The sequence below is a fragment of the Neovison vison genome, chromosome 7 (genome assembly GCF_020171115.1).
Source record: "Neovison vison isolate M4711 chromosome 7, ASM_NN_V1, whole genome shotgun sequence".
NCBI classification, from domain to species: Eukaryota; Metazoa; Chordata; class Mammalia; order Carnivora; family Mustelidae; genus Neogale; species Neogale vison.
This window is the reverse complement of record NC_058097.1, coordinates 178017295-178151895: the sequence shown is the minus strand read 5'-3', so window position 1 is coordinate 178151895 and position 134601 is coordinate 178017295. Positions and strand designations below refer to the sequence as shown.

Sequence of the window (134601 nt, the reverse complement as noted above, 5' to 3'; positions counted from 1 at the left end):
CATACACGAGAGCCCTTAAGTAGCACCCTCAATTGGTCACCATTTGCCTGCTTTTTTGGTTTCAGTTCCCTTTTTTTCCCCAGAACCAAAAGGCAGGGACGGCTGGGTTACTCAGTCCATTGAATGCCTGCCTTTGGCTCAGGTCATGATGGCAGGGTCCTGGGATGGAGCCTGGGTCGGGCTCCCTGCTCAGCGGGGAGTCTGCTCCTCCTTCTCCTCCCTGCTCATGCTCTTTCTTGCTATCTCTGTCGTTCTCTCTCAAATAAATAAAATATAAAAACAAATGAAAAACAAAACAAAACACAAGACCAAAAGGCACTACTCAGAATATCAAGATACTAAAGATATCCAGTACCATATTTCATTAGATCTTAATTATGGGATCAAATCACTTATCCATTTAAGAACATTTTTTTTTTAAAGATTTTATTTGTTTATTTGACAGACAGAGATCACAAGTAGACAGAGAGGCAGGCAGAGAGTGAGAGAGGGAAGCAGGCTCCCTGCTGAGCAGAGAGCCCGATGCGGGACTCGATCCCAGGACCCTGAGATCATGACCTGAGCCGAAGGCCGAGGCTTTAACCCACTGAGCCACCCAGGTGCCCCCCATTTAAGAACATTTAGTGATTTCTTACCATGTGCCAGTACCAGAGGTGGATCCCAATTGGCTTGACACTTATTGCAAATCTGTGGACCTTCTTTAAAAAAAAAGGGGGGGTGGGGAGGAGAAAGAAGAGAAGAGAAGAGAAAGAGGGGGAGGAGGAGGAGAAGAAGGATATAAAATTATAAATTCAAAATTAGGTACAGACCTCCTAGTAAGTGTAACCAAACCCCTAGACTTGGTTAAGGGGCTGCCTTTGGCTCGGGTCATGATCCCAGGGTCCTGGAATCAAGCTCTGCATCAAGATCCCTGCTTGGCTGAAAGCCTGCTTTTCCCTCTCCCACTTCCCTGCTTGTGTTCCCTCTCTCGCTATGTCTCTCTCTGTCAAATAAATAAATAAAATCTTAAAAAAAAATCTTTAAAAATAAAAAAATAAAAGGACCTAAGATGAATGGACCAAGTATCCAGAAGAAATAATTTCTGTTTTCACTCCTAGTTAATAAATCTTAGCCTATCTTCATCTTAATTTTTATTGCTGAGATTTTGTAAATCTCAAAAGCAAAGTAAATCATGCAGTACGGGTACTTAGTAAATTAGGTAATGAATTATAAATATTGTTTTCCAGTTAGCCAAAAAAATGATATTGTTTACAATGAATGGGATTTGAGAGCTAATGTCTTTATAGGCAGTGAATTAATAGTAAATTACACCCACTAAGCTAATCATCTACTTTCTTTAATAAAACACATATACACAGAGCATTTAGGGCAGGGACCATAAGAGCACACATAGCAAGATAAACAATGAGTGGGATGTCAGGTTGTGACTTCAAAGTTCAGAAAAAGCAATTCTATATCCAATGACGAAATCTGTCTTTTAAAGAACTGATTACGGGCACCTGGGTGGCTCAGTGGGTTAAAGCCTCTGCCTTTGGCTCAGGTCATGGTCCCGGGGTCCTGGGATTGAGCCCCGCTTCGTGCTCTTTGCTCGGCGGGGATCCTGCTTCCCCTTCTCTCTCTGCCTGCCTCTCTGCCTACTTGTGATCTCTGTCTGTCAAATAAATAAATTTTAAAAAGTCTTAAAAAAAAAAAGAACTGATTGCAATGTACTTAGTAAATCACTCCCCTACAGAAACACTGTATAATAAAAACCCAAGCATGCCAATATTTGGAGTAATGCTTAATTCCCAATAGAAGGAAGGGGGTTTTACTGTTCTCTGATTTAGAAAAAACATACCCTGCTTTTATTAAGACTAATATTTATAAATACTACATATAATAATAAAAAATGGACCATGAAGAGGAGGACTAAGGGACAACAAAAGGTAAAAAAATATATTCCCTAATTTCATACATATAATACTTTCAAAAAACCTAATCTGAATTTAAAAAATTATTTTTATTACATATATGTTATATGTGTATATATATATATACATATATAATTGTTTTTTAAAGATTTTATTTATTTATTTGACAGAGAGAAAGATCACAAGTAGGCAGAGAGGGGGAAGCAGGCTCCCTGCTGAGCAGAAAGCCCAATGTGGGGCTTAATCCCAGCACCCTGAGATCATGACCTGAGCTGAAGGCAGCGGCTCAACCCACTGAGCCACCCAGGCGCCCTACATATACAATGTTTTAAAAATTTTTTTAAAGATTTTATTTTTAGGGGCACCTGGGTGGCTCAGTGGGTTAAGCCGCTGCCTTCGGCTCAGGTCATGATCTCAGGGTCCTGGGATCGAGCCCCACATTGGGCTCTCTGCTCAGCAGGGAGCCTGCTTCCTCCTCCCTCTCTGCCTGCCTCTCTGACTGCTTGTGATCTGTGTCTGTGAAATAAATAAATAAAATCTTAAAAAAAAATAAAGATTTTATTTTTAGCAATCTCTACACCCAACATAGGGCTTGAACCCACAACACCGAGATCAAGAATCCCATGCTCTACTGACTGAGCCAGCCAGGCATCCCCTATTATTTTAAGTATATTACAATTATATATAATTATTATTTTATCACATGCAAACATGATAGAAAAACTCTGACACCAAACAGACCTCTGAATTTTTTGCATAATATCATATACTTAAAAAATTTTAACAGTGGAGATTGACATTTGGCACAATAGTATGAGGAATTCCATTGACTCATTCACCAATGAAACTGTAAAAATTATTTTCAAAAACAACAGTTTAAAGATTTTTTTTTTATTTGACAGAGGGAGATTACAAGTAGGCAGAGAGAGAGAGAGGAGGAAGCAGGCTCCCCGCTGAGCAGAGAGCCCGATGTGGGACTCGATCCCAGGACCCTGAGATCATGACCTGAGCCGAAGGCAGTGGCTTAACCCACTGAGCCACCCAGGCGCCCTCAAAAACAACAGTTTAGAAGCTCCTGGCTGGCTCAGTCAGTGGAACAGGCAATTCTTGATCTCAGGGTTGTAGGTTTGAGTGCCATGTTGGGTACAGAGATTATTTAAAAATAAAATCTTAAAAACAAGCAAACATTGAAAGCCTCTAGAAATGGCCATAAGTATAAACAAAACATGAAGAACTGTCTATTTAAGAAAATGTGTGAAAACTGAGGAAGAAAGGCAAGAGTCTTTATTACAGAATGAACAAAGACCAACCCCTCATTTTTCCCTAACTCAGCAAGGCAGAGACTGTAGGGTTTCTTATTCCCCCAGCTCCCAGTGGGAGGACTTATTTTCTGGGAGGAGCAGAACATCAGCATTCCTCATCCTTCCCCCAACCACTTGTTTTGAGGCTAAGTCCTGGGTGAGAGTATGGTTGAGAGGTAGGGACTCCCTTCTGCCCAGCTCCCACTCATGGAATGGAGGCTCTGCCTTGGGTGTGACATGCTGAGAATACTAAGACCTTATCTTATCATCCTTGCCCTAGCTCACAAAGTAGTGGGTCCGTGCCAAGAGAGGCAAGCCAAGAAGAGCCCACAGGGCTGCACTGCACACCCTGCACCCCAACAACAAGCGCTTGATTCCTAGACTGGGCATGTTCTTCAGAGAGAAGCTTGCCTTCCTTGGCTTTAGAACACTTGCTCAGAGATTTTGCCTGGTAGGAGAAGCAGATCATAAAAAAGATAACTACTAATCTTTTCCCAAAAAAACTGACTTCATTTGCAACAGAGCATGAGACACTCAAGTCTAAGGCTACCCACAACCAAAGTGCCGGTTATGGTGAAAGGCAATGGGGAGGAGATCTATAACACAAGCTAAACTATAGGCTGGTTTTCAGAAGAGAAATGGATATGACAGCTGAGGTCAGAACAAAAAAATCAAACACTGAATTCAGAAACTATTCCTACAAGTGAGTCTTGACTGGAGTAATTTATAGACCAATTTATGCTCAGGCACAAATTGTTAAAAATAGAGCAATCAGCTGGAAATTAGTGAAGTTTAACAGCTGGGTGTGGTCTCAAGGAAAGAGAGGAAGACTGCTCTACCAAAACCACTGTCATTTCAGCATAATCATGGGCATACCCAAAACTGCACTTTTTCTGAGGAGCAACACCAGAGGCTTAATACCATGCAAGGGCGTAGTAAGGAGGGGAGACATCACTGAAATAATCCAGCCAGACCCTAAACAAATAAGCACGTAACATGTCCCAGAAAGGGGTGAGGACCAATACTCAGAGTTACCACAAGCTACAATATATTGTTTGAAACATCAGTTTCCAACAAAAACTATGAATAATGCAAAGAAACAGAATAGTATGACCATACCCCAGGAAAAAGCAGACAGCAGAACTCATTTAGGAGAGTGAACAGATACCAGATTTATCAGAAAAAGGCATCAAAGAAGCTAGTATGAACATGTTTACAGAAATAAAGGAAGCCATAATTAAAAAAGTAAAGGTAGATATAATGAAAACATTCCTTTAAATATCAAAAAAGATGTAGAAATCATTAAAAAAGTAGAAACTATGAAGTTGAAGAGTAAAATGAATGAAATTTTTAAACTCATGAGAGGGGCTCAATAGTACCTTTGAACTGGCAGAAGAAGGAATAAGTAAACTTGAAGATAGGTCAATAGAAATTATGCAAACTGAAGAACAAAGAGAAGAAAAGGAATTAAGAGAAAGGATCCTCAGAGAAATGTGGGACACATTTCATACCAACATACATATTGGGAGTACCAGAAGAGAGGAGAGAGAAAAGAGCAGAGAAAAATATATGAAGAAAAATTATCAAATTTACTGAAAAACAACTATCAAAACTAGACAAAGACATGACAAGAAAAAACATACTGCAAGCTAATATCTCTTAGGAGAATGGATATGAAAAATCTTCAACAATGTACTAACAAACTGAATCCACTGACCTAAAGAAAGAGTTACAGTGGCACCTGGGTGGCTGAATGGTTTGAGCATCTGACTCTTGATTTCGGCTCAGGTCTTGATCTCGAGGTCATGAGTTCAAGTCCAGCACTGGGCTCCACATTCAGTGTGGAGGATACTCTTAAAAAAAAAAAAAGAATCAACCACCATGACAAAGATTTACCTGAGAAATGCAGTTGGTTTAATATAAGAAAACCAATTAATGGGGGCGCCTGGGTGGCTCAGTGGGTTAAGCCGCTGCCTTCGGCTCGGGTCGTGATCTCAGGGTCCTGGGATCGAGTCCCGCGTCGGGCTCTCTGCTCAGCAGGGGGCCTGCTTCCCTTCCTTCTCTCTGCCTGCCTCTCTGCCTACTGTGATCTCTCTCTGTCAAATAAATAAATAAAATCTTTAAAAAAAAAAAAAAAGAAAACCAATTAATGTAAGAAATCATAACAGAGTAAAAAAATCAAATGATCAATCTTAATAGATGTAGAAGAAGCACTTGGTAAATTCTAAAACTACAGTTTCATGATGAAAACCCCTCAACAAGGGGCACCTGGGTGGCTCAGTTGGTTAAGTGGCTGCCTTCAGCTCAGGTCATGGTCCCAGGGTCCTGGGATTGAGCCCCAGTGGCACTCCCTGCTTAACGAGGAGCCTGCTTCTTGTTCTCCTTCTTCCTCTCCCCTCTGCTTGTGTGCTCACTCTCTTCATGCTCTCTCTCAAACAAGTAAATAAAATCTTAAAACAAAAACAACAACAAAAAACCAACCTGAACAAGCTAGGAAAAGAAAAGGACTTCCCGGGGCACCTGGGTGGCTCAGTGGGTTGAAGCCTCTGCCTTCAGCTCAGGTCATGATCCCAGAGTCCTGGGATCGAGCCCCACGTCGGGCTCTCTGCTCCACAGGGAGACTGCTTTCTCCTCTTTCTTGCCTCTCTGCCTTCTTGTGATCTCTATCTGTCAAATAAATAAATTAAATCTTAAAAAAAAAAAAAAAGAAAGAAAGAACTTCTCCAACCTGATAAAGGACATCTGCGGGGTGCAGGGGCGCCTGGGTGGCTCAGTGGGTTAAAGTCTCTGCCTTCAGCTCCGGTCATGATCTCAAGGTCCTGGGATCAAGCCTGCATCAGACTCTCTGCTCAGGAGGGAGCCTGCTTCCCCCTCTCTCTCTCTGCCTGCCTCTCTGCCTACTTGTGATCTGTCAAATAAATAAAATCTTAAAAAAAAAAAAAAAAAAAAAAGGACATCTGCAGAAACCCCACTGCTAACATCATACTTCATGGTGAAAAACCGATGCTTTCCCCTGAGATCAAAAACAAGACAAGGAAGTCTTTCCAACATTGTGTTAAGGTGTTCTAATCAGAGCAATTGGGCAACAAAATGGAATATAAGCATCTAGATTGTAAAGAAACAAAACTGTCTCCATTCGTGCATGACATGATCTTGTGACTAGAAAAATCTCAAGGAACCCACAAAAAAGAAACTATTAGAACCAATAAGAAAGTTCAGCAAGTTTACAAGGTACAAACCAATATACAAAACTGGATTCAAGTTATCGGGTTATCTAGCTCTTGATAGTTTCTGTTCAAGGAATTTGTTCATTTGCTCGAAGTTATCAAATTTATTGGTATGAAGTTATTTATGATAATTACCTTATGATCTTATTTTTTTTTAATTTTTTAAGATTTTATTTATTTATTTGACAGAGAGAGATCACAAGTAGACAGAGAGGCAGGCAGAGAGAGAGATAGAGGGAAGCAGGCTCTCTGCCGAGCAGAAAGCCCAACGCGGGACTCGATCCCAGGACCCTGAGATCATGACCTGAGCCGAAGGCAGCGGCTTAACCCACTGAGCCACCCAGGCGCCCCTTTTTTTTTATTTTTAAAAAGATTTTATTTAGGGGTGCCTGGGTGGCTCAGTGGGTTGAGCCTCTGCCTTCGGCTCGGGTCATGATCCCAGGGTCCTGGGATTGAGCCCCATATCAGGCTCTCTGCTCGGCAGAGAGCCTGCTTCCCCCTCTCTCTGCCTCTCTGCCTACTTGTGATCTCTCTCTCTCTCTGTCAAATAAATAAATAAAATCTAAAAAAAAAAAAGATTTTATTTATTTATTTGACAGAGAGAGAGAAAACACAAGCAGGGGGAGCAGCAGAGGGAGTGGAGAAGCTGAGCAGGGAGCCCGATGTGGGGCTCGATCCTAGGTCATGACCTGAGCCAAAGGCAGACACTCAACCATCTGAGCCACCCAAGTGCCCCAATTTTTAACATTTTTAATTGAACTACAGTTGACATATATTAGTTTCAGGTGTACAATATTACATTCAATAATTATATACATTATGAAACACTTAACACAAGTGTAGTTACCTTCTCTCACTATACAAAGTTATAACATTACTATGGACTGTATTCCCTATGCTGTTTTATCCCTGATTTTATTTTATAACTGGAAGTTTGTATCTCTTAATCCTCTTCACCTATTTCGTCCATCTTCCCACCTACCTCTGGCAACCACTAGTTTATCTTCTGTATTTATGATTCTGCTTCTCTTTGTTGTTGTTTGCTCGTTTTGGATTTTAGATTCCACATTCATGTGAAATCATATGGTATTTGTTTTTCTCTGTCTGACTTATTTCACTTAGCAGAATACCTATTACGTCCATCCAGGCTGTCACAAATGGCAAAATTTCATTTTTTATGGCAAAGTAACATTTCATTATGTATATATACCACATGTGCTTTATCCATTCTTCTATTTTCTCAAAGATTCTATGTATGTATGAATGTATGTATTTGACAGAGAGAAAGCACAAGTGGGACGAGCAGGAGAGGGAGAAGCAGACTCCCTGCTGAGCGGGGAGCCCAATGTGGAGCTCAATCCTGGGACTCCAGGATCATGTCCTGAGCCAAAGGCAGATGCTCAACTGACTGAGCCGCCCTGGTGTCCCCATTCATCACCTGATGAACAGCTAGGTCACTTCCGTACCTTGGCTATTATAAATTGTGCTGCAGTAAATTTAAGGGTACATCTTTTCAAATTAGTGTTTTGGTTTTTTTTTTTTTTCCTTTTGGGTAAATATCCAGAAGAATTACTCACTCATTCAGTACCTCTATTTTTAGTTTTTAAAGTAAATTCCATATTGTTTTTCAGAGTGGCTACACCAATTTACTTTCCTATCGACAGTGCACACAATGGATTCTGTTTTCTACAAATCTTCACCAGAGTTGTATTTTCTTGCTTTTTGTATTCCTGGTTATTTTTGATTTGATGACAATATGAATTTTACATTGTTGGGTGTTGGATATATTTTTTTAAAGATTTTATTTATTTATTTATTTGACAGAGAGAGAGAGATCACAAGCAGGCAGAGCATCAGTCAGAGAGAGAGAGAAGGGGAAGCAGGCTCCCCACTGAGCACAGAGCCCCATGTGGGGCTTGATCCCAGGACCCTGAGACCATGACCTGAGCCGAAGGCAGAGGCTTAACCCACTGAGTCACCCAGGCACCCCTGGGGGTGTTGGATTTTTTAAAAGATTCCTCAAAATATTTTTGGACTTTGTTCTAGGATTCAATTAAGTGACTTGGAAATAAATTTTTTTCAAGCTAGCTTTAAGCTTTGTTAGATGGGTCCAGAACAGCCTTTAGTCTAGGTTCAGTTCTGTTGCGCTAGTAAGATAATAATTTTCTGAGAGCTCTCCTGATGTTGTGTTAGGACACCTCTCCAATCTGACTGGTGGGAACATGAAGCCTGTCAGTCCTTGTGTGAGCTCAGGGGATTGTTATACTAGACTTTCTGGTCATTTTTTTTGGCCTTGGTAGTTTCCTCCTACATGTGAGCTGGTCAGTATTAGTCGGAATCAGTACTAGTTGGAAGCCTCGGAGAATCTCCAGAATTCAATCCTCGTCAACTCCCTTCTCTCAGGTGTTCTACACTGCAAATTCCAACTGCCTAAGCCTCCCCAAAGACTGAAGTTCGCCTCCTTAATTTAAGAAGACCTACAGGCTCCATTTGGATTTACTCTTCCTGCACTATGGCCTAGAAACTCTCTCCAGGTAGTAGCTGGAAGAATTGTAGGGCTCATCTCCCTGTCTCAGGATTACTGTCCTGTGCTGTCTATTATTTAATGTTTGAAAACCATTTTCACAATTTTGTTCTCCTTTTTAAGGCAGAAAGTTTCATCTAGTCCCTGTTACTCTACCATGTCTGAAAGTGGAAGTTGTCATTTTGGTCCTTATTCTCTCCCTTCCTTCCTTCCTTCCTTCCTTTCCTTCTTTCCTTCCTATTCCCTTTCCTTTTCCTTCCTCCCTCCCTCCCTTCTTTCCTTTTCTTCCTTCCTTTTCCTTCTTTTTTCCCCTTCCTTCCTTAATTCCAGAATAATCAAAATACACTGTCATATTAGTTTCAGGTGTGAATTTTGGTCTTTCTTCTAAGAGCAACAGACTGCATTTGAGGGTTTTCAATGGGGAGGCACATGATCAGTTTTTTAAAAATCACTGACTGCTGTGTGGAGAATGCATGGAAGGAAAAGCAAGACAGGAAGTGGGGAGACAGCAATTCATCGTGTTGGGTCCCCCCCAAAATTGGGTACCCCAATAAAGGGTCCGAGATTAAAGGAGCGAGACTGATACAAAGCGAAGATCAAGCAAAGCTTTATTTCGTGCCAAGCATCAGGAATCAGACAGACGGTCAAACAGACCGGTCGGGGCCGCCCCTCCAGAGAGGAGGACCGCTCCCTGCTTTCCAGACTAACTTTTATAGAGCAAAGTCCATGTGGTTGGGCCTGGCCACACACAGGTGGCCAATGAGATTATAACACACACAGGAAACTCCACAGTGATGCTAGGTGACAAACTGAATTACAATTTACCCTAGTAGACATTTGAACCAGCCTATCACACCTTGGTTAGGATTGGCGCCAAAAGGCTCCCAAAGGCCGGGGGCCCATACTCCTTGGTAGCTAGGAGACAGTATGCGCCCCCACTGATTGAATACCTCCACCTGGCCTGACCCACCCTTGTACTTGGACTTTGTTACGTGGGACTGGTTTCCCGGACTTGCTTTTAAATAAGATCCCCTGGGTGGGGGGGCAAGGTCAATTTAAGCTTTACAGCAAAATGCAGTTCAACCGGGGTGGGGCTGCTCTGGCTGAATAGGCCCTTACAATAGGTTACCGTATCCTGACAGTTGATGGTTTGGACCAAGAAAATGACAGTGAGAGACATGGGAAACATAAGGTTTATTTAGGAACCAACAGTATATTACTGTCTGTGTGAAGTTCAAAGTGGCAAGTCTTTGACCTCTATGCTAAGGAAGTTTCATTGTGACCCTCTGAAGAGAGGGGTTGTATATAAACTATGTTCTTGCTTCTGGATTTTAAGACAATCCGTGATGGCTATTTGCAGGCCAGACTTTCACCTTGTCATAGCTGACCCGTCAGTTATGGACTGAATGCTTTTGTCCCTTGCCCCCACTTCATATGTTGAAGCCCTAACTCCCAATGTGGTGTTATTTGGGACGAAATGTTTGAAAGGTAATTAGGGGTAAATGAGGTCAGAAGTGTGGGGTGCTCATGTTGGGATAAGTGCCTTTATAAGACACCAGAGAACTTGCTCTCTGTCACATGAAGACACAGCAAGAAGGTAGCTATCTGCAAGCTAGGAAGAGAGCCCTCACCATGAACTGACTTCTGGATCTTGATCTGGGACTTTTAGCATCCAGAACTGTGGGAAATAAATCTGTGTTGTTTGAACTCCCTAAGTCTATGGTAGCCCAAGAAAGCAAATAGAGTGGTGCTCAGCCACCAGTCAGTGATGACTTCTCCTGTTTCTCATTTGGAGGGCGCAGTGTTTGTTCAGGAGCATGGGCATTCTTTAAAACAGCACATTTTCCCCTCGCAATGCTTTGTGAATGGTGCTTTAATACATAATCTTTTTGATAGTGAATTGTTTGCAAACTCCTGTGATAACGTTAATGCGTTTGCATTAGCATCACCTGTAAAAAAAACCTTGACTTCCTGACTTCTACTTGTCAAATAACCTTATCTCATAATTAGCTCAATGGAGAACTGGCATTGAAAGACCTTCTACTAATTGGCCCACTAACAGTTTTTAAGTCATTGATAAAAAGAGTAGGTAAACAAGGCTAATTTAAAAAGTTCATTCTGAAGCCTGGTTCTTTCAGTTAAGCTGTTGCTAGTGTTTTGAATTCTCTTGCTTCACCGCTTAAAGACAGGTGCTCTCTGATGATAGCCCATTCACTTCCATCGATTAAATGGAAATTAAATATAAGAATTAGGAGAATGGACTTTGGTCTGTTGAAAAGCAAGCACAGGAAGACCTAAGAGCAAGACATGCAAAGGATGGGTATAATGAGATGTTTTGGATTTTATTTTATTATTATTTTTTAAGATTTTATTTATTTATTTGACAGAGAGGGATCACAAGTAGGCAGAGAGGCAGGCAGAGAGAGAGGAGGAAGCAGGGTCCCTGCCGAGCAGAGAGCCCGATGCGGGGCTCGATCCCAGGACCCTGAGATCATGACCGGAGCTGAAGGCAGCGGCTTAACCCACTGAGTCACCCAGGCGCCCCTGGATTTTATTTATTAATGTGATCTCTACACCCAACATGAGCTCTAACTCACAAATCTGAGATCCAGAGTTGCATGCTCTTCCGACTGAGCCAGCCAGACGACCAAGAGATGTTTTCTTTTGAAGACAGAAAAGAGAAAGCAGGGAATGGACCACTAACAAAAATGGCATTTTGAATTATTGACAGGCCGGCTTGAAAACACTCTAGACTGATTGCAAACGACCACTCATGTATATATCACCCGTCCCTTAAACACACACCTGGGTGGCTCGGTGGGTTAAGCCTCTGCTTTCAGCTCAGGTCATGATTGAGCCCGCATCAGGCTCCCTCCTCAGCAGGGAGCCTGCTTCCCTCTCTCCCTCTCTCTGCCTGCCTCTCTGCCTAGTTGTGATCTGTCAAATAAATAAATTCTTTAAAAAACAACAACAACACACACACCTATTCGGTGCCTATTGGGTAAAAGATTTCATGCTGTTGGAGTTAGAAAGATGAAGACGGTGTAGATATGACCTTAGGCACTTCACAACGGACTGCTGATAGCAGACATGTTTCTTTTCTTTCCTTTTTTAAAAAAATTTTATTTTACTATTTTTTTAAGCTTTTTTTTTTTTTAAGATTTTATTTATTTGACACAGAGAGAGAAATCACAAGTAGGCAGAGAGCAGGCAGAGAGAGAGGGGGAAGCAGGCTCCCTGCGGAGCAGAGAGCCCGATGTGGGGCTCGATCCCAGGACCCTGGGATCATGACCTGAGGCGAAGGCAGAGGCTTTAACCCACTGAGCCACCCAGGCGCCCCTCTTTTAAAAAAAAAAAAAAAGATTTTATTTATTTATTTGACAGAGATCAGAAGTAGGCAGAGAGGCAGGCAGAGAGAGAGGAGGAAGCAGGCTCCCCGCAGAGCAGAGAGCCCAATGTGGGGCTCGGTCCCAGGACCCTGAGATCATGACCTGAGCCAAAGGCAGAGGCTTAACCCACTGAGCCACCCAGGCGCCCCAACAGCAGACATGTTTCTAATTAATCTTAACCTACTGTCACAAGGTAAACTAAGTACGGTCATGGTGTGTGTATGTACAAATTACTGATTATTTTGATCTAAGTCTTGCAAGTTAGTAAAAACTTGAAAATAACACAGTAAAATCATTCTTCCCCTTCTGCCATAACTCCCTGCCACTGAAACAACTTCACGTTTCTCTCAACATTCCAGTCTCCCTGGAAGCGAAGAATATTAATAGCTTTAGAAGACTTTGTTTCTTACCTCACTCTCAGGATGAGAAACTAGATCCAGACTAGGCTTCACGTGACAGGCCTGAGGACAGAGCTAGTTTAGTGGCAAGTAGAAACGATCTTCCTGAATACAAACTAAGTATTATGCCTTTTTCTTCATCCAGCTTTGTGTAAAATTCTTCCCAACCTTTGAGACTTGGCTTAATCATTATTACTACCTCATGAAGCCCTGCCTGACACTCCCCAAGCAGACAAACTCTCCCTCTTCAGAGTATTTCACTCACAATGAGTACTTTTTAAAAATTAACATATAATGTATTATTAGCCCCAGGCGTAAAGGTCTGTGAATTGTCACAGCACGCAGTGAGTACTTTTTTTTTTTTTAAGATTTTATTTATTTATTTGACAGAGAGAAATCACAAGTAGATGGAGAGGCAGGCAGAGAGAGAGAGGGAAGCAGGCTCCCTGCTGAGCAGAGAGCCCGATGCGGGACTCGATCCCAGGACCCCGAGATCATGACCTGAGCCGAAGGCAGCGGCCCAACCCACTGAGCCACCCAGGCGCCCAGTACTTTTAATATAGTAACATTCGCTTACTTTTACCAGGACTTTGTTCCCTAATTATCCCAGCTGGAGTCTCGAGCCCAAAGGACAGAGGAATGGGAAATCATGGTCCCTGGGTTCTCTGCAGATGAGGACAAAAATGGGAAAAATCATGGCCACTACATTTCACTTTTTCATAAAATATCAATAATTTTTCTATTGTACAAACTCTTGGTGTCGTCACTTTCTTCCCATGCTGCAATTACATATTGCTAAAGTCCTTAATGCGGCCATTGCAAAATCCAATGAATACTGTTCTGTTTTTACCTTTTTAATGATCTCTGTGCTTTCCTTACATACCCAGTTATTTGTTAAATATTGAATGAGATCAGATATTGTGCTGGATGCTGGGAATGCAACGGTAAGCAAAACACACATACGCCCCATCACAGAACAGCACCGGAAAGACCACCAAACAAGCAACCCTAACAAAGTGTAGTAATAGGGCACATAATCTGGTTCAGAGGGTTAAAACCTCTTATGTTAAATGGAAGTGATGTTGAAGTGAAATCTGGAGAATTAAGAGATGAAGGAAGCCTCGTTCAGCACAGGGAACATGAAGGACTGGAGGCAAGAAAAAAAACACACTGGGGGCACCTGGGTGGCTCAGTGGGTTAAAGCCTATGCCTTCAGCTCAGGTCATGATCCCAGGGTCCTGGGATCGAGCCCCACGTCGGGCTCTCTGCTCCGCAGGGAACCTGCTTTCTCCCCTCTCTCTGCTTGCCTCTCTGCCTACTTGTGATTTCTCTCTCTGTCAAATAAATAAAATATTAAAAAAAAAAACAACCAACAAAAAAAACAAACACACTGGAGGAATTTGAAGATGTTCCTTAGGCCTGAGCCACAAATAGGGAAAAAAAAAGGCAGGAGAGTGAAGGAGGGACCGTCTCATTTCATAAAGCGCTTTTAAACTGTGGTAAGAGTCCGGGTTAAAGGCAAAGAAAAGCCACGGTAAGACTGTGAAGAGCAGACAAGAGAAAGCTCATCTCCCTGCAATTTAGGAAAAACATTTCTACCATGTCCATTATTTTTTATTCCATATTTTAAGTGATTTTCACTGTTGCCTTTTCTAAATATTATAAAAGGAGCTAAATTAAAAGAAAATCTTTAGGGGCGCCTGCGTGGCTCACTTGTTAAGCGTCTGCCTTCTGCCCAGGTCATGATCCCAGTGTCCTGGAATGAGCCCTCTGAGGGCTACCTGCTGAGTGGGAAGCCTACTTCCCCTTCTCCAGCTCCCTCTGCCTGTGCTCCCTCTCTCTGTCAAACAAATTAATAAAATCTTTAAAATAAATAATTAAATCTTTATTTGATTTGGGTGAAAATTACCACTCTGTGTCACAGGTAAATTATATGTAAAACAGAAGTTATTCTGCAGAGCAATTTCTTGACTCCCGATTAACATCACAAAATAGATAAGGTTTAACAATAGACTAATAGGTAATTGTATCTTCCTTTTATTTGAAACCCGTCAGCTCTAAATTATTCATGCTGTCTTAAGAATAGAGGTATATATACAACCTACAACCTAAAATGATCAATAATCCAGATGGGTTCTATTTCACTCTGGAATGTGACTTTATCTTCATATAAACACAAGTGAAATGTAGGAATTTACTGAAAGCCGCACCAGATTGCTGGAGGGGAGGTGGGTGACGGGATGGGGTAACTGGGTGATGGGCATGAAGAAGGGCACCTGATGTAATGAGCACTGAGTGTTACGTGCAACTGATGAATCACTGACCTCTGCCTCTGAGACTAATGATACACTATGTTAATTGATTGAATCTAAATAAAATAACATTTTAAAAAAGCGCCACACCACAGAAAATGGCCCATCCATAATACCTAATTTTTGTAATCCATCCTGGACTGGGAATTAAAAGCATATTCTACACTGATGTCACGAGTTAAGAAAGTGGTTTCTACCTTTTTCTTTACACTTTGATATTTTTTGACTTTTTTTTTTTTTAATTTTTTTAACAGTAAGTAGGTAGCTTTATTTTCCTGGCAATAAAAATATTTCCGTATGGAAAACAAAGAGAAGTATCCTTTTTCACATCTTCCTTGAGAAGTTCAGGTTAAATAATTGATTTTAGAGAGCTTCTCTGAGATACAAAATGCATTTTAAAAAAGAATAATAAAAAGAACCAGAAAGTAATAGGACATTAACAAAGCAGGGTAGAAGTGCTATCATTTAGGTTTGCAATATGGATAATTTTAATGACTATTTTCTAAGATATTTGAATGACTATTTTCTAAAATGAACAGTTTTAGCAATGAATGGAAAATAAAACAGCAATGTTACAGAATTTTAAAATCTTTTTTGATAGAGATCATTGATTAGATTTAGTTTTGAACAATATAAAGTAAGTCAAGGAATGAAAATGCTTTTTTTTTTTTTTTTTGAAGATGCTTTTATAATCAAAACTAACTGGGGCACTTGGCCGGCTCAGTTGGTGGAGCATGCAACTCTTGATCTCAGGTTGTGAGTTCGAGCCCCATGCTGGGGTGTAGAGATTACGTTATTTATTTATTTAAAAAAAAAAGATTTTATTAATTTGAGAGAGAGAAAGAGGGAGGAGACACCCTGCCAAGCAGGGAGCCCGAAGTGGGGCTTGATCCCAGGACCCCAGGATCATGACCTGAGCCCAAGGCAGATGCTTGATTTACTGAGCCACCCAGGCACCCTTAGAGATTACTTAAAAAAACTAATCAAAGCACAGCAAATATGCTGAATATATATTTACCTGAAATAAAGTTTTAAAATATCATATGAAGATAAAGGCAGGATCTTATTATTCTGAAAATTAAGGAGTCAGGATACACTGGTTTTTATCTACTCAATAGCTTATATAGACTTGTTCCTACTAACTTTGTTTAGGACTTTATAACACGCTGTGTTGTGTGAGGAATTTATAAGGTGATGATGCTTTTGGATAAAATACCTCAGTTTTCAGTTCTTAAAAACAAACAAACAAACCTCAAAACATTCTGATTTTGTTGTTTAAAAAATTGTTTTCATTTTAATGATCTGAGTTAGTAACAAACAAATATACAAAATTGTCTTTCACATTTCCATACATTGTATTATGGACCACTTAAAACTCTGGGATACAAATGCAGGTTTCTTTGTATCCTTAACTTCAATTGTTGTCACTTATAAATAAAGGTGATTTTCGAAAACATGCATTTGTGAACATAGATGCCAAAGTTGTACATGTGAGTTAATGCACAACCAATAGTGTACATTGTTCATTTGTGCAGGTTGAGTGTCAAATGCAGCTGACACAGGTAGAAGCAGGTATCCTGGGACAGTTTACTCTATTTGAAAAGCATTTTTGAGAAGCAGATGGAACTACAGTTTAAAACAAAAGCTGTATTCTACAAATACAGTAAAAATTCACAATTTGCACATCTGAAGCAACTTTTGGGACCCAAGGCTGATTCAATAACCTTGCTGCTATATTGGTTTTATATGGGTTTATCTCCAAAATCACACATTGGAAAACAGCTGTTTCAACAAAAATAAATATATATATTAAAAGGAAAGTGAGATTTAAAAAAAAAAAAAAAAGTGAGGTAAGCTCCGAAAAGAGTAATAAGGTATGAGTCACCTGTAATTTTCATTTTTCAGTTTTAGAAATTTAAAGAACTTTAGAAACTTAAAGGTAATCTGAACATTTTCTAAGCTGTTTTAAATTAGGATTTTTCCATCTCACCAATGTTTTCTATTTGATAGTATAATAGAAAAATGGATGGTTTCTATTGTTGACTTACCATGATAATTCATAAGTCATGATAAATTTGTGATTTCATTAGAGGATCAAATAAGTGGAAACTGGGTTATCATGAAAATGGGAACAAGGAAGTTTCTTCTATAACTGTTGATCTGAACTAGAAATAAACACCAACACAAAGTGATTTTTTATATTAAATTATTTCCAGGTATTTGTAGGGAGGAAAGTCCAATCTTACATAAAAATATTTTCCTGGATGGTGGCAATATATGCTTTACCTCTTTAACTCTATCTACAACCTAAAATTATTTCTAGATAATAAATTTCAAACTCCCTGGCAAGGAATGTGAATACTAATCAGCTAAGTATTTATTCAACTTCATACAAAGAAAGGACTCATGAATGGACATTATAAGAAGAGTTCCACTTTTTGCTAAGGTCCAAGTTTGATGTCGTTGTCTCTAATATATGATCAAACGAGAGAAGATGGTACAAAAGAACTAGGTCTCTTGCAGGCAGTTATCAAAGACTGGCCTCTGATTTTAAGAAAACACTTGTTTTTCTAAAATGAATACACTGCCAACATTTTGAGGGCAACTGCAGTTGAAAAGGGAAATGGATTATTTTCTATAGGAAAGATAAGATCAACTTTAAGGGAATGTTCCTGTTTTCCACGGGCCTTACGAAGGAGACATGGCTAGTGATTTCAAACATGTACTTCAAGTGTTACCTAAATGCACGATGGCTTTTAAAAATGTTTAACCATCAGTGATTCAGGAAAGTAAGCTGGGGGAGTAAAAAGATATGTACGTATAACACTACATTAGGAGATGTAGTTATCTACTCTGCACCTTGGAAATGAGAGAAACAAATTCTGTCCAGAGTCAGTATCAGAAAGAAATATGGCTGCTTCCTACTCTTCTCCACTTGGCGAAATCAATTTTATAATGCTCTCACTGCTGATACATCTCACTTGAGTTAGGCAAAATGGATCTAGGTTACTTTTGTTTTCTGTTTAAACTCTCGGAAATGGAATATTTAACCATTGAAAGAAACTTCGATTATTACCTTGTCTAATGGCAGGTATGAAGATTGTTGGATTAAGGATTATTGCTTTTAAGAAGATAACCATTAGAAATAAATATGTAAGCTTAACTCAAATACTTATTTCCTACCCAATGCTACAATTTCTTATTCTCAAATCAAGTCACATATTATCTTTAATTTTTTGCCAGTTTACCAAGGTTTTAAGTATAAGAAGTTGGCCTGTTAACTCAAAATCAAGACAATAGCAATGTCCACATAAGCATGTCTTATTTGGGCAATGAGCAGGAACACTGCTTTCTTGATAGGACTTAAGGCACTAAATGGTGGTAAAATAAACAAAAAGTATGATGATTAACAACTTCTTTAGAATCCTAAAAAAGGAGATCGTTTAAGAAGGACACTAGTAAATCTTTTTTTCTCAAACAAATAAGGCATCCTGTTGGCAAACACAAATAAAACAAAAGGTCATGTTGAACCTAATACATTCACTGTCTCAGCTAAACTATTGGAAACACTAGCTATCAAACTAAAGGAAGCTACAACAGCATGTATAAAGGTTGGAAAGGCACCAAAAGGAGAGTTCTACCACTTCCAGTTCTAAGTGTCAGGTAAGCTGTGTTTAACACTGCATGTAGCCTAATTATGAATTTTATTCTTCCAAATGTATAATGGTGGTTAATTTTGATTTTGACAAATCGGTTATTCAAGTACTAGTTTAGTAAGGAATTGATTTCCATGAATTAGAAAATGACTGCAGTGTCTAACACAACTCCACTTATAAAGCTACACTAATTCTAGTACTGAATGCATATTCTGGATAACACTGAAGCAAATCTGTATAAACAAAAATGGTTACCTTAAGATAGAATTCACAATAGAAATTCAATATATAACTAAATAAGATTTACTGAAAATAATGGAAAGTGTAGTACAGATACATCAAACATAATTATAACCACAACATTTTCCTTGTGAAAAATACAACTATTAGTGAAATAAAATGTACAATTGAAAATTTTTCCAAAGGAAAAAACAGTATAAAGGAAAATACTTTTCTTTGAGATAGGGAAAATAGTATGTCATTGTTTTTTTCGTTACAATATAATTTGACACAAAAAGCAGTCCTAGAATTGCACCAATTCCACATCCAGTTTCCTGAACATGTTAAGAGTAAAAGGAGTTCATAAAGCAGAATGCAGTTTCTGAATTTCATATTTTAAATTGAGGATATTCTCATACAAAATGTCACATCACACCAGATCTGTTTACATAATGTACAATACTTTCTGTTTTGTGGCCAGACACGAATATAAACATAGGCATTTGGTGCCACCTCTCTTTCGTTCTGGTGTTTAGTCAGAGTCAGGAAAAAAATAATCAAGTTACTTAAGTGTTATCTCTCTAGCAATAAAGAAAAATTATATTTAGTGCATGCTTCATCATTTGTCAAAAAACATTTCTGAAAATAAAACTCAGTTACCCAATGGTTTACAAAATAGAAAAATCATTCATTAGGATAAAAATGTGGTGGGATTTTAGGTCCATTTCCAAAGGACTGACTTCCTGGGCAGCACCACTGTCCTTGAGCAGAGGTCATCAGTAAGTTCTATGAGCAAAGCAGGTGTGCCTGACATTCACTTATCAGGCCCCCTACCCCCCCTTAGGCCCCCCGCCTCTGCCAGTTCATTAGTGCCATAACACAGACGGAACCTTTGTGGAAATGTTAGGAACACTTCTGCTGTACATGATTTAGAAGTTCTCCGAATTTTTCAAATAGGTCTTCCACCCATTTTACATTTTTCATACAAAGTTGAACAATTTCTTCCTGTCCTAAGTCTTCATTTCTTTTCTGCACAGAAGAAATCTAAAATAAAGAGAATTACCACATTAGCTTATACTTCTCACTTTATTAGCTCTTCATAAGGGTTTATGGTTTCTGTATCTTGAATGAAAAGGATTTGATGACTATACCTACAAATACTGATTAAAAAATAATTTTATCCACGGAGAATGATTATTTTGCATAAATTTGGGTGAAGTCTAATCCTGTCATTTCTAGCTCCATGAGGGCAAAGAGGAAGGCTAGAAAAAAATGGTTCAAACTTTCTGGATTCCTTCCAGTTATGTTAAAAGCTAAGTGAGAGATTTTGGGGTCCTGCACTTCAAGGCATTGTAAAAAATAGTCATCATATTTTGCACAACCATCTTTATTTTCTCCTTTGCTAGAGGTTAGATTTATGAACATCTTTCCACTGATTATCAAATGCCTCAAGTGTAGCCTCAATCCAACTTAACTCTCAGTTAAACAACTGGTAGTGCGGATCAAAAAAGTACCGTCTACAGCTGTTTAAGCTTTGAGGAAATTGATCATTATTTTCCAGCCACAAAATGGTATTGTTGTTATATATAAATCCTGAGCAACTTAAATTATGATACCTAAAACTTACGATTAAATTTTAACTATCATTTCTTCCTGCCAACACACAAAAACCCCTTCCTCTCAGCAATGAGGTGGGACAAGGCCATTCCAGTGATCAGGAAGACGTCAGGATATCAAAGCAGTGATTGAAGTGAATTAAAGCAGGATCATTATGTATTATGAGTGAAGAAAATCAAATCAAGTTCCATTTATTATGGCAAAGTAAAGCAAGCAAAAGAGCTTAAAAACATTACCATTTACAGCTTCTGTAAGAGCCTCAGATTAGTATGAGCATAACACACAACAGAGACAGCATTTTTTATAAGACAATACAGACACATGTGTTTAACAGTTCTCTTTGAGACACTCAAAAGTACTACAGCTACAGTCCCCTTAGAGTTCAGAAAAATATTTCTTTTTTAAATAAATGAAAAAAAAATTACCTCATCTTTACATATCAGATAAACATGATATTTATAATGATGGAGTGAATGATACAAAGAATACAGCTGTATTTTCTCTGGATCGACAGCAAATTCCTATAAAAACAAAAGAGTTTATAGGCATATTTATTTCATGGAATATTTGAGCTCTGAATACTTTTACAAAAATATTAGACCAGAAGCCTGAATGGAAATCTTAAAAATGAAATGACTGATACTGCTAGATATAGGCTTAAATATGGATAAGAGGCTTATTCAAAATAAGAGTTTAAATTGTATTTTAGAATCTTCACTCCTTTTTTCTGAATATAAACACAATATTTCAAAAAATTTAAACATAGAAAAATTTAAACAGTAGACATACAAGAGGACTTTTAATAAAAGAATCCTATAATCTCTTGCTTCCGAGATAATAGTTTAAAGCACGTTTTCCCCCCCATGTAGAATATGTATTAATGACACCAATTCTCTAATGGGAAAGAAATCCTACTATACATATTGTTCTGCAACTTTATTATTATTATTATTATTTTTAAAGATTTTATTTATTTATTTGACAGAGAGAAATCACAAGTAGATGGAGAGGCTTTTAGAGAGAGATAGGGAGAGAGAGAGGGAAGCAGGCTCCCCGCCGAGCAGAGAGCCCGATGCGGGACTCGATCCCAGGACCCTGAGATCATGACCCGAGCCGAATGCAGTGGCTAAACCCACTGAGCCACCCAGGCGCCCCTGCAACTTTATTTTTAATAACTTTTTTTTAACCTAACTAAAACTTGTATATCTTTCTACTTATTACGTATAACCCCTACCGCTATCAATTATATGAGGGCAGGGAATTTCAGCCACTTTTCACAGTTCTATTCCTCGTACTTAGAACCATATTTGGCACACAACAGGCACTCAAAATATTTTACTGAAAGAATGAACGAGGCTCTTTTTCAAAAGTACATAGGATTACATCATCCGGATGGCCCTTTATTTATCCCGTTTCCCACTGGTGAAGCTTAACTGGACTGCTCTTACAATTGCGCAAGGAGCAAAAGCATACGTTTTCATGCATTTGTAAATGTGTTTTTACAGAGGATATTTTTGTTGTGAAATAGATATGCTACTAAACGGATTTCTAAAAAGGCAATAATTTAGATAATGTTTGAGAATGAGTGAATTCCAATTTCCATAATTTTATAGATATGGAATACTGAATCTTATGAAATATGTTCACATTCACTTATCTGTATGCGTTTGTATCTAATGACAAAAAAAAATACAGAAAATATAAGTACAGTCTTGAGGTAATTCCTTGCCTATTCATCTATTTTTAAAATCTGCAAGTAATGGGTGCCTGGGTGGCTCAGGTCATGACCCCAGGGACCTAGGATGGAGTCCTGCATCTGGCTCCCTGATTTGCAGGGAGTCTGCTTTTCCCTCTGGCCCTCCTCCCACTCATTCTCTCAATCTCTCTCAAATAAAATACATAAAATCTTTAAAAAAAAAATCTGCAAGCACTAACTACATACAGATACTATGCTGGACAATGGAGAAAAACAAAGTAAGACCAAGTGTCTGTTCCTTGAGCTAAAGCTACTCTTTCCTACCTAAAAAGATTTCACAGTTAATAATAACATAGTAAAGGGGCGCCTGGGTGGCTCAGTGGATTAAAGCCTCTGCCTTCGGCTCACGTCATGATCCTGGGGTCCGGGGATCAAGTCCCGCATTGGGCTCTCTGATCAGTAGGAAGCCTGCTTCTCCCTCTTCCCTCTCTCTGCCTGCCTCTCTGCCTACTTGTGATCTCTGTCAAATAAATAAATAAAATCTTTAAAAAAAAAAAAGTATTTGCTTGTTGCAATATTTTATATTATTATTTTTTAAAAGACTTTATTTATTTATTTATTTGACAGAGAGAGAGAGAGAGCTACAGCAAGAGAAGGAACACAAGCAGGGGGAATGGAAGAGGGAGAAGCAGGCTTCCCGCTGAGCAGGGAAGCCTGATGCGGGGTCTCAATCCCAGGACCCTAGGATGATGACCTGAGCCCGCTTAACGACTGAGTCACCCAGGCGCCCTTTGTTTCAGTATTTTATTTTATTATTTTATATTTTTAAAAGATTTTATTTATTTGACAGACAAAGATCACAAGTAGGCAGAGGCAGGCGGGGGGTGGTGGTGGTGGTGGGGTAAGTAGGCTCCCTGCTGAGCACAGAGCCCATTGCGGAGCTTGATCCCATGACCCTGAGATCATGACCTGAGCAGAAGGCAGAGGCTTTAACCCACTAAGCCATCCAGGTGCCCCTGTTTCAATATTTTAAGGAGGAATTATATTAACTGGAAAAGGTATAATTGTAACAATCCATATACACTTACTTGTGCAGATTTGGTGGTTGTTTTAGAAGTCCTTAGAGTTTTCTTATTGTAAGTTTTGCCGTTCATTTTGATTTTAGAGATAGTAGAACCCCCACTCTTTGCTTTAGAGTCTCGAGTAATTATCGTTAGTTCGGGAAAGCTTTCCAAAGCATTCTTTAAAATAAAGAAAAATAACTGACATCAGAAGAAAACTAACTAACTTCCTGCTATTCAACTTATTTAAAAAATACAGAAACATATACATACATTCATATATAGTACACACATGTATATAGATGGGGTATGATAAATATACACAATATAGAAATATACATGGGTATTAAACAGACCATAAATTCTTTGTAGCTCCTCCATCAAAATGTGGAATCTATTTCTTCATCCCTTGAATCTGGATGAACCTTACCTTAGGACCTGCTCTACGCCAATAGCGCATGGCCCTGTAGGGACTCCTTAACAAGCCAGGGAGTTCTAGAAATGCTCTCTGTGGCTTCAAAGTGGAAGAAAGAGGGACACAAGTTTCTTCAAAGCTCTACCAATTCAACCACTGTCAACACCCTGCCTCTTGGCCACACCCTTGGCCACACTTCTTGGTCATAAAGAATGCATCTGATCCCAGGTGATCGGGATCTCTCCCTGATGAGAACAGTGGAAACAAGCTGCATTACAATACTTCTCTGGCTTCACTACCTCTCTGCTTCTTTTGACCTCAGTTGTATAAAAACAATCTAAAACAGACTTTGATGCATTTTCTGGCCACAATGACATGGTAGTTACTCACTGATGACTTAGTGGCCACAAAACCAAACCAATTCTAGGCCACTCTTTAAAAAGTCACTGGCATATTTTGTCCTTATCCATTTGGCAAATCATCTGGACATGAAAAACTACAAATAATAACTGAATGATATTTGTAGCTAAATTTAACTAGTTTAAGTATTGTTTTAAGGCCACCTGGCTGGCTCAGCTGGGGACAGAGTTTACCCAAAAAACCCCCCCAAAAAACAAAAAACAATGTTATTTTAAAAGATTAAACTGCGTTACTACTGTCATTTAGTACTTTGACACTAAAAGGGCTCAAGTGCTCCCAGTATATTTATTATTCAGAATGAAGTCCCCATTTGATAAGATACACTGTTATAAACAGTTACAACCTTTAGGGCCAACTCTCTTCCAGACTATGAGTTCTCAAGCACCTTTTGTGACAAGACACTAAAGATGACTGAAAGCACATGGATTTCAGAGGAAAACAGAACACGATTAACCTCAAAAGGCTTTAGGATTCCTTAAATTACTGAGTTCATGTGTAATGGTGTTATTTCTAAAGAAGAGAAAATCTTTTAATCTTTTATAATCTACTATTATTTTATTATTTTAAATACTGTGCATGTATCTTGGCTTTGAAATGCAAATTGCTATAAATGAAAAGAATCAAAATTAATAACTGTAATTTCAAAATTAGAAATTGTTTTTTCTTTGAAAAGAAGAATATGAAAACTAATTTTTCAGCTTTTCATCATAAACTATTGCATAAAATTTAAATATCTACTGAATCTATTAAATTCCAAATGGGGCTTTATTTTAATACAAGTTATTAGAGAATCAGTTTAACATTTTTTTTTTTTTTTTTTTTAAATTTATTTGAGAGAGAGAGACAGTGAGACAGAGCATGAGCGAGGAGAAGGTCAGAGAGCGAAGCAGACTCCCCATGGAGCTGGGAGCCTGATGTGGGACTCGATCCCGGGACTCCAGGATCACGCCCTGAGCCGAAGGCAGTCGTCCAACCAACTGCGCCACCCAGGCGTCCCTCAGTTTAACATTTCTAAATGGTTAGCCAATGCGTGCCTGGCTAGCTAAGTCAGTGGAACATGTGACTTTTGGTCTTGGGGTTGTAAATTTGAGCTCCATGTTGGGTGTAGGGATTACATTAAAAAAAAAAAAATCTTTAAAAATAAAATGGGTAGCCAAAACTGACCATTTTTAAGATTGAGTAAATTTTTAGAAAACACACATACAATAGCATTTTCTTCTCTGCAGAAAATACTGGACTAGAAGTCAGTAGACCAGATTCTTAGAATTGGGTTTCATACTACCTTTTGACATTTTTTTCTCTGCAAGTGCATGTCAGTGAAGAATATAGGGCTATTGTCAGTGAAGAATATAGGGCTATTGTCAGTGAAGAATATAGGGCTATTAGTAGTCTGGTGCCATTGAACTTTGATTTTTTTTTTTTTTAAAGTAATCCCTATGCCCAATGTGGGGCTCAAACTCACAACCCAAGACCAAGAATCACATGGTCTGTAGATAGAGCCAGCCAGGGCACCTCTGGTGTCATTTAATTTTGAACTCAACCTCAGAGCTTTAATTACCACCTGGCTAAAATGAAGTCAATTTTCACTTTTATGTGGAGTTCAGATAAAACAGGGATGTGAAAAAGGTATACAAATTACCCTAATGAGTTGAAAACTTATATCCACATAAAAACCTGCACACAAATGTTTACGTAGTAGCTTACTGATAACTGCCAAGTTAGGAAGCAACCAGGAAGTCCTTCAGTACATGAATTAACTGTGGTATAGTCAGGCCACGGAGGATTATTCACTGATAAAAAAGAAATGAGCTGTCAAGCCATAAAAAGACATGGTAGAAAAAATTCTTCTTTTTTTAAACAAGTGATCTTTTAGATCTTTATTTATTATTGTTAGAAGTAAGCTCTATGCCCAACGTGGGGCTTGAACTCACAACCCTGAGATCAAGAAACACATGCTCTACTGATTGAGTCAGCCAGGTGCCCCAGAACCTCAAATTCTTGAGAGCTTGTTTGCAGATTCTAGCAGGGGAGCGCAGCTACTTGTACAGCCTTGATGGAAGAACAGTCCTCTCCTCTATCGGGGAAGGTCGTCCTCTTTGACAGAGTGCGCAGCTTTGGGAGGGACACACATGGAGCAGTGACGGAGGAAGGCGCCACTGGCCTAGCCAGCCAGATCAGCCAATCAACCCTGGCGATCAATGGGGTGACAGATGTCACAGCCAGATTGCCCTCACATCCAGAACCTTAAATTCTCATTAGTATATGAAAGAAGCCAATCTGAAAAGGCTACATATATTATGGTTTTCAACTACAGGACATCCTGGAAAAGATAAAACTGCAGCGATAGTAAAAAAGATCGGTGGTTGCCAGAGGTTATGTGGGGACAGAGGGAGGGATGAATAGAGCACAGACGATTTTCAGGGCAGTGAAACTAAAGTAGGGCACTTCAGTAGTCGGTAACGTCATTATACTTTTCTCCAGACCAACAGAATGTATAGCACCATGAGCAAGGCATGCAAACTATGGGCTTGAGGTTAGAAGGATGAGTCAGTGCAGGTTCATCAGTTCTGACAAATGGACCACTCTGGTGGGACATGGTGATAATGGGGGCAGCTGTTCATATGTGGTAGATGGGACTCTGTACTTTCTGTTCAGTTTTGCTGTGAACCTAAAACTGCTGTAAAAATAGTCTCTTGATAAAAATAAAAAGCTATATAAATGTATAAAAAAAATTCTCCCTAGGTAGATATGATCAAATGATTCTAAATGTTTTATGTTATACTTTCAGTAAGAAAAGCTAGGAATTTTTTTTTTTTTTAAGATTTTATTTTATTTATTTGTCATAGAGAGAGAAGTGAGAGCAAGCACAGGCAGACAGAGTGGCAGGCAGAGGCAGAGGGAGAAGCAGGCTCTCTGCCAAGCAAGGAGCCCGATGCGGGACTCGATCCCAGGACGCTGGGATCATGACCTGAGCCGAAGGCAGCCGCTCAACCAACTGAGCCACCCAGGCGTCCCAGGAATTTTTTGACTATGAAGTAGCTTCTGTGATAAATTTTCTGTGTTTAGATTAGCTTTTTGTTGTTCTCTATTTCTGATAACACCAAAACCATTTTAGAGTTCCAATATATATCTGCCATTATGTTAAGATCAGTTTTTCCTCAGGTACTGAGTAAGTCAGGCATGTAAGGAATTTTGATAACTATTGCTAAGGAAAGGCCAATTATAATTATAGATGAAATATGAACCATTTGAAAGATTTAAAAGAAAAATAACTAAAATTTGGTAGTTTAAAGGAAGTACTTTTGAAAGCATTTGGAAATTATGTAGAATGAATTCTAGATGAATATAAAGCCTAAAAAATGAATTTAAGCAGAGAAAAGCAAATGACTAACACTAAGAAAGGACATAATAAAATAAAAAGATAAGCAAACCAGACTTGTAATGAATAAAAATCAAACTTTCATTGGGTGAAAAACTGAACAAAGCTGAGAAGCACTTTCATAAATTTCCTGCCTATTACACTTAAGGCTTTGATTGTCAGGGAGTTTGCTAATAAATAATCTGAAGGAAATACCTTGAATGACTGATCCAAATGAAGATTCAGAAGAAGTCTCTTTCGGTTATCATTCAGCATGCTGTCTATTTTTTTCATATGAGGCAAAAGCAGCTCATCTAAAACAAGATAAAAGTTTAACAGGATAAATTATCAACACAAAAACTTACTGAAAATTCAACTTTTCCTCAAAGTTATGACATCAAATTCACTGGTGTATATAAATACCACGTTTAAAATATTGGACATGTAGCTAATTTGAAAAAATAGGTCTGTAGTAGCCAAGCAAAGCAAGAAGCAGCATAGCAGGATGACAGGATCAGAAGCCCTGGGTTTTAACCCTGTCTCTGCCACTAGAACTGACTGATGACAGCTAAATGACCAGTAAGCACATTGCCCAATTTCTCTAGACCTCATTTATCATCCAAATAATATTATAAAATATAGATTTGTCTGACATCATAAAATTTTATGAAATACTACATGATATTCTTTTTATATTTTATTTTATAAAATATTTATATTTTATATTATATTTTGTTTGACACAGAGAGAGCAAGCTTGAGTGCATAAGCAGGGGGAGCAGCAGAGGGAGAGAGAGAAGCAAGCTCTCCACTGAGCAGGGAGCCCAATGAGGGGCTCAATCACAGGAACCTGGGATCATGGCCTGAGCTGAAGGCAGACACTTAACCACCTGAGCCATGCAGGCACACCCCAAGTATGAAATTCTTAATTTAATTTCAGTTTGGGCCAAAGAAAAAGTACAGGAAGAAAAATGATCAAAATCCAGTTTCAAAAACATAAGAGCCAAATAGTTATTTCAGAAAAGGGGAGAATAAAAGTATGATAAAGATTCCTAACTAAAACTTTTCACTCTTTTTCTAAAGAAACTTTAGAAAAACTTTAAGCTCCTTTAAGAAAAGCAGTTTCATCAGACTATTACTTTTGGTGCTGTATTAAATATTTTAGGTCACTTGACTATTTCTTAAATTTATCAGCATAATAATATACTTTATAACACTAATCACCTTTAATAACTTTTCCGAAAATATCCTAAAAATATAACCTTCAGAATCTGGTTACTAATTTTGTAGCTGAATGAAATGATTCTTTGTATTTGGAATACAAACACAAGCACAAAAAGAACACTTTTAATTGAAGAACAAGTCCTTAGTGAGGAATGAGTTCTAAGATCACTATACAACACCCTGATAGTTACATCTTTCTAGTAGTGATTAAACCTTTTCAAAAACTGTAAGAATTTACATTTCACAAAAAAAGTTTTAAACATTTATTGCTTATTTTAAAAATAGAACAATTAATGTCTTTCCTCCTTATAGCAAATGGAGAACAAAACAAAACAATGATAAGCAATAGAAAAAAAAAATCAATTAAAATACAACTACTCCAGAATCAACAGTACTAAGTAAGATATGTATATTCTATGATGCAAGAGTTTTGATTGAGTGAAAAAAACATTTAATGGCAAAAATGCCAACATGGGGAATTAAGTATTGGGTTTTAATTGTGATTATTCTACCATTAACTTGTTCTATAACTCTATGAAATATATTTAATCTCTTTGAACCTTAGTCTACAAAGTAAATGTTTTAGACTAGGTAATCTCTAATATTTCTTCTAGCTCTACATGATTTTAAAATGACTGACGTAGAGATTACTGCCTCTTATTATATGGTCAAAAAAATGATGGACCAGAAATTAGACCTTGGATTTTAATCATTTCTTGGCTACTTGGAAATTGTGGGCTCTTAAGTAAATCACTTAACTTCTATGAGCCTCACTGTTGTCATCTACAAAATGGCTATATGAATTGTTCTGGAATCAAACAGAATAATGTATATCAAAGTATGTGGAAATAATATGTATTATTAGGCATTGTGTTGAAGTATATTGTTAGTGATTTTTGTTACTATCTTTTGATCATACATGCACACAATCCATTTTGATAGAAGGATAATGGAAACTGGCTCATTAATAATTTTATTCCCTTTTTTCAGTTGTCCTTGGAGAATGCCATAGTAGCTGAGGGGTAAATGTTAGTGAGCACCATTAAATACACAGGTCACCAGTTTATTTCAGATATTAATTTCATCTCTATTTTACTGTAAGAAAAAGTTACTAAAGGAAGAATATAAAGGAATAATATTAATGAATATAACACAATACATGGATTTATTATTAATTGATTAGAAAATAATTATTCTGTGATGTATCTTTAACTAGAGACCAATATAAAATTTTAATCCTTCTGCCACTATTATCCAGTTCATCTTTCCAATTGTTAGAAAACAGAATATATTGACATCCGGACCTTGCATGTAAGACAGACACTTAGTGAAGACTAGAGAGTAGTTATATAAAGCTGTTCAAGTACTGATAATTCATGAATTACAGAATTACTTTATAGGATCCATATCACCAATTTGTGAGCTGACAGTGTACAGGTATCTATTATAAAATCCATATATTAAGTGCACAGCTAATAGACAAGAATAAAGAAGATCCAAGAAGCGCTACCAAGAAGGCACTACTTAGCAGACTGTACCATTGCTCTTCTCTAAGGCTTGCATTGTGTCAGGGTCCAAAGCAATGCTAACAAGCAATTCCATGTAGCTCTTAAAAGTTTCCTTCATTGCTCTTGTATTCAAAAAACGAGTGACAAAGGGAGCTGGAGGATCAAATTCTGGGAGAGTAAAAAAGACAAAATATTAAAGACCCTTCCTGATAACTTTAAAAACACTTTTATTTATAACAAGAACCTATAAACAGGACAAACGTTGTAGATAAAATTTCTTCAAATTTTCAGTTCTGCCCATTTGGTCTTTAAAAACACCCCAGGGTAGAGATTCCCAAAACTGGTTTGTACGTTATAATCACTAGAGAGCTTTTAAAACCAGACCAGACCAAACCAAACCAAACCAGGAACCCAGACTGCTGGACTTACTAAAATAGAATCTTTTTTTGGGGGGATAGGGTAGGGAATAGGTTGGTAGGGGGAGGTAGCAGTAGTAACGAAGCTTAAATATACTTCTAAGTGTTCCCAGGGGACTCTGAAGCACAAGAACAGCCCAGCATTTGTAAACATCAGCCCTGGGGGGCCTGTTTCTTCTTCCCTGACCCCGCCATAGACATCTGCCGTCAGCTTGTGCTACTCCAGAACTCATGGTTTCCCTAGATTAAAGAGACCTTAAGACATCTACAGCCATATTTTCTTTTTTACTTCTACACTTAAATTATGTAGAATTCTGGCCAGAGCCAAGGCTTATTCAAAATTAAAATATAAATATATATAAAAATATAAATAAATAAATAAATAAAATGGCCCATGCAGAGAGAAAATTTCACTGAAATTCAATGGCAAAACCTGCAAGATTAGAAATGTGTCAATTTTTACTTTCATTCAAACACATAACTTAAAAAAAAAAAATACCACAGGTCCAATATGGTATCACTTAATTAAGGCCCCAAGTCAGTAAACCACCAAGACTTAGTAATACCTAATCTGTCTATAGTTTTAAGACCCCAAAAATGTAACCTTTAACCAGTCAAGATGGGAATTTCCTGGTCAGCACTAGGAAATTTACTAATAGATAACTTTCTTTTTCTTTTTTAAGATTTTATTTATTTATTTGACAGAGAGAAATCACAAGTAGATGGAGAGGCAGGCAGAGAGAGAGAGAGAGGGAAGCAGGCTCCCCGCTGAGCAGAGAGTCCGATGTGGGACTCGATCCCAGGACCCTGAGATCATGACCTGAGCCGAAGGCAGCGGCTTAACCCACTGCGCCACCCAGGCGCCCACTAATAGGTAACTTTCAATCCACCTCAGGAAGGTGACCTTGCCTAAAACAGTGGATTCTTTAATAATTTTTTTCTACTCTCTACTTTTCTTTTTTAAGATTTTATTTACTTATTTGACAGACAGAGATCACAAGTAGTAGGCAGAGAGGAAGGAAAGCAGGCTCCCTGCTGAGTAGAAAGCCCAGGACCCTGTGATCATGATCTGAGCCAAAGGCAGAGGCTTTAACCCACTGAGCCACCCAGGCGCCCCTTTACTCTCTACTCTTAAAAACCCTTCCTTTTCTGTAGCCTTTTTGACCTCCCCTCTACTTGCTAGATGGGATGTTGCCTGATCCATGAATCGAATAATAAAGCCAATTAGTCTTTAAAATTTACTCAGTTGCAATTTTTGTTATTAACAAACTATTATCATAGCCTTTAGTAGCAGTTCTTTTTTTTTTTTTTTTTAAAGATTTTATTTATCTATTTGACAGAGATCACATGTAGGCAGAGAGGCAGGCAGAGAAAGAGGGGGAAGCAGGCTCCCAGAGATGATGATCTGAGCTGAAGGCAGAGGCTTAATCCACTGAGCCACCCAGGTGCCCCAGCAGCTCTTTAAAAAAAAAAAAAAATTATGGTTTTTTTTAAAAAAAAGATTTTATTTATTTGACAGAGAGAGAGAGAGAGAGAGAGATCACATGTAGGCAGAGAGGCAGGCAGAGAAAGAGGGGGAAGCAGGCTCCCTGCTGAGCAGAGAGCCTGATGAGGGGCTCGATCCTAAGAACCTGAGACCATGACCTGAGCCCAAGGCAGAGGCTTAACCCACTGAGCCACAAAGGCGCCCCAGTAGCAGTTCCTGTAGTATGGTTTAAGGACCTCTTAGGGTTTCCTTCGAGATCCTGTTTCTGATTTCAAAACTGTTTTCATAAAAATATTAAATGTTATTTATCTTTTTAACTCTGTTCATACTTCTAAAAATGATGGGTAACTGCTGGTGCCTTAGCATGGGTGGAGGCGGTGACACAAACTGCACTAGTAGCCATATACTCTGCCAACACACTGCCATGCCTTTAAGGGGAGGGCGGGGGGCCAATTTCACTTAATAGTCCTTGGGGTGCCTGGCTGGCTCATTTGGTGGGGCATGCAACTCTTGAGGTTGAGGTTGTGAGTTTGACCCCATGTTGGGGAGAGATTACTTATAAAAAATTTAAAAATTAAAAAAAAAAAAAAAGGATAGTTCTTGGTGAAGCAGTAAAAAATTTTTATTAAATCATTACTATTGAGGAAATGTCTTAATATTAATTCTGTGTGATGAAATCAGAGGTACATAAGCACTTCTGTTATGAACTATGATGGTTATCTCTAGGAAGAACATCTATGTAATTGTTTGAGTTACAAGATGAACTAGTCACTTTTCTCCCCATGGGACACCATTTTCATTTGAAAGGACCACACACACACACACACACACACAAACAATGCCTATTCAGACTTGCGTATTTGGTAGACATGGTATTCTTTATTTTTCTTTTTAGATTTTATTTATTATTTGACAGAGAGAGGCACACAGCTAGAGAGGGAACACAAGCAGGGGGAGTAGGAGAGGGAGAAGCAGGCTTCCTATGGAGCAGGGAGCCCAATGCAGGGCTTGATCCCTGGATCCTGGGATCATGACGTAAGCAGAAGGCAGACGCTTAACAACTGAGCCACCCAGGCACCCCCAGACATGGTATTCTTTTTTTTTTTTTTAAAGATTTTATTTATTTATTTGACAGACAGAAATCACAAGTAGGTGGAGAGGCAGGCAGAGAGAGAGGAGGAAGCAGGCTCCCCGCTGAGCAGAGAGCCCAATGTGGGGCTCAATCCCAGGACCCTGGGATCATGACCTGAGCGGAAGGCAGAGGCTTTAACCCACTGAGCCACCCAGGTGCCCCGCAGACATGGTATTCTTAAAAATTAATGAAGCGGACCTGTCACTCAAAAAAAAAACAATTGACAGCATTTGCTGTCAATGAGAAAATTTGAGGTTTCAAATGAAAATCAGAATTTTGGAAAATGTGTATCTACCACTATGAAGTTGACAACATCCCAATCAATACTTAAGGAGTTTACTGATGAGATCAGTGGTAGTATTAATGAGTGTTATTTTTTTGATGCTGTAAAAATGTATGACCTAAATGTAAGAGTTAAAATCATGAAACTCTTAGAAGAAAATATAGGGGTAAATCTTCATGACCTTGCATTTGGCAATGGATTCTAAATATGACACCAAAAGCTTAAGCAACAGAGGAAAAAAAACAGATAAATTTGGCTTCATTAGAATTTCAAATTTTTGTACACCAGTGGACATTATAAAAAATGAAATGTCAACCTACAGAACAGGATAAAATATAAAGACTCCCACAACTCAAGAACAAAAGGAGAAATGCCCATTTGCCCATTAAGAAATGGGCAAAAGATCTCTTCTCCAAAGAAAATAACGAAATGGCCAATAAGCACTTGAAAAGATGCTCAACATCATTAGTTGTTAGGAAAATACAAATCAAAATTTCAATATAACACTTTACACCTACTAGGACAGCTACAATAAACAACAACAACATACCCAAAACAAAATATAACAAATATTGGTGAAGAAGTGAAGAAATTGGAACCTCCTACATTGCTGGTGGGAATGTAAAACGGTGCAACTGCTTTGGAAAATCAATTGGTGGTTCCTCAAAAAGCTAAACATACAATTATATGTCTCAGAAATTCTACTCCTAGATGTACTGAAAAAAAGATACAAACAGATATTTGTATGCTAATGTTCACTGCAGCATTATTTCCAATAGCTAAAAGGTGGAAACAACCCATGTCCATCAATAGATGAAAAGATAAACAAAGTGAACATACAAGGGATAAACTTACAATGTATTCAGCCGTAAAAAGTAATAAGTAATAAATGTGAAATGTGAAAATGTGCTGTAACATGGATGAACCTTGAAAACATCATGTTAAGTGAAATAAGACAAGCATATTTATATGATATATTTAGAGTAGGCAAATTCATGGAAACAGAAAACAGATTAAAGATTACCACCAACAGGGGAAAAGGGTATGGGGAGTTACTGCTTAATGGTTACAAAGTTTCCATTTTGTGTGATGAAAATGTCCTGGGAATAGAGCTGTGACAGTTGCACAACAGTGTGAATATAATTAATGCTACTGAACTGTACACTTAAAAATGACTGTAACAGCAAATTTTATGTTTATATATCTTAGCACAATTTTTTTAAAATGTGGGAAAAAGTGAAATAGACTATGTACATTAATGAGCTAACAGACATGACCAAAGGAAAATGTCATAAAAATCATTCATGGATTAAAGATACATTGAGGAGGTAAGACAAACCAATACACTTTAAAGTAACAAGCATGAAAAGTTGAAAAAGCTACTTCTTGTCAAGTTCATAAAATAAAAACCTTCTGAGTATCAAAGAAAATATCCATAATTGTCTGAAAATTAAAATATTTTAATTAAAATACTCCTCCCTTTCCCAACTACAAAATCTACATAAAGCTGGGTTTTCTTCTTTCTTTCCTTCTTTTTTTTTTTTTTTAAAGACTTTATATTTATTTACTTGAGATAGAGAATGTGAGAGAACATGAGCAGGGGGAGAGGCAGAGAGAGAGGAAGAAGCAGGCTCTCTACTGAGCAGGGAGCCCGATGTGTGGCTCCATCCCAGGACCCCCGAATCATGATCCAAGCCAAAGGCAGATGCTTAACTGACTAAGCCACCCAGGTGCCCCAAGGCTGGGTTTTCTTTATATACTTTACCCAAAATAATATATATGTAGAAGCAAATATGAAAATGCTACTCTTATAACTAGTGTTATTTTAGGAAAATACAGTTGTTAAAAAATATTAATATGGAATGGGTTTATTTTAAATAAATATTTTACAAAGTTATTTTAATTGATATTTGGTAAACATCAATAGATAACACCTTAAAAAACAAAACAAAAAAAACACAAGTGTTTTGGAATCTTCAATAAATCTGAAGACTATAAAAGTCTTGAAACAGTTTTGAAAACCACCAGCCTATAAATCTATGTTTATCATCAATATTTGACTTTTTAAACACTAAAAATGCTTACCTATTACTGACACCTAGTGGCAACAATTCAAGTTACCAATAAAGAAAAACTCTTGAAAGTCATCTGAGGAAGCAGTACAGTGGTGTGCACATTCAGAACGCAAACCACTCCATTCTAAACAGTAGGCAGGAATGCTAACTGCAAAAATTACGTATATTGCCTTCTACACATACTCAAAGCACTAAATTTCATCTAGCTTACAGAAATGCTCTTTGGAAAAAAAAAAAAAAAGAAATGCTCTTTGGTATCTTCTTTATAAATTCTGATGTGCATACTTTCTAAGTAGCTTTTAAAAACAACACATTTCAAGTAGACTGTTGCCCTGAAGAAGACTTTTTGTTACAATTCGATTTCCATTCCAATAAGTTTTGAGATGAGCTCCCAAGCAATGACAGTTGTAATGTCAGAGGCCAACCTGGCCATCAACCTCAGTAGCACCCCCAATGCCCAATTCATCATTCACGTTCAGTCTGATTTTTTTTTTTAAGATTTTATTTATTTATTTGAAAGACAGAGATCACAAGTAGGGAGAGAGGCAGACAGAGAGAGAGAGGGAAGCAGACTCCCTGCTGAGCAGAAAGCCCGACATGGGGCTCGATCCCAGGACCCTGAGATCCTGACCGGAGCCGAAGGCAGAGGCTTTAACCCACTGAGCCACCCAGGCGCCCCATCAGTCTGAATTTCTTATGCGTCCCCCTCTTCTACCCCTACTGCTACAACTAAGGTTCAGACTTTGAGTTATACCTGAACTATGAGGTCTTGTAATTCAAATTCCAACTGCTCCTTACTTAAATTCCTCCAAGGGACTCTTCTGGGCTTGCAGGATCCCAGGCTTTTCAGCTTTAACTTGGCATATGTGGCCTTCTGTCATCCTTTCATCTTTTTCTGCCTACCTCCAACTTTATGCTCCAGAAGAAAAGTCACCAATTTTTTTCTGGAAGGGCCAGGAGCAAACATTCTAGGCTTTAATGGTCATATGCTCTCTGTAGCAATGATTCAAAATTTGCCACCTAGTAGAAAAGCAACTATCTGAACACACGTAAATGAATTCGTGTTTTAGTTAAATCTTTATTTACAAGAATAGACTATTGGTCAGATTTGGCCCACTGGCCACAGTTTGCCAACCTCTGCCCTAGACTGAACTGCTTTATCTTTCTTGCATATATTACACAACAAGTTTGATGGCTAATGGAATGTATGCTGGTGTACTCTTGTGTTTTACAACTATCCCAAATTCAGTTTAGTTTTGTTCTTTTTTAAGATTTTATTTATTTATTTGAAAGAGAGCATGAGTAGGGGTAGGGGGGAGAAGGAAACTCCCCTGCTAAGCAGGGGGCCTGATGTGGGGCTCAATCCCAGGACCCTGGGATCATAACCTGAGCCGCAGACAGACCTTTGACTGACTGAGCCACCCAGGTGCCCCTCAGGTTCAGTTTCTAATAAAGTAAATACAACTATTATCTATATCTATATCTACATCTAGCCTACAAAAATGCTCCTTGGTATCTTCAATAGTTTTAAGAGTAAAAAAAGTGTTCTAAGATCAAAAAGTTGGTAACTGCTAGACTCTTAATCTCACAAAAGAAACTGAGGGGTGCTGGGTGTAGGGGAGTAGGGAGAGGGCGGTTGGGCTATGGAAATTGGGGAAGGTATGTGCTATGGCGAGTGCTATGAAGTGTGTAAACCTGGCGATTCACAGACCTGTACCCCTGGGGATAATAATATATTATATGTTAATAAAAAATAAAAAACTAAAAAAAATAAATTAAAAACAAACAAAAAGTTTGGTAACTGCTGACCTATTTCAACCTTTTCATTTTATAAAAGAGAAAACTAAGGCACAGATAGGGTACCTCGCTTAGTCAAGGGCAGCTGGTTGGCTAGGGGCAGATACAGAGCAGTATGCATGATATTATATAATTAATAAACATTCCACATACACCTAAGTATATATTATATATATATTTCTATACTCTATTAATTAGTTTCAGAGTAAAAATTACATGCCCTATTAATTACAGTATCAGAGTAATAGTTTCTTCTAGCATAAACACAGACTCAGAAGTTTAGAACGACAGGGGCGTCTGGGTGGCTCAGTGGGTTGAAGCTCTGCCTTCGGCTCGGGTCATGATCCCAGGGTCCTGGGATCGAGCCTTGCGTTGGGCTGCCTGCTTCCCTCTTCTCTGTCTGCCTACTTGTGACCTCTGTCTGTCAAATAAGTAAATAAAATAAGAAGTTTAGACCGACAGGATTTAGTATAAACTGTGTGATCTAATAATCCCCACCCCACCCAGAGAGCGGAGGTAACCGGCATTACTGTGGTTAGAACTCGCCACAGTCTTTCAGGTCACTGCTTCTTCTACTTCACAAGGTTGTGTGCGGTTGTGTGCGCGGGCAAGCCGTGCTTTCAATTAGTGCTCAGGCAATGTGAATCTGTGTTTGTATGCAGGTATACAGGTATGGATGTATTTATTTTTTGAATTTATTTTTATAAAAGCCTAACCCGAACTCAATTAGGTAGGTAAATCCCCCGAAAAATAAAACAGTTTTGAGTTGTGAGCATCACCGCTTCTCTCTGTTCATGCTGACAGTCTCAAGTTATCGAGGTATTCATTTCATGGAGAACTTACCCTCCTCATCACTACTACTAGAATGGATCTCAGGAGAGGAGTCAGACTGGGATGACGAAAACTCCTCTTTCCATTTCTTCCGTTTCTTTGGTGGTGGCTCAGCCTTTACTTTCAGCTGTTTAACTTTGGGTTTCACGGAAGGGGCTTTTGTAGTTGTAGTTTTTGGTGTTGGAGGATCGGAAGTTTTGTTGCTACTACTTGGCTTAGCCTGAACAGTTCTGCAATGTTACAGACACACTTCATTAACACACTGAAATCTTGACAGATTAAAATAAATTGAGACCAAAAATGAGTAACACTAGTGAAGAAAAGTATATTTAATTACTAACATCTCCAAAGTGAAGTCCAAGTCCTATACATCGCCAACAATGACTCCCCCCGCCAAATCCTCTTGAAATACATTCTAACCACTGACATTGAATATTCAGTCACTAAGGGACTATTAATTCAACTTTGATTTCTCTGTCTTCACTCCTTCTTTCCCTATGAACTCATTTCCCTGTGGACGAGGCTGTATAACCAGTGATCAAAGGCTTTGGGAAATAATGCAGGATACACCCATATCCAGCCCTGACCATCTGAAACCCTTAGGTGGAACCAGGATGTTTGGATGTGGAGACCCAAATATACTTGTCCTAGAGCCCCTCAAGATTTGCTGTATTAGCTCTGGAGAGCTGAATGGATAAAATCTCATCATAAAAATAAGGTACACTGCTTCCAGTAAGTTGGAACCTTAATCAAGCTAGACCTTTCTAGCACTAGATTGAGACTGTCTAGGATCATGGCCCTCTTCCCATACAGATCACAGGAATGTGGCTAGGTCATCTGTCTTCCAGATTCATGCTCCACATAACCCAGAATCACAATAATTAATATATGACAATTCTATTGTATACTTGCTTAGTAGTGTGTAAGTCTTTAATTTTTTCTCAAAATTTTCATTTAAAACTGGACACTTCATCATTTTATGGATAAAAAGGGGGGGGGCTTCAAAAAAGGTTGTGCTACTCTAGATCACAAAGAGCATCCAAAAAATGGACTCATCCATTTTTTCCTCTACTATATTAAGGTGACACCACGAGGATTCTGGGAAAGAAAAGAGTGCCCATCCCACAAAAGACAGTCATGAGCTTTATAGCCCCTCTCTCATTATACCAAAAGGAATCACTTATTACAGCAGACACTGAATTTTCAGACTTGTATATGATAAAAAAAAAAATTCATCAGACTCTTTAATTGATGTAATTCTCTATATAAAACATTGCCAGGGTGCCTGGCTGGCTTGGTCAGAGGAGTGTGGGACTCTTGATCTCCGGGTCATGGGTTCAAGTCCCATATTGGGTATAGAGATTACTAAAAAGAAGATAAACTTAACAAAATTACATTGCCAAAAATAAGTCTTCCAATAATTGCTACATAAATATATTACATACAAAAATAAATACCTGATAGTTTGTGAAGGCTTACTTCGTGGTTTTTTGGAACACACTCTGACATATTCCTTTTTGTTTGTATTTTCAATGAACTTCACATATATTTTTTTGTATTTACTCTTTGCCTCTCCAAAATACCCAAGGTACTAAGGAAAGAAACACTCTGAATTACATACTTAAACATTCTGTACATAACAATTTGTTGGCTTCACTATTACATTGCTATCCTCTAAGTTTTTCAAATGTAGCTCTGGCCGGGCTACTTCTCACCCTCAATAAAAATGACTTCAGGCTTTTTCTTAACTGCAAATACAGAAGCAATTTCATTTGGCTAATTACCAGATGCTTACTTACTCAATGCTATTAAGTACTAAATTAAGTACAAAAGAAATCATTTCTGTAAGTCTTCTGGTAAAATCAGGATGTTTGAACGGCAGAATAATCAATATAACAGCCTCTGAGTCCATATGAACTCTTCATAGACTAATAATAATAATTTAAAAAGCCAGGATTTACATACTGATATCAGACTATTATATACCAAATTTTATACTATTATCAGAAATGTTCAATATAAATTACATTTAAATTTAAATCATTCTGTATTTTCCCTAGGATCACGATGCTGTCAAAAAACCCAGGAAGACGAATATAAAGAAGCACTCTACTTACACTATTGGTAGCAGCAAATTCTCTTTGTCCATCTCGAATTTCAGGAACAAATTTCTGTAATAAAGCTTTTTGTACTTTCCAGATAGCTGGGGGTTCTTTTCCTGTTTTTAAAGCCTCCTGTAATATGTATTTATATGTAATTATACTTATTATATTTATACAAACTGACAACAAATTCTAGATTTATAGAATCTTAGAGCTGAAAGGAAAATTAAAGACCTATCTAGCTAAACTTTTGTTTTTTACCTACCTGAACTTTTGCAACAATTCTTATAAGCTTGCTATTCAGTCTCTGCCAAAGTTCTTCCAGAAATAGGGAGGACACCAACATGCATAGTAGCCAATTACTCTTTTGTGTAACTGTTGGAAAGTTTTCTAATGATAGTCATACATAAATCGACACAATTTTTAGAGTATGAATGTATTCAAAAAGACCAGAAACAAATATGCTAAAATATTAACAGCAGTTAATTGTGAATGGAGGGCATATAATATGAAGGTTATGTTCCTCATTTATACTTTTTAATGCCACTCCTCTCTGCCCCAATTTAAAAATCAAAAGCAAGCAAACAAAACCCCAAACCCCCCCCAGATAGGTTTCTGAAACCTATTTTTTTTAAATGGCTAAAGTTTTTCAGTATGAAATTTGACATTCTACCTATGATTCTACAATTTGCAATTATGAAAATATGTTAATTCTATGTTTACATCATATTTCTCTTATTTTCTTTAAACTGTTAAATGAAAAATTCATTTTCTCCAAACTCCTAACAATACAATGATTTTGGGAGCCTTGAACAAAATGAAATTTCAAAATAGCTCTAATTACCAGTACCTAAATGCAGTATAGTGACTAGTCAGAAATACCTAACACTCAGAAAGAAGTCAAAATTATTTTAAACTGCTTTCTTTTTCAAAATATCTGCTAGTTTGATTTTTTATTTAATAATTATAACTTAGAATAACTATCAAAATATAACTTTTTGCAATTCAAGCTAGATCTTACTACTAAAGTCATTATGAAGGCTTATTACATAAGGACACACCCACTAAACTATGACCTTGAATATACCTGTGAACATTCAAATCACCTTAAAAGTCTCTATGTCTTCTATCTTCACCACAAATTCATCACGCTCTCTGTACTGGCCTTCCCCTCCACTTTCTGTGTTTTCCTCATCTGTAAAACCTTCTATGGCAACAGTGTCCTGTCCTTTTGCAAACTGGTCTGAAGGAAGACCATCCAGTTCGCAGGGCTTTGGGGGTTCTGTAGAGTTTGTATTTTCCAGGGTATTTACTGCAGATGAAGTAGAGCAGGGAGGTTCTTGCTTAACTGCACCCACAGTGGTGGAGGAAGGAGGAGAAGTACCAGTAGTATTGGCAGTTGGGCTAGTAGTTGCCACCCGCAGGGCTTCTGAAACTAGATCAAGCAAATGCAAATCAGTAATACAAATAAACATTCATTTGTTCTGAGTAAAATCTGAACAGTTTAAAAAGAAAGACTTGATTGCCTTTACCATCAAATTGAAACAATGAATATTACAATAAGAAATTAAAGAATGGCTGTTAATTTCCAAGAATCAAAGTGATGGAATTACATCTGGATGACAATCAGACTGAGCCTCCCATCAAGCTACACTTTCCCCTACCTAAGTCCATTAAGTAGCACAAAAATATTTTTAAGTAGAGACACAAAAGTGATGCAAGATAAGGAAGGGTCTACTGACCAAAGCTGTGAAGAATTCATAGAAGAAAAGCCAATTTGATGCAGGAAGGGAAAACAACACTCCAACATACTTTGAAAAAGCCTTAAGAGCTATAGAAATAAAAAGGATTATAAAATAATATGAAAAACTGTATGCTAACATACAAATTAGATGACATGGATAAATTTCTAGAAAGATGAAAACCACTAAAAAAATCTCCAGAAGAAATAGAACATCTGAATAGACCAATAAGTACAGAGAATAAAAGCAATTAAAAAGTATCCCACAAAGATAAGCACAGGCCCACAGAGTTCATCAGTAGATTCTACCAAGAGTTAAAGAAGAATGAATACTAATCCGTCATAAGCTTAAAAAAAAATAGGAGTAAGCACTCATTTTATAGGACTAAATTATTCCAATAGTTAAACCAGACAAAAACACCATGAAAAACCATAGGACCATTATCCTTCATGAATATAAACACAAAAATCTTCAGAAATATAAGCAAATCAAACAACATATAAAAAGAACTACACATCATGACCAAGTGGGTTTTATCCTAGAAATGCATACTTCAACAGCAATCAATCACGATGTTATGAACAAAAGACAAAAACCACAGGATCATCTTACTAGATGAAAAGAAAAAGCATTTGGCAAAATTCAACATCATAAATTTAAACACTTGTGATAAAAACACTCAACAAGCTAAAAATGGAACGGAACTTCTTCAACCTGATAAAGGGCATCTATAAAAAAAGAAACCCTGACATCATACTTAAAGGTAAAAAACTAGATGTTTCCCCTCAGAAAGATGTCTGAAGAAATAAAACAGTATTTGCAGATGACGTGATCTTGTGTACAGAAAAGCCTAAGGAATCGCCTAAAAAACTACTAGAATTACTAAGTAAATTCAACAAGGTTTCAGGATACAAGATCAATATATAAAAATCAATTGTATTTTTTTTTAAAAAAAGATTTTATTTATTTATTTGACAGAGAGAGATCACAAGTAGACGGAGAGGCAGGCAGAGACAGAGAGAGAGGGAAGCAGGTTCTCTGTTCAGCAGAAAGCTCGATGCGGGACTCGATCCCAGGACCCTGAGGTCATGACCTGAGCCGAAGGCACTGAGCCACCCAGGCACCCCATACTTTTTTTTTAAAAGCAAGCTGTACACGCAACCTGGCTTGAACTTACAATGCCAGGATCAAGAGTTGCATGTTCTACCTACTGAGCCAGCCAGATGCCCCCAATTGCATTTCTATATACTTACAATGATCCATCCAGAAATTAATTTAGGAACACAATTCCATTAATAACAGCATCAAAAAGAAGAAAATATTTTAGAAAAGAAGTGCAAAACTTATATTCTGAGAACTACATTGTTGAAAGAGTTCTAGTGTTCAAAAGTCTTATTATCCAGTAGGAGAGTTAAGATTATTAACAGATTTTGAGAAGCAGAAAACACTGCAATTCCTATTATAACCAGGAAAAGAAGAGAAATATTTCATCACAATAATCAGGGGTTGGTAGAATAAAGATAGGAATGAAACAAAACTGACCATGTATCAATGATTATTAAAACTGAATGATACATAAATTGGTTTAATTATAAGAATCTTTTTGTTCATATTTGAAAATGCTCATAATAAGCTAACCAAATATATTTTTAAAAAGAATGTATAAATTTCAAATTAGTAGAGGAAAAATGTATCAATATTGTTCAATGCCCTTTTTATGAAGCTTTAAAACAAGCCAAACAAAAGTACAGGGTTCAGGTACAGTATGGCATAGTATAGTATAATATAGTATAGACATAGGAGTTATTAAGAGGTATAAATTTCAATTATAAAATAAGCAACAGAGACAAAGAGTACTGCAGAGGCAATACAGTCAATAATATTTTAACAAAGTCATACAGTGAAAAATCAAGAAGTATATGTTGTTGAATCAGTAAGTTGCACCCTGGAAACTAATATAACCTTGAATGTCAACTATACTTCAAAAAAAAAGTATAGATAGTGCTTAGGGATATATATATGGGTGGTAAAATTATAAAAGAAAGCAACTCAGACATGGTTAGTTCTAGAGTTTTTAAGTTGGGTTAATTTAATATTCAATTTATTTTTGTACTTTCTTATACTCTAAGGAGTAGCATTTAACACTATAAATTTTCTTCTTTGTTCTACACTTTTGGAGCATCCCATTGGTTTTGAAATGTAAATTTTCCACTGTCCTTTCTAAGTGGCTTATCATTTCCGTTTTGGTTTCCTTTTAAATCCTTGAGTTATTTAGAAGTTTTAAAAATAGAAACTTATTTTTATTTCTTTGTCCTTTTTTTTCTTTAAAGTATTATCTTATAAAATAGCTCTATTTTGGTGGTCAAGGCTTAAGCAGTGTCTGCATTTTCACATTTTACGGGAATTTTATGTGTTTTTCTTACATGTCTTTTATTTCTATATAGGAGTGATAATTCACAAGAAAAAATATTCTGAAAGAAAGCAAGCAGAGATATGGAAAAATATACCAGAACAGTTAACAATAAAATTAGTATGGTAATATTAAAAACAGAAGTGGGAAATTAAATTTGTAAGAAGAGATTATACAGAAAGGAAACTGAACTTAGTAAAATTTTATGTACCTAATTATGAGGAGTTCATAATATATCAAGTAAACAGTATTAGAAAAACAATCAAACATATTTCGAAACTTTAACACACCTTTTTCAGGAATCAACAGATCAAGCAATCTAAAAACAAATAAGGATAGGGAGGATTTTAAAAACTGTTTATTATTAATAATTTCAAATATACATAAAACTAGAGAATACAAACCCTCAAATACTATAACCCAGCTATAACAACTACAAACATTTGGTATACTTTTATCTGTCCATCAACCCCTTTTATATTTGCTGGGATAGTTTAAGGCAAATTCTAGACCTGTTACCTCCAACATTCACATATACATTTTCTTATATAACCTAATGTCATTTATTACATTAAAGAAAAACCAAAGAGATACAAAGGATTTGAACAGCATTACCAAATAAAATCTGCCAGCACTTGGTATTCATGGAATATTTATACAAATTGGCCATTTACCAAGGCACTAAAAATTTTTCATAGATTTCCAAAAGCGGCATTATTTAAGCGCTTATTCCCTTGACCAAAATACAGTAGGGTCATAAATTAGTAATAAAAGAATACCACTACCACCACCATCAAAACCAGAAACCTACTAGGAAACAGGCAAAACCCTACTTTTTCTTAATAACTCTTGGGTTAAAAAGGAAATCAAAACTGAAATGACAAACCATTTAGAAAGGACAGTAAGAGGGCGCCTGGGTGGCTCAGTGGGTTGGGCCGCTGCCTTCAGCTCAGGTCATGATCTCAGGGTCCTGGGATCGAGTCCCACATCGGGCTCTCTGCTCAGCAGGGAGCCTGCTTCCCTCTCTCTCTCTCTCTGCCTGCCTCTCTGTCTACTTGTGATCTCTGTCTGTCAAATAAACAAATAAAAATCTTAAAAAAAAAAAAAAAAAAAAGAAAGGACAGTAAGAGCATTACAAATTGAAACAAGAGGCATAGAAAAAGCCCAGGTACAATGAAGATAACTTATACTTTAATGCCATTCATTAAAAAGCAAGGATATATAAAAATAAACTTAACTATTAAACTCAAGAAGCCAGAGAGAAAACATTAAATTGAACCTAGGAAGATAGGGAAAAAGAACTGATTAGAGAAATTAAGAAAAATTGAGTAAAAAAATGAAAATAAGAGTTAAAAAAGAAAAGTACACCGATTCTTTGAAAAGAAACACTAAATAGGCAAACTTTTCACAGAATGGTAAGGAAAAAGATTAAAACACATTTGGAGCAAGAAAGAGAACATAACTACAGAAAAAGGAGAGACTAAAAACTTAGAACGCTATGTACAACTTTATAACAGCAGATTAAAAAACTTAAATGAAAGGGATGATTTTACTAGAAAATATACCTTTTAAAAAATTGATTCAGATAAACTACCTCAGAAAAAACCTAAAGTCCCAGATATATTCTTAGAAAGTTCTACTAAATCCCCATTTTATGAGGTAAACTTTTTTATAGCTTAGACAAATACAGAAATTTTCCCAATTCAGTGTATAAAACCAGCATATTCCTGAATATAAAAGTAAGCAAGATTAAGACAAAACCAAAACCAAAAAAACAACAACAAAGGATCAAGACAAAAATCACTATAAGCAATAATTTCATTTATGAATCTAGGTGTAAAAATCTCCACTAAAACAGTAGCAATTTAAATCTTGCAATGGATTAAAATAATTAATCATGACCAAGGAGAGTTCATGGTCGACTTTTCTTAGAAAGGTTCAACATTAAGAAGTCAAATAAAAGACTGGGGTGCCTGGGTGGTTCAAGAGCTTAAAAGAGACTCTTGGTTTTGGCTCCGGTCCTTATCTCAGGGTTATGAGATCATGCCCCTCCACAGACTCTGTGCTTCAGGCGGAGTCAGCTTGAGAGTCTCTCTCTCCCTTTGCCCCTCCCCAGCTTACATGCAGGCTCTCTTTCTCTAAAATAAATTACGTAAATTAAAAAAAAAAAAATCAAATAGATTAATGTGGAAAAGCAGATTTATCAGAAGCTCAAAAAAGCATCTGACAGGGCGCCTGGGTGGCTCAGTGGGTTAAGCTGCTGCCTTCAGCTCAGGTCATGATCTCAGGGTCCTGGGATCGAGGCCCGCATCGGGCTCTCTGCTCAGCAGGGAGCCTGCTTCCTCCTCTCTCGCTGCCTGCCTCTCTGCCTGCTTGTGATCTCTCTCTGTCAAATAAATAAATATAATCTTTAAAAAAAAAAAAAAAAAGCATCTGACAAAATTCAATATCCACTTTTAATTAAAAGAAGTAAGAACCTCAAAACAGAAGGAAGTTTTCTTAAAGAGTATACGGTACTAGAAACTGACAACAAATATAATTCATAGTCAAACGCTGCATATTCTGTTTCATACCAAGAAGGACATGAGGACGCTTGCTCTCACTGCTACTATTAAGTAGAGACTGAGGCGCCTGGGTGGCTCAGTGTGTTAAAGCAGAAGCTGAGCCCAAGTAAAATAATCAAAAAAAAAAAAAAAAAAAAAAAGAGAGAAAGAGAGAGAGAGAAAGAGAAAGAGAATGATAAAACTCCCATTATTATTATTTTTTTAAAGATTTTTATTGATTTATTTGACAGAGATCACAAATAGGCAGAGAGGCAGGTGGGGGTGGGGAGCAGGCTCCCCGCTGAGCAGGGAGCCCAATGTGGGGCTCGATCTCAGGACCCTGAGATCATGACCTGAGCTGAAGGCAGAGGCTTTAACCCACTGAGCCACCCAGGCCCCCCAAAACTCTCATTATTTTTACAAGCCATAAATGCCTACCTAAAAATGCAAGAAATGCAGGTGGAAACACTGTTAAAATACCCCACCCAAAATGCCAAAACCAAAATGAAGATATAAAAATCAGTAATTGCCATACACCACCATCAGTAATTGCTAAGAAGACAATGTGGGGAAAACTGTAGTTAAAGAACTGCAGAAACTGTAACATCTATATAGAGAAAAATGATATAATATGAAAATACATAGTATAAGATCTGAATAAGTAAAAAAACCCAATATATTCTATAAGTGGATGAGAAGACAATACTGTAAAGATAAATTTTCCCTTAAAATTAATGAATTCAATGTATCACAACAAAAATACCAAAACATTGAAGAGACTCCTACTTGCCCATTACAGGACAATTTGAGCATCAGAAATCACGACAGTAAATTGATAAAATGGTAATTCTTTAAAATTCATGGCTTCTGTGCCAAGCAAGATGAAGCAAGCCCTCTAGAGCCTATTATCACCCATGTACTACAAATAAACACTTTGAAAAAAATAAAAAATGCAACTACCTGAAGAGTCTTAAAGTTAATAAAGTTAATAAAGCAGATAGATTGGAGAGGTAAGCACAAATTTAAATAACAACCTTTATATGGAGATGTTTCTTACTTCTTTCCTCTCTTATCACCTAGCATTGACCAGAGGGTGACCCCTGATTTAGAGCTACACAGGGCACGAACAACAAAAACTCCAAGAAAATCTGTTTTTCTAGAGAGAAGAGTACAGAGAAGAGGCCCATTCGAGGTGAAGAATGTGGGGGGCAAATGCCATTTCTTTCTTCTCTTTTCTCTCTCCCAGACCTCTCCCACCAGCAACCCAAGTCACAAAGCTGCTTCTGGAGAGAAAGGTTGGTACAGAAAAAATAATGTCCCCAAACTTCAAACTTCGTTAAAGACATACATTTTACAGATTCAAGAAGCTCAGTGAACTCCAAACAGGATAAACCCTACTGAGATAAACAATTACATTGCTGAAAACCAAAGAAAAAGAAAAGCCTTGGAAAAGGAAAAGTTTTTCGGGCTGATGGGAAGTGATACCAGAGGGAAACTTGGAACATCAGGAATAAAGGAACTACAACAGAAATTATAGAAACCTATATAAATATAAGAGTCTTTTCTCCTCCTAAGTTATTTAAAATATATTTGACTGTTGAAAGCAAAATCATTCCTTCTTTAGGGCTTTCAATATATGTAGATGTAATATACAGGACAAATATGGGCAAGGGTAAAGGGACCTGTATGGTTGGTAGGCTTTGGCATTTTACTTGAAATCATAAAAATACTGATTTTAAGTGGACGGTAATCATTAGGTCAACTGCTAGAAGAATAATACAAAAAGATAGAGCCAGAAAAGATAGAGATAAATTTAAAAATGAAATACCTGAAGTTCAAATAGTGTGTTTTAGAAAAATAGGAAAGGGGGAAACCAGAAAACAATAAAATGAAAGATCTAGCTATATCAATAATTACACATTAAATGTAATTAAAACCAGCAGAATATATGTTCTTTTAAAGTACACATGGAACATTAATCAAGATCAAGCATATCCTGGGTCATAAAGCTAACCCTAACAAATGTCAGAACTGAAATTACACAAAGAAGAAATCAATTAAGGAAAGGTATCTGGAAAATACCCAAATATTCAAAAAATATAATAACTCAAGGACTGAAGAGGAAATATCAGAGAGTACTGAAAGAAAATAAAATAATAAATAATAAAAATAAAATTTGTGGGACAAAGCTGAGGAAGGGTTTAGATTTAGAGAGAGCTTTATAACATTAAATGCTTATAGCAGAAGAGGGTCTCAAATTAACAGGTTAGGCTTCTACCACAAGAAACTAGAAAAATAGAGTGTAACAAACCTAAATCAAGCAGGAAAAAGGAAATAATGAGAACAGCAAAAATCAATGAAATTGTGAACAAAGGAGAAAAAGAATTAATAAAAGCAATTCAAGTCTATCCAGACTGACCACAACAGAGAAGACATAAATTATCAACATGAGGAAATGCTACCAACAACTCTATACTCATAAATTAAACAACTCAGATAAAACAGACCAATTTCTTCAAAGATACAAACTACCAAAACACAGTCAAGAAGAAACAGACAAGGTGAATGGTTCCATCATCAAAGAAACTGAATCCATAGCAAAAAACTTTCTGACAAAGAAAACTCCAGGTCCAGATGGTTTCACCAACAAATTCAATCAAGCATCTCTGGGAAGAAATCGTACTACATAATCTCTTTCAGGAAAGAGAAAAGAAGGGAACAGTCCCCAATTTATTTATGAGGTCAGCAATAACCAGACCCCAAAATCTGACAAAGGCATTACAAAAGGAAAGCTACAGACCAATATCCACTGCAAAGATGGATGCGAAAAAAATTAGAAAACTGAATTCATCAATGTATTAAAAAAAAAAAGACAATATATCACAGCTGTTGGGGTTGATCCTGGGAATGCAAGGCCATGAATACATCTGAAAATCAGTCAATGTAATTCACCATATTGAAAGACTAAATATGAAAACTACACAATCATTTCAACAGATGAAGAAAAAGCATTTGGCAAATTCAACCTCTGTTCATTATAAAAACTGTAAGCAAACTAGGCAATGTAAAAAGAACATATTCAGGAAGCCAGCACTCAACACTTTCATAAACAACTATATAGGAGTGTTAATTCCTGTGTTTTAAGATAGGAGTGAAAAAGATGTAAGATTGGAAAAGAATAAAAGTGTCCTTATTTGCAGATGGATGACACAATTTCCTACATTAAAAAATTCTTAGGAAGGACACCTGGGTGGCTCAGTGGGTTAAGCCGCTGCCTTCGGCTCAGGTCATGATCTCAGGGTCCTGGGATCGAGTCCCGTATCGGGCTCTTTGCTCAGCAGGGAGCCTGCTTCCTCCTCTCTCTCTGCCTACTTGTAATCTCTCTCTGTCAAATAAATAAATAAAAATCTTAAAAAAAAAAAATTCTTAGGAATCTAAAAAAGCCTCCTAGAATAAATGAATAGTACAGATTTGCAAGGTCAACACACCAAAAAAAACAAAACAAAAAACCCCTCTGTGTTTTTATAATCTACCAATAAGTCACTGGAATTTGAAAACTTTTAAGAGTATAATTCACAATAAACAGCACCAAAAACATTTAACTAACTATAGACCATATGTAGGACCTATTTGTCCCAAACTATAAAAGACTAATAAAAGAAATCAAATACGTTCATGAATTATTAAAACTCAGTACATTGTGAACAGTTCAGTTTTCCTCAAATTGCTACAGATTCAAGGAAATCAAAGTAATAATTCCAGCGGGATTTTTTTTTCCTTTTTTGGTAAATACTGATAGCTGATTTGAAAATTTATATGGAAAAGGAAAGGAATTAGAATAGGCAAAACAATTCTGAAAAAGAACAGACTTGGAGGACTCACACTACCCTGTCGCAAGACATACTGTAAAGCTACAGCAATTAAAATAGTGTGGTATTTCTGAAAGCATAAACACAAAGTCCAAGTCTGAGAATCCAGAAACAAATTCATACAAATATGGCCAACTGATTTTTGACAAAGATGCAAAGATAATAAAAGGAGAAATGACTCTTTTCAACAAATGGTGCTGGAAAAGCTAGACTTCTTCATGCCAAAAAATTAACTTCAACCCATACCTCACCTTACACAAAAATAAAATCAAAAGGGATCAAGAGCATGGGACTCTTGATCTCAGGGTTGTGCGTTTGAGCCCCATGTGGGGTGCAGAGCGTACTTTAAAAAGGGGGGGTGGTGGAGATCATAGACCTAAATGTAAAATGCAAAAGTTAAAAACTTCTAGAAAACAACGGAACATTTTTGTAACCATGGGTTAGGCAAAGATTTCTCAGGACACAAGCACAAATCAAAAAAGGAAAAATGGATAAATTAGACCTTGTGGCAATTAAAATTTAAATTTGTCTTTCAGAGATATTTGAGGGCTGTGTTTAGAGGATATGAGCGCTAATTCTGCCTGGGGTAACTTCCACAAAGTGACTTTGAAGATGGTCTTCATAGGTAACAGGGTCTGCTGGGCTGAAGAAAATTGAGAGGGCACTCTAGCTAGAAAAACCTGCCTGAAGATAAGTGTGAAATCAGGCTTACATGTCCCAGAAACAATGAGAAATTCAGTTGTTACAGAAGAGGAAAAGTGGAAAGAGTGGAACCAGAAAATAAAATATGGAAAGGGAGTTTTACATATATCATTTTAACGTTTCCCCCCAGAAGCACGGAGTGTGGTGCAAAGGATTCTAACGAGAAGCAAGAGATGAGTTCTTCCACCGAAGGCAGCAGCAGGGATGGCAGCAGAGAACTTCGAAGACCTAAGAGTAAGAACGGGTTGACAGTAATGATTTTAACTACAGATGAAGCAGTAACACTTGTTGGGAAGAAAATAGTCTTAGATTCATATTTTAAAACAGAAATTACAAAAGCTTTGTTCTACAAATGGAAGAGTGGAATAGTGATTGCCAAGCGCCCTGCACTGGGGAAAGAGGAGTATAAAACCTTACCAGGATCAGCCACATCCATAGTGTCTTTGACTCTAACACTGACTTTCCATTATACTAATTTCCCTGTATAACAAAATGAGAATTCTTTAGAAATGTATTAGCAGACGTTTACGCTAATAGATTATTTGGAATAGCAGTTGTTTCCGATCACCTCAGTTAAGGGTAGTCTTGAGTCCAGAGAGAAGCTAGAAGTACATTACAAAACGAGGTTTAACTTTTAAAGCCCCACTTGACTTACACAAAAGAGCAAGGCAGGAATACAGGCTCTACAACCACACAAACCCGAGTGCGGACTCCAGCTCTGTCACTTACTAGCTGTGTGGACCTGCACAGTTCACGTCCTCTCGGCTCTCCCATCTATGTACTGGAGATAACAGTGCATTGCTACTGGGTCCTCGCACAGAGGTCATGGCTATTTTACTGTCATAAATCTTTTCCTTTAGAATGTTCCTTAAAAGAGCTGACCTGAGGCAGTGCTTCTTTAAACAGTTCCTCCAAGTGTTCCCTTAACTACAGAGTAAAGTGAAACACGTGCCCAAAGATTTGGAGACACAGTTGGGAGCCTACACAAAACTTAAAAATTTTATCTTAATTATACTCATGTGCATGCTACGCATGAGATAACCATGTTTATAAGTAAAATGCTAATCTTCAGGTAAAACTGACATACCAAGAAAATAAGCCAGGGTCCCCAATACAATGCCTCACATCCATAAACCACCACGAGAAGCCTCAGATTAAAGAAGTCTAGGTACGAACTATGTAATTTATGTATCATGTGGTAGAAAGTTAAAAAAACAACAACAACAACAAAAAAAAACACAAACCAGAAGTTTTCAACCTAATACCCAAAGCTTTCCTATAGGGAAAGAGCATTTTAAAAAAATAAGTACCTGAAACACCCACCTATGCATTTTGTCCTGAAAATCTTATAGACCTGCTTCAAGGTAAGAAGGCTTCAAACCCAGTCTATTAGCATAAAAACAGTGGAAATCCCTAATTATGAACCTAAAATTTAAAACTTTACCTGTTTTCTTCTTTTTGTCAGAAGCAGCATCCGTAGCTAAGGTAGTAGAGGCGTTTTTATAAATATCATGACTGCATGCTCCAGGATCCTCTTCATCAGAAGAAAATGAAGATAAATGGTCCAAGTTTTTATGTTCATTATCAACTTTTTCCGATGGACTGTTACCCCCAGTTTCAGACACCAAAGGTGTGGGTGTCGTAGAAGAAGTCTTCGGAGGTGGCGGGGGACACAGTGTGCGAACAGTCTGGGTCCCTGGTCGCCTAGTCCTGTTGGGCATTCGGACGGCAAGAGTGGAAAACTGCTGCTTGGGCCCGGATTTCAGAAAATCTAAGAAAGAGGCAATGAATCCTGTTTTGACTTCTGGCTGTCTTTCCTCTACTTCTTTGATCTTCTGTCTCATTTTTTCTTGGTGCTGGTAACCATCGTGACAGCTTTCTGAGGAAGGAGGGGTGTAGGGCAAGTACACATCTGTTCCCCTTGGATTTTGGCGTTTGCCCTGGGCAGTTCTTTTTGGCTGTTTCTGATTACTGTTGTCTTCCTCTTTCATTTGCCCCTTTCCGGGTTTTTTCTTCTGCAGGTGAAAATGCACTAAGTCTTGGTTTTCTTCTTCAGTCTTGACACCGATGGCCTCCCCAGGTGGGGCTATGGCCAACAGTGCAAGTGCACTTCTGGCTGGGTTCACCGACCCAGCGCTGTCATCACCGGCTACGGTGAGCTCATTCTCTGACGCAGCACTCTCTCCACTCATACTCCTACTAGAAACAAACTCTTGGCTTCTGTTATTAGTTAACGTATTATCGATAGGAACTTCACTATCCTCTTTGGATTCATGATTGGTAGCAGACTGTTTCTTGAATGAGCCAGAACTTTGCTCCTGGGCTTCATGACTTGGTCCGACCACTGGTGAAATTACTTTAGATGCTTTATTTTGAACAGTCTCAATATGCTGTTGATCGAGAGTCATTTTTGATTGGAGGGTGGGTACCGGTGAAAGGTTTACGGCGACCTGATTTCCATTTAAGGAAATATCACTTATATTCTGTGGCTTTCCTACCGTGGCTGTTACGGAGTTAAAATCCGAAGTCACATGCCCAACATCTAATGACTGCTGAAAATGAGATTTAGAATCACCATCTTCAACTGCTGGAATGGTTTCATTTGAAGTTGACTTAGAAAAATCAGAGGGAGTAACCCCGCAAGCTGCTGCTGTAGCTGCTAAGATATCATCTACATTTGATAAAATATTTCTCTCATCACTGAGAAGCATTGCCTCTGGGAAACATATTGATCCAAGAGAAACAAAATGATTCTTTGAATCATGTTGATTTGTTTCACTAAAATGGCCCTTTGTTGTTAGATGCTGTTGTAATGGTTTTGAAGACTCAGAGAGGTCCATTTTCATGATTTCAGAAGTTTGAGGATGAAGTTGCTGCTGAGGATGATCACCATTGCTCTGAATAATATGACCATCCATCTGAAGGAATGGATGTACTATCTGTTGAGGACTCTGAACACGCTGTACTTGTAAAGATGCCTTTACTTGCCCTAAACCTGCCTGCAGTATTGACTGCTGAAGAATCTGTAGATCACAGGTAGAATCTAACAGAACCTGTGTATTGGGAAGAGATGCCTGATGGCCATGCCCTAAAGAGTGATTTGGAATTTGAATCTGAGATGAAGCATTAATTATTTGATCATGTTGTTCCTGGACCTTGGCTTCATGTACCTTGTGTATAAGAGGATGCTGCTGGTTGAGGTCTTTAGCATTCAATCTTATTTGTGGAGTTTGCATTAAATTAGTTGCCTTCTTAATATCAAGGGCTGCTGCACTGACCTGGCCTATTTGTTGGGTAAGCTGTGTCACTGAACCAACCATGCTTTCTTCTTTTTTTGACCCTTGTAGGGCAATCCCAACAACCTGATCCTCAAGACGAGAATTACTTCTGATTACACTCTGAGAATATCTGTCCTCTGCCTTTGACACCTTGTAAGCTGGTTCTTGAACATTAATTTCTCCATCAGATAGCCTTTGGGTCGATGACTCAAGAGATACTTGAGGCTGTAATACCTGTAACTCCTGCATTGGAAAATCCTCTTCTTGCTTTGAAGATGTATACACATTTGAGTCAAGTTTTCTTTCGGCGTAAGACTTTGGATCAGGGGAAGGTATGTTGTTCTGTAATGTCTGACAGTGAGTGGAGGACGCAAAAGATGATGACTGGACAGCAGGCAAAAACTTCTGGGACTGGGGAGAGGATGACCCTTGAGTCTGAGCATTTTGGGAAGAGTGCATAGAAATGTAATTCTGGGTTGGGCTAGAATCTGACAAATTTTGAGCCCGAGAGGTGGAAGAATAAGAAAGAGAAGGGGCTGTTAATGTTAGGGACTGCCCTGAAGCGTAGCTTTCTGAGGGGCTAACAACTGACAACACTTGTGACTGAGATGAATAACTAACCTGTGTCTGGCTGACTGGTGACAAACCCTGAGAATGACTAGATGAATAACTTTGAGACTGACTAACTGAAGATAGATCTCTCGTTTGAGCAGGGTAGTTCTCACTTGTAACTGAAGATAATACTTCCTGTTGATTAGAGGAATAATTAAGGGTCTGGTTTTCAGAAGTTATAGTCTGAGATGATCCAGAAAAAGTCAATGTTTTATATAAGGATGGCAACTTCTCCACTTTGTTGGACCTATAAACCTGTGAATGAACAATAGATGGCACATTGTGTGGCTGTCCTAAACCATAATTCTGGGACTGACTGACTGATAAAAGGCTTGGTAGCTGCGCTGTAGAATAAATCTGTGCTTGGCCCGATATTACTGAACTCTGATTATGTAAAGGTTTGGAATAGCTTAATGTTTGTACAGGAGGAATTATACTATGAGGTTTGGGGGTCTTAGTTGATGTTAGTGGTTGTTTTGTAGAACAGCTTTTTCCTTTTGTAGAAGGAGGAAACCCTGATGATGGAATTGCAGATGAGTAAGACTGAGCAAGTTCCACTGACACCTGGGAGGTCTTCTGCTGTAGTCCTCCATTGCTCACCTGAGTAGAATCTCCAATTGGGCTACAGGATAAGGATGACTGCCTGCTTGTTTCCTGAAAATTAACGACACTTGCATTTGATAGATAGCTATGTAAGGAATGCTGTGAACCAGTCAGTTGTGCCTGAATAGACTGGGTACCTGAAGGCCGCTGATGGTGTTTAATAACACTACATTCTCGAAGAAGAGCTCTTTCAATGGCAGCAGTAGAACTAGTAAAGAGAGCTGAGCTGTAGGCTTGAGGAGTTTGCTGGGCTCCCCCAAGTGCTGAAGGCAACAAACTAAATTGAGGTTGTAAAAGATGGGGTGCAGACTCTTGAGCTGAGCGATATGTTGAAGACTGAGGTGGTATGCTGTTACTTAATGCAGAACTGCCCAGGCGTTCAAATGCCAAAGCAGTCGGAACAGTTCCCTGGGAAGTCTTGATTTGTAGCAAAGGGTCATGAGGATTTAAAATTCCATTTGATGTAGTGTTAAAAGATGAATCCTGAAGCACCAAAGGTGAGGTGGTAGCAAAGTTCCTATTGCTGAAGGTGGTGGGATGCTGATAAGCAGAGAGGGCAGAGGGTGGAAGTGTTCCAGTGGTTGGCAAAGATCCAGTAACAAACAGCTCAGTTGCTGCTGAGGAATGCATACCTAGGAAGAGAAGACACAAAAAACTTTATGCAATTATAACACAAATACACACACACACACACACACACACAGAGTCTTCATAGTAGAGACTTACATAATCCATTAAAGATTAGAGATTTTAACACATTAAAATCTCTAAGACTATCTCTGTCAAATAAATAAATAAAATCTTTAAAAAAAATCTCTAAGACTGAAAATCCTGACAATTTAGTTCTGCATGTATATTTTATTTCAAAAAAAGCTAGTTTTCTTTATTTTTATTTTTGAGAGAGAGAGAGTGTGTGTGTGCGTGCGCTTGAGAGAGGGGTGCAGAGGGAGAGAATCTCTCTTTTTTTTAAAGATTTATTTATTTTAGAGGCGCCTGGGTGGCTCAGTCATTAAGCATCTGCCTTTAGCTCAGGTCATGATCCCAGGGTCCCAAGAACAAGCCCTGCTTCCGGCTCCCTGTTTTTCCCTCTCCCACTCTTCCTGCTGGAGTTCCCTCTCTTGCTCTCTCTCTGTCGAGAATAAATAAAATCTTAAAAAAAAAAAAAAAAAAAGGATTTATTTGAGAGATAGAAACCGTGCAAGTGCAGCGGGGAGGGCCAGAGGGAGGGCCAGAGGGAGAGAGAGAGAGCCCCAAGCAGACTCTGTCATAAGCATGGAATACAACATGGGACTCAATCTCATGATCCTGAAATCACAACCGGAGCAGAAACCAAGAGTTGGTTGCTTAACTAACTGAGCCACCCACTTGTTCAAAATAGGTAGCTTTCTTAAAGCAAAAACAAAATTACAAAGGTATTAGCAATTCCTATCTATAGTTGTTCTATAAATGAGTTTATATGTTAGATAAGGTCATCTAAAAATTAAGAAAACAATAAAAATGTACATAATCTCTAGTGATTAATTTACCTTAAAATCTCAATGCAATAGCAACAGACAAGGTGAAATGTCCATAATATTAAAATTAAAACCCAAACTGCTTGGGGCGCCTGGGTGACTCAGTGGGCTAAGCCTCTGCCTTTGGCTCAGGTCATGATCTCACGGTCCTGAGATTGAGCCCTGCATCGGGCTCCCTGCTCAGCGGGAAGCCTGCTTCCCCCTCCCTACACGTGATCTCTCTCTGTCAAATAAATAAATAAAATCTTTTTTTTTTTTTAAAGATTTTATTTATTTTTATTGAGAGAGATCACAAGTAGGCAGAGGGGCAGGCAGAGAAGGAGAGGAGGAAGCAGGCTCCCCGCTGAGCAGAGAGCCCGAGGCAGGGCTCGATCCCAGGACTCTGGGATCATGACCTGAGCTGAAGGCAGAGGCTTTAACCTGCTGAGCCACCCAGGCACCCCAAATAAATAAAATCTTAAAAAAAAAAACAACATCAAACAAACCCAAACTGCTTACATTTAACATGATAAATAAATCTAAAAATTAAGTGAGGCGAACACTGTGAAGTTTCTTTTATCAAAATATATACATTTTGGGGGCCCCGGGTGGCTCAGTTGGTTAGACGTCCAACTTGATTTTGGCTCAGGTTGTGATCTCAGGGTCGTGGAACTGAGCCTTGTGACAGGCTCCTTGATCAGAAGTAAGTCTGCTGGATATTCTCTTGCCTGCTTTCTCTGCCTACCCCCTCACTCCATGCACTCTCTCTCTAATAAATAAAACTCTTAAATACACACACACACACACACTTAAAAATATCTTGGATTTCAAGTTTTGACTTCCTAGGAACAAATTCCAATGATAATAGATGTACGCTTATCATAAAAGGCTGATGAGAAATTAGTTTTGTCAAGAAGAGATTTATTAACATTTCAGGAAAGCATTTTAGCCACATGTAGCAAAAGTTAACATTTACCTTTACGATCTAAAAGTTCTACCTCTAGAAATTTATTCTGTGGAAATAAGTGGACACAAAGGTATTTGTACACACAAATACTCTTTATATTTATTGTGTGTGCTAATATGTAGAAACCCGTATGTCCATCAGCACAAGACTGACCAAATAATTATGGCATAACTGATTAATACTATTGCTACAAATACAGATTAAGTGGATATGTATATTTTAATATATAAAGATACCAAAGAAGAGTAAATACCAACTGCTAACTCTTCTCTACGAAAGTGGAACTATTATAAGGAACTATCACCTTCCCTTTCGTAGGCCTTTTTATTGTTTACATGTTTTTTTAGTAAACTGTCATTAAAATCTTTTTATTTAGAAAAACAGGGAAAAAAAGATTCTCTGGCCCTTTCAAAAACCTTCTTCTCTCACTTCTTCCCATTAAATGTCAAAAAAGTATTAGTACTATGAAAACAGAAAATAATATAGTTAAGCTTCAAAGAATGAATAATATTTAAAATATATGTTTAAAATGATATTATCGGGGCGCCTGGGTGGCTCAGTGGATTAAGCCGCTGCCTTCGGCTCAGGTCATGATCTCAGTGTCCTGGGATCGAGCCCCGCTTTGGGCTCTTTGCTTGGCGGGAGCCTGCTTCTCTCTCTCTCTCTCTGCCTGACTCTCCGCCTGCTTGTGATCTCTCTCTCTCTGTCAAATAAATAAATAAAATCTTTAAAAATAAAATAAAATAAAGTAAAATGATATTATCAGGGCGCCTGGGTGGCTCAGCGGGTTAAAGCCTCTGCCTTCAGCTCAGGTCATGCTCTCAGGATCCTGGGATCAAGCCCTGCATTGGGAATCTCTGCTCAGCAGGGAGCCTGCTTCCTCTTCTCTCTCTCTCTCTGCCTGCTTGTGATCTTGGTCTGTCAAATAAATAAAATCTTTAAAATAAAATGAAATGAAATAAAATAAAATAATATTATTATAGAAATTGGAGTAGAAAATCTAATTAAATATATAAATGTGCAATTATTCCAGGAAGCAAAAAATGAAACTACTTTGTTTTATAATATTCTCTTATGTCACACTAAAACATTAATGATCTCCTTGGAAGCAGGAAAAAACATTGCTAAAGCATACCGAAAAGCTCTATTAATGGAATTTATAACAATGATAAAGTATTATTTCCTATCACTAAAACTTTAAAATAGCTCCTCAAATATGCTATGATATTTCTCATTCTTTGAAAAAAGTAAAAAAAAATACAAATAATTTTGGGGGAGAAATAGTTGAAAAATGGAATGTATATATAAATAGGGAAAACACAATAATACCAGCCTATAATGGCCTTTACTAAATAGTGACATTATCCGTTCAATTCTGGATAACTTTATGTAACTCTAATGATGAAATCAGTCCCAAGACTATTTTTTACTATTTTTCCTACTCAGCCTGAAGTCACAAAGATAAATGAATTTGTTCACCCAAAAATCAAAAAAGATGAATATGTGAGGTGATTGTTGTGTTAATTCATCAGATGGATGCGGATTTCTTTCACAATGTAATGCAAGCAAATCACCACAATGCACACTTTAAACATCTTACAATTTTCTATGTCAATTAGACCTCAATAGAGCTGAAATGGAAAAATAAAAGAAACTGAGTGCTTGCTTCTATTAAGTAGTCAAGTAACCACTTAAATGACCAGATAAGAACTTCAAATCTAGGGTTTATATTTAATTATTACCTTCTTCAACTTGTTAGTTTTCATCAGAGTGATAAACTGGAATTCTGTCCAATGTAAAACTGTGACAAATTCTAGGTTTTAAAGTTCACTTCTCCGTTACTATACAGTGACAAGGCCATAAGAAGTGTATTTTTATCAGTATTTCTTCTGGATTTAAAAATTCTGAAAACAAAGAATTACCTGTCTGCCAGGATGGAGCCCTGAATTGTGGTAAAAGAGTAGTTCCTGAAGAAGCAGCCTGAGCAGTTCGGGATTCAACAGCAGAGAGAAAATTCATCACTGAAGATTCTTTAGTGTTAGTGCTGGCGCTGTTCACACTAGTATCAAATATTCCAGAAAGACCTACATTTCAAGATAAAATATATCATCAAGTAAAAATATATATTAATATCAAATTATTATTTCTTATTTTAAAAAGAACCACAGAAATCGTAGGCCAAAAGCTCCTTAACCCTAAACTGTTTTGAAATAGCAAACAGATACTAGTTTGACCAAGTACAGTCATAATTTAAAATCCACAGAGATCTATGAAAAAAGATCTCCCCACCAATTATATAGATACTCTCTATCAGTAAAAGAAAAAGCTTTTGATATCATTTTCATTTTCACTTTTCCCATGGCTCCGTTACGTCCTGCTCACATTGCTAACCCATTATGTGAAAACTGATTTTTCTTCTTAATCACTAAATGTAGCCAGATTCATTTTATGAGAGCATTTTTACCAGTTGGCTGAGGTGTGGTAGCATATCCAGGAAGCTGATGAGGGGCCGCAAAATTCTGTCTCTGAAGGAGATCTGCTTCAGAGTGTGAGGGATGTCCTTCTTCATAGCTTAAACTAAAGGATAACAAAAAATAAGTGACTGAAAACACAAGCTTGAACAACAGCATCAAAATATCTCTAGGAGAGCAATTATCAAAGGTAGCGGAAGACTTTGACTAAATACCTGACCTACACATCAACAGAGCAAATAGAGTCTGACAACGCTGTCAAAATGAGGAAAATACATTGACATATACTAGGAAGAGAAATGATGCATAGTATTCTCCTCAATTCAACTTTACTTCCTTTAACTGGGAGAGCAGTGACAGGGTATAGTGTGAAGAGCAGAATCGTGGAAAACAGGATAGCTGAGTTGACCGTCGGAGCTCTACTGCGGGCTTCCGGTGTGATTTTAGTAAGAGATTTAATTAACGACAGACTAAATTTCTTATCTGCGTGAATGAAGGGCTAGACAAGATAATCTCTTAAGTCCTTCTAGTTCTAACATTCTCTGGAGTTATCAGATAACTTGAATTAATTGATAATTAAAATAACTCACCTAGAAAATTCAAAGTTGGACATTTTGAGAGTAATTTAAAACAAGGTATTTTTTCTGCCCTTGATATTTACTTTGAATATTTTAAACCCAGAGAAAAATTGAAATAGTCTTACGTCCATTACTTAAGACTCAATAATCTTAATTAACATTGTGTTACCTGCGTTTTATTTTTCTTTATAAACAGATATAAACACACACTTCTTTTTTATTAAACGCTTGAAAATAACTTGCAGACATGACACTGCATCTTTAAATACGTCAGCTATATCGCCTAGGAATTAAGCATTCTTCTAAATAGCCAATAATCATTAATAGACATGAGGTCATATTCCAATTTCCCAATTGTTGCCAAAATGTGTGGGATTTTAAAGCTCCTTCTATGCAGAATCCAATAAAAATTCAAGAACAGCACTTGGTTATGTCTCTAAATTGAGAACAGTGCCTCTATTCCCAGGTCCCCTTTGTCTTGATTTCATGGCACAGAGTTGTTGTTGTTGTTATTGAGGAATCCAAGTTAGTTGAATGTAGACTATACCACATTCTGGGTCTGTCTGTCTGACTGATTCCTCATTAGAAGTACACGAGTGAGATTTTATACTTCTCACTGCACCATGTAAGGACGCGTACATCTGTCTGTCTGTGTCATGACTGGTGATGATAAACTTGAAGGGGATAAGGCACATCTGTCAGATCGCTCCATGTTGTTATTCTTGATCCTTTGAAATGCAATTGTGAGGTATAATTTAAGACTGTAAATATCTTATGCCCAACAGCCAAAGGTTTCAGACATCATCTACTAATTATCACACTGGAGACTGGAAATGGTAGCTTTCTAATTACATCATTCTTTTAATATTTAAAAGGTATTCTTCTTCTATAAAATAAAAATGAGCTTTCTCCCTTTTCTCCCTCTCGTATACATGATACATACACTTAAATTTTCATATTTTTCAAAAAATGCATAGATCTTACACTTCATAAATATACCACTGTAGACTTGAAAACCGACATAGAGTTGACATACAATATTAGTTTCAAGTATACAACGCAATGTTTCAACAATTATACACATTATGAAATGCCTACCATGACACATGTAGTTACCTTCTGTCACCATACAATGTTATTACAGTATTATTGACTATATTCCCTGCTAGGAACATTTATATTCAAGTCTTCCATGGACGTATGTTTTCATTTTTCTTAAGTTAAATATCTAGGAGTGGAATTACAGGGTCATAAAATAGGTGCATGTACCATTTTACATGACCATCAATAATGAATCAACATTTCATTTTTGCTTTACATCCTTCTTGTGACATGTTTTCAGTCTTCCTTTTTAAAAAAGAGTTATTCATTTATTTGAAAGAGAGAGAGAAAGAGATACTGAGTAGGAGGGCAGAGAGAGGGAGAATCTCAAGCTGACTCTGCGCTCAGCGTGGAGCCCGACACAGGGTTCAATCCCACGACCCTGAGATCACGATGTGAGCCAACACCAAGAGTCAGCCACTTAACCGACTGCGCCACCCAGGTGCCCCATCAGTCTTTAATTTTAGTGATTCTAGGTAGATATAGTGGTATCTCACTGTGGTTTAATTTGCATGTTTTTATCTGCCAACAGGCTGTTCTTTCAGTTCCTCTGGTGAAGTTTGCCAATTTTTTGCCTTTAAAAAAAGCAGGTTTAGTTAGCTCTCCTATTGGATTGTAAGAGTTTTTCTTATATTTTGGATCCATATTTTTTGTCAGATATATGTACTGTGAATGTTTCCTTCCAATCTAGTGGGTTGCTTTTTTGTTTTTTAGTGTCTTTAAATAAAAAGCTTTCATCATCAAAAATAAAAAGCTTTGGGGGTGCCTGGGTGGCTCAGGTCGTGGTCTTGGGGTCCTGGAATCAAGCCCCACAACTGCCTCAGCATCCCTGCTGAGCAGAGAGCCTGCTTTCCCCCCCTCTCTCTGCCTACTTGTGATCTCTCTCTCTCTGTCAAATAAAGAAATAAAATCTTAAAAAAAAAAAGTTTTTATTGCGGTAAGAGCATTTAAGATGAGATCTCCCCACTTAACAAAGCATGGGATACATTACTGTGTCACAGGCAAGATGTCCTACAGCTGATCTCTAGAGCTTATTCATGTTAAATAACTGAAACTTTGTATCCTTTGAGCAATTCCCCATCTCCCCCTTCCCCTAGCCTCTGGACCACCATCCCAATCTCTGCTTCTGAGTTTGACTAACAAGGTTTTAATTTTTGATCAACTTGATTAGATTTTTCCTATAAAGCCAGTACTTTATTTATTTATTTTTAAAAAAGATTTTATTTATTTATTTGACAGAGATCACAAGTAGGCAGAGAGGCAGGCAGAGAGAGAAGGAAGCAGGCTCCCAGCTGAGCAGAGAGCCTGATGTGGGGCTTGATCCCAGGACCCTGGGATCATGACCTGAGCTGAAGACAGAGGATTTAACCCACTGAGCCACCTAGGCGCCCCAAGATTCATTTTTTAAATTTTAAAAATTAAGACATAATTTGCATACAATAAAATTCACTGTCTCTAGTTTGGCCAAGTACATAAACACTGCAAAAACTAAGGGAGAGAACAGTCCCATCATTATAAAAGATTCTCCCCATGCCCTTGGTAGTGAACTCTTCCTACCATCTCCCAAAGATCTATTCTCTGTCCTTACAGTTTTGCCTTTTCCAAAATGTCAAATGAATATAATCATTTAATATGTAGCCTTTTGTGTCTGGCTACTTTCAATTAGCTTAATGTCTGAGATTCATCCATTTTTTATTTATATCAGTAATTTATTACATTTTATAGCTGAGCAGCATTCTGTTATATGGACGCATCAGAGGTTAGTGCTTGTTTTAAATCCATTAACAGTTTTAAGGATCTTTGGGTTCTTTCCTGTTTTTTAGCAATTATGAATAAAGGTGTCATAAACTTGTGCGTAAGTTTCTGTGTGAACACAAGGTTTCATTTCATTTGACTAAGTATATGGGGTGGGGGATGGCTGAGTTACTTGGTAATGCTGAACTTTAGAGCAACTGCCTATTTTCCAAAGTGGCTATCCCTTTTGCACTCACCCAGTAATGCATATGTGGTCTAGTGACTGCATCCTCACTGGCACTAAGTATTTCCAATTTTTAAGTTCTTTCTTTCCTTTTTAAAATTTTTAACCACTCTAATTAGTATGCAGTGGTATCTCGTTGTGTTTTTTCCCAACATTTATTTGAGGGGGGAGGGGCAGAGAGAGAGAGAGAGAGAGAATCCTAGGCAGATTCCATGCTGAATGCAGGGCTTCATGGCTCAATCTCACAACCCTGAGATCATGACCTGAGCCAAAACCAAGAGTCAGCTGCTCAACTGACTGTGCCCCCCAGGTGCCTCCTTCACTGTGGTTTTAATCTGGATTTCCATAAGAAATAACAATGCCGAGCATCATTTGCTTATCTACCATGCAGATATCTTCTTTGGTGAAATACTCAAATCTTTTGCCTATTTGGGGGGGAGGGGGTTATTAGTTTCCTTATTATTGAGTTTTAGGTTTTGCCTATATATTCTAGAATCAAATCTGTGTGAAATGTATGTTTTGCAAATATTTTCTCCCACTCTGTGGCTTTTATCCTTATAACAATGTGGTTAGGGGCACCTGGGTGGCTCAGTGGGTTAAAGTCTCTGCCTTTGGCTCAGGTCATGATCTCAGGGTCCTGGGATGGAGCCCCGCTTTGGGCTCTCTGCTCAGTGGGGAGCCTGCTTCCCTTCCTCTCTCTCTGCCTACATGTGATCTCTGTCTGTTAAATAAATAAATAAAATCTTTTTAAAAAATGTAGTTAGAAGAACAGAACCATTTTTTAAAAGATTTTATTTTTAAGTAACCTCTACACTTAACCCGGGACTCCAACTTACAACCCCAAGGTCAAAAGTCGCATGCTCGACTGACTGAGCCAGCCAGGCACCCCTATGAATTGTATTTTTGCTGTTGCTGGTGAGAGATCTTTGCCTACTCTAATAGCTCAAAGATTTTTCTCTTCCAATTCTTTCTGGAAGTTTTAGATTATAACTTTTTCCATTTAGGTCTATGATTCATTTGGAATTAATTTTTTGTATATGGTGTCTGGTAAGGCTTGGGATTCATTTTTAAAAATTTGGACATGCAATTGTCCTAGTACTATATTTTGAAAAAACTATTTTTTTACCTATAAAATTGCCATGGCATCTTTTAAAAAAGATCAACTAGCCATATATTTGTGGTTCTCTTAACTACTTTGCTACATTAATATGTCTGTTCTTAGGCCAGTAACACACAGTCTGATAAATGACTCAATCAGGTTGTACAAAACTTTCAATTTTGTTCTTCAAAATTATTTTTGCTATGCCAGGTATTCTCATAAAAATTTTACAGACAGCTTGTCAATTTCTACAAAAAACATTGCACTGAATCTATACATCAATTTAGGGAAAACTACCACTTTTAAAGTACTGAGTGTTCTAATCCATGAGTATGTCTATTTATTTAGGTCTTTAATTTCTCTCAGCAGTCTTTTGTAAAGTTTAGTGTATTCTTGCTAGTGTTTTGTTAAATTTATCCCTAAGTTTCTCATTTTTCTTATTTTGTTCTGAAGCTGTAATTAGCTTTATTGATATGTAATTCACATACCTTAAAGGTCATCCTTTTAAAGTGTACAGATCAGTGCATTTTTAGAATAGTCAGAGTTATGCAACCAGAACCATAACTTAATTTTAGAACATTCTCACTGCCTCAAAAATAAACCTGTACCCATTAATATCAGTCTGCATAGCCCCCTCCATCCAACCCCAGGCAATCACTAATCTACTTTCTGTCTCTGTATTCGCTGACTCAAAACATTTCACAAAAATGGAATCATATTATGTGGGCCTTTTGTGACTTTGTTCACTTAGTTTAACATTTGCAAGGTTCACCCATGTTACAAAATGGATATAACAGTACTTCATTCCATCTTATGGCTGCACCATATCCCACTGTATAGATATACATACATTTTGTTTAGCCATGTATAAGTTGATGGACATTTGGGTTGCTTCCACTGTTTGGCTATTACAAATTATGCCGCTAGAACATAAGTGAACAAGTTTTTCTGTGGATGTATGTTTTCTCTTGGGTAGATACCTAGGAGTGTAATTCTTTATCATACGACAACTCAAACTTGTTCAATATTTTGAAGAATGGTCAATAAAATGACTGTACCATTTTACATTCCCACAAGCAATGGTTAAGGGTTTCATACTTCTTACAGCTGGTGTTTTCATTATAAATAGTCATCCTAGTAGGTATGAAATGGTACCTCATTTTGGCTTTGATTTGCATTTACCTAATGATGTTGAACATCTTTTTTTTTTTTTTTTTTTAAAGATTTATTTGTTTGAGGGGGTGCCTGGGTTGTTTAGTTGGTTGAGAATCTATCTTTGGCTCAGCTCATGATCCCAAGGTCCTGCTATCCAGTCCCCCAGCGGGGAGCCTGCTTCTCCTCTCCCTCTGCCTGTCACTCCCTGCTTGTATACTCTCTGTCAAATAAATACAATCTTAAAAAAAAATTTTTTTTTATTTAATTGAGAGAGAGAGAGAGAGAGAACATGCAAGGAACAGGAGAAAATCCTCAAGCAGACCCCTGCCAAATAGGGAGCCCAATGGAGGGCTCACTACCATGACCCTGAGATCATGACCTGAGCGAAATAAACAGTTGGGACACCTGAACCAACTAAGCCGCCCAGACAACCCCATTTTGAATTAACTGTTGTACATAGTGTTGTACAGGAATCTAATTTTATTATTTTGCTACTCATTTTGAATATAATTTGAAATTCTTTAATAAAAAAACAAATACCCAGATGTTGCTTTTAAAATATTCCTATTGGGCTCTCTGCTCAGCAGGAAGCCTGCTTCCTTCTCTCTCTCTCCTTGCTTCTCTGCCTACTTGTGATCTCCGTCTGTCAAATAAATAAATAAAATCTTAAAAAAAAAAAATAAAAAAAAATATATATATATATATTCCTACCATTTTATCTACTTTTCAAATAATCATAGCAATCATGCTTTATATTATAACATTTTAGGGGTGCCTGTGTGGCTCAGGTGGGTTAAGCATCTGCCTTTGGCTCAGGTTGTGATCCAGGGGATAGAGCCCTGTGTTGGGCTTTGGGCTCAGTAGGTAGTCTGCCTCTCCCCCTCCCTATTTGTGTGCTCTTTCTCTCAAACAAATAAAATCTTCTTTTTTTTTAAAAGATTTTATTTATTTATTTGACAGAGATTACAAGTAGTCAGAGAGGCAGGCAGAGAGAGAGAGAGGAAGGGAAGTAGGCTCCCCACTGAGCAGGGAGCCTGATGCGGGGCTCGATCCCCGCACCCTGAGATCATGACCTGAGCCGAAGGCAGAGGCTTAACCCACTGAGCCACCCAGGTGCCCCACAAATAAAATCTTCTTAAAAATTTAAAAAGTAGGGATCTCAGGGCCCCGCATCAGGTTCTCTGCTCAGCAGGGAGCCTGCTTCCCTCTCTCTCTCTGCCTGCCTCTCTGTCTACTTGTGATCTCTCTCTGTCAAATTAAAAAAAAAAAATTTAAAAAGTAAAACAATCCACACACATATATTTCCCTGTTCTGTCAGCTGACAGACCTTGAAATGAAGACTCCCCAGATGCCAAGAGCATACTCCTTTCCCAGATAAGGATTCCTAACACCATACTTCAAGAAAAAGGAAGCAGTACTCCTTGAAGAAACGGGTCATTCTAGTACTGGAGCAGGAAATATAGAAGAAATGAATCTGGAGCATCCTATAGTACCAGAAAGTAAGAAAGTGCTCGGGAAGGCGGGGGGAGAAGACAGACAGATGGGGGAAAACCCCTACATTTACAAGGGCATGTCAAGGAGTAAAAAATAAATAAAAACAACAATGGCATGTCAAGGGGACAGAGAAGCCAACTGGAAGGGTTCCTAATGGCCAAAGCTGGAAAATTTTAACCCTTATAAATATCTGAGTCACTGGTTTGTTGACATTATTAAAAAAAATTTTTTTTTTAAGTTTACTTTATGGTTTTGGGGGGTTTGTTTGTTTTTTTAATATGAATCTCTATACCCAATGTGGGGCCTAGAACTCACAACCCCAAGATTAAGAGTCACTTGCTTGGGTGCCTGAGTGGCTCAGTTGGTTGAGTGTCCAAGTCCTGATTTTGGCTCAAGTCATGGCCTCAGGGTCCAGGATTGAGCCCAGTGATGTACTCTGTGCCTTGGCAAGGAGTTTGCTTGTGAAGTCTCTCCCTTTGCTCCTCCCCCATCCATGTTCACACACTCTCTCTCTAAAAAACGAGTAATCTTAAACAAAACAAAACAAAACAAAAAAACCCACACACTCTTCCAAGTGAGCCAGCCAGGTGCCATGACATTGTTTATTTTTTTAAACAAAAGTCAAATTTTTAAAGTTTATTTTTTAAAAAAAGATCTTATTTATTTATTTGACAGAGAGAGAGAGAGAGAGAGAGAGACAGACAGACAGACAGAGAGAAAAGGAACACAAGCAGGGGGAGTGGGAGAGGGAGAAGCAGGTCTCTTGCCGAGCAGGGAGCCTGACGCGGGCTCGATCCCAGGAAGCCAGGACGATGACCTGAGCCAAAGGCAGATGCCCAACAACCGAGCCACCTAGACACCCCAGATTTTTTAAGTTTAAAAAAATTTTTTTGAGATTTTTTTAACTATTTTTTTTTAAAGATTTTATTTATTTGACAGAGAGAGATCACAAGTAGGCAAGGCAGGCAGAGAGGGAGAGGAGGAAGCAGGCTCCCCGCTGGGCAGAGAGCCAGACGCGGGACTCGATCCCAGGACCCTGAGATCATGACCCGAGCAGAAGGCAGCGGCTCAACCCACTGAGCCACCCAGGCACCCTTTTTTTGAGATTTTTAAAGTAATCTCTATACCTAATGTGGGGCTTGAATTCACGACTCCAACTTCAAGATCAAGAATCACATGCTCTACTGATTCAACCAGCCAGAGCCCCACAAAAGCCAACTTAAAAAAAAAAAAGAAAAAAAAATCATCTTGGAAAAAAAAAATCAAAACATGGTCAACAAATTCCTATATTTGGGCCAATGTAAGATCTCCTTTGAATAAATGTTCATTTATTTAATATAGGACCTACCCTGCTATAATCTATCCTAGCCCCCAAAGGCCTGGATCGGTGGTAGGGAGAAGGACAGAGAACTTATACTACCCCCATAATATACTCCCAAAATTACAGGAGCTAACGGCCTAGAGAAGAGGAAGGAGCCAAGAGATAAGAGTCACAATTGTTTTAATCTTCATATTCCCAGCCTAGCATAAAACTGTAATCCTCTATCCCCTCTCCACACACTCAAAGTAGCATAGATTCTGTACTGAAGATAAGAAGGATCAGGATTTTGCAGGGGGTAGTATCATCTTCCTTCAGTTGCTGTCACTTAAATGCCAAATTAAAAAACGGATATTTTCCTAAAAATTAAAACAAACCAAAAGATTAATTATTCAGTTACTACCCTCTACCTTAAGTCTGAACATTTTCTCCCTAAGCTTCTCAATTTAATTTTTGTTTATTTTTTTGAAAGGGGGAGAGAGACAGAGAGAGGAGGGGGGAAGTGGTAGAGGGAGAGAGAATCTCAAGTAGGCTCCACTCCCAACACCCAGTCCCACGCAGGCCTCCATCTCGTGACCCTGAGACCATGACCCAAGCCAAAATTGGGAGTCAGAAGCGTAACTGACTAAGCCACCATGTGCCCCTACACTTCTTAATTTTAATCTAATATGTTTAGCAAAGAAAATTAAGTTTTAAGGCAAATGAGAAACCAGAGACAAAAAAAAAAAATCTCACCAAAATTAGTTTGTGCAGTGATGGTATACAATCATAAGAAAAAAAAAATGTTTTTGAATATATTACTGAGAATAAGCTGTCTTATGGTTTATATCCTGATAGTCATAACATACAAATCTACTCCTTGGGTAGCATACTCTATGTCCATGGTAGTTAAGAAACACATTCCAAGTTTTAAAATCAATTAGCAAAAGTTCCATGAAATATGTTAAATCCCAGGGAGACAAGCCAGTACTTGCATACAAGTAATAAGTTACTTAAGCACTGAATGAATGGTTTTGCCTTATGTAGTCCTATTTATTTTTTTAAAGGTTTATTTATTTACCTTAGAGAGAGAACATGGTGGGGATGGGCAGAGGAAGAGGGGGAGGGTCTGCACTGAGCAGGGAGCCCAACACAGGACTTGATCCCAGGACCCTGAGATCAGGAACTGAGCCAAACCAAGAGTCAGATGCTCAATGGACTGTATCACCAGGCACCCCCACCTTAAGTAGTCTTATTACTCTCTTATCTGTGTTAAAGAATGTGGCCACTGAAGACAGAGATATGCTGGTATAATAAAAAAACAAAATTCTCTTTAAGCTTTAAAAATATGGTTTTAAACTTTTCATAGGTGTGAAACATAAAAACCCTGGACTGGAAGTTAGGAGGCCCCAATTTCAGTTCTGATTCTGCAATCAACATTAGAAGACTTTCAGTAAAACATGTAATCTTGCACAGCCTGCATTTTCCTATTTATGAAGCGTAATGTTCTTTGTATTAATTTATATTCTGAGTCAAGTTAAATATTTTTACCTCATCTATCATACAGTATTCTTCAGCATAAATCTGTTTTCAAAATTGAGTACAGAGATAAATCACCTGGAGTTCATATAATTAACTTTGTCTGTGGAACTCTAGCACGCCTGTCCCACTCATATCTAATGTCAAGTATTTTATAAATACTTTATTTTAGCTAATCATAGTCTGAGAATTCAAAACAAAATCATGAAGTACAAGAATAATCAGCTCCTGAGTGGCTCAGTTGGTTAGGCATCTGACTCTTGATCTCAGCTCAGGTCTTGTCTTTTCTTTGGAAGAGAGAGAGAGCATGCACATGCGTGCAGAGGGGTGGACAAGGAAGTGGAGAAACTAGAACACTCAGATGTTGCTGGTGGGAATGCAAAATGGTGCAGCCACTTTGGAAAACAATTTAGCAGTTCTTCAAAATGTTAAACACAGAATTACCATAAAGACTCAACAATTCCACTACTAGGTATCTGCCCAAGGAAAATGAAACATATGTTCAAATACTTTTATGCAAATGTTCACAGCAGCATTATCTGCAAAAGCCAAAAAGTGAAAACAACCAAATATATACCAACTAGTGAATGGATAAACAAAACGAGTCCATCTGTGCAGAGGAGTATTACTCGGCTACAAGCACTGACAGCATTGATACACGATACAACATGGATGATTCTCTGAAACATCATGCTTACTCACAAAATCCAAACACAAAAGAACAGGCATTCTATTATTCCACTTATAGGAAATGCCCAGAAAAGGCAACTCTAAAGAGACAGAAAACAGATGAATGCCCAGAACTAAGGGTGAGAATGAGGAGTGATTATAAATGGGCACAAAGTTTCTTTCTGAGGTAACAAGGTTTGAAGATTAGATGGTGAGGATACTGTGGTGACGTAAATGTACTAAAAAAAAATCACTGTACACAATACAGGAGAATTTTATGGTGTGTAAATTAAATTTCAATGAAGTACTTAATTAAAAAAAAAGAGCTGGACGAATCAAAGGGCTTATCTCTAAGGAAACCTTGGGCAATGCATAGCTTCTCTGAAACTTCATTTGCTCATCTGTAAATGAGCACAGGTAACTGCTATTCCCTGTGTCACATGGGCTCTTTAGGTCCACTAGAAGTGGGTTCTGCAGAACATCAGAAAGCAGAAGAGCCCAAGTATTATTTGTCCAATCAATCCCTCCATCACAACCATTCCAGCCAAGCCTCATCCCTCCACAACCATAGCTTCTTCTGGGCTCCAATAACTTGTAAACCCTACCCCTTCTTGGGCCTGGATGTGGCTTCACACAGCTATGACCCATTTGAAGTCTCATTATCCTTTTTTGGTTCCCTTAACCCTGCCCCCATCTATAAAACTAAGCCCCTCATTAAAATGAATCAAGTGAACCAAAGGAACGAAATTATGTTTCGAGCAGAGCCCTTAACTTATAATTAGTGTAAAGGAAGTACAATTGGTACTTTGTACCAACAAGTTATTGTTAAAACAAGTATGATTTCTTGAGATAAGTAAATCTGTTTTAACTGTTCCATATAGCTTTAATGATCTTTACCAAAACAATCCTATTTTATACAAATGATACACTAAAGTTGGTTAAACAGGTGTTTTTCTTTTCAACAAGAAGAAGAAATGAAGACTAGTATGGTATTTCCTGGTAGTGGTGTGGTAGAGCATATTCAAAATCAGTCTATCAGTTCCAAGCATTATTCACACAAAAAGAGACAGACTTTGGCATTTGTAACAGATGCCCAAGAAAAACGATGCCAAAGTCAAGGCTATGAAGAGTTTCCGTCTGTTGTTCTGTCAGGAAATAAATGAAATGTGATGGTGATGTGGCATATGCTTGGCTATGTTCATAACAAGAGACACCAAGGCCTGGGTTGGACACAATTCCAAAATTCCATTTCATCATTTTCCTTTTTTATTTCTGTCATCACCTGCATTACTGACCTTTCCTTTGAACAAAGACAAAATTTTCAGATCCAACTTTTCCCATCTCCAGTATTTTCCTGAAACATTTTTCTTTTAGAAGAAATACATCTGTATAGCTACATGCAAAAGAATGAAACTGGACCACTTTCTTAGGTCATACATAAAAATAAACTCAAATATATTAACAACCTAAATATTAAAACACAAAACCATAAAACTCCTGAAAGAAAACAAAGGCAGTAAACTTCTGGACATCAGCCTTAGCAATATTTTTCTGGATCTGTCTCCTTAGGCAATGGAAACAAAAGCAAAAATAAACAACTGGGACTATATCAAACTAGTAAGCTTTTGCACAGCAAAGGAAATGATCAACAAAACAAAAAGGCAACTTACCGACTTATAAGATATCTGCAAATGACATATCTAATAAGGGGTTAATACCCAAAATATATAAAGAACTCATAAACTCAACACCAAAAAAAATAAATAAATAAAAATAAATCAATGAACAGAGAACCTGAATAGCCACTTTCCCAAAAAAGACATATTAATGGCCAACAGACATATGAAAAGATGCTCCACATCACTAATCATCAGGGAAATGCATACCAAAATCACAATGAGATTGTCACCTCACACTGTCAAGATGGCTAGAATTAAAAAGATAAGAAATAACCAATGTTGGCAAGGACATGGAGAAAAGGGAACTCTCATGCATAGTATAGCCACTGTGGAAAACGGTATGGAGGTTCCTCAAGAAATTAAAAATATTATACAATCTGTAATGACAGTTTCTAGTCTAATCTCGTAATGGCTATCTATGACAAGAAATATCATACAATATAGTAATTCTACTTCTGGGTATTTACCCAAAGAAAACTAAAACACTAATTCTAAAAGAGATATGCACCCCTATGTTTATTGCAGCATTATTTACAAAAGTCAAGATATGGAAGTAACCTAAATGTCCGTCCACAGATAAATGGAAAAAAGATGTGGTATGTATATTTACACAAAATATTCAGCCATAAAAATGATATCTTCCCATTCGCAACAACATGGGTGGACCAAGAGGATATTGTGCTAAGTGAAATAAGAGAAAGACAAATACCATATTTTACTTATATGTGACATCTTGAAAACAAACCAATCAAAAAACAGAAATAGGCCATAGAGAACTGGTAGCTGTTGAAGGAGCAAAATAGGTGAAGGGGATTAAGAAGCACAAACTTCCACAGGCACCTGGGTGGCTCAGTTAGTGAGACATCCGACTCTTGTGAGCTGATGTGGGCTCAGGTCATGGTCTCAGGGTCCTGGGATTGAGCCCCGGAATGTGCTTGCGCTGGGTGTGGAGCCTGCTTGGGATTCTCTCTCCCACTCCCAAGCATTCTCTTTCTCTCTCAAAAAATAAAATACATAAAACAAATAACTAAGTCTCAGGGATGACCGGAACAGCATTGGGAATATAGTCAATAATACCGCAATAACTTTGTATAGGGACAGATAGTAACTACACTTGTTATGGTAAACATTTCATAAGTTTCATAAATGTCTAATCACTATGTTGTGCACCTGAAACACATATAATACTGTATGTCAACTACACTGGAATTAAAAAAATTTTAAAAAGAAAACCAGATGGAAAAAACCCCAAATACATCTGTCAAAGCAAATTATTTTGTGATTCAAATTGTTGCAACGTATTAACTATCTCTAATGTTCAGACATTAACATATTCATTTAAGAGGTAGACAAAAATGGTCATTTGGGCCCTGAATGATTATATCTCATTTCAGGTTCTGAAGAAATTATTAGAAATTAACAAGAAGACAGCTGGTTATTTCTCACAACACACAGCATAGTTCAAATTTCTAGGATTTGAATGTATAGGTGCCATGAAATGTTTTTATTTTAGCTTCTTCATTATATCTTATTGTTTGTGGCCTAGCTCCCTGACCAAATTAAATTTCTTCCTTTTATGAGAAACTAGTACAGCTGAATTTTTTACTGTATCACAAATTTTGTTCACTATTAACATGGTCTAGGATTTCTGGCATTAGGTAAGTCAAGTTTGTTGAAAGATACACATTTATCATAACAATTCACATTTTTTTTTTTTTGATGGGCACTAAAGTAAGGTCTATTGTGTGATAGCAAAGTGACAGTACAAAGCTCCCAAGGAGGGAAGGGACCCGAAAGGCTTGCCCAACAATTCACATTTATGCACTAGGTTGCTACGCAAAAATTTATATACCTTTGATTTAATATAAGAATCTAATAACATTCTATAGAGTAGAGAAAAAGATTTTCAGTTGAGTCCAAATCCAAAGTTATAATACTCACTTTGATACGCAATATACGTTTTTTTTCTTTCTCTACAAATTTTAATAAAAATTAACTGGAAATTTTCTGTAAGCTCAAAAGGTTTGTTATTTCTGTTTTCTTAAGGATATTTCCAGAAATTTGTAAGCCAACTAATCAAAGACTTATAAAACCACTACTATTTTTTATCATTGTAATTGCATTATATCATTTATATGATCATAAGACTTAAGATACCAAGGAAGGTAGAATGCTTAGCCTGCCTTAAAATATCCTATATATTATAGTTACGTTAAAAAAATTTTAAGTATATATATCTTTCAGAGATGTACTATGGTTGAAAGAGACACATATTCTGAAATTTGCTTTGAAATACCACAAAATAAATACAAAGTAAAAGAGAAGGTAAGTAGGGGTATATATGAAACAAGACTGACCATGTGTTGAAGTTTTTAAAGTTCTCTAATGAATATGTAGGGATCATTGTGTTTGGTTGGAATGTGCTTGGTTGGAAATATTCCTTAATAAAAATGTTATTGTCTGTAGTAGAGAAAATAAATTTCCAAGTGGCTAATTCACCTTCTGGATTTCTGGTTCACAAAAACGATTAATGCAAAGGAAGAAATTATAATAAACATTTAAGGAAAGGCATATACCATATTTTGAAACAACAGGTAAAAACAATTTTATAATTTACAAGCTTACTATCTTTTTTTTTTTTTTTTTAAGATTTTACTTTTTGGGTGCCTGGGTGGCTCAGTTGGTTAAACAATGGCCTTCAGGTCATGATCCTGGAGTCCTGGATCGAATCCCACATCAGACTCTGGACTGACCTCTCCCCTCTCATGCTCTCTCTTTCTTTCAAATAAATAAAATCTTAAAAAAAAAAAAAGATTTATTTACTTATTTGACAGAGAAAGAGAGGAAGGAACATAAGCAGAAGAGTGGGAGAGGGAGAAGCAGGCTTCCCACTGAGCAGGGAGGCTGATGTAGGGCTGGATCCCAGGACCCTGGGATCATGGCCTAAGCCCAAGGCAAACACTCAATGATGGGGCCACCCAGGTACCCCCAAACTTATTATCTTAAAAATTTTTATAATCATGTCTATTAAGTATGAATCATATTCATACTCACCCCAAAACACACTTTATGAGGATGATGTTAAGATGACCAGCAGGTGCACAACATATCAAGGTTAATTAGCTGATATACCAGATTAGTCTTTAATAGCACATTTCAAACCATCATCTCCTATGTTACATTAGAACACAATTTATAAGTCTTAGAAGCAATTCATCATTAGCATGTTATAAAGGGTCAGACTGAGCCCAAACTTGCTCTTGTTTAAAAAAAAAAAAAAAAAAGGAATACAGAGATATTAACCAACGATGAAAAACACCATCTCTGGTTTTGTTTTTTGTATAGCCACAGTTCTACTTATACCTTATCCTTCCAAATTGTTCACACTTTTATTTTTGGCATTATTCTACTAGACCCTTTGTGGCTTTGGGCAAATCACTTTGATTCAGTCTAATGTCTATTTATGTGAGAATACTATTAGTTGCTTTACCAGAGTAATAGTCATTTTCCAGTTTGCTCAATATGAGAAATGTTTTAAAATGTTAAGCCATCTAATTTAAGCAGATCCAAGCAAAAGTATTTTAGCTTATCCACATTTTTGTGTTTGTCATGCTTCACTGGGTCGGACAAATCTGGTCTCAAGTTATTTAAATAGGATCAGTGATCACACAGTAATGAGAATGATGAAGTCATATGAAAATTTCATTATTTTATGCTTAGTTATACCACATACAAGCCTACAGGCCTATCAACATAGGGCAAGCTACATGGTCAGAACCCCCAAGGAACCTTTAAACTTAAGGAGGCCAAATTTATTAAACTCTGAACATGAGATAAGTCAAAGCAGGATATATGCCAGCATTAAATATATTCTTTTTAAAAAAGATTAAGTTAGGGGCGCCTGGGTGGCTCAGTGGGTTAAGCCGCTGCCTTCGGCTCAGGTCATGATCTCAGGGTCCTGGGACCGAATCCCGCATCGGGCTCTCTGCTCAGCGGGAAGCCTGCTTCTCTCTCTCTCTCTCTCTGTCTGCCCTTCCATCTACTTGTGATCTCTCTTTGTCAAATAAACAAATAAAATTTAAAAAAGATTAAGTTATTTCAGAGAGAGGGAAACTGTGCGTGCACACAAGCTGGAGGAGGGACAGAGGGAGAGAATCTCAAGCAGACTCTCTGCTGAGCACAAAGCTCAAAGCAGGACCAGATCTCACTACCCATGAGATCATGACCTGAGCCGAGACTTCATGAAGTACCCTGCTTCTCACTAGAAAATATTTCTTCTCCTTTCAAAAGATTACCGACTTCTAAGAGTTGGGTATTTAACTGACTGAGGCACCCAGGTGCCCCAGAATTAAATAGTCTTTAGTAAATCATTACGTTAGTTATGATATGAGGGATACATGGCAGAAAAAACCCAACTGCTCAAGGTAGACTGTCAAGAGACACCCAAGTTAGTGAAGATGGACCCACAATAAACAAGCACAGAGAAATACTTAGTATCAAGGATTGATGAATGCTATGAAGAAACTTCAAGCAGGATATGCGGCTACAGTGATAGGGGAGGGTATATACCCTTTCCGTTGAGGGTACTAAGAACAGACCTTTTTTTTAAAATAATTTTTTTAAAAGATTTTATTTATTTATTTGACAGACAAGCAGGCAGAGAGGCAGGCAGAGAGAGAGACTGAGGGAAGCAGGCTCCCTGCTGAGCAGAGAGCCCGATGGTGGGCTCCATCCCAGGACCCTGAGATCATGACATGAGCCAAAGGCAGAGGCTTAAACCACTGAGCCACCCAGGCACCCCTTAAGGACAGACCTTTCTAACAGTGTGACATTTTGAACTGAATGAAATGACAAGAGAAAGCCATGCAGATTATCAGAGGGATTATCAGCTCCTAGCTGAGGAAACAGCCCAAAGACCCCAAGATAAGAGCGTTCTACTGTAGCTGTCTAAGGAACAATGAAAAATTGTGTGTTTCATTCAGAGATAAAAAACTCAGGGCAAGAGGGAATCTGTGGTCATGTTCTACAAAAAATGAAAGAAAAACAAGCCCATGTCCTCCCATTTACCTCTTCATATTATGCAATATGTCCACACATATTAGCATACGGCTAGCACGCTGGTGAACAAACACTACTGACCAAGCGAAAAGAGTACTGACTGCAATTGCAAAGGCCTAGACTGGAAAGGCCTACCTAGACCAGCCTGAGTAAAAGTTAGGAAGCTGATCGCAGCAGCCAGTCACATGAAGTCATCTAGCACACTGCTAAAATTGAAAACAGCAGTAGCAGCAACAAAGGATAAATATGTAACAAAGAATTAAGATTTTTTTGCTAAGCAAGTTTAGCAAAGGGGTAGGCAATTTTTTAAAAACAAAACTTGTAGTTTCATTTGAATTGGTGGCCCAAAAGCAAAACAAAAACACCCTTATTGAAGTACCCTGCTTCTCACTGTAAAATATTTCTTCTCTTTTCAGATTACCACCTTCAAGTCCTTGTTCACATATCACTAGTTCAATTAGCCTGCCCCCTCAACTCACCTTCCATTCCTCCTTACCCTGTTTTCTTTCTCTCCTATCACCTCCAAATATACTAGATAATTTATAGTTTTACTACTTATCATCTGTCTCATTCCACATACCCCAGTGAAATTACAGGACAGGGATTTTGGTTTTATTCACTGATGTATCCAAAACTCCCGAGTATTTAATATATGAGAGATGCTTGGTAAACATCTTGAAAATTCCCTTACCTTACTGCAACCATTCAATCTGATATAAACTCATATAACCAAACTTCTTCAAAAACTTTATGAAAGAATGTTGTAGGAAAATAATTCTAATTTTTGAAGTGATATATATACCTAATAATATATATATTAGGTTATATACATGTTAACTCCCAACCAAGAGACTCAACATTCTTCTTAAAAGTCTCCCATCACTAATGGCTCTGATTTCTTTTCATTTGTCAACTCTACTCAATTTTAAACTCCCACCCTTCTCAAAAGTTTTCCCTGAGAGCCAGAATACCTCGTGATTAAGAGCAACGTCTCTGAAGTCATACTTCACGGTTTAAATCCTGCCTCTGCCACTGACTAGCTGTGTGAACTTGAACAAGTTAGTTAACTGCTCTTTGCTTTAGTTTCTGTAAAATGGGCTAACAACAGTACGTATCTCACAGACTTGAGAATTAAACGAGGTAACCTAAGTATCAGAACAGTGCCTAGCACATGGTATGTATTCAATAAATGCTAGTCATCACCAACAGCTAACTTCAGTTAGTTGAAAAGGTACTGTTAGTTACCTACTCTTCCTCCTTAGAAACCTTAATCTCTGAGATTCTACTATTGTCTTCTATACAAATGTCTATTCAGACTCCCATATTCACCTTTCTGGTCTTGTCAAATGAGGATAAATACTTTATTTTTAAGCAGAGATAAGAATGTTAAGAAGGCAAGGATGATAAGATAACAGCATTAGCATCATATAGAAATGAAAATTACAGGCCTTTACCCCAAACCTACTAATTCAGAAATTCTGGGTGTAGGCCCAGCAACCTATGTTTCAACAAGCCTTACAGGTGATCTGAAGGACTCTTAAATTGGACAACACTGATCTAGGGTATGATCATGTCAGGGAAGGGAATTACCAGACCTGTTTCTGCCTTAGGACATTTGTACATGCTCTTTAATCAGATCTTACGGAAATGCTAATTTCATAAGCAGAAAATTTTCTTATTTGCGTGCGTGATCTCCTATCCTACCCCAAGAATGTAAGCTGTACAAGAACAAGAACAGACTTTGTCTTTTTTTCTTTTTTTAAAGATTTTTTTATTTATTTACTTGTCAGAGAGACAGAGAGAGCACGCAGGCAGACAGAGTGGCAGGCAGAGGCAGAGGGAGAAGCAGGCTCCCTGCTGAGCAAGGGGACCAATGTGGGACTCGATCCCAGGACCCTGGCATTATGACCCTTGATAATGACTGCAGAGATTGGTGCCACCATCAAGGACTTGAAGGATGCAGGGGTGGTGCTTTCCACCATAGCCTCATTCATCTCTACTTGGCCTATGCAGGAGAGGGGTGGGTCTCAGAAAATGACAGCAGATTACTGTATATTTAACTGAGTAGTGAATCCGATTTTAGCTTCTGTAACCGGATAGGGTTTCATTGCTTGAACAAATTATAACACATTCCCTAGTACTTGGTATGCAGCTATGGATCTGGAAAATTCCTTTTTCTCCATACCCACCCATAAGCAGTTTGCTTTCAGCTGGCAAAGCCACCAATACACCTTTACTGTCTTACCTCAGGGTCATGTTGACTCTCCACGCCTAAGTCACAATTTAGTTCACAAAGATCTTGATCACCCTTCCCTTCCACAAGATATCACACAGGCCTATTACATTGATAAATATTAATGCTGATCAGACATAATGAGCAAGAACTAGCAACTACTCTAAACTTATTGGTAGGACATTCGCGTATCACAGAGTGGGAAATAAATCAGACTAAAATTCAGGGGCATTCTACTTCAGTGAAAGTCAGTGGTACAGGATATGTTGAGCTATCCTTACTAAGGGGAAGGATAGGTAAGTTGTTGTCTCTGGCCTTTGTACAACCAAGAAAGACACATGAGATGCACCTAGCGGGACTTTTTGGGGTTTGGAGGCAACATATTCCCCACTTGGGTGTGTTACTCTGGCCTATATACCTAGTAACCTGAAAAACTGTTAGTTCTGGGTGACAACAAAGGCTGTATAATAGGTCTGGGCTGCTGTGCCAGCTCTTCTGCCACTGGGGCCATAACGTCAAAAGATCCACCAGTCCTTGAAGTGTCAATGACAGACAGGGATGATGTTTAACTACTCTCTTTTTGAAAAACCCACCCTGGGCCTCAATAGAAACTGAATTTAACCACAGGCCTCCAAGTTACCACAGGACTCAAGATACCCATCATCAACTGGGTGTTATCTGATCCAACAGACTACAAAGATGGGCATGCACAGTAATACTCCATCATCAAACGGGAGTGGCATATACATGATTGGGCCCAACCAGGCCCTGAAGGCACAAGTTACCTTAAGATATGGCCCAGGGGCACCTGGCTAGCTCAGTCCAGACAGCATGCTACTCTTGATCTCAGAGTTGTAGACTCAAGCCCCACGTTGTGTGCAGAGATCACTTAAAACTAAAATCTTAAAAAAAAAAAAAAAAAAAAAAAAAAAGGTGGCCCAAATGCTTATGGTACCCATTCATGCTTCACTTTTTTCTCCCAACCTGTACCTTTACAAGTACCCTTAACAACCAGTTGACAGAGGAAGAAAAGCCTGGGGCCTGGTTTACAAGTAGTCCCGTGAGATCCGTAAGGACCACCTAATGTAGATAGCTGTAGGCCCAAAGCCCCTTCCTGGGATATCTTCAAAAGAGAGTGGTAAAGGGAAAGCCTCCCAGTGAGCAGGACATCAAGCAATGTACCTGGATGTCCATTTTGCTTGAAAAGAGAAATGGCCAGAAGAGCAATTATATACTGATTCATGTGCCACAGCCCATGGCTTGGCTGGATGGCTGGGGGTCTGGTAGGAAAATAACTGGAAAATTGGTGACAAAGAAAGGTATGTGGATACATGTCTGAATGGCCAAAAAAACTAAAGATATTTGTTTTCCATGTGAATGCTTACCAAAGAGTGACCTCAGCAGAGGACGGATGGAATGACCTGGTCTGTGGACAACAGAGAGCCTCCTTCCCCAGCTGCCCCTGGGCTAATGAACGAAGTGGCCGTGGTGGCAGAGATGGATGTCATACAGGGGCTCTGCAACATGCACTACCCCACCCTAACGCTGACTTGCTTATGCCACTGCTGAGTACCCAATCTGCCAGCCAGATACCAACACTGAGCCCCTGATTAGGCACCATTTCCCAGGGTGATCAGACAGCTACCTGGTGATAGGCTGACTACACTGAACAGCTTCCCTTATGAAAGGACCAACACTTTGTTTCTACTTGGGATAGCCTGGATATGGACTTCCCCGTTTTCAGTGATTCGGCCAAAACTTTATCATCTGTGGACCAACACCTGATCCACCATTATGGTATTCCAACACAGCACTGCTTCTGATCAAGGAATTCACTCCACCAGCAACAGAAGTGCAATAGCAGGCCCATTCTTATGGAATTCACTCATCTTACCATGCTCCCCAACAACCTGAAGCAGCGGCTTGACAGAATGGTGGGATGGCCTTTTGAAGACTTTTTTTTAGTACCAGGTAGGTGGCAATACCTTGAGGGCTAGGACAAGGTTCTCCAGAAGGTTGTATATGCTCTGAATCAGCATCTGGTTGCCTGGGACTGTTTCTCTTATATCTAGGCTTCATGGGCCTGGGAATCAAGGGGTAGATTGGGACTGTCACTACTCATTAATATCCCTTATGAACCACTAGCTAAATTTTTACTGCCTGTTCCAGTGACTTTATGGTCTGCTGGCCTAGAGATCTAAGGTCCAACAGGAGGACTGCTTCATTAGGAGACCAATAATGATTCTACTGGACTGTAAGTTAAGACTGCCATCTGGCTACTTTGAGCTCCTCATGCCACTGAACCAACAGGCAAAGAAGGATGTTACAGTGCTGGATTGGGTGAATGATCCTGACTATCAGGGGGAAACTGAAATACTCCACAATGGAAATGAGGGTGGGTATGTCTGGAATACAGAGCAACCCTTAAGGTGACTCTCAAGTGTTACCACATCCTGTCATTAAAGCAATGGAAAACCACAATTAAATCCAAGCAGGACTAATAAAGGCACAGACCCTTTAGAAGTGAAGTTTGGGTCACGCTACCAGGTAAAGAACCACAACCAGCTGTGATACTTGCTGAAGGCCCACAGAATGGGTAATGGAAGAGGCAGTTATAATACCAGCTATAAGCACGAAACCAGTTAAAGAAACAAGGGCTGTAATTGTCTTGAGTAATTCCTCCTTATTTTGCTTATTTTTTTGTATATCTGTGTTATGCAGACATCTGTATATATAGATATATATTTGTTTTCTTTTCTCTTATTTCCTTATTATGTGACATAAGAGGTACCGATTTTCTAACACAGTACTTAAAGTATTGCTAATTTTACATCCTAATATTTAAGTTATGGAGTATCAAGGAGAAGAGTAAACATCACAGGACTTAATCCCCTCTCCTGGGGAAAGGATTGACATGTTCTCAATTGTACACAGACAGTTGTATCAGGTTAGAAGAAATTATGATCTTGTTATCTTCCTTTGGAGATTAAGTACAGTTTGAAGAGATGCCTATAGGTATAGGGGAACCTGGGTAGTGCAGTCAGTTGAGCATCCGACACTTGGTTTCAGCTCAGGTCATGGTATTAGGGTTGTGAGATCGAGCCCCATGTGGGGTTCCATGCTCAGCAGAGTCTGCTTAAGAGTCTCTCTCCCTCTGCCCTCTCCCTAAAGTAAGTAAGTCTTAAAAAAAAAAAAAAGATGTCTATAGGTGTAAAGTTGATAAGGGGTGGATGTCTGATGATTCATTGTAGTGTCACCTTCACTGGCCTTAGGATACCCAAATTAAGCACTGTTTTCGCCTCCTTTTCCCCAGAAGGAACCCACCCAGTTCCCTGCCTCACTGTTTGAGCTGGGACATCTCATTTTCTCCTGCCCTCTAATTTACATCATGGGCTTCCCTTGTTCTCAAGCTTTAGGACTCAGATTGAATTACACAACAGGCTTTCCTGGTCTCTAGACTGCAAAGAGCAGAGCATGGAACTTCTCAGCCTCCAAAACTGTGTGAGCCAATTCCTCATAATAAATCATAGATAAATAGATAGATAGATATCATAGTTATCATATATATATCTCCATCCATCCCCATAAAAAATCATGTATTTCTCTGGAGAACCTTGACTAATACAACCTCCCTCCTGTCTCATCTGATGAATTGCCTCTCATTTGGTGTCCTGTTCTCTCCCTCTGCCAATTCTAATGCATTATGTACTTAACTGCCAAAATAATCTTAATACAACACTTTTTTTTTTTTTGCTCATATCATCATCATTATCCTTCCCAAAAACCTTTCAAAGCTTCCTATTGAGATGCAGAGGCTACACTCCATGGCATGTCATCAAAGCCCTCTAAAATCTAGCATTAACACACTGTAGTAGAGTGTTACCCTGATGACCTCCCCAGTGAAACACACCTTTGCGCAGTCTCTCCCCCATAACTCTGCACCGGGCCCAGGACTGCTCTGACCAGTAGACTGTGACAAAAGTGAGGCTAAACCAGTTCAAAGATCAGCCCTTAACTGGTCTAGCAGATTCCATTTCCTCCCTCTTTGTAACACTTGCTCTTGGAAGCTCCCTCTTCATGCTATTCCCTTATTCCACTCTTGCAGCATAGACAGTAATTCAGATCAGTTGTGTGCAGTATACCTGGCAAATGCTTCCATGAACTCCTTGAACTTTGTATAATTTTTTCTTCTAAGTTTCCAAAGCATTTTTGTAACTCTTAAAAAGAAACACAGTAGTACATTTAATTCATTTGCTGAATGTTTAACAGGCTCTTACAATGTGCCAGACATTGTTCTAAGTGCTGACAACAAAGCTAATATTCTATATGCTAGTATCTATACTACAGAACATGGACACCATTCTTTGGTGTCCATAATTCATTTCTGAATTATCTCATTTAATTCTCAAGAATTCTAAAAAGTATCCTCATTTAATACAAGGAACCTCAGGCACAGAGAGAAAAAGAAACTTATTTACGATCATACTGCAAGTGGAATCGAAATATAATCCCCAAAATTCTGACTTCAGAGTTTACACTATCAACCCCTACTCTACACTGCCTTCTACAGATGTGAACCAGACAGACAGGATCCCAGTTCTCATGGAACATGCATTCTATCGTGGCAGTGGGAAGAGGAAAGAATAGTGATAAAGAATACACATAAATCTACAAAATTACTTCAGAAAGTGATAATGCTATCAAGAAAATAATGCTTTATGATATGATGCACTGATGAGAAGTTACTCTAGATAGGGCAGTCGAGAAGGTTTTTGTAAGGCAGTAATATCTAGGAAAATACCTGGAGGTCCACAAGGAGAGGCAAAGCAAAGGCCTGTGAAGACAATACCAAATAAAGAGAATAGCCAGTGCAAAAGTCCTACAACACACATAATCTCAAACTTAGCACGTTTTAGGAACACACTTTATGTGTGTGTGGCTGAGGGATGGTAGAAGTAGTAGAATGATGAGGTTGGAGAATAAGCTGAGGCTCAGATCATGTAAGGCCTTGTAGGCCATGATAAAGATTTTGTATTTTCCTCTGAGCAACACTGGAAGGTTTTAAGCAGGGTAACGACATTACCTGATTTATATTTTACAATGTTGACTGGCTGTTGCATATTTAATAAACTCTAGAAGGGCTAAAATAGAAGCAAGGAAAGCAACAGGAGGCAACTGCAATAGTCCATGTGGGAAAATATGGATATGGAGCTCAAACCTGCAGGATTTACTGAGGGGATGAATACTGGACAAAAGAAATGATCACAGGGGCACCTGGGTGGCTCAGTGGATTAAGCCGATGCCATCGGCTCAGGCCATGATCTCAGTGTCCTGGGATGGAGCCCCGCATCAGGCCCTCTGCTCAGCGGGGAGCCTGCTTCCCCCCTCTGTCTCTGCCTGCCTCTCTGCCTACTTGTGATCTCTCTGTCAAATAAAATAAATAAAATCTTAAAAAAAAAAAAAAAAAAAACGACACAGATGGCGCCAATCTTTGGGACTGCCCTACTAAGCAAATGGTGGTATTATTTACTGAGGTCAGAGAAGGTTAAAGGTGGACCAGGTGGATTAAGGTGATAATCATATAATATGTTCAAAACATCTATCCAATATCCAACTGGAGATGAGAGGGAGGCAGCTAGGCAGATATAAATGTAAAGAGATCAATTTGAAAGTTGTTTGATATAAATGCCAACTTCAGCTAGGGTGAGTGAGGAGAGAAGGAAAAACCAAAGAACTCCAAGCCCCTGGGCACTCCCACATTTAGAAGCAGAGAGGCAGTCAGCCTTTACCCTGTTACTCCTCTGGATCACAAGTTCTTTGAAAGGCAGAACGGTGTATTTTTCATTCTTTTGGTATTCCACAGAATTTAGCTCAGTAACAGAAACTCAAAGATGCTCAGTACGTGCTAATGAACAACTACACGTCATTTGGTTTCTCAAGCTTTCACTACAGAAATATAATACTTGAGGATAAGGGGAACCGTGTCTCACATATTATGGGCCCTCAAATATTTGTTTAATGAATGGGGGGAAAAAAACGTGGACAGGTTTTGCTGGATACATTTTTGTATTCATTGTTCCAGAGAGCACAGCAAGGAAAGGTAGAAAGCAAGCAGCAGCTTAAGTCTTCAAACTAATTTTTTTTTTTAAAGATTTTGTTTATTTGAGAGACAGTGAGCGAGCCAGAGAGCACAAGCAGAGGGAGTGGAAGAGGGAGAAGCAGGCTTCACGCTGAGCAGAGAACCCAATGTGGGGCTTGATCTCAGGATCCTGGGATTATGACCTGAGCCAAAAGCAGACCCTTAACCGACTGACTGAGCCACACAGGAGACCCATCTTCACATTTCTAATAGCCATACCACTGCATAAAACAATACGGAGCAGAGGGTGGAAGGCAGTGGGGTTCTGACATGAGACACCTTAAGAAGTCAGGGTAAGAGGTGGGGAAAGGGTGAGTTACCTAGGTGGAGGTTAACAGCATGAACAAAAGTTTTAAGGTAGGAAGGGACTTAGAACAGCCCAACTATGGGAAGAATTAATTGAGGGAAGGAAAGAAAAGGTTCAAGATTATTTAGTTTGGAGGCTACTGCAGTGAAAAACCATGGTGGCTTGGGTCAGGGTGGAACAGTAGAAACAAAGTAGACAATTTCAAGATATACTTAAGAGATAAAAAAGCAGTAAGGCTTGGTGACTGAGCGAGCACACACAACTCCCAAATTCTGACCTGAGCAACTAGATGGACAGAAGTGTGACTTACTGAGGCAGGCTTCCCTAGACAGGCAGAGGTGGAGCAGGTGTGGAGAGCATGAGCTCATCACTAAATGGCCGTTATATTCCCAAGTAAAAATCTCAGAGAGGTATGTAATTAGGTGATCAGAACATGTTTAGGCCTTAGACATATACATAGGCATCTCCAGAGATGACATTTAAAATCATAGGCATGGATGTAATTTTCCTTAGGAGAAAGCACAAGAAATTCTATCAATTCAAATCACTGGAAAAAATGAAAATATGTAGAGATCAGAAGAGTAAGAACTATTGAAGAACAGGGAAAAGCAGTGAGCCAGGAAGGTACAAGGAAAACCAGCAAAGTACACTGCTATGGAAGTGAAAGAAAGCACATTTCCATTGGGAAAAAATAGTCAAAATGACAAGAATATTGAAATAAGGATACTGATGACACCTGGTCAGCCATAAAAGCTCATTTAATCTATAACATAGATTGTATTTTCAGACTATTTTACTATGAAATAGTGCAGTGCAGTAATTAAATGTGCAGGCTCCAGATCCACAACATCCCGGTTTAAACCCTGGTTCCACTACTTACTAGCTAAATGGCTCTAAGTATACTACTATACTTGATTATACTTGTAATTAGTATATACTTAATGTCTCTGTGCCTTAGTTTCCTCATTCATAAAAGGAAAGCAAAAATAATACCTACCTCAAAGAATTGTTAACATTAAGTGTGTGTGCGTGTGCATATACTCATCAATTAAAATAGTGGCTAGCACAAGTTAGTTCAGTAAATGATAGCTTTTATTACTCACAACACTGCTTGTATGGGAAAATATTTTCTGAACAAAAGAAGTTTGTTTGAAATAACCTTTCCTAATTTGAGACTGTCTCTATTCCCCATAAATTGTGATTTTACAAGGTCTTTTTCCAAAAGCCTTGAGGGAAACTAGACTTAAAACTCACTCAAAAAGGCCTTGATGTAGTAGCTGACCAGTTTGTTTTGTTTTTCTTTCAAGAGAGAGAACGCACCTGGGTTGGGGGCGATGGGCAGAGGGAGAGAATCTTAAACAGGCTACTCGCCCAGTTCGAGCCCTACGCAGGGCTCCATCTCATGATTCTGAGTTCATGACCTGAGCTGAAATCAGGAGTTGGAGGCTTAACTGACTGAGTCACTCAGGCGCCCCAGTAGTTGACCAGTTTTAGAGAAGCTACTAATTTTTTTGTTGTTTTTTGGAGGGGGACCTATCTCACTCATTACACATTCATACCATGATCAGAAAGAAGTGATCTATTAGGAAATCTGAAAAACTGGAATGGAAAAAATGGACTATTTCAAGTGACAAAGTTACAAAAACAGATAAAAATCTACTTCAAATAAAGTATTATTTAGTCACTTTTTGGTGCATAGTCAAATACAAACACATCTATCATCACTATGATGAAACAGCCTCTCGATGCTCTGTGCAAGATATAAATAACAGGTAGAGAAAAGGAAGATCTGTAGCTTCCTGATGATCATCTTATTTCCAAAAGTATGCAAAGGTATTAATAGTATCTCAAACAGCCCCATCAAAAGTATTTCCAGCTGCATGGTGATAGGCAAAGATATGCCCATTCAGTACCTAAAATTAACTGAGAAGAACACAAATAAATGGAGATTTATAAGACCAATTTTTATCCCTGAATTTCCTGTTGATTTAATGAGTACTATTTCATAAATTTTCAGAAAACTCTGTACACCCTATGGTAAGATGCTGGGAGTTTCCCCTTAGCTCTTAATTTTTTAATTGTTAATACAACAGAAATACCCAATACCTGATGGAGCTGAAATACCAAAAAAGTATTAATTTCAAAGTAATGAGAAATTGTTTGTCATGTTCTTTCCCCATCAACTAATAAAAATACTTCATTTTCAGGACCAAGCAAAGACACAAAGTAGGGACATGTCAGTAACAACAGAATGTCATTACCATCTGTTAGCTTCTGAATAGGTTACTGGAAACAAGGTGACAGACAGGCTAATTCTTTATGGATAAGTATCCATATCACATCATCACAACTAGTACTCATTTGCACCTTCAAGAAGAAACTGCCACAAAGGGGAACAAAAACATTCAAATGATATATGAATTATGAAAAAGCTTTCTAAAATGTTATAAAAATATGAATGGGCTTCTAAAAATGCAGAATACTTAAAGATTTACAGGCCATATTTCAGATTCAGTATTTTCTATACAACTGAAATGAGAGAGGACATTTCACAATTTGAAGAATAAAATGAGGTACAGTTAAGAAGTGTGTGTAGCCCTGTACAGATGGCCTGATCCTAACACAAGATGTTAACAAAGCAAGTTGGTGGGGGAGGGGGAAAGCCTGCATTTTCGATGCTAAAATTTAGTTAACTCCACCCCCAAAATACATATTTTTAAAGGGGGGGGCTTAGCATTTAAGAATCAATAACTTCCAAAAAACAGAAAATAAACCTCTTTTAGATTATGTGTTCCAAATGAATCTACTTACTGTTTTCAAATGTGTTTGGGAAGTCATTCTTTGTTACTTTGATAAATAACATTTGGAAAATATGACAAGCAGATTTTAGTTTCTTGCCTCAGAAGTATTCTGCTAAAAGAAATAACAGAAATAACTAAGTAGAATTTGTTCCATTTACCTAATAAAATACTTTTTATTTAAAACATTGAAAGTGCTGCACAAATACCTATCATTATCGTTCACTAAAGAGAAAGCAATTTTAATTTGTAAATTATCGCACTTAATGCAAAAGCTACTTGAAAAACAAATCAGCACCAAAAAAAAAAATTAATAATGGGAAAAGTGCCAAACATCTTTCATAAAACTCCTTAAAATGTCTTAAGAGCATATAATACAAAGTTATGGCTATTTCTGAAAAGTTTCAGCAATTATTTAGCTCCAAATTGGCACATCGCATTCTTCTTCTTTTTTTTAATCACAGCTCTTTTAAACAAAGGATCTAAAATTTTCTGAGAAAGCTTATTTCCCTTTTCTTGAATCAAATTTTTCTCATTCTCTCTTAATCATCCCAAGGTATTAAGACAAAGACCAACTACTCTTCACACATTATTTTCCAAATCATAAAGGTGGAACTTTCACAAAAACAAAGAAGATAACCTAGAACTGTAATGTATAAAGTAAAAAAAAAAAAAAAAAAAAGTTCACTTCTGTCGTGACAATAGTGAAGAAATCTGATGAGATCATAAAGCCACGAAGCTTCCTGTTGGTAGCTGAGGATGAAGTCATTAGCAACCCAGGATTCCCTGGTCCTTGTAATCAGAAGCTGCACCTACCAGATTCTGCATTGTTCGGCAGAGGTGGCTTTAAAACACCCCGCTCCCGAATCGTCCAAAGCAGACCACGCCTTCCAGTTACCATTCAAATGGACCATTTCACAGTGTGGCACTACTACACATTTCCCGCGAGCTTAAATATCTTGTAAGAGTCAACATTTTAGATTCCCTTGGTCATGATGGAGCAAAGATGAACTCTTGAACCCCGCGCTACATAATGAACCCGGGTTTCAGAAGCCGAGATGGAGAAGCATGCTTCTGTTCTTCAACCTTTACGGCCTTCACTGACCAGCCCCCCTCCAATATCTTCCCAATTCCTAGTTACCCCAAGACACAGAAGGCAAAAAAAGATTCCTTACTTCCTGCTGTTGTTAAAAGGGGAGGAAACCCAAGAGTAACTTTGAACGCGTGGAAGAGAAATAGCTTAATCTTGGCCACCACTGCAAACATATGTCACCCAGCTCCGTCGCAGCTTTCGCGCCCCTCCAGGCCCCCCTCCCGGGCCCCACGCCCCAGGGGTTCTCCCGCAGCCCAGCCCTCCCGGGTCCCCCCCAATGCCAGGGACGCGGCTCGGCGCCTCTTCCTCTCGCGCCTCCCCCACCCTCACATTGCCGGGGTCCCCAAGACCACATTGTCCGTTCTAGTACAATGGAATGTCACTGCCCGGAACTCCTCAGGGGCCCCTCTCAGCCCCCCGAAGCCAGTCCCCGGTCTCCCTGGTCGCCCAGTTCAGGCACGAACCCAAACTTCACCATGTGAGAGAGCCCGAGACCCGCGAGGTGACGGAGACCCACGACTCCCGCCTAGCCCTCCCTTTGACTCACCGTCCCCTACCAGCCCTAAGCGCGAATCCCGCACTGGGCGCCCCCACCCACCCCAAGACCACCTCACCCAAGACCACCTCATAGGAGTCATCATCCGCCTCTCCCAGCGCGGGCAAGGGCGAGAAGAGCGGAGGGCTCCCCGCCCGGCCCGGACCCCTGGGCGGCGCTGCACAGGGGCGAAGGCCCCAAACGCATCCCCGGCCTTTCCTGGCCCACGACGACCCCGCCGCCCACCCTCCCTACCTGGCCTTGAGGCTGGGGCTGCTGCCGCTGCTGCAGCTGCTGCTGGCGGCGGCGGTGGCCGCCGCGGCTCGGGGTTCGTAGGCCCAGGCGGGGGCGGGGGGTGGTGCGGCGGCGCTGGCGGTGGCGGGGGCGGTGGGGGGCGCGGGCGGCGGCGGCGGGTCGGCGAAGCCGGAGGTCGCGTAGTTCCTGTCCATCGTGGGGGTTGCGTAGGGAGGGCGGGCTGCACTGGGGGCTCCTCTAGGGCCCTGTGTATGGGGGGCGGGAGGGGAGGGAGGGGGCGGGGGGAGGAAGAGGAGGTGGAGGCGGCGGCGGAGGGAGCTGCCCCCTCACATGGCCCCGGCGGGCGGACGGGCGGAGGGCGCGCTGGCCGGTCTCTGCCGGGGGAACCCGGGCCGCGGCGCGCGGCGAGGCCCCAGCCGGGCGGTCAGGGAAGCGGCGGCATCCGCGGCCGGGACTCACGGCGGCGACGGCGGCCGCTTCGCCCCATGTTGGTGGATTTCCCAGGATGCACCTCCCGCCCCCCTCCGCCCCGCGGCCTCGCCCCGCCTCCCCTCGGCGCCCCGCGCTCGCGGCTCGCGGCTCGCGGGCCAGGCGGGCGGCCCGCGAGGCCTCCTCCGCCGCCGCCGCCGCCGGCCGCCTCTCTCAGGCCAGCGGGGCGGAGAGGGCTCGAGGCCTGCCCGCCCGGCCGGCTGCGGGAGTCCTGAGCGGTGCCCGCCGGTGGTAGCCAACGGGCCGCGGACTTCCCGCCCTCGGCGGCTCCGCGGGGAGCTGTCCACGCTCGCCGCGCCCCGCGTGGGAAGGGGCCGCGCCCGCAGTCCGCCCCGCGCGCGGGAGGGGAAATTGAGCGGAAACCCAGCCTAGGTGCTGCGAAGGGGGAGGCTTGTCAACGCTTTGCCTGGAGTTCGTTATTTGACCCTTCGAGTTATTTTGAGCGTCTCAAACACTCCGTTCCCACATCGCGATTTCTTTCTCTGAGCCCGATCCCAAACCAGAAACAGCTGAGCGCGCTGTTTCACAGTTCCGTTTACTCCCTTCCTGCACAAAGCTTGCTGCGCTAGAGGACCCTTTTCCTGTTGTTAGGGGAGATTTATATTCAAAGAGATTCAAATTCAAACGTATTACTTTCCAATCCTCGTTGAAAGGACCTTTCCCAGGGGCTCTTATTAACTGTCCCCACCCCCACCTTGGGAATTTTCTCATTCTGGATTTCAGAATCTTCTATCCGAAGGTAAATACTGCCTCTTCATTGATTAATCCAACTACCATCTGGATGACATTAATTACAAGACATTTAAACTCACTATGCACACTTTGTGTTGGAGTTTTTCGTCTGAGACTTGGGACTTAAGCAGGACTTTACCCAAACATTTCCCGTGTGACCTCCACGCAGTTTGGCGGGGGTTAATTTAGTGATTATTTTGAGGATCTTCTGTTGTATATCAGAGCTGCGTTTCTTCTATAATCATGAGTAGTGAAACCTAGGCTTCATGGAAATCATCGGTTGGTCCGTAAGGCATAAAGTAAAAGTTAAACAGGAAAGTTTATATTTATTGACCATCCCCCTTAAAAAAATCAATACTGGTTTAACAGCTATTATGTGCTTAGCACAGAAATCTGCCCCTCAAGATAAGCTTAAAAACGTTTAAACAAACCAGACAGGCATAGTAGAAGACCTAATAAATTTGATACATTATCCCTGATCACCATTTTAAAAGCCAGTTTAAATTTCGGTAATACCTGATACTGAATCTGCTCTTCCGTACGAGATTATTTTTGTTCTGGGAGATTCTGTTTTCCTCCTGGCGCCAACATCCTTTTGTTCCTATTCCTTCCTTTTTGTAAGTCTTTCGGCACCTGTGATGCTGAAGAGTCTGGTCCCGGGGTGGTGAAGCGAGGAAGTAAGTAGTCGTTATTTACAAATGAATTCAAACGTGTAGACACAAGTGATCTTGCCAATTTTATGCTAATTTCAGTATGCATTTACCCTGGATATCTTTGAAAAGTAGTTTTCCTTGGGGAAGGAATTTGCCAGATAATTTGAGATCCTGCAGGGAGAAGTAACATAAATCTCCCTTGCAAACTTATATTTTTCTTACTGCAGACTGGAAATCTGTAATCTAAATAAGAGAAAGAAGTTTTCACTACTAACTATTACACTTGTAAGTATTTTTGAGGGCACTAAAGTTTGGTCTTTACAGAAAGTATAGAAAGTTGAGTGTCAGGCTATAAATGTTTTATGGCCCTTGGTTGGAGTTACCCACAACTGGTACTCAGAGTGAGTTATGCAGGCAATACCAAACAAGTGGCAATAAAGCCTTTATAGTCCCTCACACCATAATGTAGTTTATTTATGTCACATAAATCAGAGAAAAGATATTAAGGGAAATTTTGGGTGAGTATTTAAAAAATAATATTACTCTGTCACCATGTGCCATGTTCCTTTGCCTGCTATTTCTATCTCAGTTCTCAAATTGGGGACAAGTTTTGAAAATTGATGGCATCAAAGGCAGTTTGATTGCAAGATGAATTGAAATCTTACACTTTAAGAAGGAGTCTTCTTGTCCCCACCTCCGTCTTCACTTCCTTCTGAGTTTATTACCCAGGAGTTAGTAATGCCTCAGAATATATCCATGAACCGTCTCCGCACATTAGCCGGCTTTCCTCCCATCCCACTAGAAAATCACCAAGTATTTCAACTGGTAGGAAGCTTGGAGTTAGACGAGTAGTTCATCACCCTTATTTTGTTGAGGAAACGGAAGCCCAGTGTTCAGCAACTTGCTTTAAGGTGACAGAGGCTATCAGTTGGAGGAAGGATCAGTGGAACCCCATCTCCACTGAGGCAACCTTATTTGTTTGTTGGGAATGGCAGAATTTGGGCTTGCCTGACTGGAAATGTAGTCAATAAGTTCATATACTCCAGTGTTACCAAGAGACCAGCTATTAATTGGAAAGATTCAAGAAGGTCAAATTTTGGGGGGTGTTGGGTTTTTTTTTTTTAATTTTTATTTATTTATTTGAGAGAGAGAGAGAGAGAGCATGCAAGCACATAGAGGCAGAGAGAAAGAAAGCAGACTCCCTGCGAAGTAGACACAGGACTCTATCCAGGACCCTGGGATCATGACCTGAGCTTAAGCCAGACACCTACACGACTGAGCCACCCAGGTGACCCCAAGTTTGTGGTTTTACTGAGAATATCAGGAGTATGTTTGTGGGAAGTGGGTTGAGGAGGGGAGGGGGCTTAGTTAGTTTTCCATGTTTCCTTTCTCTTCTGGTGTTGAGAACTATAAGCCCCGTCTTTGCCAGGGCAGCCCTGATTTCAGTCCCGAAAGTCAGCATCAGAAATTAAAACATCAGAAAGTTAAGCAGTTAAGTCCCACTATGATTTTTCTCTGTCTCAGGGGCTTGACCCTATCTCAGTCATCTTTTACCAATCCCCATTGTCTGTCATTCCACCCAGGGAAACAGCTATGGAGTCAGAAGAGCCTGCTTCTTTGGAAGCCCCAGCCTCACTTGGGTGTCGCTGAAAGACGGTGATGAGGCACATTCCTCCCCGTGAGCAGAACTTCAGGAAGCATTCTCGATCATCAAATTTTGTATGTGTAGAAAGTGGTCTGAGCTATGGATGTGGATGGACTCAGGTTCTGGTGAATGACTTAGCTGATCAGGAGTCTGGAAGAATGAAGGTTGAATGATTGGAGACCAGGAGTTCTGGAGATGAAGAAAGATAGTGGTGTAGCCTGATTACAAAGTCTTTCATTGAGTGTATCTTTTATCTCCTTGAATAGATTACGGGAAATTTAAACCTCTTTCTGCAGATGATAGCTTTCTCATCAGAATAACCAATAATAGGGACACCTGCCTGGCTGAGTCGGTAGAGCATGCGACTCTTGATTTCAGGGTTTTGAGTTTGAGCCCCACGTTGGGTGTAGAGATTAGTTAAAAATAAAATCTATGAGGTGCCTGGGTGGCTCAGCTGGTTAAGCTAAAGGTAGCTTTAGCTCAGGTCATGATCTCAGGGTCTTAGGATTGAGCCCCACATCATCTGGCTTCCTGATCATCCAGGAGTCGGCTTTTCCCTCTCCTTCTGCCGCCCCCCACCCTGCTCGTTCTCTCTCTCTCCCTCTCTCAAATAAATAAATAGAATCTTAAAATTTTTTTTTAATCTTTAGAAAAAAGAATAAGCAATAAATATCGAATATATATGTCCTAGGTTCTGTGCTTTGGGCTTCCCATGGATTATCTCATTTAATCCTCAAAATATCCTTAACATGCGGTATTGGCTTTTATTTCCATTTTATAGGAAATTGAGGTGTAGTGAAGTTAAGTAAGTCCCCAAAGCATGCAAGCCCCTACAAATTGATGATGGTGCAAGGGAAGGCCAATATGTTTGACTCCAAAACTTAATAAGGTTGGTAAAGAGCTCCTGCCCAGGTTTCTCCACTGAAGAGTTAACTCTATTTTCCTTTATAATTAATGCATATTTTGTGGGTACTTTAAGACCATGTAAATTCCTGAGGCCTCATTTTTTCACCACTGATTTTAGCATCTGTATTAGTTTCCTGTGGCTGCTGCAACAAATTATCACAAACTAAGTGGCTTCAACAATAGAAATTCATTGCCTCACAATTTGAAATCAGAAATCAAGATGTCTACAGGGCTGTGTGCTCCCTGGGAAGGCTCTAAGGGAGAACCCTTCCTCCAGCTTCCAGCCTTTTCCTTGGTTTGTGGTCACAGCTCTCCAATCTCTGCTTCAGTCTTTATAAGGCCTTCTCTGTACATCTGTCTTCTTTTAGGTTTTTGGGTTTTGTTTTTGGCTTTTTTTTTTTTTTTTAGTAATCTCTACATCCAGTGTGGGGCTCGAAGTGTGCCCTGGAGAGCAAGAGCCTCACGCTCTTCTGATCGAGCCAGCCAGGCACCATTTCTCTTATGTCTTTTATAAAAGCACCTGTCGTTGGATTGGTGGCCCAGTTGGGTAATCCAGGATGATGTCATCTCAAGATCCTTAATTATATCTATAAAGATGCTTTTATCAATAAGGTCACATTCACATGATCTGAGGATTAGGACATGGACACATTTTTGAGGGGCCACCAATCAACTCACTGAGGCATCCCCTAATTATTCTTGTTTGAAACAACTGTTATTATGGTTACCAAATAATAATTTTCCTAACTCCATGATTTATTCCTTTTATTTTTTTAAGTTTTTATTTAATTATTTGACAGACAGAAATCACAAGTAGGTAGAGAAGCAGGCAGAAAGAGAGAAGGGGAAGCAAGCTTCCCGCTGAGCAGAGAGCCCGACGTGGGGCTTGATCCCAGGAGGCAGAGGCTTTAACCCACTGAGCCACCGAGGCACCCCTCCATAATTCATTCCTTAATCATTAGTTTCTATTCTTCTACTGGAAGGAATTTTCCCTTTATCTATCTATCTATCTATCTATCTATTTCAGTATAGACTCATGATTTCTTACTTTAGTCAATGGATTTGTGCAGTAAACCACCTGCAAAATTGCTTTTTACACTCTCCCTTCTCTTGTTACTACTCTGTTCCCTTTGTCCCAAAACCCTAGATATAGTGGTGGTAAAGGAAGATTATTGGGAGTGGTTTAGAAGTCACCAAATCATCACGCCTGTTAATGTTAGTATATAGATACTAATCACTAGCCGGTCATTACTTGGTATGAGGTTTAATTTTGTCATGAAATTTTTCAGTTACTTAAAATCCAGTAAAGGATTAACAAAGCAGGTCCATGCTGTCCAAACACTGTACAGAGCAAAGAAAGATTTGGCCCTTGCCAGGCTCCAGAGCAATAACTTTTAAGCATTTGGAAAATCCTCCTAAGAGTATCTTTGTTTAGGGACGTGTAGATGGCTCAGTTGAGTTAAGTGGCTGCCTTCGGCTCAGGTCATGATCTCGGGGTTCTGGGATCTAGTCACGCAGCGGGCTTCTTGCTCCATGGGGAGCCTGCTTCTTCCTCTGCTGCCTCTGCTTGTGCTTTCTCTTTCTCTCTCTGACAAATAAATAAAATCTTAAAAAAAAAAAAAGTATCTTCATTTACCTGAGGCCTTGGGCTGTATAAGATATGCTAATGATGTGACTTACAGTTGGGTCTTCAGACCACATAGTATTAGTTTGACCTCTGGAGGGACTGGAAAATTAAGGTCAGCCAACAGGGCAGTTAGCCATGCTTATGTGACCTGCTCTCAATAAAAACCCTGTACACCAAGGCTCAGATGAGCTTCCCTGGTTGACAGTACTTTACTGATTAATGCGCACAGGACTCCACTGGGCAGGACACTGCAAACTTGTACCTGGTCTCCCTTATACCCTGAACTAGGTGCCTTTTGCCATTGCTGATTTTAATCTGTATCCTTTCACTATAATAAACTCTAACCATCAGTATAACAACTTCCCTAACTTCTGAGTTCTTGTAATAAATAATTGAACATGAGGGTGTTCTTGGTGAAGTTATAACCTGTTACCATATTTATTTATTTATTTATTATTTTTTAAAGTGTTTCAGTGTCTTTTTAAAAATTTTTTTATTAACATATAATGTATTATTATCCCCAGGGGTACAGGTCTGTGGATCGTCAGGTTTACACACCTCACAGCTCTCACCATAGCACACACCTTTCCCGGTGTCCATAACCCAACCACCCTCTCCCTATCCCTCTACCCCCCACAACCCTCAGGTTTTTTTGTGAGATTAAGATGTTACCATGTTTATTTAAAACACAGGATTTATAATCTCTTTCCATACTTATTTATTTTTCATATGAAGGTGGCCTTGGGGGTCCTTGAACACATGATTAGAATCTATTACCATATTTATTTTTATAGTGAAATAATCACCTATTTGACGTAATACCCAAACATTTAATTACTTTAGTATACTTCCTCACATTAAGGACCCATGAGAACAATTTAAGCTGGGAATGACATGATCAAAACCATGGAAAACACTCCCTTTCCCTTCCTAATGTCCCACTCTGGTCTACATCTTCAGGCTAGATGGAACACTGGTTCCATCACAACACCAGAAGCACAGTCCCTTCACAGATTTACGTGCAAACACACACCTGCTACCACCACCACCACCACCAACAACAACAACAAGAAAAGAAAAAAACATGTCACTACTTAGGACAGTCCCACTATCCTCCTATTGTCCCAGTTGTTTGCAAATACAACTTGAGGCACCTACTTTCCAGGGATTTTGCTGCTGAAGAACTGAATCTCAACCAACAGTGGTAGAGCATGTATTCTCAAGTCTCCAGATTCTTCAGCTAGAGCCTAAGCATGAAACACTAAAACACACTCTGCCTGAGCAGAAAACCACCTGCAAAATTGCTTTTTACACTCTCCCTTCTCTTGTTACTACTCTGTTCCCTTTGTCCCAAAGCCCTAGATATAGGGGTGGTAAAGGAAGATTATTGGGAGTGGTTTAGACGTCACCAAATCATCATGCCTGTTAATGTTAGTATATAGATACTAATCACTAGCCCGTCATTACTTGGTATGAGGTTTAATTTTGTCATATGAAATTTTTCAGTTACTTAAAATTCAGATATGGTAGGCTCAAATATCTTGTGGAAGTCCAAAGCCTCTCCCAAATTTCTGCAAATTCTGAGGAAACTTACAATCTCTTGCTCAACATGTCTTCAAGTTTCTTCTGCTTTCATTGACTGACTGCTCTGTTCAAGGTAAAAACTGAAAAAGTCTCTTCATAGTTACACTAGCACGTATGTGCACACCCACAAATCCACTCATGGGAACATTTATGAAGGAAAATAAGCACTGGATTATTCATGATATCAATTTTACATTTCTGTTATTTATGTGTATGTACTCATTTTTCCACTGCTCACGTAATATGGCTGCTTGCTTACAACTTTAAAAACTCAGAGGAAGCATTGCTTATGACATGTTGTAGCAGATCCCTTTGGTGCCCACGTTGCATGTCCTGGCTCACCTCTGAGACAATTCTGACCTACCTAATGATCACAGCATTCTATCCCAAGACCACGTCATGTGTCTTTTTGTATTCTGCTTTGTAGGACACCACTGGAGCTCTCCGGAGTGTAGAGAAGTTTGCACCTCCCCATTAGGAGAAACCCTTACTCAATGAAGAACAGAAGCCAATGGATAAGTCAACCTCCTGGCTTCCAGGTGGGCTCCAGGGAGGCATTTTGTGCCCTTCTCAGTGGTCCTCATGGAAGGGAAGCTCTTGTTAACTAGTAACAGCAACTTTGATGATAAGGCCCTTTGGCTTGTCCTTCAGTCCAGTCTGTCTCTCTGCTCTGTCATTTTTCCTGCCTTCCAATTAACTACCTGCATTCAAATCATTATCTCAGGTTCTGCTTTTGGGGAAACATGTCTTATACTACTATTTGATATAACTACTTAATGTTAGTGCTTTCAATTTTGATGTATGTCTTTTCATAAGTATCTGTCCCCAAGTCAAAGTAGTTATTAAATCTTCTCCTGTCAGGCTTGGGGACAAGGCAGAGTGAAGGAGTGTTGCAAAAAGTGCTAAAAGCTACATTCTAAAAGCATCTTCAGGTCAGAACTGGGACAAATAATCCCAAAGAGGTTGTCAATATACAGTTTGAAACAAGTGAGCTTAGGTCCTTTTTAAAAAACACTATCGTTCTTCCAGACAAAAGCTTCTATGCGCCCTTCATATATATTACTGATAAAAGTGGAATCCTGAGTCTTGCTGGCCCTCTACCTTGTTCCCCATGCCCAACTACCAACACATCTTATGAAGCTTGTAGGCCTCTAGGAAGATGGTTTCAAAACTCTGGGGCTAGACAGTAGCTGGAGCTACTTGGAGACAAGTACAGGGAGAAAGCAAAAAAAGGACCCAAAAATAAGAGTTGCTGATATTGAAGAAATGGGAAGGTGGCCGGTTAACTCTTGGCGCTAAAATTTTATCTATAATAGTTTTCTCATTTTGTTCAAATTCCAATACTACATCATAGTCTACTATATTGAAATGCCATAATTCAACCAAGTCTTCGTCTGTTGTTGGACATTCATTTCTAATTTTTCAGTTTTAACATTACAATGAGCAACTTTCTAAAAATATGTAATCTCTTTGATGCTTTAAGGGACATTCCTAGAAGTGGACTTTCTTTGTTATGGAACACAAATGCTCCTCAATGCTCTTTCATGTCCTTCATGAATATTGTCAAATTATTTTCCAGAAAAAGTGTATCGATTTGTCTTCCACCCAAAGTCCATGAGAACACTATGTTGTGTGTAACCACATCAGCATGAATGCATGGACTCGCCTTGTGAAAATATGGTCACAGCAGCCACACTCGTGTGAATTGGCTTATAGTATTGAGGAGCTTCAAATCACAACTGGGCCCTTTTCTTTTTACAGTTAGTTTTAGACCTAAGTCCCTTTGCCCCAAGCTCTATCTGAGGCATCTTTGTGACCTGGGCATCCTCACCCTTCTCTGCCATCTTGATTGGAGATGCCTACCAATTACCAAATATTGCCTGCCAATTTTTTCAGACACTTATCTATCAAAGTCAATAAAGTTCAATGGATCTTCTCCAGCTGTCCCAATTTACAATGAATATATAAAACAAAAATCTGAGATTAAGAGCAATTGTGGTTAAGAAACTTAACCTAATAGAAATGAAATAAGTGAGAAGGGCTGACATTATGAGAGTACCTATGAATGTCCTTGTAAACAAAACAAAAACTAAAGAGGTACTCTTTGGAGAGACAGAACAGCATAGAGGTTAAGAGCTAGGCTTCTTTGATTCGAATACTGCTTCTGCTGCTTACTGTGTGACCTTGAACTTGGATAAGCTACTTAACCTTTCTCGTTCTCAGTTCCCTCTTTATAAAATTAGGTAATAATAGCTGCTTCACAGAAGTGTTGAGAAAATAAATAATTTCATATATGCTTAGAACAGTGCTAGGCACATAGTTTTGGGGTTTTCTTTAAACTTTTTTCTTTTTTTTTTTTTACATAAAGAAGATCAAAGAAGGGGCACCTGGGTGGCTCAGTGGGTTAAAGCCTCTGCCTTCAGCTCAGGTCATGATCTCAAGGTCCTGGGATCAATCTGCCTTCAGCTCAGGTCATGATCTCAAGGTCCTGGGATCAAGGCCGGCATCAGGCTCTCTGCTCAGCAGGGAGCCTGTTTGCCCCCTTCTCTCTCTGCCTGCCTCTCTGCCTACTTGTGATCTATGTCTGTCAAATAAATAAATAAAACCTTAAAAAAAACTTTTTTAAGACTGGTCGAAGAATAGTATGAAGAATACCTTTATATCACGCATTAACATTTCATAAATGTTGACATTTGCCACATTTTCTTTCAGTCTCTCTTTCTCCTGCACACCATTTTATCTAAGCTTGCACTAGAGGTTTAGCTGGTACAATAAGGTGAGGAAAATATAAAAAAGTAAGATTCTCTTTGTTTGGGAATGTCACGATTACATCATAGAAAATCCTATGGAATTTTCTGTAAAAAATAGTTGAATTTGGCAAGATCACAAGATACAAGGCCAACAAATTTAAAAATTATATATCTATATAGTAACAATAAACAATTAGAAAATGAGAATTAAAAAATTAAAACATAATTCACAACCACAGAATTCACCATTTTAAAGTATATAAAAGTGGGCTTTAGTATATTCATAAGATTGTGCAGCCATCACCACTATCTCATTCTAGAACATTTACAACCTTCCCCCCAAATCCCTCACATCCATTAGCACACACTCCCCAGTTCCTCTTTCCTCTAATCCCTGAGAGCCAGTAATCTACTCCCTGTTTCTATGGATTTGCCTATTCTGGACATTTCACATAAATGGAATCATATACTATGTGTGGATTTTCTGTTTGTCTGTTTCAAGTTTTTATGCAAATTCTAGCTAGTTAACATATAGGGTAATATTGGTTTCAGGAGGAAGATTTAGTGATTCATCACTAAATAACACCAGTGTTCATCACAACAAGTGCCCTCCTTAGTGCCTATCACCCATGAGCCCATCCTCCACCCACCTCCTTCCATCGACTCTCAGTTTGTTCTCTAGAGTTAAGAGAACCTCATGGTTTGATTCTCTCTCTTTTTCCCCTTCCCCTATATTTATCTATTTTGTTTCTTAAATTCCACACATGAGTGAAATCATACAGTATTTGTCTTTCTCTGAATGACTTATTTCACTTAGCATATTGCACTGTAGCTCCATCCATGTCATTGCAAATGGCAAGATTTCATTCTTTTTTTTTTTTAAAGATTTTATTTATTTATTTGACAGACAGAGATCACAAGTAGGCAGAGAGGCAGGCAGAGAGAGAGGAGGAAGCAGGCTCCCTGCTGAGCAGACAGCCCGATGTGGGGCTCGATCCCAGGACCCTGGGATCATGACCTGAGCTGAAGGCAGAGGCCTTAACCCATTGAGCCACCCAGGTGCCCCTGCAAGATTTCATTCTTTTTGATGGCTGAGTAATATTCCATTGTGTACCTATACCACATCTTCTTTATCCATTCATCAGTCAATGGACATTTGGACTCATTCCATAATTTGGTTATTGTTAATAATGCTGTTATAAACATTGGGGTGCATGTGCCACTTCGAGAACCAGTATTTTTGTATCCTTTGGATAAGTTCCCGGTAGTGCAATTGCTGGGTCATAGGGTAGTTCTATATTTGATTTTTTGAGGAAGCTCCATACTGTTTCAAGAGTGGCTGCACCTGCTATGTGTGGCCTTTTTGTGTCTAACTTCTTCTACTTACCATAGTGTTCTCAAGGTTCATCCATGTTGCAGCATATATCCATATTTTGTGCCTGTTTGCCACTGAATAATATTCCATGCATGGACACACCAAATTTGTGTATTCACTCATAGGTTGATGGACATTTGGATGTTTCTACTTTTTGATTATTATGAACAATGCTGCTATGAATATTTGTACACAATTTTTGTGTGAGCATATATTTTTAATTCTCTTGTGTATATACCAAGGAATTGGAAATTAAAATTTTAAAATAACACTCAGAATAGTATAAATACATGTGGAAGCCCTAACCCTCACTACCTAAGAATATGACTAGATTTGAAGATCTGGTCTTAAAGAGGTAGTTAAGGAAACATGAGGGCAGGGTGGGCCTAATCCAATATGACTGGTGTTCTTCTAAGAGGAGATTAGGACCCAGATATATATTAAGGGAAGGCCATACAAAAATGTGGAGAGAAGAGGGCCATCTACAAGTAGAGAGGGAGGCCTCAGAAGACATCAACTTGCTGATCTTGTTCTCAAGGCTTCTATCCTCCAGAATTGTAGGAAAACAAATTTTCATATGCAAAAGAATTGAATCAGAATGCTATTAGAATTCTTTTTTCTTTTCTTTTTTTTTAGATTTTATTTTTAAGTTTTCTCTACACCCAATGTGGGGCTCAAACTCATAACCCCGAGATCAAGAGTTCCATGCTCCATGGAATGAGCCAGCCAGCCAGGCCAAGAATGCTGTTAGAATTCTTAATGGCAATTAGATGCTGGAAGATATTAGAGCAAAATCTGCAATCTGCCAAGGAAAATGATTTTTAACCTAGAACACTACACACAGCCAAATTATAAATCAAACGTGAAAGGAAAGAAGACAGTCAGAGGCATGCAAGGACTAGGGTTTGACCTACTCTTTTGAAGTTCCTTTTCCTTTGTGTATACCTTGGTAGCTGAGGAATAGGACTAATTTCCTGAAATTATTCTCAATGTTATTATTTTTGATATAACCATTTTAACCTGTTCAAGACTAATTAATGTCAGGAATTATAGGAAAATGAACAAGATGAATGAAAATGGTAAATAATGAGACATTACAAAGTTTTCAAGAAACAATAACAATATTACTTTTAGGTGTTAAGCCACATTTATGTAACACTTTACAGTTGAAAGGCTTTTTAGGGCGCCTGGGTGGCTCAGTGGGTTAAGCCACTGCCTTTGGCTCAGGTCATGATCTCAGGGTCCTGGAATCGAGTCCCGCATCGGGCTCTCTGCTCAGCAGGGAGCCTGCTTCCCTCTCTCTCTCTGCCTGCCTCTCTGCCTACTTGTGATTTCTCTCTGTCGAGTAAATAAATAAAATCTTTAAAAAGAAAAAAAAAAAGAAAGGCTTTTTAACATGCTCATATGAACTGAAAAATCATAGCGAAAGTATTTGACCTAGGAACTGGCGCATGATAGATGTTAATGGTATATAGATCCTAAGGTGATCTCCAATGCTCCCTCACTTCTGGTACTCACACTTTTGTAACTCTCCTCCCCTTGTGTGCTGGTGGAAATTGTGACTTTGTTCTAACCAATAGAAAGTAGCACAGGAAATGGGATATCACTGTTAGGATTGTGTTGCATGATGTAAGGCTCTGTCTTGCTAGCAGGCACATACCAGAGATGTCTTTGCTGGCTTGATGAAGTGGCCCTGTTGATGAATCCTATGTGCAGGGAGCTGCAGGCAGCTTCTAGAAACTGCAGGTAGCCTCTGGAGCTGAGGTTGGCCTTGTGCTTCTAGCTTATAAGGGCCTTCGGTCCTACAGAAGCAGGGAAATGAAGTCTGCCAACAACCTGAGTGAGCCTGAAAGTGGATTCTTCCACACTGAAGCCTGCAGATGAGAACACAGCCTGCTCAATGCCCTGACTGCTATCTTGTCAGACCCAGAGAAGAGGACCTTGGTAAACTGTGCCCACACTCTTGACTCAGAGTTACTGTGGAATAATAAATGTGTATAGCTTGAAAGCACTAAATTCATGGCAATTTGTTATATAGCAAAAGAAAGCTACAATAGTGTTCAACAAGTGTTAATGGGCTTGAAACGTAAATGAGGTTAGGGCTACTGTCTAATATCCTTCTTTTTGACTGTCTTCTTGGTTCTGGACTTTTTAGCCCCTGCCCCACCTCCTCTGGTTTGGTAAAAGAAGTTCTGATTGGTCTTGCCTCTTGTCTTAGAATGATTTTCATTGCGATGTAGAGATCTGCTGATTTTCTTGCTCAACATCTATTGCCCAGGTATAGTAAGAGCATCAATGTCTTTTGGGGAACTGTCTCTCCCTAACTTCCAGTCGGAATATGCTGCACTCTGGATCCTAGATGGGCACATGAACCAGGCCTGCTCATGAATTGGACCAGGAGAGGTCTTATGACCCACACTTGGCCAGTTAGAATCAGGTTTTTTTTTTTTTTTTTTAAAGATTTTATTTATTTATTTGACAGACCGAGATCACAAGTAGGCAGAGAGGCAGGCAGAGAGAGAGAGAGGAGGAAGCAGGCTTCTCGTTAAGCAGAGAGCCCGATGCAGGGCTCGATCCCAGGATTCTGGGCTCACGACCTGAGTCGAAGGCAGAGGCTGTAACTCACTGAGCCACCCAGGCACCCCAGAATCTGGGTTTTAATACGTGGGCTTTGGGTGACAGAGGATCTCTTCTCTGCAGTCACAGAGCAGGTGTGATGTAAGCCTGTGGTTGTACCCTTCCCTTGATATGGAGAAAGTCTGTGTGCAGTAGCAAAGTGTTAACACAGACAAGCTTAGTTTAGAAGAACTTGAGATATCAATTCCCTGAGGACTGTTCCTACCACCCCAGACTTCCCAGTTCTATAGGCCAATTTGAATCAAGTTTTTGTGACTTTCTTTTTTCTTTTTTTAATTAACTCAATGCCCAACGTGGGGCTGAAACCCACAACCTCAAGATCAAGAGATTACATGCTATTAAGTCAAGTCAGCCAGGTGCCCCCAATTTTTGTGACTTTCAACTAGAGTTCAGGCTTCTATCTTTTAAAGATTTTATTTATTTGTGTGTGAGAGAGAGCAAACGAGTACGCGTGGAGTGGGGGCAGAGACAGACGGAGAGGGATAAGCAGACTCCCTGCAGAGCAGAGAGCCCACCGGGCTCAATCCCAGGACCCTGGATCATGACCTGAGCCAAAGTCAGACTCTTAACGAGCTAAGCCACCCAGGTGCCCCAGGCTTATATCTTTTACACTTTCCTCCTAAACAATTTAACATTTCCCCTACATCACTTCTTCCAACCCCTGAGTGAGAAAAATATACATAGAGTCAGCAATGTATGGTAAATAATACAGCACTAATTTTTCCAAGCACGTCTCTAATCAACCCAACTTCCTAAATCTTTATGGTTCTAGTCCTCAAACTTCTTCTCCAGATTAGTGTCCCTGTTGGAAACTGAACTGAACTGTTAGGACAGGTTCTTCCTTTGGAAGATGTGGCTGTTCCAAGTGGTTTTAAAAAATTTGTATCTTTTACAATCTTTTTTCTTTTACAATCTTTTCACAGTAATCAAAATCTAGGATATTTTTTCAAACCCCTTGAAATTTCACTTATGGGCATTGATTGCCTAGTAAAATATTACACAAAAACAATTACTAAACCAATTCACTCCCCCCCAATCATTCATTTTTCAAGAGCATATAAAGAAGTATTCAAAAAACTTTCAATTGGTCCTAGGGAAATTTGTTGCCTTAAAATTATTTTTTTTCTGTTAATAAACTTTACTTTTTAGAGCAGTATTAGGTTCAGAGCAAAATCAGTTGGAAAATAGAGTTCCCAATATCCTGTGTCCTTCTCCCATGAACGACATCCCCCGCTATCAACATCCCACACCACAGTGGTACATTTGTTTTAATAGATGAACTTACACTGACACATCATTATCACCCAAAGTCCATAGTTTACCTTACAGTTCACTCTTGGTGTCCAATTTATGGATGTGGGCAAACATGCAATGAAATGTATCCATTAGAGTATCATACAGAGTAGTTTCACTGTCCTAAAAATGCCCTCTGCTCCAAATATTCACCCCCATCCCTGACAACCCCTGATCTTTTTACTATTCCTGTAGTCTTGCCTTTCCAGAATGTCATATAATTGGAATCAGACAGCATGTAGACTTTTCAGATTGGCTTCTTTCCCTTAGTAACATGCATTGAAGGTTCCATTATGTCTTTTCATGGCTTGATAGTTCATTGCTTTTTTTAGCATTGAATAATATTCCATTATCTTAATGTACCATGGTTTATTCGCCTACTGAAGTACATCTTTGTTGCTTCCAAGTTTTGAAAGTTATAAGTAAAGCTGTCGTAAACATCTATGTGCAGGTTTTTGTGTGGATATAAGTTTTCAGCTCATTTGAGCAGAATGGCTGGATCAAATGGTAAGCATATTTAGTTTTGTAAGAAACTGCCAACTGTTGGGGTGCCTGGGTGGTTCAGTGGGTTAAGCCTCTGCCTTCCGCTCGGGTCATGATCTCAGATTCCTGGGATCTAGCGCCCCATTGGGCTCTCTGCTCAGCAGGGAGCCTGCTTCTCCCCACCACCCCCACCCTCTGCCTGCCTCTCTGCCTACTTGTCATCTCTGTCTGTCAAATAAATAAATAAAATCTTAAGAAAAAAAAAAAAAGAAACTGCCAACTGTCTTTGAAAGTGTACCATCTTATATTTCAACCAGCAATGAATGAAAGTTCCTGCTGCTCCACATCCACACAAACATTTAGTATTCGTGCTATAGATTTTGACCATTCTAGCAGATGTGTAGGGGTAACTTGCTATTGACTTAATTTCCAGTTCTCTAATGACATATGATTTTGATCTCCCTATGTGTCCTCTATACATCTTCTTTGGTAAGGTATTTCTTTGAGTCTTTTGCCCATTTAAAAAATCTGATTGTTAGTCTCCTTATTGTTGAGTTTTAAGGGTTCTTTGTATAATTTGGACAAGTCTATTTTTTTTAAGGTTTTATTTATTTGAGAAAGAAATGGAGAGGGAGAAAGGGAGTGGGGCAAGGAGCAGAGGGAGACAGACTAGCAGACTCCACATTGAGCGAGGAGCCTGACCCAGGGCTGGATCCCATGACTCTGAGATCATGTCTTGAGCCAAAATCAAGAGTCACACATTTAACTGACTGAGCCAGCCAGAAAGCCCCTGGACAACAGCCCTTTATCAGATGTATCTTTTGCAAATATTTTCTCCTAACTTGTTTTCTCATTCCCCTGATTTAAGTAATTTTAAGGAGTATAAATATTAACACTTGTGTATAACTCAATTCAATCCAAAACAACATAAGGTGGTTTAAATGTTTAACATGAAGTAATATTTAATAATATTTATTATATTATATTATTATAGTAACATTATATATAAATATAACATATTAATATAAAATATTAATAATATTTAATAATAACCAGAGTTTATTTATGTGTATGATACTTAGGAATACTTTTAAAAAAGATTTTATCTTATTTTTAAAAAGGTTTTATTCATTTATTTGTCAGAGAGAGAGAGTGAAAGAGAGTGAGTGAGTGAGTGCAAGCAGGGGGGAGCAATGGGCAGAGAAGCAGGCTCCCTGCTGAGCAAAGAGCCCAATAAGGGGACTTGATCTCAGGACCTTGTATGTATGTAAGAAGAATGTTTAACTGAAACAAGCAAGAGAGGGGCCCCTGGGTGGCTCAGTGAGTTAAGAGTCTGCCTTTAGCTCAGGTCCTGATCCCAGCATCCTGGATTGAGCCCTAGGTCAGGCTCCCTGCTCGATGGGGAGCCTGCTTCTCCCCCTCCTTCTACCTTTTCCCCCGTTGGAACTCTTTCTCTCAAATAAATAAATAAATAAATAACATCTTTAAGGACAAAAAAGAAACAAGCAACAGATAGTTATTTAGTATAAACTTTATTCACATATATAAAAGTATCTGTAATAAGAAATCCATTAAAACCAAAATATAATCAAGGCTGTAGGAAAATGTGCATTCAAAAAAATGGGTTGCTTTTCCCAGATAATGAAAATACTGATATATTTGTATTGGATTGCCTTACAGTCTTAAACTGTTAGATAAACATTTTTATTTATTTATTTATATTTTAGATTTTATTTATTTATTTATTTGACAGACAGAGATCACAAGTAAGCAGAGAGGCAGGCAGAGAGAGAGGAAGGGAAGCAGGCTCCCCACTGAGCAGAGAGCCCAATGTGGGGCTCAATCCCAGGACCCTGGGATCATGACCTGAGCCAAAGGCAGAAGCTTTAACCTACTGAGCCACCCAGGTGCCCCGGTAAACATTTTTAAACAACAAAAAAACTGATGGTGGAAACACATGGTACAGAAGATTGAAGGCATCAATATATGTCATACATGATCCTAAATTCCACATAGGCACGATCTACAAAAGACCTAGTTTTTAAAAATTACAGAAATTCTGGACACTCCTCTAATAGTATAAGTGCCATACATAATATTTCAAAGCAAGCTAATAAGTAATAAAAATGTAATTCACATTCAATTAGAACAAAAACAATGCAAATAATATAAAATTGAACTTTTGAGCAACACTAACAAAACTTTTCTTATCAAGAAATTCTCTTGTACATAGAGGAAAAATATGTACACACATAAATTATCTGAGAAATAGAAAAAATTGGTTAGAATTTGACAGGTCAATGGGAAACCGAAGATAACAGAGAACACTGTTGCTCCAAAAAAAAAAAAAAAAAAAAAAGAGTTTTAATGGTTCCAGGATTTTTTACCCCACCCTGTATTCACTCAGAAAACACGTTATTAACAGATGCAAAACTTTTTTTTTTAATAAACATATAATGTATCATTAGCCCCAGGGGTACAGGTCTGTGAATCGCCAGGTTTACACACCTCACAGCACTCACCATAGCACATACCCTTCACAATATACATAATCCTACCACCCTCTCCCTACCCACCTCCCCCTGGCAACCCTTAGTTTGTTTCATGAGATTAAGAGTCTCTTATGGTTTGTCTCCCTTCCTTCCTACCCCCCAAACCCCCACGTTGCATCTCCACTTTCTCATATCAGTGACATCATATGATAGTTGTCTTTCTCCGATTGACTTATTTCACTAAGCATAATATCCTCTAGTTCCATCCATGTCATTGCAAATGGCAAGATTTCGGATTTTTTGATGGCTGCATAGTATTCTAATATATATATATATACCACATCTTCTTTATCCATTCATCTGTTGATGGACATCTAGGTTCTTTCCATAGTTTGGCTATTGTAGACATTGCTGCTGCTATAAACATTCGGGTGCATGTGCCCCTTCGGATCACTATGTTTATATCTTTAGGGTAAATACCCAGTAGTGTAATTGCTGGGTCATAAGGTAGCTCTATTTTCAACTTTTTGAGGAGCCTCCATGCTGTTTTCCAGAGTGGTTGCACCAGCTTGCATTCCCACCAACAGTATAAGAGGGTTCCCCTTTTACCACATCCTCACCAGCATCTGCCATTTCCGACTTATTAATTTTAGCCATTCTGACTGGTGTGAGGTGGTATCTCATTGTGGTTTTGATTTGTATTTCCCTGATGATGAGGGATGTGGAGCACTTTTTCATGTGTTTGTTGACCATCTGGATGTCTTCTTTGCAGAAATGTCTGTTCATGTCCTCTGCCCATTTCTTGATTGGATTCTTTGTTTTTTGGGTGTTGAGTTTGCTAAACTCTTTATAGATTTTGGATACTAGCCCTTTATCTGATATGTCATTTGCAAATATCTTCTCCCATTCTGTCAGTTGTCTTTTGGTTTTGTTAACTGTTTCCTTTGCTGTGCAAAAGCTTTTCATCTTGATGAAGTCCCAATAGTTCATTTTTGCCCTTGCAACCCTTGCCTTTGGTGATGTTCCTAGGAAGAAGCTGCTGTGGCTGAGGTTGAAGAGGTTGCTGCCTGTGTTCTCCTCAAGGATTTTGATGGATTCCTTTCTCACCTTGAGGTTCTTCATCCATTTTGAGTCTATTTTTGTGTGTGGTATAAGAAAATGGTCCAATTTCATTCTTGTGCATGTGGCTGTCCAATTTTCCCAACACCATTTATTGAAGAGGCTGTCTTTTTTCCATTGGACATTCTTTCCTGCTTTGTCGAAGATTAGTTGACCATAGAGTTGAGGGTCTATTTCTGGGCTCTCTATTCTGTTCCATTGATCTATGTGTCTGTTTTTGTGCCAGTACCATGCTTTCTTGATGATGACAGCTTTGCAATAGAGCTTGAAGTCCGGAATTGTGATGCCACCAACTTTGGCTTTCTTTTTCAATATTCCTTTGGCTATTCGAGGTCTTTTCTGGTTTCATATAAATTTTAGGATTATTTGTTCCATTTCTTTTTTTTTTTTTTTTAAAGATTTTTATTTATTTATTTGACAGAGAGATTACAAGGAGGCAGAGAGGCAGGCAGAGAGAGAGGAGGAAGCAGGCTCCCTGCTGAGCAGAGACCCTGATGTGGGACTTGATCCCAGGATCCCGAGATCATGACCCGAGCCGAAGGCAGCGGCTTAACCCACTGAGCCACCCAGGCCCATTTCTTTGAGAAAAATGGATGGTATTTTGATAGGAATTGCATTAAATGTGTAGATTGCTTTAGGTAGCATAGACATTTTCACAATATTTGTTCTTCCAATCCATGATCATGGAACATTTTTCCATTTCTTTGTGTCTTCCTCAATTTGTTTCATGAGTACTTTATAGTTTTCTGAGTATAGATTCTTTGCCTCTTTGGTTAGGTTTATTTGTAGGTATCTTATGGTTTTGGGTGCAATTGTAAATGGGATTGACTCCTTGATTTCTCTTTCTTCAGTCTTGTTGTTGGTGTATCAAACACAACTGATTTCTGTGCATTGATTTTAAATATTATTTATTTATTTGAAAGAGAGAGAGAGAGAGAACGAATGAGAGCGAGCACAAGCAGGTAGAAGAACATAGGGAGAGGGAGAAGCAGACTACCCACTGAGTGGAGAACCCAATGTGGGGCTCGATCCCAGGACCCTGGGATCATGACCTGAGCCAAAGGCAGATGCTTAACCGACTGAGCCACCCAGGTGTCCCACTGTGCATTGATTTTATATCCTGACAGTTTACTGAATTCCTGTACAAGATCTAGCAGTTTTGGAGTGGAGTCTTTTGGGTTTCCCACATAGAGTATCATATCATCTGCGAAGAGTGATAGTTTGACTTCTTTGCTGATTTGGATGCCTTTAATTTCTTTTTGTTGTCTGATTGCTGAGGTTAGGACTTCTAGTACTATGTTGAATAGCAGTGGTGATAATGGACATCCCTGCCATGTTCCTGACTTTAGCAAAAAAGCTTTCAGTTTTCCTCCATTGAGAATGATATTTGTGGTGGGTTTTTCATAGATGGCTTTGATAATATTGAGGTATGTACCCTCTATCCCTACACTTTGAAGTGTTTTGATCAGGAAGGGATGCTGTACTTTGTCAAATGCTTTTTCAGCATCTATTGAGAGTATCATATGGTTCTTGTTCTTTCTTTTATTAATGTATTGTATCACATTGATTGATTTGCGGATGTTGAACCAACCTTGCAGCCCTGGAATAAATCCCACTTGGTCGTGGTGAATAATCCTTTTAATGTACTGTTGGATCCTATCGGCTAGTATTTTGGTGAGAATTTTCACATCTGTGTTCATTAAGGATATTGGTCTGTAATTCTCTTTTTTGATAGCATCCGTGTCTGGTTTTGGGATCAAGGTGATGCTGGCCTCATAAATTGAGTTTGGAAGTTTTCCTTCCATTTCTATTTTTTGGAACAGTTTCAGGAGAATAGGAATTAATTCTTCTTTAAATGTTCTCCGGGGAAGCCGTCTGGCCCTGGGCTTTTCTTTGTTTGGAGATTTTTTTTTTTTTTTAAAGATTTTATTTATTTATTTGACAGACAGAGATCACAAGCAGGCAGAGAGGCAGGCAGAGAGAGAAGAGGAAGCAGGCTCCCTCTGAGCAGAGAGCCCTATGTGGGGCTTGATCCCAGGACCCTGGGATCATGACCTGAGCCGAAAGCAGAGGCTTTAACCCACTGAGCCACCCAGGCGCCCCTGTTTGGAGATTTTTGATGACTGTTTCAATCTGGTTATTGGTCTGTTCAGGTTTTCTATTTCTTCCTGGTTCAGTTGTGGTAGTTTATACATCTCGAGGAATGCATCCATTTCTTACAGATTGTCAAATTTGTTGGCATAGAGTTGTTCATATTATGTTCTTATAATTGTTTGTATTTCTTTGGTGTTGGTTGTGATCTCTCCTCTTTCATTCATGATTTTATTTATTTGGGTTCTTTCTCTTTTCTTTTTGATAAGTCTGGCCAGGGTTTATCAATCTTAATCATTCTTTCAAAGAACCAGCTCCTAGTTTTGTTGATTTGTTCTATTTTTTTTTTTTGTTTCTATTTCATTGATATCTGCTCTGATCTTTATCATTTCTCTTCTCCTACTGGGTTTAGGCTTTCTTTCTTGTTCTTTCTCTAGCTCCTTCAGGTGTAGGGTTAGGTTGTGTATTTGAGACCTTTCTTGTTTCTTGAGAAAGGCTTGTACCGCTATATATTTTCCTCTCAGGACTGCCTTTGAACAGACGCAAAACTTTGACACAGTTTGTGCTCTCTTTGAATTTTTTTTTTTTTTTTGCTTAGAAAAAAAAAAGAATATTCTGTATAGAATTATATACTTTACTGAAAGTATAACCTTATAAATGTGTATTTGTCTTTTTTTCCATTTCAATTCCCTTTTCATACCCATATTCCATTATCTCCTGATTATAATGGAGGGGTTATAATGATCTAATTAAATACAAAGTTTATATCAAAATAAATCTAATGGTTAACACTAATCAGTTGCTTGGGGGAAGAAGTGCAAACAAAACAAAACAAAAAAAAACAACCACTACCAAAGTTACAACAGGAATGCAAAATGGTGAATGAGACAGAAATAAATACATGCCAATAATTTTATATTCGGGTAGTTTTCTTTCAATCATCATAAGCATTTACCAGTCATGGAACTAACTAAGTTATATTAGTCTCAGATGTATAACATGTTGATTCAACAATTCTATACGTTACTCACTGCTCACTGATAAGTGTAGTCACCATCTGTCACAATGTTATTAAATATTACTGATTATATTTCCTATGCTGTACTTTTCATCCTTATGACTTATTTATTTTATAACTAGAAGTATATCCCTTTTAATCTTTTTTATCTATCTCACTCCTCCCCTACACCCTTGTCCCCTCCGGCAACCATGAATTTGTTCTCTGCATTTAAGAGTCTGTTTCTTAGATTCTACCTGGAAGTGAAATAATATGATATTTTTTTTCTCTGTCTGACTTATTTCATTACACTAGGTCCATCCATGTTGTCATAAATGGTAAGATATCATTTTTTTTATGGCTGAGTAATATTCCACTATAAATATACTGCATCTTCTGTAACCATCTGTTGACACCTGTGTTGCACTTATGTCTTGGCTTTTATAAACAATGCTGTAAAAAACACAGAGGTGCATATATCTTTTCAACTGTATCTAGTGTTTTCATTTTCCTGGGTAAATACCCAGTAGTGGAATTACTAGATCATTTAGTATTTCTATTTTTCATTTTTTGAGAACCTCTATACTCTTTTCCACAATGACTACACTAATTTATACTCTCACCAACAGTGCACGAGGTCCCTTTTACTCCACAGCCTTGCTAATACCTGTTATTTCTTGTCCTTTTGATACTGGCCATTAAGACAAGTATAAGGTGATACCTTGTTGCAGTTTAGATTTGCATTTCCCTGATGATTAATGATGCCAAGCTTCTTTTCATGTGTCCGCTGGCCCTCTGTATGTCCTTGGGAAAAATGCCTATTCAACCCCTCTGCCCGGTTTTAAATTCTATTGTTCAGTGTTGAGTTGTATAATCTCTATATATTTTGGATATCAACTCCTTATTGAAGGTATCATTTGCAAACATCTCCCATTTGGTAGGTTGCTTCTTTGTTTTGTTGATGGTTTCCTTTGCTGTGCAGCAGTTTTTTGGTGTAGTCCCATATCATACTTTCCTTTGTATAAAGTATTATGAGCTACGTTGGATGGTTCTACAAATACCAGTGACTTCACAGTCTTAATGATGAATTCTGGATTAATTCAAGTTAGAGCAACAGTTCTACACTAAGCGATGGCCTATAACAAATCTAGGCTACTGCTGGGAGAAAGGGGTTGTCATAGGTTCTAAAGTTAGCTTTACAATTAGGCTCTTATGAGTCAGTGGTAGTAAACAAGTACAAGGAATATTTCAAATTATGATTCAATGAGATACATCCTGTCTTTTTTTTTTTTTTTTAAGATTTCATTTATTTATTTGACAGAGCAAGAGGTCACATGCAGAAGGAGCTGTAGGGGGAGAGGGAGAAGCAGGCTCCCTGCTGAGCAGGGAACCTGATGCAGGGCTCAGTCCCAGGACCCTGAGACCATGACCTGAGCTAAAGGCAGACACGCCAGCGACTGAGCCATCCAGGCCCCCCGAGGGAACAGTTTCAACACTCTACATAGTTCTTCCCCATCATAATGGTTATTAAGAGAAAAATTTTTAACCGACTGAGCCACTCAGATGCCCCAACACATCCTGTCTTTTTTTCCTTGTCTTTTTTTTTTTTTTTTAAGTTTATTTACTTAAGTAACCTGTACATCCAATGTGGGGCTTGAACTTATGACCATGAGTTCAAGAGCCACATACTCCTCCAACTGGGCCAGTCAGGTGCTCTTGTCTATATTTCTATTCATCCTAAGAAATACATGTATGTGAGAATACATATACATACATGATGAACCTCAATACATTTACATATGTATGACAGTCATAAATATCTCATATAGACCTAGAATTAAATAACAAGATCCTTGTTCTTCATCATTTGAGATAGCATAATTCTGAGATGGGCCTGGAAAAGTGTGCTTGCTCCTTCTAAACCTAGCTCTCACCAACATGTTAGATTTAGGGCAAGTTATCCTTCTATGCCTCAGTCTGATTGCTACAAAGTGAGAAAAGTAGAGTTCGTCTTGACCAAAATTTTTTTTTTTTTTTAAGATTTTATTTATTTACTTGAAAGAGAGAACAGAGCCAGAGAGAGAGCAGGGATCAGGGTGGGGGTTGGGAAGGGAGAGGAAGTATCAGAGTCTCCACTGAGCCGGGATCCTGAAGTGGAGCTTCATCCCAGGACCTGGGATCATGACCTCAGCCAAACGTAGATGCTTAACTACCTGAGCCAGCCAGGCACCCCTGCCTCTGACCTTTTAAAGAGAAAATAAGGGCAGAGTGCAAAGTTACATGAGAAAATAATCCTTAGGAAAGTCAAGGTATAACTAATGGTAAATTAAAAAAAGAAAAAGAAACCAAAGTTGGGCTTGAACTATGACCTCAAGATCAAGAGCTGTATGCTCCATCAACAGAGCCAGCCAGGTGTCCCACAGTGGTAAAATTTTTATAGGTAACGTAGGTGGCTTTAAAAATACTCCTTTTCCTGGGGCACCTGGCTGGCTCAGTCAGTGGAACACGTGACTCATGATCTCAAGGTTTTGAATTCAAGCTCCATGTTTAAATAGCTTGAAAAAAATAAAAAGACTACTTTTCCTAATTATATCTAAATGTTGCTAGATGATTTCTTTGTGATAAGCAACTGAAGAGACCCCAAAATCTAGAAGGATAAAGTGTTTGGCAGTCTGTAAGGATTAAGGTCTTGCTTATATCTGCCTTAAGATCATGATGTCTTAAAAGAGAGACATGAACACTCATATATACATTGTAACAATTTAGACTTTCTAAACATTTAATTGGAAGGAATTACCAAATACATGTGGGTTTTAATCTCACTTCTGTAAAAATTATAAAACAAATACAATTTTAAAAATGGTCTTAAATAATAGGAAAATGCAATGTCTAGCAAAACAACAAGAACAGAATATTCAATTTTATTTCTCAGGAGTATAGTATATATTTGAGTTCCTGCAAAGAGAAAACAATTCACATCTACATCCACACCCACTCACATAAATGTGTGCAAACACACTCACTCCAGAAATTTATAGCTTATATTCTACTACATTCTTAAGGAAGATTGGTCATATATACAATTAGAAGAGATAGTTTAAGTTGAAATGATTACTTATGGGGTTTTAGGTCCAGACATTAAGAGGTACAAGGGGTTGCTGGAAACTTTAGTCAGTATTATTTTAATAGCAGATGAGTAAATTAATTTTTCTAGGTTCTTGAACTATTATTTATTAACTCCAACACATTTTCAAGATAAATAATTATATGTAGTTATATACAGATAATTTAGCCATGAAAATGGATGTGCATACTCGTCAGTACCATGGGCAGTTTTAATCAAGTTCTAGTGACTCCTAGATTTGAAGCCTATAGATTTGATAGTATAACAACCTTTGCAAATCCTTGTCACTGTAACTCTGTACCCTCTGAAGAACTAACTCCCTAGCAAGTGACTTTTTAATCCACTCCCATAAAAAAACATGCCTGGCAGCAACTGTTAACAACTGAAACCTACACAAAATGGTGAATGCTATGCAATAATTTAAAATGCAAAACGAAGTGATTATACGGAGGCCACCATTTTGTATCGAAGTGTCTGGTTTTATGATGTATTTCCAACCAAAAAGAAATCCTATTAATAAAGAGTGGATCCAATATTCTGGCTTCAGATAATCTAATGATTGGAAATTCTTTTCTTTATAGTCAACACAAGAAATCTACAACCTTTATCTGTACAAAAGATAGTTCACGAGTTCTAGCGATGACATCCATAACACAGACTTTCTGAATCATGAAAATAAACCAAAAAAGTGCTCTCTTCTTTACTGCAAGGAGATGGAGTCCAAGTTTCTTATCAAACTGGTAATGATAAGATTCTCATCGAGCTGATAATGATCAAGTTCAGGTCCGAGATGACGACAGAACTGCTGTGGCGTCCTACACAGGTGCTTTATTCTTCCTTGGCTCCTTGCAGTTTGTCATTAAGGGCTGAAGTCTCTTCATGTCTCTTTGGTCCAGGGAAAAACGAACCATTCAAATAACAGGAATCTCCTACACAACCATGGCGGGCTTAGTGAGATGGGAGCGACATAGACTTTTTAAACACTCGAAACCCTCTTGTTGGACCAGGATATGGTGGTGGTGGGGAAACATTGTGTTTTCTGGTCAGTGCCACTGCCTGTTCATAAGAAGGTAATCCTGAGTCCTCCATTGTGGGGGGTGACAGAGTCAAGGCAGCCTCCTCGGGTCTTCTGAAAATGATGGAGGGAGTGTGCCTGCCCGTTCTTACGTAGGCGGCTGAAGAACTAAACAGAGAGACAGCATTTAGGTCCAGAAAGGCAGCATTTTTAAGTTAAAATGGCCATTTTAGAAAACCCAACGATTTTGATAAAAGTTAAACCAATTTATTTGTTTTATATACTTATTTTTTTAAAGTTTTTATTTATTTGAGAGAGAGAGAGAGAACCAGCAGGGCAGAGGGAGAGGGAGAAGCAGACTCCCAGCAGAGCAGGGAGCTTGACTCGGGGCTCCATTGTAGAACCCTGGGATTGTGACCTGAGCCGAAGGCAGACGCTTAACGAACTGAGCCACCCAGGTGCCCCTGAACCCAATTTATTAATATAACAACAGTTTTATTTTATCCATTACCTCTGAAATAGTCTTGGTATAGAGGAAAGATTGAGAGCTTTGGAGTCAGACATGGATATGAAAGTGTATTTCATTTCATAGTTTTGTGACCAAAGGCAAGTTATCTGTCTCCCTTGAAGTAAAATGGGGACAATGATAGCTACCTCAACAGAGTTGTTTTGTGTGGATTCAGAAAAATGTCGTACGAAAAGCATCTAAGCAGTGCCTGGAACACTGTAACAAGGACTCAAAGCATGCTAATTCCCTTTCCTCCCACTCCTAAATGAGAACTTTCTCAAAATAATGGTGTGAAACTAAATCCTTTTTTGTTGAAAGGCAGCATTACTCCAAGCCAAGGAGACTGAGTCGCAGATATAATCACGACAGGGGATGCCTCTCTCTCTCCTCTGCAGTCCTGATGCCTGGTCCATCCCTCCTAAACAGTATTTCTCTCGTGTCCCTTTTCTCTGCAAAAGCCTAGCCTGCAGCCTACTTTCCACTGAGTCAAGTTTAACTCCCATGCCTCCTTTTTAAAATCTCCCTCATTCTAGTCTCACCTTATTTTTCACAGCTCTCTGCTCTTGCAAGGTTCCCTCTTTACCCTCCTCTATATATGCAATGAATTCTCTGTCCTTTCTTTCTCAGATTATTGTCTTTTCCCCACTCCACTGATCCAAGGCCAATAATTAAAAAAAATATATATATGGCCTAGTTCAAGTCCCACCGTTTTCACAAAACTCTGTCAGCTACATTAGCCAATGAAAATTGAAATGCAATAAGGGGTCTGGTGTTTTGAGCCTGTGTTTTCCCTTCTCACTATTGAATTATGAATCATAACTTATACATTAGTAATTCGATCTGTTTAGACTTTAAAGTTGGCTGTCTGTGAAGCACTTATGCATCGATTAAGTTCCTAGAACTATGGCTAATTAAGATAATGAAAATTCATAGGTAATCCCCAACTTCTCATTAATATTTACAATATTCTTCCTGGCAAGAGACAGTTAAGCAGACTCAAAATACTGTAAACTTCCCAAACTAAGGCAGTCCATTTGCACCTTAGAACACCTAAGGCCCATTTGCACCTCTCTTCTTGGAGGTAATCATGAGGTATAAAACTGGAAGAAAGGAAGAGAGGGTGACTGCAGAGAGAGAGAAATGAAGAAGATCTGTGTAAATCTAGGAACTGAATAGTCAGCCCGTCAATAGTTGGGGGGTGACTGAGAGCATCCCTCAAAAGTTTACTTAGAGGGGTCAACACAATTCCTCCTCTGTCAGAATCTGGAACAGATCCCTGGTAGTCTAGTCACTTGCCACATTCATTTACTTATGACAAAAAGTTCTATTTATTTGCTTGTATGGAACAGGAGAGACAAATTGTAGTTGAACCAATAAACTCTTCCATGTCAACTTCCAAATGTAAGATATAGAAACAATACCATAATTACATCAAAATTGTTAAATAATCTCCATGGTGATTTCTTACACACATCTTAAATGATTGATAACAGAAAGTATGCACTAATAACAACTCAGATAAACAAACATCATAGTATGCCTATTTCCCTCCATAACATATAGGAACAAAGAAATGAAAAGATCTTGTTTTCCATTTCTTGGCATGTTTTGACAGAGGAATGAGACAAATTTTTCTGACAATGATCTTATTTTTTACTCTTTTCTTCTCAAATATTTCCTCACCCTTCCCCCACCTCCAGACTTGCAAAATACAAAAAGAGAACGAAAAACTCTGCTGGAAGAACTTGGGATAATAGATGAAAAGTATTAGTAAGTGTTAAAAGTTAATCCCAAAATAAGAGAATGTCTTATAAACCTAGTGTTTAACATCCCCTAAAATCAAAGATTGCTCTGAGGATCACATTGAGACAATAGATGTAAAAATGATCTGTGATTTGTATAGCATTATGCTGTACCAACATTAAGTATAACTAATCTTGCTTTTAAAATAAGAGATATTTAGGGGTGCCTGGGTGGCTCAGTCAGTTAAGTGTCCCACTCTTGGTTTGGACTCAGGTCATGATCTCAGGGTCATGAGATCAACCCCTGCATCAGTCTCTGCACTCAGCATGGAGTCTGGTTAAGATTCTCTCTCTCCCTCTCCCTGTACCCTCCCCCTAAAATAAATAAATAAAGTCTCAAAACAAAATAAGAGATATTCAGGGTTTTTAAATTTTACAATAACATGCACAGAAAACATATGTAATAGTGGCACTGCTTTGCTCCCTGTACCTTTGAATTCTGCTTCTAACCTACAGCAGGAAAGAAGCTACATTTCAGAGAAAAAAGGCCTATGGTAAGAAGATGTAGTGGTGCAGAAAAGTAGAAAAAGGAAGCAAAGCACAGACAAGAGAGAAGAAAATACCATGCATGAGGACCCTGAATGATGGCTGTGCTATCACAGACCTTGAGCCCAGTTATTAAGGTATGAGGCTATACATGAGCTTTTCTGGTGAGACTTATGAATGGGGAGGAAAAGAAATATAAAAGGCAAGAAGAGTCTTGAAGACAAATTTTGCCTGATCTTCATGAGTCTGAGGGTTTCCAGGAAGTCCTGGAAACCTCCCCCACTTGTAGAGAAAGCCACACTGAATAAAATTTCAAAGGTCCTAGAAAATGGAAAAGCCTTACTCATTTCCTACGTGTTAAATAAGAGAAGTTAATAAAAGTCTCTCAGCTTAAAAGATGGTGGCTTAGGAACAATTAAACAAGTTCATATTTACTTTCTCTCATTTCTCACATTTTTATAGGATTTACAGAGGTCTCTGATGAACTCCTTTGTCTATGCCTACAGGTCATATTAATGCCTCATGGAACTGTTCAGGAATTTCAGTTTGGGATGAGAATTACAATTATGTTGCCCCTGTCCTCTGTCTTCTTTCTGGCATGTCTTCTTTCTGCGCTTTTGCTATGGGTACCCCTTAAGGCTCTGTCCTTTTCCATCTTTTCTTTCATCACACTCAGAGAACTTGCTTATTCTCATGGCTTCCATTTTTGTTTTTGTTTTTAAAGTAATCTTTATACACAGTGTGGGGTTTGAACTCATAACCCCGAGAGCAAGAGTCACATAATCTACTGATGAGCCAGCCAGGTGCCACATGGTTTTAGTTTTATCCTCTAATAGATGAATCTTAATTCCACGTCCACTGCCCCAAAGTCTTACCTTACCATAAAGAAAAAAATTTTTATAGTGGTAAAGTGCATATAACATTTTAACCATTTTTAAGTGTGTGACTCGGTAATATTAATTAAATTCACAATGTGGTGCCGCCATCACCTCTGTCTCTATAACCCTTTCATCACCTGGTCACAATCACGAGCTTTTCTCAGAATTTGAAAGTATAACTAGGGATATGTAGGCATCAACTTCAAATAGGCTGTTTAGCACCAGGCACTTTTTTTTTTTTGAATAAGGTTAGTTTTACACTTACTCATCTACTTACTCAGAAGATAATAGAGATGATAGAGAATAACTTTTTATTTTAATGAGGATGTTCAGTTCTATTGTCCAAACAATTAAGGCTTTTATGAATTTTTATCAAGCTTTATTAATGGGCTGTTATCTTCATGTGGCAACCATTTTATTTTATTCTTTTTTATTTAATTTAAAGTCTCAATAAAAATAGTTGGAATTTAAAAGCTAGTTACACTGTTTCTATTTGCATTGCCACATGGCTAGATCTGCTAACCCTGCTACTTAGAGTAAATGATGAGACTTTCTACCTCTGGAAACAACATGGGGACACATATCTACTTCCTCCTTGAGAAGGAAATATTAAAAAATCAACCTGACACTTGTGAATCCTCTTGTATTCTTTTGAAGGCTCTTAGGAATAGCATCATTTTGTTGTATAGGTAAGTGTTAAATTAGGCAACCAAACGACGGTCACAGACCAGAGGGGACTGGAGAGACAATGACAACTAAATGCAGTGCGGTATCTTAACCGGGTCTTGGAGCAGAAGGACGACAGGAATGGCAAAACTAGTGAAGTCTGAATAAGGTCTGGAGTTTATTTATTTATTTTTAAAGATTTTATTTATTTATTTGACAGACAGAGATCACAAGCAGGCAGAGAGGCAGGCAGGCTCCCTGCTGAGCAGAGAGCCCGATGTGGGACTCAATCCCAGAACCCTGGGATCATGACCTGAACCTAAGGCAGAGGCTTTAATCCACTGAGCCACCCAGGCGCCCCAAGGTCTGGAGTTTAGTTAATAATAATGTACCAGTGTTGCCTGGTTTGCTTTACAAATGCACTGTGGGAATATGAGATGTTCACGATGAGGGAAACTAGGTGAAGGATGGGAACACTCTGTGTGATCTTTACAACCTTCCTGTATACCTAAAATTATTCCAGAGTAAAATGTTTATTTAAAAAATAGGCAGCCATAGGGGTGCCTGGGTTGCTCAGTGAGTGAAAGCCTCTGCCTTTGGCTCAGGTCATGATCCGAGCATCATGGGATCAAGCACCGTATCAGGCTCTCTGCTCAGCAGGGAGCCTGCCTCCCCCTCTCTCTCTGCCTGCCTCTCTGCCTATTTGTGATCTCTGTGCCAAATAAATAAATTAATAAAATCTTCAAAAAAATATAGGCAGCCATTTTTATCCATTTTAAAATAACAATATAGAATGTATAATAGTGAATTCAATATTTTTATTTGGTACTTACCTGGGATATTGTTGTCTGTTACACTTGGTGATACAAAGATAGTAACCAAGTAAACCAAAAATAACCAAAAACACTCCAGCAGCAATTAATCCAGTCAGAAGGCCCATGACATCAACTTTCTCTCTGTTAGCATCTTAAGAGAAATCAATAAAATAATGTAGGTATAACAACTGAAAAGCACTGCCTATGATTTCAATAACTATAACACTGGATCTAAGCATACTATTAAGAATCTATTAATACTGTTTTCTTTAAAAAGTCTTTGTGTTAGCAATAAAAATTTGTAAATGACTCTTCCTAAAAGCCCTAGTTAATAGTTTCAATTATTTTCTTTTTTAAGATTTTATTTATTTATTTGAGAGAGTGAGAGAGAGAGCATGAGTGGGGGTATTGTAGGCAGGGGAGAGGAGGTAGAAACAGGGTCTCCTGCTGAGCAGGAAGCCCCATATGGGGCTCAATCCCAGGACCCTGGGATCATGACCTGAGCCAAAGGCATTTAACCAACTGAGCCACCCAGTTGCCCCCAAGTTTCATTTACTTTAAAGAGGTCATATTAAATAGATAGAATTCAAGACCAAACATATTCTGGGGTCCCTGGTTGTCTTAGTCAGAAGGGCATGCAATTCTTTTTTTTTTTTTTTTTTTATTGTTTTGATCTTCAGGGCATGCAACTCTTGATCTCAGGGTCACGAGTTTGAGCCCCATGATGGGTGTAAAGATACTAAAAAAATAAATAAACTTAAAAAAAAAAGACTCAACATATTCTTTTTCAACTAGGCACATTTTGGTATTAAATACAGAGATAACTATACTAAGCAACACTAGCAGAGCAATGTAATAAAGTCTTCCTCATAGCTGGGGCTCCGCCTGAGGGGAATGAAGGAAGATCTGGCAAAAAAAGACCTGACTAAAAAGCAGCTAGAGATGATAATACAGATAAAATAAAGATCTCCCCTCTATAGAACTTATTTAATTCTAACACTCTTAATTTATCCAGTAGCAGAAGTATTCCATTTACTTGTAATGGTAAAAAGGAAAAAAAAATTAAGCTTACTACTTGCAACTAATGGAGTTCTACTTTTATTCTGTGCAAGTCTTGACTTAGCTGAGTTGTTTAAAACACCTTTAAGCCTATTATCTCATTTCCCTAGTATCTCACCAAACTTGATTTTCAGTGTGTAAAGATGAATGTGGCTTCCTCCATCTTAGATAGCCCAATGTATAATTGAGAAATCATCCCAGGATTTACAAGGCATGTGTGTTGAGCAATAGCCAAACTCAAACAATGAAACTAAAATGTATTATAATAGAGAAAGGGTGGGAAGAACATTAAATTTCATCAATTCTTGCCTTACCTGATTTTGTGGTTGGTCCTTTGACCGAATATTCTTTCCAGAATGCCATCTAAGAGAAAGGTATATTTTCCAAGTTTATTTCATTGTTCTATTATCATTTCATGGGATCCCAATGACCTGGACTGGGGTGGTAAATTCTTGGCATGTGCCACAGATAGGATATTAGTTTATTCAAGCTGGAGGGCATTACTCACTCTAATTAAAGCATTGCCACCTACCGCTGTTTCTTCTGACTCTGGAATTGGTCAGGGGATGACTGCCCATGCTAGCTCTCTACTACTGTCCCCCCTCTCCCTTTACCTGCTCAGAGTCCCTGTTCAGAGTCCCCACAGGCATCCCCCAAAACTATCACATTAGTCGGTGACAGCACCAAAGGCGGGGGCTGAAGGAGTGGACCTATTACCAAGTTTGGAAAGGAGTCTGAATTTCTCTGTGCTCAGTGTGCCCTGGGTTTGCCAGGAGATTTTATTGAAAGGGGTTGATTTGGGGAAAGACATCCCTAGATTCTTTCAGTGTCATCTGAGAGAATGAGGCAGATTGTAAGGAACCATAATAAAAATCATAAAATGAGTTTTAAAAAAAAGAATAAAATTTCAACTGGCACAACAACACAGTATAGACTTTGTTTTTCCTCTCCAGAAGATGTGGCAGATATTAGCAGAGATTGAGGGCCTGGGTACAATATTGGGAGAAAAAAGAACTAAGTTCCATTAATATCTGCATTTGAAGAATACCTAGGGTTCCTTGTTCTTATTGACCAAAGAGTACAGTGGAATTTTTGAGGAAGGGGAAAAGGTGCTGTGCTTATTTAATTTATAAAAGTAAAGAATCTGAGTCACTTAACATTCTTTAAAAATATGCCAGATTATAACAGGGACCATGCTGTTTGTTTGTTTTATACTGTTCCAAGATTAATGGACAGATTAATTATATTTCAAAGGAGAACTTCTAAAAGCTTCTCCCTTAAATTACATAGCTAGACCAAACAATAAACTCCTGAATGCAGAGACTAGATATATAATTTATATCCTCAGTCTCTGGCAGAGCACTTGGCACATACTAAATTGTTAATAAATACAGTAATCAGAAAAGGTAAGGTCACTGGTAGGAAAAATTGCTCTGAGTCTAGAATGATTGAAGCCTGAGTCACAGAACTAAATCAAATAATATCCTAAAATGTAATTCACTCCACTTCATGATTGTTTATAGATATAATAAACATCTACACACACAAAATCACAACACAACTGATAATTTGCCAATTGCTGTAAGTTCAATTTAATTAAGTATAAAGCCAAGTCTAAATAGGTTAATTAGCATTTTAAGGAGGTAGAAAGGTATAACAGGTATAAAATCTCAATTTTATTTAAAGCATAAAATCTCTGATGACTGAAAGTGCCATTTTCTTAAGTATGATTTAATAAATTTCCAGCCAATTAACATTGTCAGCCAAATTACCGTTTTATCTTCATCCACAAAAATTTCTCTGGCTTCTTCATAATTACAAAGTTCTTCTATGCATTCTCTTTCTAGGTCACCGGGAGTAAAGAGCTCCAAATCAAATCTATTATACAGCAGGTGTCTACGTATGAAAAGATTTGCTTCTTCTTTTGCTGTGAAGACTAATAAAGAAATAGAAAGATTTCAAAGTTGATATAAATAGGACAGAACATTCCTGTTTCATCTGTGGAAAAATTGAATAATTCTTATGATGTAAAATTATACCAAACTTTTTCGGTATGGTTTAAAAATTTTTTTTTTCAAGATTTTATTTATTTACTTGAGAGAGAGAGAGACAGAGCACAAGTTGGGGCAGCACAAGCAGAGGGAGAAGCTGACTCCTGGCTGAGTGGGGAGCAGGCTACGGGGCTCAGCCCAGGACCCCTGAGATCATGACTTGAGCTGAAGGCAGCTGCTTAATGGACTGAGCCACCCAGGTGTCCCTGTATGATTTTAAATTCTGACAAAAAGAAATGGCAGCAGTAAAAATAATGTTAAATATGAAATACAAATATTAACATAAGCCCAGAAAACACTTGAGTTGGTTATGTCCAAAATTATTTGCATAAATGAAAATTATTTAAATATCACTCTTCCCTCTAGACAATTACATTTTCAAGAAATGACAGGTCAGACTCTTCTACTTTTAAAGGGATGGCTCTCCATTATCTTGACTGAGAAAAAGATGGACAGAGTATTGTACTAAAAGCTTACAAAATTTTAAACTTCTAAGTTAATAGAATTATAAGGCAATTATAAGGTTAATTAGCAGACATTCAGACATTCCTAAACAAGTAGCTGGCTCTTTCTCCCCATCCGCCAAAGATGGGCCTACAGTGTTTCATAAGATTCCCTCTACCTGATGAACCATGAGAGACAATGGACTCTGAAAAACAATCTGAGGGGTTTGAAGTGGCGGGGGGGTGGGAGGTTGGGGTACCAGGTGGTGGGTATTATAGAGGGCACAGCTTGCATGGAGCACTGGGTGTGGTGAAAAAATAATGAATACTGTTTTTCTGAAAATAAATAAATTGGGAAAAAAAGGGGGAAAAATAAATAAATACATTTGTAAGTGAAAAAAAAATACCCACATAAATAAATAAATTTTAAAAATAAAAATAAATAAATAAATAAATACATAAATACAATCTTACCAAAAAAAAAAAAAGATTCCCTCTACCTTTTCTGGGAAGGTAAATGGTAAACATGACAGCATTAAGCACAGGGTAACACAAAACCAAAATATCCCGCCATGGCAGCATTTTCAAAACCCACAATCTTTAAACTCATTCTGGTATCTCACAAAGAACGCTTAAGAAATCTTGCTCCAGATCACATTACCAAGACTAGAATTCAGAAACTCGCTGAAAACTGCATCAAGTGCTTAAAAGAACTTGGTGTTTCGCCCTGCTAACCATTACTATGGAAGAAGAATATATTAAGGTGGGCAACCGAGCAATAGCTCAGGACTGATGACAGAGCAGGAGCTGAAAGACTAATTCTGATTTGTGAATGACCTCTGCTTCGCCATTTATTCTTAGCCCCACGAGAACAGTCACACCTTGTCTGAGATATTTTTTTTCCATTAGTCAATCATTTTTCCAAACAGATCTGAATCTTTTTTTTTCCAATTTATTTATTTTCAGAAAAACAGTATTCATTATTTTTTCACCACACCCAGTGCTCCATGCAAGCCGTGCCCTCTATAATACCCACCACCTGGTACCCCAACCTCCCACCCACAGATCTGAATCTTATAGAGCTGTTTTGTTCAATACAGTAGCTACTAGGCACATATGGTTATTGAGCACTTGAACTATGGCTATTATGAATTGAGACATATGTCTCTAGTATGAATTCATACATATACTATGTATGAATTATACTTATGTAAGATATACACTGGATTTGGAAGACTTAATTAAAAAGTAAAATATCACAATGTTTCCTATTGCTTATATTTGGAAAGGGTATTTTATTTTATTTATTTTATTTTTTTTTAAACATTTTATTTATTTATTTGACAGAGAGAAATCACAAGTAGACAGAGAGGCAGGCAGAGAGAGAGAGAGAGAAGCAGGCTCCCTGCTGAGCAGAAAGCCCGATGCGGGACTCGATCCCAGGACCCTGAGATCATGACCTGAGCTGAAGGCAGCGGCTTAACCCACTGAGCCACCCAGGCTCCCCTGGAAAGGGTATTTTAGATATAATGTGTTAGATCAAATATATATACATATAATATTACCAATTCTTTTTACCTTTTTAAAAGGATTTATTTATTTATTTTTCGAGAGCGGGAGAAAGAGAGTGTACGCGCACAGGGTGGAGAGCAGAGGGAGATGGAAAGGTAGTCTCAAGCAGACTCTGCCGAGTGCAAGCCTGGTGTGGGGTTTGATCCCATGACCCTGAGATCAGGACCTGAGCTGAAACCAAGAGTCCGATGCTCAATGAACTGCACCACCCAGGGATCCCTCTTTTTACATTTTTAATGTGGTTATTAGAAATTTTTAAACTCATTTTGGGGTTTACATTATATTTCCGATCACTGGTGATAGCTGTTTTAAGAACAGTGTGATTAACCAGTGTGGTAAACTCTTTCTATTCTTTCTTCTCCCTTGTCTTCTTATAGATTGGATGCTACCACCAAATGGAGACAAAATGAAGAATTTTCCAAGTCACCATCACCTCTCCTTGGGGGTCTCATCATGGCCCTCTAAGGGGTCACCTTACTCCCTGCCACTCTGTTTCTAACATTGCGCTGTAGCTATACTGGCTTCCAATGCGCCTGGTTCTCTCCTGCTTTTGTTTTGTACCGGCTGTTTCCCCTGAAGAGAACTTTCTTCTTCCACCTCCTTCGGGATTTTTGTTCAATGTTACCTCGAAACCTCATCTGCACCCACCCACCTCTGGCGCCCCGTGTCCCTATTACACTCCACTTCTCTCCACAGCATGCACCAGCCTCTGGTGTGTTCTGCGTGTGTTACCACTTGCTTGTTACCACTGTTCCCCTCACTAGAAGAAAAAATTCCACTAAAGTATGCACACATGTGGTACCTGACACATATGAGGTACTCAAAAAATGATTCACTAAATGAATGAATGAACTCAACTTTTCTACATTGGGAAGAAATTCTCAGACCTAAATTCTACCAGTGAAAGCAATTCATAGGTATAGTCTGGGACTATTCAGCTTGTAGTAGGCTTAAAATACTAAACCAGTGATGGAAGTAACTCATGACCTGCCTAAGTTAGCTGTCCTTACTACATGGAATCTAATTTCAGAATGGAGAATTAGAAAGTTGCTTCTGTAAAGCTGTATCTCAGATATGGGCAGAACTTTACATTTTATTGGCTGAGAAAGTAGTGCCAAATTTCTCAAGATCCATCTTCCCTTCAAGTAGGTTATCTGAATTCTAAAAATACTCTGTGCCCTTCAGATGGGACTCAATAGAACTATTTTCAACCATAAAGTAAGAAAGAGTAAGTAAGAAAGAGAGAGAAAGTAAGTAAGAAAGAGAGAATCATAAACATTTTCATTGTTCCTGAAATGATACTTATGCCAGGTAAAGTCTTCACCCCTGAATTAAATGTGCCCTCCAGGGGCTGCTGTGTGTCACTTCCCTGACTGTGAAAGTTCTGATTCAGTCAGGGATTAACTTTAGACCTTCAGTGCTTTATTAAATTTTCCCCTGTCTCTCTTTTGATTGTAGGAGGACTATTGTCCTTTCTTTGTTACTGGGATCCCAAGAAACTCTGAATTTGTTTGTTTTCCAAAGAAGCACCCAGAACTTCCAGTGAGAAGTCCTATTCTCCCTTTGGCTCCTGCTGGAGGATACACAGACCTCAAACCTTTTGTATTTGCCTCCTCAGGTTCTCTTCCCATTTCTTTTCTTTTCTTTTTTAAGATTTTATTTATTTATTTGACAGACAGAGATCACAAGTAGGCAGAGAGGCAGGCAGAGAGAGAAGGGGGCTCCCTGCTGAACAGAGAGCCTGATGCGGGGCTTGATCCCAGGACCCTGAGATCATGACCTGAGCTGAAGGCAGAGGCTTAACCCACTGAGCCACCCAGGTGCCCCTTCTCTTCCCATTTCTATTTCTGCCGTTTTAGGCTGTCCTAAGATGCTGTCTGTGCATTCTACTCTTTCAAGCCCACCAATCCAGATATTCCATTCTCTTCCTCTCTCCTGACCCTCCATGTTTTCTAAATAAATTCCTTTTGAGTCATTTGAACTCCACCCTTGGGCTTTATCGGAGTTCAGCTGGAGGTCCCTTATTTTCCTGGTTACTTTTCATATCACCACTTACTATTGGCCTCTGTGCCATACAGCTTTCTGGAGACAGAGTGATTGCTACTTACTCTTTGCTCTTAAGCTCTCTGTTCCTACCTCTGTCACAGAGCTTACAGAGATGATCTCTTTACCTCTTGCCCCCTTATCAGATGAAGAGGTTCTCCAGGGCAGGGATTATAGTCTTTTCATTGCTCTATCTCCAGTACTTAGATTAGGGCCTAGCACGTAGTATGCGTTAATAAAGTCATTACTAACTGAACAATCAACTTTAAAAATAGATAGGATTCCTCATTTATATTTCTCATAGCTATTTCCAGGCATCTGCTGTCAAATATGATCTCTGAATTCCTTCCATAGTTTTTGATGTCCTGGAGAATGTCTTTTACGTTTGCATTATGTGTATCAGTGAATATACTCACCAGCATACTGGGGATCAGCATCTGCTCCCCCTGAGTAAGGACATTCAGTCTTATATATGAGTGGACTTACATATGTGGTGGAACTTGGGAGGTAACAAGAAGGATCTCCTTCCAAAATCTCTCCCTTGTTTCATTAGCTAGCTTATTCAATTCCCTAGAATTCTGCCATCAGCGTTTGGTTCCTTTGGGTTAAGATGTCCTATCTTAAAACACACACATATGCACACACACACACCCTCCTGGAGGGTTTAATACACCAAGCTGTATTAGTCATTAATGAGTTATCCAGGAGTATTAGTGTAACAGATCCTCTCCAAATGGAAACGAGCTGAGAGTAGATCTGATGAAAAGGATTAAGGGACAGGAATGTGCGGGGTTAGGGAAGCACAATGACCAGGCAAGGGAAGGATGCTGAAGCTAAAGCCATTTTTTGCTTCTGGTTTCTAGGTTAGACTTTTAAAATGCCGACAGCAACCAGTCTGTTAATGACTTGAAATCCACAAGGTATGAAATTCTAGGTTAGCAAGACCCGAGCCTAATCTTCCACAAGCATCTGACTTCACCCCAATAACCAGACAAGTTGATGTCAAAAAGGACCTCAGTGATCATTCCACTCCTCACCCCCATCATTTTACAGAGGAAGAAATTCAAGCACAAAGGGGTTAAGTAACTTGCCCCGGTGTCTCATAACAAGTCCAGACTAGATCCTGGATTCCCTGTCCATCTTTCCAGGAAACACAAGTAATTAGGCTCATTATAATTACCACACAGCCTCATCTAGAAAAACGGCACTCACTGCTTTTCAGAAGTTTCCATTCGGCGAACCACAAACCAGGTCTTAAATATATATTTATCAAAAGTAACTCATAGAAATAAATTTGTATAAATTGTACCTAACATAACCACAACATTGCCAAACAGACCACAAATTAAACTAGAGGAGATTTTAAGGATTCTGTGATTGATGTGGGCATGTCATTTCAAAGACTACACTTTCTCCTTTGAGATCTCTAATACCTGTCTCGACATTCCAGGGGGTTGCTCGGAGACGCGAGCCGTGCTTACCTTCCTCTCCAGCATGCCCGGACTCCTTCGAACTCCTTGTGCAATGAGGAAACGCGAGGGTAACTACGGGCAGTTGGCTGAGTAGAACCAGAAGCGTAAACATAGTCTGGTAACTGTCAAACAAACTGAAACAAACAAAATAACAAGAAAAAGTCAAAAAAGTCCCTGGCTCAGCACTTTGGAGTTCCTGGGGGGTTGAGTCACCGACTTGCCGCGCTCCAAGCAACCGCGCGACTGCGCCGGGCCCGCGGGTTTCGGTCGCCCGGCCCGACCCGCGCCCGGAAAGCCCGAGAGTGCCTAAGGGACAAATGCCGCGCCCCGGGACTCTGCCGACGGCAGAGCGGGCACCTGTGGCCGCGGGCGGTCCTCGGCCTTCCCTTCCTATCGGGCCGGGTGCGCCGAGGTGGCCCCTCCGAGTGACCCATTCCCCGCCCGAGCCAAGCCGCCGGGCCCCGCACCTGCGGCTCCGGGCGCATGTTCCAGCAGCTCCCGGGCCGGAGCCCCGTCCTTGGCTAGTCCCTGCGGCCGCCAGACCCTCCGTCTCGGCGCCCCCCAAATCTCAGGTACAGTCCTGGCCTCCCGCGTTGGGGTGGAGGAGGCGCCTGGCGTCCGCGGAGGGGCGCCGGGCCCACGCGAGGACGCGGCCGTAAGTTCCTGCGGGGCTCCCGGGATGCGGGGCGCTCAGCTGTGGGAGAGGGTGGAGGCGGCTACCTGGGGAGCACCTGGCCGCGCTCCTCCCCCCGGGGGCCGGTCTACCTGCGGCGGGCGGGCAGTCGGCAGGTGCTTCCAGAGCCGCCGCGGCTTCTGCCCTGAGCCTCGAGCGAGTCCGGCCGCCTGCGGCCAGTTCGGGCCCCGCCCTGTGCGCGGGTGGCGGGTTTCGGGCTGGTCTCCCCACCCCGCGCTGCTGGAGAATTCGGCGGGGGGTGGTGGTGGGTGTAAGCAGAGCGCCCCCCGCCCCTCATCCCGCGGGCATTTCGCTTTGGGTTTTTCACTGGGGGGGGGGGTCTGTCTTGTGGTTACCTCAGGTCAGCGGTTCTGAAAGGGTGGTTCGGGAATGGGAACAAAATATTCATCAGAGAAAATACACTTTATTAGTAAGAAGAAATGGGAAGTGACTTTAAAATTAATCGATTACATTGGTTCTCAAATTGTGGACCCCAGGGCTTGGGGTGTCTCACCAAGATCCTGTGAAGAGGTCTCCTAGGTCAAAACTAATTCCATGATGGTAATAAGACATGATTTGCCTTTTTCGCTTTCCGTGTGTCATGACTGTACAGCGGAAATTTCCAGAGGCCATTTGACATGAATGATGTCATCACTTTGCTAATAGAATGGGTATTCTGTGTTTTCTAGTATGTTCTATGGTTGTAGGCTTAAGTATCAATATGTACCTTTTTATAGAGATTAATAAAATTTTTATGTTCTCAGTAATTCTGTAATTAGCTCTTTGGTCACACCTGTCAGGATAGTGATAACCTCACTATTTTCAAATCAATAGTTATCTTGACATCTTGAACTTTTCTTTGAGTTTATGAGGAAACATAACAAAAAAGTACACCGTTTGTCTTGATTTGAGATAATATTTTGAAAATATCTTAGTATCAATATGTGACATGATAAATATCATTAGGTAGAATTCAAATAAGTAAAGGGTCTTGAGGGTCCTTGATAGCCTTTTTTTTAAAGATTTTATTTATTTATTTGACAGACAGATCACAAGTAGGCAGAGAGA

At 38.9% G+C, this 134601-nt stretch overlaps 2 protein-coding genes across 5 annotated transcripts; both read right to left on the bottom strand.

Annotated features, from left to right (window-relative positions):
• Positions 1-16324: 16324 nt before the first annotated feature.
• QSER1 (glutamine and serine rich 1) lies at positions 16325-92490 on the bottom strand. Of its 2 annotated transcripts, none has more exons than XM_044259032.1 (13): positions 92054-92490; positions 61040-61152; positions 60498-60659; positions 53067-56747; positions 41463-41791; positions 40372-40488; positions 39712-39845; positions 38267-38484; positions 30265-30402; positions 27720-27817; positions 23338-23490; positions 20979-21074; positions 16325-19980 (listed from the first exon to the last, which is right to left on the bottom strand). In XM_044259032.1, the coding sequence occupies exons 1-13, from the start codon at positions 92245-92247 to the stop codon at positions 19840-19842; spliced, it is 5574 nt and encodes a 1857-aa protein (XP_044114967.1). In that variant the 5' UTR covers positions 92248-92490; the 3' UTR covers positions 16325-19839. The 2 variants fall into 2 exon arrangements, with proteins under 2 accessions (XP_044114967.1, XP_044114968.1); XM_044259033.1 differs by lacking the exon at positions 92054-92490 and adding an exon at positions 85069-85100.
• Positions 92491-117145: 24655 nt separating this feature from the next.
• On the bottom strand, positions 117146-133689 carry PRRG4 (proline rich and Gla domain 4). 3 transcript variants are annotated; one of them, XM_044260933.1, is made up of 6 exons: positions 133626-133689; positions 132870-132994; positions 127052-127215; positions 125594-125642; positions 124239-124371; positions 117146-119233 (listed from the first exon to the last, which is right to left on the bottom strand). In XM_044260933.1, the coding sequence occupies exons 2-6, from the start codon at positions 132970-132972 to the stop codon at positions 118999-119001; spliced, it is 684 nt and encodes a 227-aa protein (XP_044116868.1). In that variant the 5' UTR covers positions 132973-132994; positions 133626-133689; the 3' UTR covers positions 117146-118998. The 3 variants fall into 3 exon arrangements, with proteins under 3 accessions (XP_044116868.1, XP_044116870.1, XP_044116869.1); XM_044260935.1 differs by lacking the exon at positions 133626-133689 and adding an exon at positions 133581-133616; XM_044260934.1 differs by lacking the exon at positions 133626-133689 and adding an exon at positions 133328-133424.
• Between the last annotated feature and the right edge of the window lie 912 nt (positions 133690-134601).

Excerpts from the sequence above, each read along its gene's own strand:
- QSER1 (XM_044259032.1), bottom strand. The coding sequence starts at position 92,247 with ATGGACAGGAACTACGCGACCTCCGGCTTCGCCGACCCGCCGCCGCCG. Across the intron at positions 61,153-92,053 it reads AGCCCCAGCCTCAAGGCCAG|TTTAAGCTATGAAGAAGGAC; the intron begins GTAGGGAGGGTG and ends GTTATCCTTTAG. Across the intron at positions 60,660-61,039 it reads TACCACACCTCAGCCAACTG|GTCTTTCTGGAATATTTGAT; the intron begins GTAAAAATGCTC and ends CTTGAAATGTAG.
- PRRG4 (XM_044260933.1), bottom strand. The coding sequence starts at position 132,972 with ATGTTTACGCTTCTGGTTCTACTCAGCCAACTGCCCGTAGTTACCCTC. Across the intron at positions 127,216-132,869 it reads CGGGCATGCTGGAGAGGAAG|TCTTCACAGCAAAAGAAGAA; the intron begins GTAAGCACGGCT and ends TTTCTTTATTAG. Across the intron at positions 119,234-124,238 it reads AACAGACAACAATATCCCAG|TTCTTCAGCCGCCTACGTAA; the intron begins GTAAGTACCAAA and ends CTCTCTGTTTAG.